We start from the raw sequence: 139,174 nt of genomic DNA on the forward strand, positions 1-139,174 counted from the left end.
GGCGCCGATGGTCCCACGAGGAAAAACATGGCGGCTGAGCGAGCGCTCATGGCGGAGGATTAAAGGTATAGACGTCTTTATGATTCGGCCCAAAAAGATCAACAAGTTAACAATTCCTGGACAGAAATGACTCCTGGGAGAAAGTAACAGGGTTAAATGTGATCAGCTGTTTCCAACGTAGTGGTTGGTTTATGAGCGCCACGCTGCCCCCTAGAGGCTGGGAGAAAACTGCAGACGTCTCATTTCCTCTCAGAACGAACCTGTGAGCATAAACCAGCCATGAGCTATATAATACATATAATATATATGTATAATATAGCTCATGCTGGTTTATGCCACTGAGCTATATTATACATATAATATATATGTATTATATAGCTCAGTGGCATAAACCAGCATGAGCTGGGCCTTCTGGTCCGACACCAGTGTCTGACCTCACTGATGCCACCAGAACCGGTCCAGAACCTCATGGACCACCGCCACAGAGGCGCTGAAGGAGTTAGGAGGTCTCTAAAGGTCTCCTGGGCGTCACGGCAGTGAATACTTTAACACAGCCAGAGGTAAAGGGAATTATCTGATTATATTTACTCTTAGTACAAAGAATTTAAAACTTTTCACAAAATCCCTGAAAAGTAACAGTTTATCTTTGTTGTCCATGAAATGAGAAACAGCCCAGATTGCTTTTTTTATACCATTCGTCCATAAATATGGATTTATTACTCAGAATGTATCTATTATTCTAGACAGGAGTATTATGGGGTGTAAAAAATATGTTTCCAATAAAGAACCTGTTTATGAAAATCAGACAGTAAGCCGTAAATTTATATTATAAAAGTTGGATTCTTCCAGTTTTTATAAACACTAAATTGGGTTTATATGACCAAACTGAAAGATTTATATACTTCAACCATTTAAGTTTTAATACAGCATTCATAACCTCAGAATCTTTGGCATTTCTTCATAAGTTTTAAATCATGTAATTTTTCCTTCTGTAATGACTTTTATTCTTCCAAATAAAGTTAAAATTTAATTTAAGGTCTTTATCATCTTGGTTATTGGCTGAGTGACACCAAATCACCGTTTAACCCTTCAGGAAATATTCTGGCTGGAGGCGGCCCGGCGGGTCACAGCGGTACCGGCGGGTCACATCGGTACCGGCGGGTCACATCGGTACCGGCGGTCCATGTGGACAAACCCAGAACATCACAGGGAGCAGCAGAACCTCAGAAACGGACCAGACTGACCGCCTCCTGGACCTTCAGCACCATCGGGTCCAGCAGAACCAGACGGAACCAGGAAGCCTCCAACGGGCCCGGTTCTGCTCACTTGAAGCTGCTGCAGGGGAACCTCAGTCAGAGACCGGACCAGCAAGGTTCTAAAATACTTTTATTTACACTTTGAAACAACGACATCAATAAAAAGGTTAAAATCAGAATATTTACATGTGAACATTAAACAGAACCGGTTCTGGTCAAAGATCCAGTGAGCAGCTCCTCAGTGGTCCAGGAAGCTGAAGATGCTCCTCTGAGGGTTCTGGCTGGGCCCGGCAGCTTGGTTCTGTCTGCACGGCCTCTTGGCTGCAGGGTTCTCCACCTCCACCTGGTTCCTCTTCCTCGCCACCTGAGCAGAACCAGAACCTCAGCTCGGACATTTACACAGAAAAACATCTGTCGGGTCACGACAGAACCAGAACCGCTTCAGAACCAGAACCTCTAGCAGAAAACCCCTCAGCAGCATCAGGGTTCTGTTACTGTAGAACACCAGCGCCCTCTAGTGGCCGAGCCTGGGAAGGCCCGGTTCCTCTAAACATGGAGGTTCTGCTTCTTCCGGGTCCAGAGGAGGTTCTCTGGTGGTTCTGAAGAGCAACTTAGACGCTTGGAGGTAAATCAGACCCGGTGGTACCGGAAGAACTGACCCGGTTTACCCAGGCTGACACCTCTGGTACCAAGCGTGAACGAAAACCCCGGTTCCTCTCGGACGGGCGGGTTCTGGCCCGGTTCTGGACTCACCTTGTGAGGAGCGTCTGCCGGCGCCGGAACCTTCTCCGGGGACAGCGTCTGGAAGAGGAAGCCTCTGGTGCTGCGGGGAGCCAGAAGGTTCCCCTCAGAGATGTTGGCCAGTTTCTGCAGAACCGCCTGGGGCCGACCCAGAAGAGAACCCCTCCTGACCTGGAGGAGAGCCGGACCGGTCAGAACCACAGAACCCCAACAGCTGCAGCGCTAAACTAAACCCGATCAATGACAGCAGCAGGACCCGGTTCTGGAGTGAGTGAACCAGAACCGGGTCGGTCCAGACCCACCTGGACGGGTTGTGAAGGTTTCTGGAACGGGTTCAGCGCTGCGGTGGCGTTCTGATCCGACTGAGGGGCTGCAGGCGGTTCTGCTGGTGAGAGTCCAGTGTTAGTTCTGGACCTAACCCGGTAAAGCAGGGCAGAACCGGCGGAACCGGCTGACCCACCTTTCCTCTGCAGGGTTCTGGCGGTCAGCTTCCGGGCCAGCTTCATGAACCGACTGTCCTCCTCCAGCTTCTCGTCTTCGTCCGGATCTTCTCCTTTCCGGGCCTTCTGCTCCGTCTGAGGGGAACCAGCTCAGCGTTACTCCAGGTCGGACCTGGTTCTGCTGCGGCGGGTCGGAACAGAACCTACCTGCTCTCTGAGCCACTGTTCCCTCTCCAACCGGGCCTTCCTCCTCTGCACCTCAGCCGGGTCCACGTCCTCCTCTTCCTCGCCACCTTCCTCTCCAGCGCCGCTCAGCCCGTCGGCGCCGACCCAGCCGTCTGGACCAGAGGAAGAACACTGAGTCCAGAACCACAGGTTCCAGCAGAACCCTTCAGATGTTAAACTAAAGCCTGCAGTCAGAACCGCTGGTCCCTCATCAGTCTGGGTTCTGGGTCAGCCTGATGCTGCTGACAAACAGAACCGACCAACAAGAACCAGCAGCAGGTTTGGGTTTTTAGAGGTTCTGTCTAAACTTCTAAAAGTTTAATCAGCTTCTTCCTGAAAGTCCAGAATCACAGACCGGTCCTCTAACACTCAGAACCAGGGTTCATAAACCTTTTCCAAAGTCAAAATCAAGCACTTTCAGATCCATTTTAAAACTTTTTCCAGCACCTTACATCCAGTGTCCGAAATTAACTTTGTTATTCACCGGCCAAGTTGGCCGGTAGATGTAAAAATCAACCGGCCAGGCATATTTTTTACCGGCCAAAATATTAATCCTGACCAGACCTCAACTTTTATAAAAATTAAGAGTGAGATTATGTTAATTATGGGGTGTGTGGTTGGGGGCGTGGCTGACTGGAACCTGGAAGAGAAACCTTTGTTTCCTGACTTAAAAAAAAGAAAATATTGTAGTTGATTATAAAAGACAGATTATCATTATTCTATCCATGTTGGTCTTATTTGTGAATGAGGCAGAGTTTCATCAAGCCAGTACGGTCAGTGGGGGTTCTAGACCAAATGTAGCAGGGGGGGGGGGGTCAGGGTGGGGCCAGTGTTTTTTCACAGGGGCACAGAACAAAAGATTGGGGGGGGGGGACTTAACAGGTCAACATTTCATCGTTTAAAATATTAAGTAAGCCAAAGAGCCAATTGTGGCTCTGGAACTGCAGGTTGCAGACCCCTGATCTTTTCTCAATACAGCGGGAGCTTAACGTGAAACAGCTTGATTTTAATTATTGTTATTTTTTTTATATTTATTTTTTAATTATTTTGTTATTTTATTATTGGGTAAAACCATAAACGAAAAAAATGCAACTGATCCAAATGACCAGTCAGTCACGTTATCTTTGTCAGCATTTATCATCCTAAGAAATTTAACATGTTTTTAGTACAGGGGCCATAACAGGGGCCAACAGTTCTACATGGGCATAGGCCCCTGTTGGCCCCTGTTCAGAACCGCCCCTGTGTATGGTTCAAAATTTTCCCCTCAGCTGCAACACTTAAAGCACTCAGGGTTCACGCTGCGTCTTTACGCTGATCTCGCTGCTGGATTTTACCCTCGTGCGCTGCGCCCCCGATGTTACAGGTTACATGTAACGTAGTTTTGCGCACCTGAATTCAAGCGCAACGCACCACGCCCACCGAAGCACCGCTGGTTCTGTGTCGTTAAAAACAAAAGAGCATGAAAAACAGTTACCGACTCTCCTACTGATTTTAATTGGGACATTTTGGTACGAGTGGAAGGACATTAAACGTAGCGATTCACGTTTTGAAGGCTGGCCGCTGATAAAAGCACCTTGCTCCGAGAGGGGGGCGGGGGAGGCGCAGTAAGAGCGGTGAAGCACAGAGCCGCAGCGCAGGTAGTTAAAAAAAATCCGAATAAATAAGAACGAAACTTATAAACAGACTAATTGGCGTTTTAGACTGTATCTGGTTAGCAGATCTGTTTTCTGATCCAGCGTTCAGCCATGACTGGTTCTGAATGTGAAAGAAGCTGAACCAGCACCGCAGAAGGCGGGTCTAGACTGAGCTCTGGATGGACAGAGCTGTGAACGGATCGTATGGGTTTCGTTATTTTTATGTTATTTTTATTTTATTTGGTACAAACATTTACTCGCCATGTGGCAGCTAGCCCTCTGAAATTCACTCGCCAAACGGGAAATTTACTCGCATTTAGCGACTGGCGAGTGTTAATTTCGGACCCTGCTTACACCACCGTAAATTACCAATACATAGTCAAAATTATTAGTGTTTTTATCGCATTAAAAGAGATGCTATAAACAACCAAAATTGTGTTAGCAGAAGGATCAGATATTTAAGCAAAACACAAGTTTTGTTTGTCAATGTTCTGCTGGGCCGGTGAGAAGAGCTTCAAATTTACATTTGGGCCATCCATGGACAGCTGAATCAGGTTCTGGAAGCTTATATCTGAACACACCGTTTCAACCTTCTCATGCATTTGTTCTGCAGTGTGATGACCCATGAAAAATGATGCTAGGCACCTTGAGTTTACTTGGTTATCATTCCAAAATCATATGTGCATGTCCAGCTGGCTTTTCCTAATTTCCCTATTTAAACTTTCATCAAACAGAAGTACATATTCAGACTATTTCTTGGCTTTGGCCTTCATTAGGGAAGAGAAATGAGGTGCAATCCCAAATGTGGTGAGGTATGCTGCTTTTCTCTCCCCACAAGTAAACTTTGCAATTTCACTATCAGCAAACATGGTTCTGAAAATGTCTGCTGCATTCTCACATGATTTGTAGGAATAATGGCTGGTTACAACTTTTGTTGCCCAGCATATTTCTGCTTGAAGTGTTGGATTAGAGCTGACAAATGATGTTATGGTGTTTGTGGTCTTGCTGGTTGCCTGCTGTGGATTAGAAGACCGGACTGGAGGAGTGGATGTGGATGGTAGAGGCGCTACTCCACCGGCTACCTTCACTGCACCGTCACTGCTGATTGTAGCTCTGCTTTTCTGTCCATGTTTATTTGACGCGGTTGTTTGTTGTTGCTGCTTTCGTGCGTGCATACAGTGATTGGCAGGCAAGATAACCCCCCCGGTCTGCGAGTCGTCCGCGCAAATCTTGTTCCGGCCAACAACTCTCCGCCTTGCCTAAACAAATTCCAGCGAGAAACACTGAACTTAGCCAGTGAATTCCTAGCTAGCAGTTACTAGCGTAAACAAATAGGCGCTAACACTAACATGTACCAGGCCACTTCAGCTGGCTTACTTAAAAAGTCTTCTAAATGACTTACCCTTCATGTGACTCGAGAGTGCAGACTCGCCCATTGTGAAAAGCTGCACGTCTTTTTTGCAGACTTTACAAGAGGCAACTCGTGGGGTTTGTCCCCGTTTAATTCATAATTTGTATTTTTCATCTTCCAGCCAACGTTCATTGAAACGACAACCTCCCGGCATGGTGCAGTAGTGGTTTCATGGGGGCGGAGTCACACATGGAAATAGACTGGCAGATCGCAGTCACACATAAGCCAGCTGGTTTCATTTTCGGGCTCTCCAACATTTTATTTCTCCGTTTAATAAACACACGATTCAGTTAGATAGGCATTTGTTGCCAAAGAAATAGTTACAATTTCAAGCATTTTCAAGGATTTCCAGCACCCGTACGAACACTCAGAACCAGAACATGTGGGGGATTTATGGAAGTTCTGCTGGACAGGCTTCAGTGCTTGGAGGTAAAGCTTCATCTGGGTCAGAACATGGTGGTTCTGACCCAGATGAAGCTTTATGGATCATCTCTTTCTGGCCCGTTTCTATAAATGTGGAGCAGCTCCCGGACAAACTGACTGGACCGTTGCTCAGAACCTGAGAAGTTCTGGTACCACCGGCAGAACCTTTCAGACCTCACGGTCAGAACCAAACGCATTCAAGCTGCATTTCACATTTGGACCAGCAGGGGTCATCTTCCTGCAGCCAGAGCAGAGACCCAACGCTGCGGTTCTGGAGACCCAACGCTGTGGTTCTGGAGACCCAACGCTGTGGTTCTGGAGACCCAAGGCTGCGGTTCTGGAGACCCAAGGCTGCGGTTCTGGAGACCCAAGGCTGCGGTTCTGGAGACTGGATCTAGTTCAGACTAAACGGGCTGGCAGAACTTCAACACCCTCCAGGTAGAACCAAGAGACCCATAAAGCAGCCGCTGTTGAACAGAACCAGAACCAGAACCAGACTGGACACCAGAGGTGACAGAACCCCTGATGTGGATCCAGTTTAACCCGACCAGTTCAGCAGAACTTTTATTCTCTAAAACTACTTCATTAACTCAGGTTCTGGTTTTTGGACCTTTGGTTTAGGTTCTGGTTCTGATTGACTGGTACCGGTTTCATGGCAGACGGCAGTTCAGAAAGCAAGCGTTCCAGGTGGTTCTGAGGCCCAGCGAGACTAAACCGGACCGATCCTGCAGAACTTTTTCAGAGTTCTTCTGCAGTCGGAACCTAAACAGCAACCTGATGATCAGCAAGCATGCAGAACCGGACCCAGAACCCGCATGCAGAACCCGCAGCTCACCCATGTTCTTCCAGCGGAACCGGCGCGCTCTCCCCGGGCCGTCAGAGTGCAGGTCGCCGTCGGCCAGGTAACGTTCCTGGTAGAACCGCAGGCGCCGCTTGTCATCGTCCAGGATCTGCTTCCTGCAGAGCAGAGAACGGTTCTGAGAACGGTTCTGACCAAACGGTTCTGACCACACGGTTCTGAACACACGGTTCTGACCACACGGTTCTGACCACACGGTTCTGACCACACGGTTCTAACCACACGGTTCTAACCACACGGTTCTAACCACACGGTTCTGACCACACGGTTCTGACGTCATGGTTCTAACTACACGGTTCTGAACACACGGTTCTAACCACACGGTTCTGACCTCACGGTTCTAACTACACGGTTCTGACGTCATGGTTCCGTCTACACGGTTCTGACCACACGGTTCTGACCACACGGTTCTAACCTCACGGTTCTAACCTCACGGTTCTAACGTCACGGTTCTAACGTCACGGTTCTAACGTCACGGTTCTGACTTCACTCACATGTGGATCTTGTTGACTTGGTTGTGGAGCTCTTCGTCTGAAGGAAGCTCCTCCAGCAGCTCCTCTTCCTCGTACTCGCTGCCCACGTCTCCTTCCTCATCATCGCTGCCGACGTCACTTCCTGACAGCTCCGCCTCAGAATCCACAAAGTCCATCAGAGTCCTGCGAACAGAACCAGAACCGGGATGACCGGAGAACGTGGGAGGAACCGGAGAACGTCTGAGGAGCAGCTCTGAAGCAGGTAAAAAGTCAGGATTTACATTTTCTTCTTCTTCTTCTTCTTCTTCTGTGATCGACGGGGAGCGAACACGCTCTGCAGCTCCTCTTCCTCCACATCGTCCTTCTCATCACTGCCGTCACCTTCATCCTCACCATCGTCCTCCTGAACGGCAGTCATGAGCTCCAGAGTGACTGACGGAACCAGGCGGTACCAGACAGAACCAGACAGAACCTCAGGCTCTGAGGAACCCTTACCTGTTCACTTTCTACGTCTGACAGGAGGCGAAACTCACAGTCTTCCTCCTCCTCCTCCTCTTCCTCCTCTGGCTTGGTCTCCCTTTTTGAAGAAATGAGGAGCAGAAGGTTAATCTTTGAAGGAACGTCTGCATTCCTCTGAAAGAACCGGACCGGTCTGTCTGGTACCTTTCTGCGGGCCGTGGAGCCGAGTCAGCAGAACCTGAAACCAGCAGATTTAGACAAATTAATAATATTAAACTTTACAGTGAAACAACTTCTGCTCCTCAGGGCCACTGGGTGGCGCCAGGGAGCATTCTGGGCCAAGGCTCAGGCAGTCTGTGGGATTTGAACCACAGACCCTACAGAACCAGGCGCCTTGCTCTAAAGGCATCCCCCCCCCCCCCCCCCCATTAAAGCCGTGAAGAAGAAACGACGGCTGCAGCTTTTCTATCCAGCATTAAATTATTCTTCATTATAGGAATAAAAACTCGTTTCTACTGAAGCCGGACTTTAAACGGACAGCGGTTCCTGCTGCCGGTACCAGAACCGGTCCTGCTGAATGTGGGCGTGTCCTCACCTTGGCTGGGGAACGTTCCTGAACAGAACCGCAGCAGCTGCTCCATGGGCTTATCGGACCGGTCCCGCTGCTCGGCCGGCGTCTCTGGGAACGCTCCAGAACACAAACCCAGCAGCTCGTCCTCCCGGAAGGCCTCCAGGCCCCCGACCGGGTCGGCGCCGCCCTCTGCGGTCCCGAACCCCCCCGAACAGAACCCCAGCAGCTCCCCCATGTTGGCGTCCATGGCGTTCTCGTCCAGGTTGTCCAGAACCAGCTGCCTCTTGTGGGACGCGCCGGGCCGCGGGCCCACGTTCAGGAAGCCGTCTGCGTCCAGCACCTGCGACTGGACCTCGTCTTCCAGGGAGAACCGGCCCTGGGAGTCTCCCCCCGGACCCGGTACCGGTCCCCCCAGGGGGCCCGAGTCGGCGCCGGGGGACGCCGGGGCGTACAGGTCCTGGGAGTCCTCCACCGGGAGGCAGAGGGACTGCTGGGAGAGACGGCCCGAGCTCTGCAGGGAGAGGGAGGGGTTAGAGCTCAGAACCAGAACCTGGTACCAAAGAAGAACCAGGACCCGGTACCAGGCGCCAAGGTTCAATTCAATTAAATTTTATTTATATAGCACCAAATCATGAAACATGTCATCTCAAGGCACTTTACAAAATCAAGTTGAATCATATTATACAGATTGATGTAATCAACTGGTTCCCTTATATAGGAAATTTTTGACCAAAGTCTCTCCAAGCAGCATTCACTCCTCCTGAAAGAGCGTAGAGCCACAGTGGACAGTCGTCTGCATTGTTGATGGCTTTGCAGCAATCCCTCATACTGAGCATGCATGAAGCGACAGTGGAGAGGAAAACTCCCCTTTAACAGGGAGGAGAACCTCCAGCAGAACCAGAACCAGGCTCAGTGTGAACGCTCATCTGCCTCCACCCACTGGAGCGAAGTGCTCTGTTAGGAACATACGGGGTAATCAGAGCTCTGATATATGATGGAGCTTGATTATTAAGGGCTTTATACGTTAGAAGGAGAATTTTAAATTCTATTCTTGATTTAACAGGAAGCCAATGAAGGGAAGCTAAAATTGGAGAAATATGATCCCTCTTGTTGATTTTCATCAGAACTCTTACCGCAGCATTTTGGATCAGCTGAAGGCTTTGAACTGCATATTGTGGACTTCCTGATAGTAAAGAATTACAATAGTCCAGCCTTGAAGTAACAAATGCATGGACCAGTTTTTCAGCATCACTCCTGGACAGAATGTTTCTAATTTTGGCGATATTCCTGAGGTAAAAAAAGGAAACTCTGGAAACCTGTTTAATATGGGATTTAAATGACATGTCTTGGTCAAAAATAACACCAAGATTTTTAACTTTATTACCAGAGGCCAAGTTAATGCCATCCAGATTAAGTGATTGATTAAGAACTTTATTTTTTGAGGACTCTGGTCCAAAGATTACAACTTCTGTCTTGTCAGAATTTAAGTGCAGGAAATTTAAAGTCATCCAGCTTTTGATGTCATCAAGACATGACTGCAGTCGAAGTAACTGATTGGATTCATCAGGATTTATGGATAAATATAGCTGAGTGTCATCAGCATAACAGTGGAAATTAATCCCATGCTGTCTGATAATTTTGCCGATCGGAAGCATATATATAGTAAAGAGAATTGGTCCAAGGACTGAACCCTGTGGTACTCCACAGGTGACCCTAGAATTTGAGGAAGATTTATTATTAACATGAACAAACTGGAATCTGTCCGACAGATAAGATTTAAACCAGCCTAATGCTTTTCCCTTAATCCCTACAGTATGCTCAAGTCTTTGTAGGAGAATATTGTGATCAACTGTATCAAATGCAGCACTGAGATCTAGCAGGACAAGTATAGACACAAGTCCATTATCTGAGGCCATGAGAATATCATTAGTGACCTTCACCAGAGCTGCTTCAGCGCTATGATGAGCTCTGAAGCCTGACTGAAACTCCTCAAGTAGGTCATTACTTTGTAAATGTTCACAGAGTTGATTAGCAACTACTTTCTCAGGAATTTTAGATAAAAAGAAGATTAGAGATTAAAATTTTTAATCGCGATTAATCGCATAATTTGCCCGATTAATCATGATTAATCGCATTGTATTTACAAACTCCAAGAATGAATTCAAAAGTAGTGTAAAGAGCACTTTTATTTTAATGTTCTGCTGCCATATGAACAAAAGTGTTGTAACATTTGTAGCACTTATCTTATACTGGATATTTTCAACCCATCTATTGAATTTAGTGCTCTAGTTGATCTTTTCTTCATATGAGATCAGCAGCACTGCAGCCAAAATATGGCCTTTTTTGACCTGCTGTATATTAGCCAGTCCCTAAGCTTGATGTATCATGAAACTGTTGACCTTTTGGGTTTTGTGGTTTTTATTTTATTATTACAATTAAATAATAATAAATAATAATAATAATGTTATGTTCAGTGTTTTTTCGCTAATCCACCTCTTAGACAAAATTACATAAGGATTGAAATGTATGTGTTGTGTGCACCTGTCTGTTGCTTTAATCCTATAAATTTCCCCGTCGTGGGATAAAAAAAAAGGATTAGCTAATGTTATCTTATCTTAAATAACCCTTTTTAATATATGTACTGGGTTCTTTCAAGGTCTTAATTACATTTTCTGTGTGGGCTCCAGTAACATATGATAGATAATATCTACTTTGAAAGTTAACATGAACTGCTGCTGAAGATGACCACTCTGATCTACCTGGATGTTCCCTGGAGGACTGAAACGCCTCAGTCAGAGACGTCTGTGGGTCTGTCGGGGCAATGACAGAAGTTTCGTCTCCTCTCTTCGTTTCTGTGGCTCGACGTTTTCATGTTTTTTCACATGCTTAGATAAATTTGTTGTGTTTCCACTGAAATTAACCGGCTTTTTACAAAACATACAGCTTGATTTCATTTACGGTATTAAAATAAAGCCAAACGGTGCTACTTCCCCTGTTCATGTTTTTCCGCTGCTGCGGTCTCTCTCAGCTGTTTGTTTGTTAAGTTTGTGTGAGAGCTGAGTGGGCGGGCCAGGCTGAGCCTGCGTGCTGATTGGCTGGCGCCGCTGAGTCATGTACGAGAGGGGAGGGGGAGCGGGAGAGTGCTGCCGTGACAGCGCACTGCAGTCACCGCACGTGCTGACTGACACTGACTGAAAGCATGTGAGCAACATGCGTTAATGCGCGATAAAATAAATGTCGCCATTAATAGTCTTAATGAATTAACGCGAAATTAACGCGTTAACTTGCCCAGCCCTATTAGATATAGGTCTGTAATTTACTAACTCATCTTGATCAAGAGAAGGTTTCTTAAGTAAAGGTTTAATAACAGCTACTTTAAAAGCCTGTGGTACATATCCATTTACTAAGGATAGATTAATCATGTCTAAAATAGGACCACTGATCAGAGGGAATACCTCCTTAAACAACTTGGTTGGGATTGGGTCTAACATACAGGTAGAAGGTTTAGATGAAGCTAAAATTTTAGATAGCTCAGAAAGCTCTACTGCTTCTAAACAGTTCAAACACTGCGCAGGTTCTAAAGATTCCTCCAATGCTGCCTCACTTACTGAGGACGAGGTAATCATGTTTGGGAGGATGCCAATTATTTTATTTTTAATGGAATCAATTTTATTTATGAAGAATCCCTGCCGTGAAATATCGGGTCATTGGTTCTGACCAGGTTTACGCTGGGATACTTAGAAAAGTACCAGATGTGCTTTACTGTCAGTGTCGGGTCCGGTCTTCAGAACCAGAGCGATCCGTGAAAAACGGACCTGATCCTGCAGGAAGGTTCTCCACAGAACCACGGACCCAAAGCACCGCGTCGACTAGAACGGCTCCGTTTGGGAGCGGAACGACGGAGTCTGAGCGAACGGGCCGTCTAGAACCGGGCCGTCCAGAACCGGGTCGTCCAGAACCGGGCGTCTCACCTTGGAGGCGGAGCCGAGGATGCTGGGCCGGAAGAAGCAGGGCGACGGGGAGCGGAAGGCGGTGGCGGGGGGGCGGGGCATGGCGCGCTGGTTGACGGGCTGGTAGGAGGTGATCATGGAGGCGCCGAGCTCAAAGCTGCTGTTGTGGCTGCCGTCCTTCATCAGGGAGTCTTCCTCGTCTGCAGGGAACACAGCAGACGGCGTCAGCCACCAGAACCGGCGCCTAACGGCCCACGCCCTCCTCACTCACCTGTCTTGCTGCAGACGTCGGCGCCGGCGGGTCCGGCCTTCCTCACGCCGTCGCTGGAACAGAGGACAGCGTTCAGACGGCGGCGGCGAGTCGGATCGGCGCCGCACAGAACCAAACTCACCCGGTGCGGGAGCAGGAGCTGCCGGGGAACAGCATCAGCGTGCCGTCGGCGGTGACCAGGTCAGGCGTCTGCGCCGCAGGAGAACCGCTCCTGATGCTCGGCGCCGTGCTCTCCTCCTCCTCCTCTTCCTCGCCGCCTCCCAGCAGGTCGTCCACATCCTGCCACACAGAAACAAACATGGCTGCCACTTCCACACAGGAGCAAAAACTGAAAACCCGGCAGGACGTTGAGTTTCACCTCTTCCTCAGATTCGTCCGTCATATCTTCCTCCTCCTCTTCCTCCTCCTCACACTCTTCGTTGTCAAGGCGATGGAGCGCGGCCTTACGCGCCCGCTCCTCCTGCCTGCGCTGCGCCATGGCGAGCTGCAGCCGCTGCTTCAGGGTCAGCAGCTTCTCTCCTGCAGAACGGCCCAGAGTCAAACCGCCGCCATCAGCAACGCCGCCATCAGCAACGCCGCCATCAGCAACGCCGCCATCAGCAACGCCGCCATCAGCAACGCCGCCATCAGCAACGCCACGCCCGCCGCCCTCAGCCCCTCGCTCACACTCACCTGGCTTGGCGGCCGCCGGCTCGTCCCCGCCCTCCTTCACGGTGACGGTGACGGACTCGGAGCGCAGCTGCTCCTGGCCAGAGGGGGCGCTGTCTTTGCGGACGACGGTGAGCTGCACGGTGCGTTCCGCGGCGGGGCGTACAGGTGCGTGAACGTGGCGCAGGTAGCGCTCCTTCAGGGCCTCCACACCTGTGGAAGACCAACATGACATCAGGACGTTCTGGGACCCGGTACCGGGCCGGACCCACCTGGAGGCTCACCTGGGTTACTGATAGCAGGCTCCAGGTGAACGTAGGCGCCGTCGTCCGGACACAGCCTGGCCACAGGTGGCGGGTCCAATCCCAGCTCCTTCAGACGGGCCAGCTTGTCCCGCTTTGCTTTGGTGGGTTCTGCTGCAGATTCTGAAACCGGGTCCGGCTGCGGTTCTGTTTGTTGGGCTGCAGCCCGGTTCTGTTCTGGAAGGGCAGCTAAAGTTTCTGGTTCTTCTGGAGCGTCGGCACCGAGCGTCTCCTGCAGACTTTCAGAGAGCAGCAGCATTGCACCCGACTCCAGCTGCGGTTCTGATCCGTCTGCAGGGAAGTTCTCCTGCTGCGGCGATGAGGTGGCTGCAGGCTCCGGTGGAGACTCGATCTGATTGGATGAGAGCTCCAGAGAGGGCGGAGCATCCTGCTCACAAGGTGGCTGGAGGGGCGTGTCCACAGGAGGGGGGGCTGAGGGCGCCTCCAGCATCAGCTCTGAATACCTGGAGGACCTGAGAGGAAGAAGAGGAGGAGGAAGAGGAGGAGGAGGAAGAGGAGGAGGAGGAAGAGGAGGAGGAGGAAGAGGAGGAGGAGGAAGAGGAGGAGGAGGAAGAGGAGGAAGAGTTATGGATCATCAGAACCGTGGAGAAAAAACCTGATCAGCACAAACGAGGAGAGATGACATCATGCAGATAAAAGCAGCCGCCAGTTAGGGTTACCCGGTTCTGAAGTCCTTCCACTAAGACTAAGAACGTAGAGAACATGGACCCGGTTCTGAAGTCCTCACTAAGACTAAGAACGTAGAGAACATGGACCCGGTTCTGAAGTCCTCACTAAGACCAAGAACGTAGAGAACATGGACCCGGTTCTGAAGTCCTCACTAAGACCAAGAACGTAGAGAACATGGACCCGGTTCTAAAGTCCTCACTAAGACCAAGAACGTAGAGAACATGGACCCGGTTCTGAAGTCCTCACTAAATTAAGAACGTAGAGAACATGGACCCAGTTCTGAAGTCCTCACTAAATTAAGAACGTAGAGAACATGGACCCAGTTCTGAAGTCCTCACTAAGACTAAGAACGTAGAGAACATGGACCCGGTTCTGAAGTCCTCACTAAGACTAAGAACGTAGAGAACATGGACCCGGTTCTGAAGTCCTCACTAAGACTAAGAACGTAGAGAACATGGACCCGGTTCTAAAGTCCTCACTAAGACCAAGAACGTAGAGAACATGGACCCGGTTCTGAAGTCCTCACTAAGACTAAGAACGTAGAGAACATGGACCCGGTTCTGAAGTCCTCACTAAGACCAAGAACGTAGAGAACATGGACCCGGTTCTGAAGTCCTCACTAAGACTAAGAACGTAGAGAACATGGACCCGGTTCTGAAGTCCTCACTAAGACCAAGAACGTAGAGAACATGGACCCGGTTCTAAAGTCCTCACTAAGACCAAGAACGTAGAGAACATGGACCCGGTTCTGAAGTCCTCACTAAGACCAAGAACGTAGAGAACATGGACCCGGTTCTGAAGTCCTCACTAAGACTAAGAACGTAGAGAACATGGACCCGGTTCTGAAGTCCTCACTAAGACCAAGAACGTAGAGAACATGGACCCGGTTCTAAAGTCCTCACTAAGACCAAGAACGTAGAGAACATGGACCCGGTTCTGAAGTCCTCACTAAGACTAAGAACGTAGAGAACATGGACCCGGTTCTGAAGTCCTCACTAAGACTAAGAACGTAGAGAACATGGACCCGGTTCTGAAGTCCTCACTAAGACTAAGAACGTAGAGAACATGGACCCGGTTCTGAAGTCCTCACTAAGACCAAGAACGTAGAGAACATGGACCCGGTTCTGAAGTCCTCACTAAGACTAAGAACGTAGAGAACATGGACCCGGTTCTGAAGTCCTCACTAAGACTAAGAACGTAGAGAACATGGACCCGGTTCTGAAGTCCTCACTAAGACTAAGAACGTAGAGAACATGGACCCGGTTCTGAAGTCCTCACTAAGACCAAGAACGTAGAGAACATGGACCCGGTTCTGAAGTCCTCACTAAGACTAAGAACGTAGAGAAGATGGACCCGGTTCTGAAGTCCTCACTAAGACTAAGAACGTAGAGAACATGGACCCGGTTCTGAAGTCCTTCCACTAAGACTAAGAACGTAGAGAACATGGACCCGTGTTCCCTCAGACGTTCCCCCCCGGGTTGTCTCCAGCATGAGAACGTTCTTACTTCAGTAAGGCCATGGCGGAACCCTCGGGTCGGGTTCTCCTCCTGAAGAACTGGTCGATGGTCTTGGGTTGAGGGACGTGGTACGGCAGACCCAGCGTGGACTCTGGAGGAGGAGAACATGGACAGTGAGAACTTGAGGTTCTGATCCGAGGTGAGCGGGTTCTGATCAGAACCTGAGGTTCTGCGGCGCCTGACCTCGGATCAGCCGCTGGGACTCGCTGTGCAGCTCCTTCATGGCCTCCCTGCTGGCGCGCGCCGCTCTCCTCTCCTGCAGAGGAGCAACAGTTAGACCAGGAATCAACCTGAGGAGGTTCCTTCAGGGTTCCTTCAGGGTTCCTTCAGGGTTCTGGAGACACGTACCACACGCTGGGGCTTCTCTGGGGCCTCTTCGTCCTCCTCTTCCTCCAGCAGAGGATCCTGCAGCCCAGAAAGACACTGATCACCCGGAGGAACCACCCCCCCCCCCCCAGCCTAAGCCCACATGGGGAACTTCCTGGTTTACCTTCATCTTCTTCATCTTTTGTTTGACCGCAGCTCGAATGGCGTCCAGAGACTCTTCCTCCTCGTCTTCATCGCCCAGCCCGGTGTCGAACAGGTCCGGATCTCCCAGAGGACAGCCGCTGTCGTTCAGAACCAGAGGACGACCTTCATCCTGAAGGAACGGGTAAAACAAAATTATCCTGTTCATCAAAACTCTGAAACACGTCCAGGATGAAGGACTCACCTCCTCTTCCTCACTGAACCGCTCCGCCTTCTTCTTCTTCTTCAGGTCTTCCATCGCTTTGCTGCGTTTTCCCTTCTTCTCACGGTTTCTCTGACTCTTCTCCCGTTTCTTCACCTCCTCCATGTCTCCTCCCTGCTGCTCGCCGTCAGCAGGATGGTGGGTGACCCTCCTGCTCCTCCTCCCTCCTGCATCCCTGCTCCTGGCCTCCTCTTCCTCCTCTTCCTCCTCCTCCCCACTGGAGGCAGGCAGCACCAGCGCCTCCTTCAGGCTGGTCTCTGCAGCAGCCTCCTCTTCCTCGCTGTCGCTGTCTCTGATGGCGTTACGCCGAAGCCTCCTGTGAGCCGTGACGTCCTCCTCGTCTGAATCTGGAGAACAAACTTGGTTTAGAAGGAGAACCGAGATAACGAAGGAGAACGTCTAGTTCTGCTGGCGTTGGGAGGAAGACGGCTCCCAGAGAACCCAGACGGAGAACTACTGTGGAGTAGTTCCCTGTTCTCCTGGCAGCAGCAGGAGGCCGGTTCTGATCAGGTTCTGATCGGGTTCTGATTATTATTGATTCATAACAACGATCAGAAACTTGTTCCTCTCAGCCGACTCTCGTGCTGCTATGTGAATCCAGCGCCGCTGCCTGCGTGCCTCTGAGCAGGACACTCCTCCACGGCGCCGACCGGCTTCATTTCCTTCAGCGAGACTGAAAAATGCTTCAGGATGACGGGCAGAAAAAGAGCCGCTGGTAGAAAACAGAACGCCGTCAGCGGCGTGGAAACATGGAGGCAGTACAGGTGATTTAGCCAGGTGTTCAGGCGTTGAACCAGCAGCAGCAGTCTGCTAACCCGGCTACGCTATCACAGCGTGGGCTCGCCGTCGCTCCGTCTCCTCCAGCCAGGCCACCAGCGTGTTAATATTTGAGTTTGCACACGATGAGACGCACTGAAGTCTAACCATGATTAACTCGCCGTCACGTGGCGCTGCAGCCGCTCTCTGATCAGCCATGAGGCTGAAAAACAATTTTCTCCAGGCTGACTTCTTCTCTCTAACGTAGGAGGAACCTGGGTTTCTTCTTTTGTAGACATAGAAGCAACATTTCAGTCAATTCCAGCTGAATCCTCTGACTCTCCATCCTCGTCGGTCACAGACTGACAGAAAGGACCAAAAACCTCCAATTTCATAACAACATTTCTGGAAAACGAGCGCGACGTGGAACGCTGCAGGTATGTTTCACCGCGGCGCCGATTAGAGCCGTTAGTCACTCCTGTTCAATAAAGTCGTTATCACATGGGATAAATAATGTTAAATAATTGAGATCTCAATTTCAATCAAAATAGTCGTTATAATTTATGGAATCATTGAGCAGCCCTAGCGTCTCATTTTTAGTTTGCCTATTTGGGTTTTATTACCGGATTTTTCACACCATAAGGAGCACTAAATATTGTGTAACATCATTCCTCCACGTCTCTCTATCGTCTCTATCAGGAGGACAGAGTAGCAGGACTACACTGCCCTGTTTATAACATAAGGCCAAAATAAACTTTATATTTAATTAACTTACTAGGTTTATTGTTGCTAGCGCGTACTCCAGGCTGCCTGATATGAGTGCTCTTCTAGTTTAGACATTACAGTCAGGCAGTCTGTAGACAGCTCAGGGGTCCTCAGGTAGAGACAGATTTACGCATTTTAACAGATTTCTGAGCGCATTGCAGCAAAAATCAGTCAGTAAACGGTGATCATAAGGCGCATTGTCAGTTTTTAAGAAGATTTAAGGATTTTAAATGCGCCTTATAGTCTGAATAGTACGGTTTCCCTTTTTCCACATGAAAAGTTAAAGTTTGCTTCAAGTTAAAGTCGGTAAACTGAAACTTCAGATTTAATCCAGGTTTTATCTTCCAGATCAGATCCAACGTCTGCAAAGTGAAACTCTCACATGTTGATCCAGACGGCGGTGATGAGCAGAAGTTCTCTTTCTGCAAGCTTCATAAAGACGTCTTTGCTGCAGGAACAGCAGCGACTGCAGCCATCAGAACCGCCCATGAAGGCATCAGAACCGACCTTGAAGGCATCAGAACCGCCCATGAAGGCATCAGAACCGCCCATGAAGGCATCAGAACCGCCCCGGCGGACCCAAAGGTCACTCTTTGCCTCATGGAGGTCAGTGGTTGTTGCGTACCTGGAAGCGGGCCTCCTTTCTCGGCCGTGGTCCCGGTGACCACCTCCTCGGCCGGGGAACCCATCCCGCTGTCAGAGTCGCTCTCCGGTACCGTCTGGACCACGGCGGGCAGAACTTCAGCCTGATACAACAACAGATGTGGTTCTTAGTGAGGAGAACATCTACGGCACCAGCTTCTGGATCATAAAAACACAGAATGAGAAAATAAAGAACACATACTTCCCCCTCTGGTACCAGAGATATAAATCATGACCCGTTTTAAAGAACCAGTCCAAAGGTTTCAGAACCAGCTAAAGTCCAGTTCCTTAAAAACGGTGAAATGGTTCTTTATGCTGCTGAAAAGCGATGGATGTGGAGCAAATTACCCTGGAGGTTCCTAGAACCCGCATCTGCGCAGGAACAGAGGAAGTCCAGTCCAGACCGGGTCCGGTACCGGGTCTCCCTCTCCTGGCCCGGTTCTGGAACAGCTTTTAGGCGCTTTTCAGTGGAACTGCAGCTGTGGCGCCTGAACGCAAACAATGAAGCATCATGGCTTCCATCCCACCGTCACTTTCTCCCGGTAAACGGCCACTAACCGAGCCCCCTGCTGCCCGCCAGCCGGTCTCCCGCCTCGGCCCGAAGTGAGCTAACTTCTAACCCGGGATAACCGAGTTACAGTCCGCTTCAGCGGGATTCTCGCTGGCAGGAGGAGGCCTAGGCGGAGTCCAACCCTGCAGGCTAGCTGCGAAGCTAAGCGGCTAACTCTGGGCTTAGCCGTCAGACAGAACCTAAAGACCCACGAACCCAACCCGAACCGAACCTGACCAGAACCCCCGTTAGAACCACACACACAGAGGGAGAACACCTAGAACCCGGTTCTTTACCTGCTGCTGGGACACAACCAGACTCATCTTTGTTCGGACGGCGCCTTTGGTATAAAACCCAACAGGGACGCGTCAGTCGAGCCGTCGCAGAAAGCAGCGTCACTGGGTCAGCACCACGTAGAGAGGTTCTGGTTCTGTTCGGGTCCACATCCAGGCCTCGCTTCCTCCCGCCTGACCCGCTCTCTCTGGGCGCAGTTTGAGCTTTGGCGCGCCGTGACAGCTGGAGCTCCGCTTCAATCAGCGAGCTGTCACTCAACGCAGCTGCCGCTGCTATTGGTCGCTGCTGGACTTTGTCCCCGCCCCCCCGTGACGTCACAGCGCGACGACGGTGGCCGCAGCGCGAAGAGCTTCAAGAGGGGCAGATTACTACTCAGGCAGTTAATAATGTGGTAAAATCACCTCAGACCAAAACTAGGCAAATAATCCTTTCATTTTAATGTTACTTTTCTTTTTATGTCATTCATTTATATTTTATATTACGTTGATTTTGTTTTTAACCCACGCAAAGCGCTGTTTGCCCATCTACCATCAGGTAAACACTTCAGAACCTCAGAGCCAGAACTAACAAACTTAGAATCAACTTAGAATCAGTTTAAAACAGGGGTGTCATCTTGGTTTAGGGGCCGCATTCAGCTTAATCTGATCTCAAGAGGGCCACACAAGTAAACTCATTGCAAGATTAAATAGAACTAATAAAAGTGGACTTGTTGATTTTTATATTAAATAAATTTCACTTTTACACAATATATGAATAACCTCAGCGTTTTTAATAAAAGTATGTACAATTTCAACAATACCTTTACTCAGTTAAACATATACTTAAGAGCATTATGCATAAGAACTGATCACAGTGATTGTACAATGTTGAAAAACATTTATTCCATTTTTTTGGAACTTAAAAACACTGTCCTACATGACAAAATACATCAAACAGATAAAAACTAAGAAATGATTTAAAATCTATTTTCCACATCTGAAGCAATGTGCTACCATCGGCTGATTAAAACACATTAAAACTCGTGGACAATATAGGAACTGCAGATTTTCAATTAAACGAAGTACATGTTATTTTCAATAATTGTTTCATTATTCTCTTCCTTTTATCTCGTCTTTCTTTCACCTTTTCTTTTTTTTTCTTTTTGTTCTTCCTTTCCTCTCCTACTTTCCCATTGTAGTGTCCATATCATTTGAGATATTCCCCGCATGAATCATGATAAAACTATTCACATTCATAAATCAAGCAGAACACTATGGCAAAAGCAGTACTGCTCCACTTGTGAAAGTCAAATCTGTCGAGCTCTTTTTGGCATTAAGACAACAATTCTTATTGCCAAATTGCCAGATAGGACACTGGAAAAAAAATACCTCATTACCTCATTATCTGTTATCTGTGACTCTCCTGAACGCAAAAAAATAAAAAATTAACACTTGTTCATTGCATTTTTGTCTGTTTTAAATTTTTTTTGCCTTCATTGTGTGTAATGTAAACCAGGAGAGCCAAAGAGAAATCTTGCCACGGTGACAAATAAAATATTCAGATTCTGATTCTAATTGCATTCATGTGTTCCAGCTTGGTGCACTTTTCACAATATGCCATAAAAGTGAAAACAATATGTGCTTCTGTCACAGCAGTGGCTAATGGTTAAACAAAAGTCATTTTAGATGAATGTGCAGATAGACTCTAACTAGTAAAAGGTTATGAAATGAGAGTGAAGTAATATTCATGGAAGGTGGTGAAAGTTGTGGAGAAAGGAGATGTAGCTGAAGATGTGTGAGACAATAAGCTGAGACCCGTTTCCTGACCTGCAACGCGGCAGAAGTCCAGTACAGAGTTCCAGGAAAGATGTTTCCACGGGCATGGAGGATTTAGGGTGCCGCTGGTTCTGCTGGTTCTGCTGGTTCTGGTCCACTGGGCTTTCTGAACTCCACGGTCAACACAGTCACTTCATGCTTCCTTCTGCTGACAAGCTTTATGGAGATGCAGAGTCCAGCTGGACCTGGTACCGCCGGTACCATGCTTGACTGTTCAGCAAACTGGGCTGACCAGAACCCCGTAGAGAATCTATGGAGAATCGTCCAGAGGAAGATGAGCGACACCAGAACCAGCAACACAGATGAGCTGCAGGCGGCTAAAGCTACTTGGACTTCCAGAACCTGAGCAGAACCGCCGGCTGGTCGCATCCCTCACAGCATTGATGCAGGAATTCATGCAAAAGGAGCCCAGACCAACTGACTGCAGAGAAATTAAAGTACTTTTCAGAATCTGGACATTTCCGTCAGTTAGGGAGGTTGTCCAGTGACTGTCAAGTTGTCGGTTCGATCCCCCGCTCTGACCATCTCAGTCGTTGTGTCCTTGGGCAAGATACTCCACCCGCATCGCCTGCTGGCGGTGGTCAGGGGGACCAGTGGCGCTGATGTCTGGCAGCTTCTCCTCCGTCAGTCCACCCCAGGGCAGCTGTGGCTGCTAGCATAGCTCACCACCGTCAGGGTGTGAATGACTGTAGTGTGAAGTTTGGGGATGTTGGTGGCGGTACATCACCTCCTCCCAGCATGAGAGTAAAATAAACAGAAAGGGGCGGGGTTACCGCTTTATTTTATAAAGAACCACAGGGCAGCAAACACATATTTCGACACTTTAATTCTCTAGAACATGTTATGGGCCAGTCCAGATCTTTAGATAGTGGAACATGTTTAACAGAGGAGAACCCAGAGTTTGCCTGCAGTTATTCTAACATATTTCCTCTAGTTGAGTTAAATATTAATCATGTAAAAAATGGATGAGCATCAGAACTATTAAAGATTCTGAATGGCTTTGGACTTTCTCAATAAAAAGTTTGGCTTCAGTCGATGGGGGAACAAGGTTAGTAACTGTGATTAATGTATGTTTAAGATAAGATAAGATAGGTTTTATTGATCTCATATTGAAGAAATTCACTTATTCCATCGGCTCAATAGTCAGAAGAAGGTGCCAAAAGTAGGAAAAGGTGCATCAGTCAAGTTTGACTAATCAGTCAAGTTTGTGTAACTTGAAATATGTATGGGAACAGATACAACTGGCTGTGTTAATAAAAAGAAGGAAACGTGTCAACGTAAGTGCATAGCAATGGATGGTAAAACGTTTGTAATTGTTATTTGCTGCTGTGTAGCTCTTACGTTGGTTGAAGACACGGATGGCTGTAATAAATCATCATTTAACCATCAGTTCTGGCCTTCTTGATATTGACTGGATGCTACAGAACCGATCCACAACAAGGGAGATGTACTGGTCCTGCTTCTTTCCAGAGGTCTAAACATTGCTGATGATGACCATTTCTGTTAAAGCAATTTATCGCTGCAGGAATCAGAATCAGAACCAGAGCTGAGTTCATCACAGAGTGCTGAATTAATGATAAAACGTCTTCTCAGTCAGCCTGGATGACCTGGTAGAAAACTTTCATCTGAAAACCGAGACGCTAAAACTTTCCTTTGTGACAAAGCTTCTAGTCAGAGTGGCTCATGTTACCCTGAGCTACCTCTATAGTTATGCTGCTATAGGCTTAGGCTGCTGGAGGACATCAGGGTCTATTTCTCTCTCTCTGCTGAGTTCTCCTACTGCTCTCCAATCTGCATTGTTTGTTGTTATTTCAGCTTTTAACTTTTTGTTCTCTGTCATTTTTCTCTTCATAGAAGGTACACCTGGTCTGGTGTTCTGTTAACTGTGACATCATCAGGGGAGGCAGATCATCCTCTATTACCATCTAACATAGAAAGTACTCCTGGGTCAATGTGAGCTTCTGTGCTTTCTGTGTCTCTGCTCTGTCTTCTCTAAGCCCCAGTGGGTGGAGGCAGATGAGCGTTCACACTGAGCCTGGTTCTGGTTCTGCTGGTGGTTCTCCTCCCTGTTAAAGGGGAGTTTTCCTCTCCACTGTCGCTTCATGCATGCTCAGTATGAGGGATTGCTGCAAAGCCATCAACAATGCAGACGACTGTCCACTGTGGCTCTACGCTCTTTCAGGAGGAGTGAATGCTGCTTGGAGAGACTTGATGCAACCTGCTGGGTTTCCTTAGAGAGGAAACTTTCTCACCAACCTGGAGGATCTGATCTAATCAGTATAATCTCATTGAATTTGATTTGGAAAGTGCCTTGAGATGACATGTTTCATGAATTGGCGCTATATAAATAAGATTTAATTGAATTGTGGAGGAAACCGACCCGATAAAGACCAAAGTGGGGAAAAGCAGGCGTTCCTTTCTGCTTTACTAGAACATAAAGACATTCTTTTTTTAAAATCTATAATCAGGAGTTAAAAAGAGTGAGGCAGTAATATAATTCCTGATATTATCACATAAAACACTAATAATGGCCAAATTTACTGTTGTTGACAGAACCATCACAGCATCTAAATTAGTTCATCAAACTGACTGATCTCTGATGGGAAGTCATCAGAACCTAAAATCCACCAGTCGCTGCCTTGTTTTATTTGCTCAGCAGGTTTTTATCTGTGTTGCCCCTGAAATATTACAGATAGGAAAGATTTGGGTTTAATTCAAGCTTCGATTTACATACGCAGTTTACTGTGTTTGACATATTAAGCCTTAAAGCAACAACTTAAAGGTTTCTGTTGTTTCCGTTTTGTTGTTCCTTTGATGTCCTGTAAAACACTTTGTTAGCAATAAACCTGCCTTTATTTTTATCTTCCACTTTTTTGATTACTGATTAAATGCATCTGCGTTCCGAGTCGCGTCTCATGATACAAGGTTCAAGCTTTTATCGGAACATCAAGTTTGCTTCTTCAAAGTGCGCTGCCCCGTCTTTACGCATGCGCACAATCGCTGGAAAGCTGCACATGCGCAGCTCAACGCCCCCAGCAGTAGCAACGGTGAGTCCGTCAGCAGCAGGCAGCGGAGCGGAGCGTCCATCTCCAGTTTTCTCTAATACGACACCTCCAGCCTCGACATACCGCCCCCAATTTCAGCCTCGGTACGGAGCCGCCAGGCCGGGACAGAGACGGAGAGAGAGGCCTCGGCCATGGAAGCGCTCGGACCAGGTGAGACAGCCGCGGAGGAGCGGCGCGGGGCGGGAGGCGTGTGTGGAGGCGGCGCGCTTCACTGGGGGCCGAGGCTGTAGCGCGGCCTCCGCGGAGATCCCCCCGCGGCCTGGACCGTGGTCCCGGGGAGCGTTGGTGTTCGGTGGGGGTGGAGGTGCCCTGCGTGGGGGTGCGTGGGGGTCTCGGCGGGTGGAGCAGCTGGTATTGTTTGTGTCGGAGGGGATTTAACTGGGACCTCCTTCCTTCCTTCCTGCCCTCCTTCCTCCTTCACGCCGTGTTTACGCTGCTGTTTATTCTCGCTCGCCGCTTCTCGCTCCGGCGGCTGCCCTCAAAATGTCGTCGAAAGCCGCCTGGAAACCCCGGAACTCGCGCGTCGCCATCAGGGCAGCCTGTCCGGGTCCGAGAGCCCCGCGACGGGCGGAGAAACAAAATGAAAGCGGGGCTGAAAACACACCGTGATTCTGCGTGGGACCGAGCCAGCGTGCGTGGCTAAGGCTCCGTGTTCTCGGGGTTTGTGCGGGACTGTCAGCGGTTCACGCGCCTGTCCGTGAGCCGGTGCCACGCGCTCGGCGGCGGATGGATGGATGGAGGGAGAGATGGAGGGAGGGATGGCGCTTCTATCGATCCCCTCTGCAGACCAGCTCCATCATAAGCGTCTCCTCTGACATGATAACAAAGACACGCAGGACAAAAACACGCACGCACAGCGCGCAGACGCGGTTATTGTGCGTGAACATCGGTTTGCTGAGTGTCCGCACATCTCAGCCCGTTCCACGGAGAATCCGGCTGTTTTTTAGGGATGTTTGTGGAGGATTTTACCTGCTGCTGCTGGACGTTGCGCAACCAGCCACAGGTGTGCGGTATGGAAAGCCAGAACGGCCAAAAATGTCCACTCACACGGAAGCACCGGCTCCTAATTACCGCATTTTTAGAACTAAGTTTTCATAGTTTGGCCGATCCTGCGACTTGTATATCAAATTTAATCAGTAATTCATCTTGATCAGCATGAACCAAGGAGAAAACATTACCTTCAATAGAGTATCTATCTATCTATCTATCTATCTATCTATCTATAATTGTATTATGATGGAGAGAAATTATTTACCTGACGTAGAAGAGCTGAGTTGAACGAGTCTTCCATAACGAACCAACAACCAGACAGAGATTCTCAACTAAATCAGACGTCTCGGTTTTTCGTTAGAGAAATCTAAATTAAAATGTAACTGAAACATTAACTTATAGACACCAGACTGTCGTGTTTGTTCGTTATTTCCCTGTTCCAGCCTGGATTCACGCAGCGGAGCGTTACCTGGTGCAGCTCCAAGGATCCAGACCCTGATAGAACCGTTATTGGGCCGTGAAGCTAACAGCAGCTAGCGTTAGCTTACAGCTCTGTTGTCTGGGCAGGATATAACTTCTCTAGTTCTATAAAAGTCTGCTGTGACTTTTTTCCTCTTTATGATGCGTTTTTTTGACTGATGCGTCTTATAGTCTGAAAAATATGGTAATATGCTGAGTGTGAGCTGATGACGTGTTGTAACGCCTTCTACCCCCAAAATTAAAGCAGCAAAACATCTGCTTGGTATTTTTTGATTGAATGAAATCATAAGTTTTATGTTTGGTTTTATAAAGTCATGTTGATAAATGGGATTTATGGAGAAATGAACGACTGTGGATGTGTTCCCATGTTGTTTGGTATATTTTTAAATCCTGTAAATCTGATCAGTCGGGGTTCAACTTGAAATGAGTCCTCTCACTGAACGGCACCGTTTGAAAAGAGGAAGTTGGAGGGTTTTATTCTGGGTAATTCTTTGTAGAAAGCAGTGAAAACAGTGTTGCTGAGATGACTCACTACACTCAGAACACTGAAATGAGGAAATTTGATGCCTGCAGAACGCAACATGACCAGAGTGGATATCAATATTGTGATAATCTTAATAAATCAATTAAAGGATTTAGGTTAAAGTTTTCCTTTTTTAAGCCAAAAATAAATCTACGTTGATTTCTGAGACGATGTTGCTGCTCTGAAGTTTGTCTAATCGTGTCCTTCAGACTCTCCCGCTGTCTATTAAATACATTTAAACCACGTTGAGCTGTAGACTGAACCATAGAAACGTCTTTTATGGCGTGTGGTTTGCAGATTGTGGTACGGACATGAAGACAGGAAGCAGAGCGGGACAAGAGGCGCTGAAGACTTTTAGTGGGAGGAGCCAAAATGGACAGGATTAGAAACAAAGCCTGCAGGTTGTTAGAAAACGTTACCATGGTGATAATAATGGTAAATATTGCAATGATGATATCAGGTGCCATATCTGACTATTTTCTTCTTCCCTCTCTGTCTCATCTGGGATAGATTGGCCAGTAATTACTGCTCTCCAGGCCGTTAACGTTAAACGAAGCACACAATGATACTGAGATCACAAAACATTTACTATTTATCACGCAGCCAAATTAATATATTGGAGGCCAGAGGCTGAGATGGTTTGGTCACAGATGTTGGACGTTTCACACGGAGCCGCTAGCAAGACCAGAGTAAACGGTCATAGATGCAGTGAGGAGGTCTGGTAAGAACAGGCTTACCAAAATACGCAATCATTACTAAAAAATAAATTATATAAAGGTATAAGGGACGCGATGCTTAAATGATAGATTCCTCTAAACAAGCCCTAAATTGTCTCCTTCTTATTGGTTCTGCTCTGATTAAGGAAGTTAAGTTTGTCTTATTGTGATTAATCACACTTTTTGTCTTAACCTAAAACAACTGTGTGCCTTTAATAAAACCACTGCGGTAAATATGTGGAGTATTCTCTTGGTATTCAGTCTTTAGCACCATGGCGGTCCTGCTGTGGAGGCCGATAAAGGAGCATCACCTGCATGGCCTCCGGCCCGCCATACTGGGTCCATATATTTACCAATATATATTTATATTTACCGCCATACCGGGTCCATATATTTACCAATATATTTTTATATTTACCGAGGATGTAAAACTGCAACGCACTAAAGGCTCGTTTAGAAGGAGAACCAATTAACAACGAGCTGATCAGGGACTAAATTAGAACCTCCAGCTGAGCAGTGATGGAGTTCTAAACAGTCCTGTTCATTTTCTTTGAGATGAAGATGATTAATCAGGAGTTCTGGTGAGACCCAGACGTTACGCTGCAGCTGATAAACCTGCAGGGAAGCATAAAGACTTGATGTGATGGAGGCGTGTGAAGTCTGGGCTCCTGTTTGCAGAGAGAAGCACCGGGTCAAGGAGCAGAACCTCAGTCTGTGGTTCTAAAGGGTGAACGTATCGTCCTGGTGAACCTCAGTAATCAGCTCTAAGACGCACTGATGATAATAATAATAATAATAATAATAATAATTGAATATGAGTGGTTTACGGCGACCCTCGGCTTCCATCGTTTCATCACACCAGCTGTTAGTGAGATCCTGGGATCCGCCGGGTTCCCCTACAGGGGAAATGCTGAAAAGTCTCAATCTGTTTAAAATTGATTTAAAACGAGGAACTTTACTGGTTTCAGTCGATCAATTTGTCAAAAAAAAATTGTCTCCTGGCCCGTCCACAGGATTGATCCTTTTTCTGAGCTTCTTTGGACTTTTGGACCAGAAATAATTTGTGTTTGAAACATTTCAAAGACTCGGTATCATGGTTCTAGGTTATAGTCAGAAGGTCACACCTGTGGGGCCCTAATTGGCTCGTTAGGGCCCTAATTGGCTCGTTAGGGCCTGTTGGGCTCTGGTTCCACCCTCCACTGGGCTCAGTGTGGCTCGTTGTTGCCGGGTCTGCAGAACCGAGGTAGAACGAGGAACCTGGGGGTCCTTCCTGGTTGCAGGAACATCAGAACCCCTGGATTATCCTAATGGCGGCGCCATCAGCAGCCTGCAGCCTGCGGCGCCCGCTGCAGGCTGCTGATGGCGCCGCAGGCTGCTGATGGCACCGCCATCAGGAACGAGGCCAGCGGGACTCGGTGACCCGGATCATCAGAGCGTTCAGGTCCAAGTGGGACAGAAAGGGTTCTTCTCCGGGTCTGTAGCCCAGCTGGGGGGGGGGGGGGAATCCTGATTGTCTGTGCTCTCGCGCTTCACTGACTAACTGGAGCGTGGCGTCGGGGGGAGCGGGGGGGCTGGACCCCCCCGCTCCCCGGGTTGTCGGTTGGCCGCCTGCTGGCCTGATGACGGCTCACTTTGCTCTGAGACCCGATTGGGTCCCCCCCCCCCCCCCCCCCCCACAGCGTCTACAGTCAGTTAACGTGTAGAACTTCCCAGCACAGTTTATCACCATCAGGTATTCAGCCTGGGACCAGTGGGGGTGTTACCCCCCCCTGGACCCCTGTGTGTGTGTGTGTGTGTGTGGGGGGGGGGCTTTGTCTCCAGCGCTGCAGCGGGCCACGCTGCGTCTAACGGTAATCCCTGCCTGCACGTGGCGGCCCTCCATATGGCCCCGTTATAGTTGGTAGGGCAGCGTTCTGCGGGCGGCGCCGCATGGAGGCCATGGTTCTGCTCTGGTTCTGGTTCTGTCCTGGTTCTGCTCTGGTTCTGGTCGCCCTGTGGTCACCCTGAACGTCACGGCCCACTCAATCCTTCCTGGAGACAAAGCCTCGCCGTTGGTCCCAGAACCTCCATCAGCCCAGAGGGACTCGTCTGCTCAGTTTGGGTCTGCTGGTGGTTCTGTGAGGTTCTGCTGGTGGTTCTAGGAGGTTCTGTCATGTCAGGATTCGTTCTGTCTGTGAGGCTGGACAGGTTTTCAGGTGACTGACGTCCTGTCCTTGCACCCCCAGGCCCGCCCGCCCCCACCTCTCTCTTCCAGCCTCCGCGGCGTCCCGGCCTCGGCACGGTGGGGAAACCCATCCGGCTCCTGGCCAACCACTTCCAGGTGCAGATCCCCAAGATTGACGTCTACCACTACGACATCGAGATCAAGCCGGAGAAACGTCCTCGAAGGGTCAACAGGTGTGTGTGGTGGGGGGGGGGGGGTTGACCCCGGGGGGGGGGGGGTCCACGGGTCGACGGCGCTGACGCTCCGCTTGTCTTCCAGGGAGGTGGTGGACACCATGGTGCGGCACTTCAAGATGCAGATCTTTGGGGACCGGCAGCCGGGCTACGACGGGAAGAGGAACATGTACACGGCACACCCGCTGCCCATCGGGAGGGACCGGGTGAGAACCTCCGTCTAGAGAACCTTAGCCTTCGCTACAGAACCGACCGGATCCGGAACCCACGATGCTGCAGGCTCCCGCTGACGGTGGAACCCTGCAGCATCGCGTCTGATGAACGGTTCCTGATCAGCCTAGAGATCTATACACGCCACCCAACGAGCGGTTCTGCTGCATGGTTCTGTGTGCCGGGTCTGTCCTCCACCTGTCAACTAGAACCTGTCGCTGTGCTGAACCTCAGGTGGATCTGGAGGTGACGCTGCCAGGCGAGGGGAAGGACCAGACCTTCAAGGTGTCCCTGCAGTGGGTGTCTGTGGTCAGCCTCCAGATGCTGCTGGAAGCTCTGTCAGGTCACCTGAACGAGGTTCCTGAGGACTCTGTGCAGGCCCTGGACGTCATCACCCGCCACCTGCCCTCCATGAGGTACGTTCTCTGGGTTCTCTGGGAACCTTAGGTTCACATAAATAAACCTGCCTTAGAACAGGTAACCTTATTTATGTGGAACTACCTTAGAACAGGTAACTTTATTTATATGGAACTGCCTTAGAACAGGTAACTTTATTTATGTGGAACTGCCTTAGAACAGGTAACTTTATTTATGTGGAACTGCCTTAGAACAGGTAACTTTATTTATGTGGAACTGCCTTAGAACAGGTAACTTTATGTGGAGCTGCCTTAGAACAGGTAACTTTATTTATATGGAACTACCTTAGAACAGGTAACTTTATTTATGTGGAACTGCCTTAGAACAGGTAACTTTATTTATGTGGAACTGCCTTAGAACAGGTAACTTTATTTATGTGGAACTGCCTTAGAACAGGTAACTTTATTTATATGGAACTACCTTAGAACAGGTAACTTTATTTATGTGGAACTGCCTTAGAACAGGTAACTTTATTTATGTGGAACTGCCTTAGAACAGGTAACTTTATTTATGTGGAACTGCCTTAGAACAGGTAACTTTATGTGGAGCTGCCTTAGAACAGGTAACTTTATTTATGTGGAACTGCCTCAGAACAGGTAACTTTATTTATGTGGAACTACCTTAGAACAGGTAACTTTATTTATATGGAACTACCTTAGAACAGGTAACTTTATGTGGAACTACCTTAGAACAGGTAACCTTATTTATGTGGAACTGCCTTAGAACAGGTAACTTTATTTATGTGGAACTACCTTAGAACAGGTAACTTTATTTATGTGGAACTGCTTTAGAACAGGTAACTTTATTTATATGGAACTACCTTAGAACAGGTAACTTTATGTGGAACTACCTTAGAACAGGTAACCTTATTTATGTGGAACTGCCTTAGAACAGGTAACTTTATTTATGTGGAACTACCTTAGAACAGGTAACTTTATTTATGTGGAACTGCCTTAGAACAGGTAACTTTATTTATGTGGAACTACCTTAGAACAGGTAACTTTATTTATGTGGAACTGCTTTAGAACAGGTAACTTTATGTGGAACTACCTTAGAACAGGTAACTTTATTTATGTGGAACTACCTTAGAACAGGTAACTTTATTTATATGGAACTACCTTAGAACAGGTAACTTTATGTGGAACTACCTTAGAACAGGTAACCTTATTTATGTGGAACTACCTTAGAACAGGTAACCTTATTTATGTGGAACTGCCTTAGAACAGGTAACTTTATTTATGTGGAACTACCTTAGAACAGGTAACTTTATTTATGTGGAACTGCCTTAGAACAGGTAATTTTATTTATGTGGAAGTACCTTAGAACAGGTAACTTTATTTATGTGGAACTGCCTTAGAACAGGTAACTTTATTTATGTGGAACTGCCTTAGAACAGGTAACTTTATTTATGTGGAACTACCTTATTACAGGTAACTTTATTTATATGGAACTACCTTAGAACAGGTAACTTTATTTATGTGGAACTGCCTTTGAACAGGTAACTTTATTTATGTGGAACTACCTTAGAACAGGTAACTTTATTTATGTGGAACTGCCTTAGAACAGGTAACTTTATTTATGTGGAACTGCCTTAGAACAGGTAACTTTATTTATGTGGAACTGCCTTAGAACAGGTAACTTTATGTGGAACTACCTTAGAACAGGTAACTTTATTTATGTGGAACTGCCTTAGAACAGGTAACTTTATTTATGTGGAACTGCCTTAGAACAGGTAACTTTATTTATGTGGAACTGCCTTAGAACAGGTAACTTTATGTGGAACTACCTTAGAACAGGTAACTTTATTTATGTGGAACTGCCTTAGAACAGGTAACTTTATTTATGTGGAACTGCCTTAGAACAGGTAACTTTATTTATGTGGAACTGCCTTTGAACAGGTAACTTTATTTATGTGGAACTACCTTAGAACAGGTAACTTTATTTATGTGGAACTGCCTTAGAACAGGTAACTTTATTTATGTGGAACTGCCTTAGAACAGGTAACTTTATTTATGTGGAACTGCCTTAGAACAGGTAACTTTATGTGGAACTACCTTAGAACAGGTAACTTTATTTATGTGGAACTGCCTTAGAACAGGTAACTTTATTTATGTGAAACTGCCTTAGAACAGGTAACTTTATTTATGTGGAACTGCCTTAGAACAGGTAACTTTATTTATGTGGAACTGCCTTAGAACAGGTAACTTTATTTATGTGGAACTGCCTTAGAACAGGTAACTTTATTTATGTGGAACTGCCTTAGAACAGGTAACTTTATTTATGTGGAACTGCCTTTGAACAGGTAACTTTATGTGGAACTACCTTAGAACAGGTAACTTTATTTATGTGGAACTGCCTTAGAACAGGTAACTTTATTTATGTGGAACTACCTTAGAACAGGTAACTTTATTTATGTGGAACTACCTTAGAACAGGTAACTTTATATGGAACTGCCTTAGAACAGGTAACTTTATTTATGTGAAACTGCCTTAGAACAGGGTCTCTGGCCCGGCGGTTCTCGTCTCACTACATTTGTTTCTTATTGTTGATTATTGTTGAGGGCGGGGCCTCCCATAGGTAGCAGGGTGGGGCTTCTCTCAGGGGGCGGGGCCTCGGGTAGCGGGGCGGGGCCTCCCTCAGGGGGCGGGGCCGAACATTCCCAGCTGATGCTTTCAGGAACCGTGGGAACTGGGAATGTCTTCCTGGCGTCAGCGATCTCCTGCTTTGAATGCCTGGTTCTGAAAACATGCAGCTCCTCTGTTCCTGTCAACAAACACCACAAATCTCAGTGAAAAGTGATGATGATGATGAATCTTCATCGCTTAAAGCGGCGGAACCGACCGCAGCGGTGCCGGTTCCCACAGTGTAAAAAAACAACCATAGAACTAAAGTTCTGGACATTTCTCAGTTTAAAATAATGTAGTTATTTATTTTTTAGCTTTTTGACCCAAATGTATCTCCATACGGCGTCTGATTGCACTCGTTAACTGCTGCCTCCCAGACGCGCGGCGTGTTCTGACGGTGTGAATGCCCCCCCCCAGGTACACGCCCGTGGGCCGCTCCTTCTTCTCCCCTCCGGAGGGCTACTACCATCCTCTGGGCGGAGGCAGGGAGGTGTGGTTCGGCTTCCACCAGTCCGTCCGTCCTGCCATGTGGAACATGATGCTCAACATCGACGGTAGGCTCATCCCTCTGGAGGCGGGCCGGCTGGTTCTGGTCCAACAGAACCCTTCATGTGCAGATTCATTCAGATCAAAGTTCTGCCTCGACCGTTGATGGGAAAACATCGCTCAGATTATTATTATTATTATTATTAATATTATTTATTATTATTATTATTATTTATTATTATTATTATTATTATTATTATTATTATTATTATTATTATTATTATTATTATTATTATTATTATTATTATTATTATTATTATTATTATTATTAATAACCCAGTTAATTATGTGGCCGTTGCTCTGCTCCTCTCCGCAGTCTCGGCCACGGCCTTCTACCGCGCCCAGCCTGTCATCGAGTTCATGTGCGAGGTGCTGGACATCCAGAACATCAACGAGCAGACCAAACCCCTGACCGACTCCCAGAGGGTCAAGTTCACCAAGGAGATCAGAGGCGAGCGCATCGCCGCCGCTGGCAGCATCAGCAGCATCATCCAGGTGTGTGGGCGTGGCCCAGCAGTAACCGCCTCTCTCTGCACCAGCAGGTCTGAAGGTGGAGGTGACGCACTGCGGCCAGATGAAGAGGAAGTACCGCGTGTGCAACGTGACGCGCCGACCCGCCAGCCACCAAACGTAACCCCCCCCCCCCCGTCTCCGTCGCTTGTTGCCGGTTCCCCTCCTCCTCCTCCTCCTCACAGAGGTGCGCTGTTCTCCCACAGGTTCCCCCTGCAGCTGGAGAACGGCCAGGCCATGGAGTGCACGGTGGCCCAGTACTTCAAGCAGAAGTACAGCCTGCAGCTCAAGTACCCTCACCTGCCCTGCCTGCAGGTGGGCCAGGAGCAGAAGCACACCTACCTTCCTCTGGAGGTGAGACGGTCTTCCTCTGCGGCTCCTCTGCGGCTCCTCGCCGTGCTCCTCGCCGTGCTCCTCGCCGTGCTCCTCGCCGTGCTCCTCGCCGTGCTCCTCGCCGTGCTCCTGCTGGCTGACTGACCCTGCTCTCCTCTCCAGGTGTGCAACATCGTGGCGGGTCAGCGCTGCATCAAGAAGCTCACGGACAACCAGACGTCCACCATGATCAAAGCCACGGCGCGCTCCGCCCCCGACCGGCAGGAGGAGATCAGCCGCCTGGTGAGGCTGCGGGGAAACGGGCCGGCGTCCTGCCGCGGGTGGCGGCTCTAACCTTCCTCCTGCTCCTCTTCCTCAGGTCAAAAGCAACAGCATGGTCGGGGGCCCGGACCCCTACCTGAAGGAGTTCGGCATCGTGGTGCACAACGACATGACGGAGGTGACGGGGCGTGTCCTCCCAGCGCCCATGCTGCAGTATGGGGGCCGGGTGAGTACAGACACAGGGCGGGACTGTGGCAGGGTGAGTACCGGGCCGGGGGCACGGGGCGGGGGGGCGTGGGGTCTAACGTCGGGGGGGTTCCAGGCTTTCAGCGGCCAAGCCGACCGGAACCAGAACTGTAGGCCGTCAGATTCTGATGCAGCCGGAACCTGGAACCCCCCCGATGTTCTGGTCCGGGTCGGACCTCCGCAGCCTCGGGTCTTTAGCTTCTCTCACAGCTCTGCTCCGGGCCCAGCGGTTCCTCTCAGAGGGTTCCTTCAGTTCAATCACAGCTGTGACTTCAGTTCTTCCATCTGAGCGCAGAACGTCGCAGAACGTTGGCTCGTCCAGGATGATCCGGTTCTTCCTGGTCTGGGCAGCCGGTGTAGGTACCAGATCGACTGCGAGGTCTGCGCTTCTCCATGACGTCTATATACGGCAACTCAACTCAAACAAACTACATGACGCCCGCGGTCTCCATTTGTTACAAATCAGTTTTATTTTGCTAATTTACAGTTATTTTCCTGTAAATTAGTCGAGGCATGAAAACTTTTAACATCATTTTGGAATACTTGTGTGGTAGTCTGACAATTTAATCGGTAATTTTGCGGGATCAATGTTACAACCTAAGAGAAATTTCATTCCTCCAATTTTTTTTTTAAGTTGTGAAGGGAAACTAAACCATAAACTCATTTCATTTTTAATAAAAGTCAGCAGCCAAATTTAATTTTATCACGGCATTCGTCGCTTTAAAATCAATAACGTTCATTCCTCCTTTTTGTACTGATGATGTTCTTTCTGATCACATGTTTTTTTTATTATTCCAGATAAAATTGTGATGAATTTGATTATTTTTTTTATTGTGGTATTTGGTACATTTAAGATATATGCTGGATAAATTAGTCTGGCTATCCCTTCCATTTTTGTCAACAATATTCTTCCAAACTTTGAGCCAATTGTCAAATATTTGTTGGTTTTTTGTAAAATGCCTTGAGTATTTGTTGAAGCTTTTGAGAAAAAGAAACCGCTAAATTAACTTAATAAAATTAATTTGTTACAAATGCAGACCGCGGGCTCTATGTAGTTTGTTTGAGTGGCGTTGCCATAATGTGACGTCATCAGGAGGCGCAGGGACCGCGGAGAATTTCTTCGTAAAATTGTCCGTTTACAAACCGCAATCCCGCTCTCTAATAAAACCTACACCCCGCTATAATTACTTTAGTAAGTTGTCCAGACCAATTACAATATTTTGCATAATTGAGCAAACGTTAAACCAATCATGTATAGTGACGTCATCAGAAGGCACCGGGCCCGGGTCGATCTGGTACCTACAGCGGCGCCGATCAGGAGAGACGTTTCTGACATCCAGACGATGTTTAGTCGTTCTTCACGGTCAGAAGTTCATCTGAGAGATTAAAGATCTTCTCACACAGGCTGACTGGACTGAAACTGATCCAGATGTTCCCTCTGCTGTGGTTCTGAAGCTCTGAGCTCTTACAGGCTGCAAAGAACCGACGACCCAATCCAGGCGACGGCGTCGTCCTGAGGCTCAGCTGTCTCTGCAGACCAACCAACATGGTGGACGTGTTGCAGCTGAAATGAGTGTTGGTTTGGTCCTGGTGTCGCCACAGCCAGTCCAGAATCCTCCAGAATCTGAGCGGCGCTTCTGGACCGGCCTTCATGACCCACAGTCACTTTTCACGCGCTGTTACACGACCACAGCTTAGAGAAGATGGAGGACTTCACCCTGTGCTCAGATCATCTCAGATTAGCAGCTGCAATCTGAATCAACAGCTTTTATTATTATAGATTATAAATCTGCAGACTGCGTCTTGATGCTGTGTTCCATTTTAAACTACGTAGCTCAGAGTTTGGAGGGATTTAAACATTTTCTAGAGCAGACTGAAGGGACCTGCTGGGTCACATGTTCAGCACCGCCGGCTCCACCAGGGACGTCATGTTTCGCTTCTTCCATCTAAATGTGCTTTAGGAGAGGAAGCCTTCAGCAGCTTTACAGAGGAACACAGTCCATCACCAGCAGATATGAACTGAGTCAGTTGGTGGGAATTACTGCACCCGCTCTAAATTTATCACCTTATAGGCCACCGACGTCTCCCTGGTGGCCGTTAGATAAAATGCTGGTTTAAAGTGAGAGAAGAAAAGACTCGATGAGCTGCTGAGATCTCTGGATCTCCAACCAGCTGCTTATGGACACGCTGCAGGAAGAGCTGCTTTCTGCAGCGTGTCCAATCACAGATCAGAGTAAATCAACCTGACATCTCATCATCCAATCACAGATCAGAGTAATTCAGCCTCACATCTCATCATCCAATCACAGATCAGAGTAATTCAGCCTCACATCCTGTCATCCAATCACAGATCAGAGTAATTCAGCCTCACATCTCATCATCCAATCACAGATCAGAGTAAATTAGCCTCACATTCTGTCATCCAATCAGATCAGAGTAATTCAGCCATCAGCCAATCAGAGGTCAGAGTAATTCAGCCTCACATCTCATCATCCAATCACAGATCAGAGTAAATTAGCCTCACAGTCCGTTATCCAATCACAGATCAGAGTAAATTAGCCTCACAGTCCGTTATCCAATCACAGATCAGAGTAATTCAGCCTCACAGTCCGTTATCCAATCACAGATCAGAGTAATTCAGCCTCACATCTCATCATCCAATCACAGATCAGAGTAAATTAGCCTCACATCCTGTCGTCCAATCACAGATCAGAGTAGTTCAGCCACACATATCATCATCCAATCACAGATCAGAGTAAATTAGCCTCACATCTCATCTACCAATCACAGATCAGAGTAAATTAGCCTCACATCCTGTCATCCAATCACAGATCAGAGTAATTCAGCCACACATATCATCATCCAATCACAGATCAGAGTAAATTAGCCTGCCATCCTGTCATCCAATCAGAGTAATTGAGCTGGTTTGGGATTCATTGATTGTGTGGAAGGAGACTAATGATGTGTTTATGACAGGAGGACTCGACTCCCAGCAGGAACACCCCCCCCCCCCCCCCAGCTTCCTGGTTTCTACTTGAAATCCAACTTTTCACCGTCACAGAAAAACTTTTTTTATCTGCATAAAGTCGGCTGATGTGAAACATGAGGCGGTTCTCTGGGTGTCCTGCTGGGTTCTGGTCGGATCCTCCTCCAGTGAAATGCTTTAATCAGGAGCTTTTCCCATTCCTGGCACCACTAGAAGTGGATAAACCTTTAACTTTGTGTGCCTGGTTGCATGTGGACCGCTGATGGAGAAGCTGATGGAGAAGATGATGGAGAAGCTTCATCATCTTCTCCATCAGCTGCTCCATCAGCGGTTGCCTCACGCCGTCAGACCTCGTCTCTCCTGCCTGTCGGCTCAGCTGGTGGTGGTAGTGTGTGTGGCGGCTCTTCCACGCAGAGGGTTGACTAAGAGTGTAGGGACTCTCTCCGCAGAACAAGACGGTGGCCACGCCCAACCAGGGCGTGTGGGACATGAGGGGGAAGCAGTTCTACGCCGGCATAGAGATCAAGGTGTGGGCCGTGGCCTGCTTCGCCCCGCAGAAGCAGTGCCGGGAGGACCTGCTCAAGTGAGTCACGTCTCTGGACCCGCTTCCTTTCAGAGGCTGCGCCGGTGCTGCCCCTACATGTTTCTGTTCCTCTGCCCCTTTAAAAGTCAGAAATCAGCAGTAAGTCGCGTCCCGTTATGAATCAGCCACGTCTCGATGCGTCGGAACCAGACTTCGTCTCCTGCTGCAGCGTACCAATCAAATCTGAAAAGTGTGGCGTGCATTTATATTTGGCGTTACGTAGAACCCTGTAGAACCTCCTCTGTTGTCTCCAACAGCTTTGAACGTCTACAGAAGGTTTTACGCCCATCTGCTGAAAACCTCTCCTGCTCAGCCAGATTGGATGGAGAACATCTGAGAACATCAGTTTTCCATTCCCAGCTGGGATCAGGCCCGGGCTTTGACTAGGCCATTCTAGTACATCTGCTCTGATCTAAACCCTCCATAACATGTTCAGGGTGGTTCTCCTGCTGGAAGCTGAACCTCCACCCTAGTCTCAGGTCTGCAGCTGCCAACAGGTTCTACCTCCAGGGTTCTACCTCCAGGGTTCTCCTCCAGGGTTCTCCTCCAGGGTTCTCCTGGAGCTCCCCATCAGCTTGGAGCTGCTGCCCACAGCATGATGCTGCCACCACCATGCTTCACAGTGAGGATGGTGTGTTGGGGCTACAGGTCCATAAAGATCTGGGCCCACATTCACAAAGAACCCTGAGACTAAAAGCAGCTCTCAGTGACGTTTTAGCAAGATAAACGTTCTTCTCAAAGCGCCTCAGGCCTTCAGAGAGCTGCTAGAAAAAATAAACATTTGTCGTCTCAGCAGCTCTGAGGTCTGACCTGCTGTAGCTGGACCAGAACCTCCTCCCTGACCCGTCTGCTGGGTCTCCATGATCTTCTCTGATGTTCCCTGAAGAACTGTGACTGAATAATTTTCTCGGTTCTCTGCCACGTCGGTTTGGTTCCTTAGCATAGAACCCATCAGGGTTTGTGTCTGTCTCATGGTTCCTGGTTGCTAACGTGTGGCTGTTGGCAGGAGCTTCACCGACCAGCTGAGGAAGATCTCTAAGGACGCTGGCATGCCCATCCAGGGCCAGCCGTGCTTCTGTAAATACGCGCAGGGCGCCGACAGCGTGGAGCCCATGTTCAAACACCTGAAGATGTCCTACGTGGGTCTGCAGCTGATCGTGGTCATCCTGCCTGGGAAGACGCCCGTCTACGGTAGGGGGCGGGGCTTTCTGTGTGGGCGGGGCTTTCTGTGTGGGCGGGGCTTTCTGTGTGGGCGGGTCTTTCTGTGTGGGCGGGTCTTTCTGTGTGGGCGGGTCTTTCTGTGTGGGCGGGTCTTTCTGTGGGGGCGGGGCTTTCTGTGTGGGCGGGGCCGTGGTGACGTAGCGGTGATGTAACGGTGACGTGTCTGCAGCGGAGGTGAAGCGGGTCGGGGACACGCTGCTGGGCATGGCCACCCAGTGCGTCCAGGTGAAGAACGTGGTGAAGACGTCTCCTCAGACGCTGTCCAACCTCTGCCTGAAGATCAACGCCAAGCTGGGAGGCATCAACAACGTCCTGGTTCCCCATCAGAGGTCCGTATCGGCTCGGTCGGCTGGTTCTGACCCGTCGGTTCTGTTCCTAACCCGTCTGCTCCCGGCCCAGGCCCTCCGTGTTCCAGCAGCCCGTCATCTTCCTCGGCGCCGACGTCACGCACCCTCCGGCGGGCGACGGGAAGAAGCCGTCCATCGCAGCGGTGGTGGGGAGCATGGACGGCCACCCCAGCAGATACTGCGCCACCGTCCGGGTCCAGACGTCCCGGCAGGACACGTCCCAGGTAGCTCCGGTTCTGCCGGGTTCTGCCGGCCCCCAGAACCCCCCCCCCCCCCCCCCCCTCCGTCGCTCAGACCTGTGCTTCCTCTGCAGGAGCAGCTCTTCAGCCAGGAGGTCATCCAGGATCTGACCAACATGGTGCGGGAGCTGCTGATCCAGTTCTACAAGTCGACCCGCTTCAAGCCCACGCGGATCATCTATTACCGCGGCGGCGTGTCCGAGGGCCAGATGAAGCAGGTGGCGTGGCCGGAGCTGATCGCCATCAGGAAGGCCTGCATCAGCCTGGAGGAGGACTACAGGCCCGGCATCACCTACATCGTGGTCCAGAAGCGCCACCACACCCGCCTCTTCTGCTCCGACAAGGCGGAGAGGGTGAGTGTGAGCCTCCTGAGCCGCGGCTCTGTCTGCGCGCCCCGGCTCACTGCGATCCGATTGGTCCGCAGGTGGGGAAGAGCGGCAACGTCCCGGCCGGCACCACGGTGGACAGCACCATCACGCACCCGTCCGAGTTCGACTTCTACCTGTGCAGCCACGCTGGGATTCAGGTGAGCCGCCGCGCCGCCTGCAGGTGAGACGCTGGAGCTGCCGTGTGACTAACCGACCTTTGACCCCCAGGGAACCAGCCGGCCGTCCCACTACCACGTCCTGTGGGACGATAACTGCTTCACGGCGGACGAGCTGCAGCTGCTCACCTACCAGCTGTGCCACACCTACGTGCGCTGCACCCGCTCCGTCTCCATCCCCGCGCCGGCCTACTACGCCCGGCTGGTGGCCTTCCGCGCGCGCTACCACCTGGTGGACAAGGACCACGACAGGTGAGGCCGCCCCGGGGCTCTTTCAAAATAAAAGCTGCTTGTCGTGCGTGCCGGCCGATCACCGGAGGGTCAGACCCGTACGGGCAGAACTTACCGGTTCACCAGAACCGTGTTGGTCCGTTTTAGCTAAATGAACATTTTCTATATATATCAAGAAGCCCCTAAAATGTAAATGTTGGCGCGTATTTATATTTACGGTCCAACAGCTGCTCTCTTTCACATTTTCATGCCTTCAGCGTCACAAACTCACGTTTTAACGCCATCAGAGCAAACCGTAAGAATCTGACGGATTTGCTGCTGTAGTGTTTCTACGTGTACGTTTCTGGTCAGAAGACGGCTGAGCAGCTGGTGTTGCTCTTTAATCTTCTAAAGCTCTGCTGCTGGCCTGCAGGCTCAGAACAGAGCGTTTCCACCCAGACATGTCGGGGCTCCAGAGAACGCTTCGTTTACGGCTCTAAGAGTCAGCCTGAGGTAGAGAACCAGACTACAGGCAGGAGAGACCCGTACCGACCTGCCCTGACGGCGCTAACGTGGTAGCATGTAGGCTAAGGCGTTAGCACGTAGGCTAAGGCGTTAGCATGTAGGCTAAGGCGTTAGCATGTAGGCTAAGGCGTTAGCATGTAGGCTAAGGCGTTAGCATGTAGGCTAAGGCGTTAGCGCGTAGGCTAAGCTGTTAGCGCGTAGGCCAAGGCGTTAGCGCGTAGGCCAAGGCGTTAGCATGTAGGCCAAGGCGTTAGCATGTAGGCCAAGGCGTTAGCACGTAGGCTAAGGCGTTGGCGCGTAGGCTAAGGCGTTGGCGCGTAGGCTAAGGCGTTGGCGCGTAGGCTAAGGCGTTGGCGCGTAGGCTAAGGCGTTGGCGCGTAGGCTAAGGGCGTCGGGGCGTAGGCTAAGGGCGTCGGGGCGTAGGCTAAGGGCGTCGGGGCGTAGGCTAAGGGCGTCGGGGCGTAGGCTAAGGGCGTCGGGGCGTAGGCTAAGGGCGTCGGGGCGTAGGCCAAGGCGTCGGGGCGTAGGCTAAGGCGTCGGCGCGTAGGCTAAGGCGTCGGCGCGTAGGCTAAGGCGTCGGCGCGTAGGCTAAGGCGTTGGCGCGTAGGCCAAGGCGTTGGCGCGTAGGCCAAGGCGTTGGCGCGTAGGCCAAGGCGTTGGCGCGTAGGCCAAGGCGTTGGCGCGTAGGCCAAGGCGTTGGCGCGTAGGCCAAGGCGTTGGCGCGTAGGCTAACGGCAGGCGTCTCCAGACACCCAGGGCTGTGAATACTATTGCTGATGTTTGGGGTGCAGCAGATTTCTTCTCCTCTGACCTGATCTTCCTGTGCTTGCAGCGCCGAAGGCAGCCACGTGTCGGGTCAGAGCAACGGCCGGGACCCCCAGGCGCTGGCCAAGGCCGTCCAGATCCACTATGACACCCAGCACACCATGTACTTTGCCTGAGCGGCGCCTCCTGGGGACCTTCTCTCTCTTTCTCTCATCTCTGTCCTTCTTCTTCATCATCTTGATTTTCCGACTCGGCACCAAAGCGGCTCGGACCAGAACCCGCAGCGGGTTCCCGGGACGCCTTCCAGCCGGCGCTCCCGCCGGGCCGCCTTTTCTCAACCAGCAATCTGGCACTGCGGGCCTGCAGGGCCCCCATGCACAAGCGAAAAAACAAAAACAAACCCCACACACACAAACGACAAGTCGAGCCATTGCTTTGAGTTTGTTTTTGTTTTTTCCTCTATGAATGTCTGCACTCGTGTGTTTGTAAGAACCTGGGAGCGGCGGAGCGCGGCGGCGGCGGTGGAGCGCGGCGCCGCCTCCGCCGCTCCCCAGCTAAGCAGGACTCTGATCTACTTTACCTCAAAGCCCCGCGGGGCCACATCTGTCACAAGGTCTGGGGTTTGTTGGGTGGTGGGAGGGAGGCGGAGGGGCTCGACCTTTTCAGAATGAAATATTATATATATTATATTTTTCCTTTTTATGAGTGTGTGTTGAACCTTGTTCTCCTTCTCGGTCTCTTAAAGCGAGGTGACGTGTCCAGCTCCCCTCATCTGTGCGTGTGCTGCTGCTGTGTGCGTGTTTGATGGCAGACCACTGAACTGTAAAGGGAAAGGAGGACAGAACTGCTGTAAATGCCTCAGATGACTTGTTTTATACTCACAGCTACAGGACATATAAGCATATATTTACACCTGCAGAGCGGCGCCTCCCGGAGGCGGCGCAGGGTATCTGTAGGGCCTCGCTCGGCTCTGGTGTGTAGCAGGGGGGGCGTGCAGTCGGACCTGAAGGTGGCGCTGCAGGACTGGCTTCAGGCCTGGTTTATTGCACTGACCCCGGGGCGCGCGGCGAACCGAGGGCACTCTATCAGTCTCTTTATGCATTTCTACACTCAACAAAGCAGATTTGTAAAAGTTTAATATAAAGCATCTGGTGGTTATCTTAAAGCTGTTGTTTAGAGCGCGTAGTTTACCCTCGATGTCGTTGTTGTTGTTTCTTGTTGTCGATGTTACTGTTGTGATGATGTTTTCCCGGCTGGCGCCAGACGGCTCGCCGCGGTTTTAATCTTTTATTTGTAGCATTCTGGTTAACGGTGAGGAGGAGGAGGACGGATTCATGCTTCCTCTCATGTGATTGGCTCAGTGTAGCAGCTTCCGATCGGATCGATGGAGACAATCAGGACCGGAGGGACGGATTTTAAACCTTTTTACTGTTTGTATTGAAGTAAACCGTCATAAAGTCTGTTTTAACAGTGTTTGCTTCATCAGTTTTATTTTAAAACACTGGACTACATGAGCACTGCATTAATGCCAGTGGAGCCCCCTGGTGGTGGGAGTGGAGCAGAGGGGTCGGTGTGCACGCCTCATCCAGGTGGGGGCGCTCGGTGGAAACGCTTTTGTAATAAACCGCCCGTAAAGCTGCAGGTTTACTATGAATGAGTTTGAGCACCTTCCTGTTGGCGGCGTGCACGCTGGCGGCTAACGGGCAGCGGCGGCGGGGGGGCGGGGCTAGCCTCACGGATTGGCGGATCGCTCGCAGAGCAATATGAACCTCGATCAAACGAAGCGATGATGAGTGTCCTGGTGGCGTGCGGCGGTTTCCTGTGCTCTGATCTTTGGCGCTTTGGGTTTTCTTTGCTCGTATCAATCAGTGGGGATGTGCATTTGGTGGAGTAGTTGTGTAGCTTTAGGCCGTTTCCTTTAACGCGTAGATTTGCTCGCCTGCATGCTGGAGTATCGTCCTTTTCAGAACTATTAAAACCTTTTGAATCATATTTATTATAAGAAAAGATCTAAAGTTTATCAGTTTAGTGGGACTGTTTCTAGTCTAGCAATATCTGTCCCGTCTCGGCTCCTCTGTGGGGGGGAGGCGCGATTCTTTGCGACGTGTTCAGATCCAAACGAGGTACTTTGATCAAACGTGGACCCGTTAAAGAGCCGAGCCTCCCCTCTGTGCCGGGTCGCAGGAGAACAGGACCGCTGCCCTGGGCTCTCAGCCTGTGGCCACGCCTCCTGTTCAATGGTGCGGTCCAGCGGCACCGACGGCAGCGGGGCCGGTTTTTAACCTTTTTAAAGAAGTTCCCTGATTGTTTGTGGCCCGTTTTAACAGGAGAGCATGAATTATTTTGAATTCCTCTCACTTTGATATCTGTTTATATCTCGATGGATTTGTAATTTTGTGTATCGTGCATTTCATTTTGTTTTTACCTCTTTGGTTCCTGCTTGGGGGGGATTTGTTAAAGTTCTGAGTGAAGGGTTGCCACGTCAGAGCGGTGCGGTTCTGTTTGGTTAGGAGAGCAGAAGGCCATTCACTTATTATAATTATTATTATAATTAATATTATGTGACATGTTATTTTTTTTAGCCTGCAGGGAAATCTTGTGTTTATGTGCAAAGTAATAAATTGGTATTTTAAGCCCTTGAAGTCGCTGTGGTCATTTGTCCAGTTTTACTCTAGAGAAACGATACGCAGTGCTGAAGGTGTTAAAGGCAAGTACAGAAGAAATGAGTATATAAAACAATTAGGTTGATCTGCTTTAAATAGATCAATATCAGGAGATCCAGTTGCCTCCAGCTGTTGAATAAAGCAACAAAGAGCTGCCAGATGTGAACACGATATTATTTTCTGCATAAGAAGCTGAAACCTGTCATAAAAAATAGAAAAATGAAAGTTTAAAACAAAGGTTTGAGCTGATGTGTGGAAGGAGCTGCTCCATCGGGGGAACCTGCTCCGGGTTCCACCAACTGAGGACGCTGCCAGGACAGAAATGAAGGACGGGGAGACGTTTGGACCGGAGAGGACGCCTCAGTTTACAGATATGAAGGTTTTTGTTTCAGTGTAAAATAACCAAAGAAATATTCTAAGCTGTGCAAGAAAAAATAAGTCTCCAAGTAAACAGGCAGCGGGCTTTCCACAAACATTTCTGAGGGAACGGGTCGCCCTCAGGAGCCCAGAACTCCAGCCTGGTTCTGTGAAGCTCTCTGGTTCCTAAATGTCCCCAGGCAGCGTTTTTATAACAAACTATGAGGAACCCGCAGGAAGTGGTCGACCACGTCAGCTGATGGCGCCGAGGAGCTTCCACTTAAAGTCCAGCCCGTATCCTGAGGTCCTCAGCAGAACCTGGTGCTGGTGCTGGCCTGAGGACCCACAGACGGGCCCTTTGGACCGAGCTTTTAACAGGAACTCAATGTAACCGGGTGGTTTATTGGTCGGTAACAGTGGAGTGGTTGTAAATTCCTACTCATTTCATGTCCCTGAATGCATCTGTGCCCTATTTCTCCACCTTCCTCTGGTTTGCAGTTGTTGGGCTCATTAGTGGGTGTATATAGGCACCAGGTGTGGATCTGGATCTCACTTGGCTGACCACTGGAGCTGTTAGCCTGCTGTACCAGGAATTTGTGTTCAGTGACTTCTCACTGCAGCATCTGAAGGTACCAGTTTTTCCCTTGTTTTCTTATGTCTTGTTGTTAGCAGACCCTTTATTGTCATCTTTTTGGGTATTTCAGGCTGCTGCTGCATATTATGCTCTCACCCAGGTGCATGGTTAATGCTCTGGATTAATTTAGAAAAGGGGTTGTTGTTTAGAGCTGGAGTTGTAGCACCACACATACTGAACCAGACAATAGTGCGGGGTTCTTTTTAATTTTTTATTAATTGGCTAATTGGGCACAGCTTTACAGGACTGGATTGATGCAGTTTGAGATTTGTTGTTTTTTTGGTTATCTAACATTATTTTGTGTCTTTGGTTGTTACTAATTTGGGTTGCAGTTGTGTTTAATTCTCAGATTGTTTCTAGTATTGTCCTGTGTTCCTGTGCTTTATTGGGTTTTAGATTGAAATAATCTATTTTTAATATTGTAAAAGACTGTGTGTGTGTATATATATATATATATATATATATATATATATATATATATATATATATATATATATATATATACTATTTCTGTTTCATAATTCTTAAGCCAGACTTACCTGGGTACTTTTAATTGGGAGACCCTAGGCCACTTGATATTTAAGGTCTACCGGTTGGCTTTAGGGCCACGTCCTCTGTCACAGTCCGGGCTCCATCTCCCCGTGGTACAGATTTCTGTAACACTAGATTTCTTTTTAAATCTTCTTTTTACTGTGAATCACTTTGTGAGTTTAATAAAATGTGCTTACTAGGAACTAGAACATCAGTGTCTGACCTCACTAATGCGTTTCTGGAAGAAAGGTCCACGGTTCCCACCACCACTCCAGAACCTTGTGGACCAGAGGTGCTGAAGCTGTTCGAGCTGCAAAGGTGGATCATCTGAAGCATGTGGTGAAGAATCACAGGTCACTAAAGTTCAGAGCAGGGGAGCGAATGCTTTAGACAACAGTGCATTAAACGAACAGATTCTGGGTTCTGGACCAAACGGGTTTTATGTCGTTTTGCTCAGAACCAGCTTTGGGTCTCAGTTCAGATCCGCGTTGGAGTAAAATTCTTTCAAATGAAGTTGGTCTCGGTCCATTTAAGCTGAAGTCCTCCGGCGCGGTGCCGAACCGCAACATTTACCAGAATCTTAAGCAACGCCTTTTAAACTTATATTACCTAAACTTTTTTTTTTCAGACTGAGGCTTTTATTCTGCAGCTAATAAATATTAACTAAATAACATTTAATCTAAAATGAACTGAGGCCCAAGGTGCTGCAGGATAAACAGGTAAAATAAAAACAGGGAAATCTCGCACTGCCGCCACCTGACCGCAGGGGGGCGCTGCTGCGCCGCACAGCGCGGGGCGCCGCTGCGCTCCTCCTCCTGACTCCTTCTGACTCCACCTCCTCCACAGGAGCAGCCGTCACACGTCTCCGTCTCCTCACGGCGGCGCGCAATCCTGACGCGCTCCAGTTGCGCAGGTCACATCCAGATGTGCGTGTCGGCCGGAACCAATCAGCTGCGGGCGGGGGGGCGGGTCAGAGTGGGGCAGAGGAGGAAGATGGAGCGCGGCCCACGCACGACGGGACTCTCATCCTGAAGGAGGAGGAAGAGGAGGTGCGCGTTCCTGTGGATATCCCACCTCATGCACGCGGATCAGACCTGTCTGGCTGATCGGTTCGGCTGCGGTTCGGTTCCGGTTCTTCCTGCAGCAACAGCAGTGTGCGCGCGCTCAGCAGCGCACCTTTGTCAGCAGGTGATGGAGGCGGCGCGCGGTCACGCGACGAGGACCTAAGCGGAGACGCGGAGGTCTGGCGGAACCGGACGGACCGGCGTTGGGATCGGAGGAACCGGGCCCGGTTTGTCGCTTCTGTTGAGCCCCGGGCTCTGGACCTCAGAACCTGCCCAGAACATCCAGGCTTGGACCGGAACACCTCCGGTTCATCCCAGCAGGACCGAAGAGTCCGGCGGGTTCGGACCGGGACGTTGTGCTTTCAGCTCTGTCAGGTGAGACTGGGTGTCATGCTGCTGGTTGAGGTTCTGGTCCGGTCCGGTGTGTTATCTGAGAGGTTCTGGGTTGTTGTTCTGTTGACAGAACACCTGCCGCCTAAAGTGAACCAGTGCTTACTCTACAGGTACCTGCCCTGATGGGTCAGACAGAACTGATCAGAACCCAGCCTGAGATGTTAAAGATGGAAACAAAGGAGCAGAACCTCTGCTGGAGAAGGTTCTGCTCACCGAGGTCACCATCAGACCACACCGGGTCCAGAAAGGACTGGTTCCGGGTTAAAGGGTCTCTGTAGTCCAAACCGCATAGCTGCCAGAACCCAGTGAGGTTCTGCTGCCTTCAGATAAGCAGGTTATGTGTTTAAAGCAGCTTTAAGCTCAAGCTGTGAACAGTTTGATGCTCCTCAGGATGTCCGGAACTTCTCAGCCCCCCTCCTGGTGACCTCACCTGACCAGGTGATCACCTGGTCAGGTGAGGTCCTGGTCAGGTGAACTCCTGGTCAGGTGAGGTCCTGATCAGGTGAACTCCTGGTCAGGTAACCACCTGGACGTCAGGATGAACCAGAGATGTGCGGGTCAGGATTCTGAGACTGGTCCAGATTCTCTCTGGTTTTTGTTTTGCAGATTCTATACGTGATAGAAACAAATCCGTGAGGAAATGAAGGCGTTCCCAGATGGTTCTGGTTCTGATCCTGGTTCTGCATCAAAGAACGTGTTCCCATCCTTTAACTGGTTCCTGCTGACCAGAACCAGAACCAGAACCTCCAGCTGTGGGAGTTTGAACTGGGAGGAAAAACGACTTTTCACAGTTTGAGCTGCAGATGAGCGATCAGAACCGGTTTGGATCTCCAGCCGATTCTTTGATAGACCTGTGCCTGATGTTCTGGTTCTAAACTGAATGGAAATCAGGAAAATTTACGTTTTCCCACCAAACAGATTTAAAGTGCGGTTCTGAGGTCCGATCATCACCCTGAGCCGTTACACTCTAGGTTTAAACCTCCTAATGACGGTCCCACCCATCCTCACCGTGCTAATTGGACCTGGTGGTTCTGGAGTGCAGCGTGTTGTTCAGACCTCATTAATCATGCAGCTCTAATTGTGCTGTGGACGGTCCAGTCGCAGAACGTTCTGCTCCTCGTTAACGTCTAATTAGCTGCTGCAGAGCAACAGGCTGGCAGGCGGTACCAGCAGAACCTGAGGATGGACCCGTTGGTTCTGAGATGTTCAGATTCATGGAAAAAAACCACAATCGCTGTGCAAAACATCAGATTCTGTGTGATGGAGAGATTGCCAGGTCCAACCACAGAGGTTCTGGTTCTGAAGGCCGACTCAGACCGGGGCTCATAAATATTCATACACCCCTACAGGTGTGTTAGCAGGCGGCACCTGGACCACGCCCTGCCTGGTGCACCAGCAAGATTCTGGCATAATTCTGCTGGGCAGAACCTTTGGACCTGTTCTACTGGTTTCCTGTTTATTCACAGGGAAATTGGCCCAGAAGCCATATATAACTATACATAATAAACTACAACATGACCATATATGACATAATTCTGTCATTTTTAGATGTTCCAGAACCAGTTTGGATCTGTGTTTGGGATCTTTGTCCTGCTGGAACACCCAACCGGGTCCAAGCTGCTGGTCTGAGGTGGAGTTGAAGAATTAGGAGGTAGTCCTCCATTATTTCATCCATCTGATATGGACCAGTACCGCTGGCAGCCAACAGTCCCACAGCATAATGCTGCCACCACCTTGCTTTACAGATGTTGGCGTTGAACGCCTCACCTGGACTCCTCCCAATATCCTCCTTGGGTCCAAATCGGATCCATCCTCCATCAAGAATATTATTATAGTTTATTATTTATAGTTATTATCATATATGGTCATGTTGTAGTTTATTATTTATAGTTATTGGCATGTTGTAGTTTATTATTTATAGTTATTGGCATGTTGTAGTTTATTATTTATAGTTATTGGCATGTTGTAGTTTATTATTTATAGTTATTGGCATGTTGTAGTTTAGTATTTATAGTTATTGTCATATATGGTCATGTTGTAGTTTATTATTTATAGTTATATATGGTCATGTTGTAGTTTATTATTTACAGTTATATATGGTCATGTTGTAGTTTATTATTTACAGTTATATATGGTCATATAGTCGTTTATTTCTGGTAAGCTACGGTCGGATGCAGCGGTAAAATAATGAATCCTGTCAGGTCGGAGCGGTTCCTCCAGGAATAAATCAGCTGGACGTTCTGCTGCCGAGGTTAAAAAGCTCCAGAGCAGCCAGGCTGTAATGACAGAGTCCCTGTTTAATTTTAGCTGCTCTGAGCCGCTCACCTCGCCACAAGCTCCGTGTTTCCATCTGAACCAAACTGACCCGCCTGCTTCAGCCAGGAAACACACACACACACCTGGACCCGCCGCTCTCTCACCTGAAACCCGGGTCTGCTGGCAGGTCCAGGTAGTCTCCTGATGGATGTCAGTGACTTTGTTTCTCTTCTTTTAACCTTTTCCACCTTAATAAAACGACCAGCGCCAGAAGCGGTGCAGCTTCTTGACTCATTATGGGATGGAGCTCTGGGCTCTCTTGGCCTCTCGTTGGAGCATCAGAGTAATTCCTGCAGCTTCTTGGATCTTCTCAGGTTCCCTCTCTGGCCTCATGGTCTTCATCACCTGGGGGTTTAGAGCCAGCCCCCAGCAGAACTTCCTGTTGTGTGACGTTCTGGTCAGCTTCATTTAGAGGAACTGGGTGGAGAACATTTATTTCCCCAACCCTACCCCAGTGTTGCATGTCACAGGTTCAGGTGATGCCTTCAGTGATCCCAGACCTTTATTTATCCAGGTAGATCTGACTGAGATCAGAGACAGACCTGGTCAACAACGGCAGCAGCACACGATTCCAATCAAAAACTGTAAATACAGTAAAGATAACATTTTGACAGAATAGGATTAAAATTAAACAAAATAGCAACAAACAGAATCCTTATTTATAAAGTGGTTGGAAAATGCCTTTAATTCATAGCAGAGCCTTCTGAGGGAGCTGCAAACTGGAAAGATTAGTTACCCTAATTACCTCACAGTCTACCTTACAGGTGCATTTAGTAAAAGGAACTCTTTGGGATGCAGAGGATGGATTCTGAATGTTTTCTATGAACAAAGGAGAGAAGTAAACCAGGTTACAGCAGTGAGTCTGCGGGTGGATAATCCGTCCAACACGGGGTGATGGCTAGGAGCTCCCAGACCAAGCTCAGCTCCTGGTTCCTGGGCCACATGGCTCTGGTTCTAGTCTGAACGTCATGTTTGCATCTTCATCACCATGGACCACAGCCAGGGGTGTGAGGGCCGACGGCTGGTGGCCCCCAACCGAGGGGGACCTCCAAGCAGGACATCATGTAGAACGTCTGAGACCTGGGTTCTTGCTAGATCAGCTCATGACGGACCCAGTCACAGGTCTTCTCCAGGTCCAGGAAGACTGGATGGTGTTCCTCCTGGTGTCTGCAGGTCTGGATCTTCTGCTTTACTTCACCAGTCCAGATCAGTTGGCTTTAGCTCCACCAGTGGTGCTGACCCGGCTGCTGAGGATCTTTGTGAGACGGCGGCTCCTCATGGCCTTCACCCTCCAGACAGCATCTTCTTGGCCAGTCCAGGTCCAGGAGAAGATGTCCTGCTGGAAGCAGCTAGCCGTCGTGGGCTGGAGGAAGACCTGCTAGGGTCCATGGGGAGGAAGAGGAGAGTCCCGGCTGTGGTCCATGAGCCGTCCGCCTCGTTATTTCACCTCATATTCAGCTTTAAGTGGTTAAAATCCAGGCGTCTGTGTTTTGGTCCATCAGACGAATCCATCTGGTTCTCCACAGGTTCTCCGTTATTTTCCTCCTGGTTACATGGAGCGGTTCTTTGGTTCATTGGCGTTAAATAATGAATGGATCCATTCTGGTGGAGTCTCCTCTCCCTGAAGCTTCTGCTCTCTGATGCCTTCAGTTTTTCACCTCAGCCGACTCCATGATGTCATTAGTGAAACCCGCTGAGCTCTGCTGCATGGAGCTGCTGGTTCTGGTTGGGCGGTACCAGGTCCAGGTTCTGAAATCAGCAGCATCCATCTCCACCATCTGATGCAGAGGACAGACACTGAAGAAAGGAAAATCAATGCTTTAACTAAATCAGGGCTGAATTATTGATGAGGAGCAAGAAACCGGATCCCCAGAGTCGCCTCCTCGGTTCTGACTGGCTGCTGCTCTGCAGGACCCAGAAACCACCGAGTGACTCAGACTGACCCGAAAACCGCCTCTGATCTGCCTGGACCAAACACTTCTGACCCCAAACTCTGCATCAGAACCAAAAGCAAACTAATTCATAAATAAAGACAAGAAAAATACAGAAATAAAAAAACAAGCAAAAGAAGAACAATAGTAAAGCATAAGAATGTGTTCAGAGGATAAAGTTATTATTATTAAAGCCACTTCCTGTTCCAGCAGCAACATCATTCAGTCACTGCTGGATGTAACATTCTTTCCTCATAACTAGTTTATATATCTATTAATAATACAATTATTCACTGTATGCATGGCATTCTAAACAATTATTATAAACAAGCGTCAATAATATTCAGTTGTTTGTCACTGTTTAGTAACATAAAATAATCAAGACTTCAAAGAGTAAAACTGTCAAAATTACCAGTAATAACTGATATTAATAAATCATATTTAGAAGCAGTGATGACCGTCTTGTTAAATAACATTTTAAACTGTTTTATGTTAGAACATTGCTTTATCTACACACAGCTTCACTCCAAGCACTGATAAACAGAATCTCCGTCTCCTAGTTCTGTATTTAAATGCTTTATATTCACATTTGTTCCTTAAGTTATAAAGTCCTAACTTAAAAAAAAGTTTTTGAATATTTTCCGGTAACAATTTATTTTGCCTTTTTAAACAAAACAATAGCTGTTTCTAATTTAGATTTTTTTGAATAGTGTTTGTGCGATCTAAATAACCAACATTACCGATTATTCTTATAGCTTGTGTTAGCAGTATTATTAATGATTGTAATGTATTTATGTAGTTATTACCCCATAATTCTGCGCTGTACGACGACAGTAAAGCTGTTTCCTCCAGGGCTTGTTAGGCTTTATTCAATACAATAGACTTTTACTTTAAATATATCTAATATGAGGTTTGCCGTTTATTTTACATCAATAATGACCCCCAGAAATTTTTAACCGTGCGCTCTTTCAATGTTTACTCCATATAACGGTATTTTTACTTTATATTTGGTCTGCGGTTCCCAAACAGCACAATTTTGATTTTGTTCAGATTTAAGGACCTGTTCTCATCAAACCAAGACAGCAGTTTGTTTTTTTTAGATTTTAGTTCCGTCTCTCGATAAAATAGACACTAGTGTCATCTGCAAACAATGTAACGTTCACATTGTTTGCTACAAAACAAACGACTTCTCCATCTGGGTTTCAGCTTTGCTTAATGAAATCTGTGGAACCCACATCAGTTACCTGTAGAACCCGTAGAACTGAAAGCCAATGGCTGTAGGGTGTTCTGGTGGGTTTGAATAGTTGGACAGAACTTGTTGCTCCACAGATCAGAGGTTCTGGTTCTGTTTCTCCTCTGTTAATTTTTCCCCTGAGCGAGGAGCTGCCGCCTGAAAGCGGATCAGATCCCAGCACCGTGTTGGTCAGCCCAGACGGTTCAGCACTTAAATCTGAGCTCACACCTCTGAGTGCTGGCTCTGATCGACCCGGTTCTGTCTGTGGCGCTGCCAGCGGGCGGGGCAGGTCCGAGTCAGGAGGAATGTGAAGATGAGGCCTGAAAGCTGCCTTTATGTGGCTGCTGGCAGGGGGAGACCCACAGACCCACACAGACCCACGGGACCCACGGGGCGGTTCCGGGAGAATGTTTGTGGAAATATGAAGCTGAAGAACCGTTGAACGTCTGAATGGATCATAGAAACCCTCGGTTCTGACCCACAGTGGCCCGGTTTTCCTGCTCTGCCAACTGGGTTCAAACTGTAAACAGCTCAGTTTAGCTGGAGCCCGGTTTGATGGTTCTGGTTCAGGTTGAGTCCGGTTGAATCACAAACTGAACTGAGTTACCAGAATAAAAGCTGATCGTCGTTTATTCAGCAGTTTTCACTCTTTAATCGAACGGAGCTGATGACATCATCACCTTTCCTGCTTATTTACCTTTAATTCCATCCATCCATGCATCCAGCAGGACAGCGTATTCCTTTGCTTTACTATTGTTCTCCAAGTGCAGAGAACAGCAGAACCCAGAGCAGCAGATGTTCTGTGTGGTGCTGGTTCTGTTTGGGTCAGGGGGGGGGGGGTCTGAACGGACTCCCAGCTGCTAATGTTGTCAGATGATGGAGAAGCTAGCTGCCTCCATCACTGCTTCCAGCTTCCCTGCTGCAGCCCAGACCTCACGCTGTCTGCCTCTGTGAGTCTGAGCGGTGCCAACGGGCCGGCGCTGCAGTTCTGACCCGGTCCCTGGAGCTGCCTCAGACAGCAGCGCTCTGTCTGAGCACTAACGAGGTTCTGTTTGCTCTCTCCAGGCGGGCCCTGCGGACGGCATGACGCGGCCGGAGGAGTCGGCCTTCATCAGCCAGAGCGAGGCCACACGGCAGTGGGGACGCTCTTCCCGCAGCTGAGGCAGGATCAGGAGGGTCAGAACCTTGGATCGGATCACTGTGGCTCAGAGGATGTCATGTAAACACGTGGAGTTCTGCCAGAACCTCCCCGTCAGAGTCTGAGCGGAGGTGAGTGGGCCGGACCACAGAGACTCTCTGGTGCCGCGGACACCGCCATGCAGGCGCGTAAGAAGTATGTTCTGCTGGGCCTCTGCGCGTGCTGCTGGCTGGTCCTCTTCTGCTGCAGCGGGGGGGTCCAGCTGCGGGTGCTGCGCCTGCTGACGCGCCACCGGGGCGAGGTCCTGCACCCCTGGCCCAACTGGACCGACCGGGCCTTCCTGCCCCGCTACGCCCATCTGGACGAGCTGCAGACCGACCCGGGAACGGCCGAGTCGCCCCGACTGCGGCGGCAGGCCTGGTCCACCGTCTACCGGGACAGCCGCTGCCGCATGGACACCTGCTTCGACTTCTCCCGGTGCCGGCGCCGAGGACGCGAAGGCTTCCGGGTCTACATCTACCCGGCGGAGAAAGGCGACCGCGTGTCGGAGAGCTACAGGAAGATCCTCACCTCCATCTCCGAGTCGCGCTACTACACGTCAGACCCGCGGGAGGCGTGCCTCTTCGTGCTGGGCATAGACACTCTGGACCGGGACCAGCTGTCGGGGCAGTTCGTCTCCAACATGGACGAACGCATCCGCAGTTACCCCTCGTGGAACGACGGGCGCAACCACCTGATCTTCAACCTGTACTCGGGCACCTGGCCCAACTACACGGAGGACCTGGGCTTCAACGTGGGCCAGGCCATTCTGGCCAAAGCCAGCCTGAACACCGAGTACTTCCGGCCCGGCTTTGACGTCTCCATCCCGCTCTTCTCCAAGGACCACCCGCAGAAGGGCGGGGAGCGGGGCTGGCTGCTGAGGAACACCACGCCGCCGCGCAGGAAGTACCTGCTCATGTTCAAGGGCAAGCGATACCTGACGGGCATCGGCTCAGACACCCGCAACGCTCTTCATCACATCCACAACGGCAAGGACATCGTGTCCCTGACGACCTGCCGCCATGGCAAGGACTGGGAGAAGCACAAGGACGCCCGCTGTGACCACGACAACCTGGAGTACGAGAGGTAAGAGGTCACATGACCGGGGGGCGGGGCCACGGGGTGTGGAGACTGGGTCACATGACCGGGGGCGGGGCCAGGGGGTGTGGAGACTGGGTCACATGACCAGGGGGCAGGCCAGTTGGTGTGGAGACTGGGTCACATGACCAGGGGGCGGGGCCAGTTGGTGTGGAGACTGGGTCACATGACAGAGGGCGGGCCAGTTGGTGTGGAGACTGGGTCACATGACCAGGGGGCGGGGCCAGTTGGTGTGGAGACTGGGTCACATGACCAGGGGGTGTGGAGACTGGGTCACATGACCAGGGGGCGGGGCCAGTGACCAGGTGGTGTGGAGACTGGGTCACATGACCAGGGGGCGGGGCCATGGACCAGGGGGTGTGGCTGTGGACATCCAGCTCTGGCTGTAGTACTGCAGGTTCTCTCTTATGGACTTTTTGTCGGTTCTGGACTCCCAGTCGTCAGTTTTGTCTCTGAGCCGGTCAACAAAGCTTCACGTTTATCTGTTTTAGCTGATTAGCTCCAATCCTGACCTGATGAGGTGATCAACACCTGTTTCTAAACTAGATGAATCACTTCACCTGTAGGACATTTTTGACCAATCTGTATAATCTGACCCAATCTGTATAATATGATTGAACTTGATTTTGTAAAGTGCCTTGAGATGACATATTTCATGATTTGGCGCTATATAAATAAAATTGAATTGAAATAAATAAATTCAATTGTTGAAGTGGCTCAGTGGAGCAGGGATTCCTGAACCCCGGCCTGATGAGGACGGGTCCGACTAGCGTCTGCATGGGATCCACCACCTGTCCTGCTGTTTCCAGTTATAAGGAACAGCAACATGTGGAACCATCTGATTGGATGAATACTTCCTGTGTTCAGAGGGCAACTAACCAGGTTAGCTTCACTACCCTTAAACTCATGACTTATAAGGGAGAGGAAGCTGACCAATGGCTGTAAGGTAACCCGGTTCTGTTTAATGATCCAGTTCAACTGGTTCCAGTTCATCAGACTCGGGTCTGTGATCTGATTCCAGGAGAACATCACCAGGGACTTTCAGGGGTTCTGGTCCCATAAGGTTCTGTTTCAGGCTGAGCAGCCCGGTGCTGGTTCTGGTCCCATAAGGTTCTGTTTCAGGCTGAGCAGCCCGGTGCTGGTTCTGGTCCCATAAGGTTCTGTTTCAGGCTGAGCAGCCCGGTGCTGGTTCTGGTCCCATAAGGTTCTGTTTCAGGCTGAGCAGCCTGGTTCTGGTCCCATAAGGTTCTGTTTCAGGCTGAGCAGCCTGGTTCTGGTCCCATAAGGTTCTGTTTCAGGCTGAGCAGCCCGGTTCTGGTTCTGGTCCCATAAGGTTCTGTTTCTGGCTGAGCAGCCCGGTGCTGGTTCTGGTCCCATAAGGTTCTGTTTCAGGCTGAGCAGCCTGGTTCTGGTCCCATAAGGTTCTGTTACAGGCTGAGCAGCCTGGTTCTGGTCCCATAAGGTTCTGTTTCAGGCTGGGCAGCCCGGTGCTGGTTCTGGTCCCATAAGGTTCTGTTTCAGGCTGGGCAGCCCGGTGCTGGTGCTGGTCCCATAAGGTTCTGTTTCAGGCTGAGCAGCCTGGTTCTGGTCCCATAAGGTTCTGTTTCAGGCTGGGCAGCCGGTGCTGGTTCTGGTCCCATAAGGTTCTGTTTCAGGCTGGGCAGCCCGGTGCTGGTTCTGGTCCCATAAGGTTCTGTTTCAGTCTGAGCAGCCTGGTTCTGGTCCCATAAGGTTCTGTTTCAGGCCGAGCAGCCCGGTGCTGGTTCTGGTCCCATAAGGTTCTGTTTCAGGCTGGGCGGCCCGGTGCTGGTTCTGGTCCCATAAGGTTCTGTTTCAGGCTGAGCGGCCCGGTGCTGGTTCTGGTCCCATAAGGTTCTGTTTCAGGCTGAGCAGCCTGGTTCTGGTCCAATAAGGTTCTGTTTCAGGCTGGGCGGCCCGGTTCTGGTTCTGGTCCCATAAGGTTCTGTTTCAGGCTGGGCCCTGGCTGGGTCAGGCAGCATCAGCGTGGAGCGCGTCACGCTATGAATAAGCTCATTTATGCCACACAGACCACAGCGAGGCTCCCGGGTGGGCCGAGTGGGGGTGGGTCAGAACCTCTGAGTAGACGGGGAGGTGGGAGGGGGGGGTGGGTCAGAACCTCTGAGTAGACGGGGAGGTGGGGGGGGGTCAGAACCTCTGAGTAGACGGGGAGGTGGGGGGGGGGTGGGGTCAGAACCTCTGAGTAGACGGGGAGGTGGGTCAGAACCTCTGAGTAGACGGGGAGGTGGGGGGGGGGGGTGGGTCAGAACCTCTGAGTAGACGGGGAGGTGTGGGGGGGGGGGGGCCTGGATGGTCTCTGACTCTGTGGGCTGATCCGTTGTGCTGTTGCTGTGTGAGAGCCTGGGCTCCATGCAGCGTGAGGCTCTTACAGGGTAGCTTCAGGTTAATGAGCAGCTGCATCTGCTGCACCAGCAGATTAACCTCGAGGCACCGGGACAAGCAGCGACCCGAGTAGCTACCAGAACCAGGAGGAGGAGAACCTGTTCAGCTCCATGCTGTCCTCTCATGCCTGGTGGTTACGTCATGATCCTGCAGATCACCTGAAGGCAGCATCTAAGGGCTTCATGGGGCGACGCAAACACACAGCAGTAGTCACATAATAATACACATAATAATAACTAAAAATAAATAAAATAATATGCATAATAATAAAATTAAAAAAATAATACACATAATGATAAAAAAATAAAATAATACGCATAATAAATATTATTCAAAAATACTACTACTACTACTAATATTATATTACGATAAACTGTAATAATAATAATAATAATAATAATAATAATAATAATAATAATAATAATAATAATAATAATAATAATAATAATAATAATAATAATATCCACCCCCCAAAAGAGGGTTCCATTATAGTAGATCTTTATCGGACAATGCTGCATCAAACTTTAAAGAGTCTGTCCCCCTTTTAATATCGTCAGTATTGCAGAAATACCCTGCAGATGGCAGCAATGTTGTTTCTTCCAAATTCACAAATAGATGTCTTTGTTAATGGTATGACTTCCTCATTGCGTTCTGCATTAGACAATGTAGCTCCCTTGAAAAAGAAGGTGATTATTCACAGGAAGCTGGCTCCCTGGTTTATTCAGAGCTGCGTTCCTTGAAGCACAATGTTAGGAAATTGGAGAGAAAATGGCGCTCTACACACCAAGAGGAATCCTACCTAATCTGGAGGGACAGACTATTGTTGTATAACAAGACCCTCCGCAGAGTTAGAGCAGCATATTTTTCATCAATAATTGAGGAGAATAAGAATAATCCTAGATTTCTCTTCAGTACAGTTGCCAAACTTACCCAGAGCCACAGCTCTGTTGATCCATCCATTCCCTTAGCTCTCAGTAGTAATGATTTTATGGGATTCTTCATAAATAAAATTGATTCCATTAAAAATAAAATAATTGGCATCCTCCCAAACATGATTACCTCGTCCTTAGTAAGTGAGGCAGCATTGGAGGAATCTTTAGAACCTGCGCAGTGTCTGAACTGTTTAGAAGCAGTAGAGCTTTCTGAGCTATCTAAAATTTTAGCTTCATCTAAACCTTCTACCTGTATGTTAGACCCAATCCCAACCAAGTTGTTTAAGGAGGTATTCCCTCTGATCAGTGGTCCTATTTTAGACATGATTAATCTATCCTTGGTAAATGGATATGTACCACAGGCTTTTAAAGTAGCTGTTATTAAACCTTTACTTAAGAAACCATCTCTTGATCAAGATGAGTTAGTAAATTACAGACCTATATCTAATCTTCTTTTCTTATCTAAAATTCCTGAGAAAGTAGTTGCTAATCAACTTTGTGAACATTTACAAAGTAATGACCTACTTGAGGAGTTTCAGTCAGGCTTCAGAGCTCATCATAGCACTGAAACAGCTCTGGTGAAGGTCACTAATGATATTCTCATGGCCTCAGATAATGGACTTGTGTCTATACTTGTCCTGTTAGATCTCAGTGCTGCATTTGATACAGTTGATCACAATATTCTCCTACAAAGACTTGAGCATACTGTAGGGATTAAGGGGAAAGCATTAGGCTGGTTTAAATCTGATCTGTCAGACAGATTCCAGTTTGTTCATGTTAATAATAAATCTTCCTCAAACTCTAGGGTCACCTGTAGAGTACCACAGGGTTCAGTCCTTGGACCAATTCTATATTACTATATATATATATATATATATATATATATATATATATATATATATATATATATATATATATATATATATATATATATATATATATATATATATATATATATATATATATATATATATATATATATACTTCCGATCGGCAAAATTATCAGACAGCATGGGATTAATTTCCACTGTTATGCTGATGACACTCAGCTATATTTATCCATAAATCCTGATGAATCCAATCAGTTACTTCGACTGGGTGGAAGTAATGTGAGCTTCTGATCTTTCTGTGTCTCTGCTCTGTATTCTCTAACATAGAAAGTACTCCTGGGTCAATGTGAGCTTCTGTGCTTTCTGTGTCTCTGCTCTGTCTTCTCTAACATAGAAAGTACTCCTGGGTCAATGTGAGCTTCTGTGCTTTCTGTGTCTCTGCTCTGTCTTCTCTACCATAGAAAGTACTCCTGGGTCAATGTGAGCTTCTGAGCTTTCTGTGTCTCTGCTCTGTCTTCTCTAAGCCCCAGTGGGTGGAGGCAGATGAGCGTTCACACTGAGCCTGGTTCTGGTTCTGCTGGAGGTTCTCCTCCCTGTTAAAAGAGAGTTTTCTTCTCCACTGTCGCTTCATGCATGCTCAGTATGAGGGATTGCTGCAAAGCCATCAACAATGCAGACAACTCTCCGTGTGGCTCTAAGCTTCTCCAGGAGTGAATGCTGCTTGTCGGGACTCTGAAGCAATCAACTGGTTCCCTTATATAGGACATTTTTGACCAGTCTGTATAATCTGATTGATTTGACTTTGTAAAGAGCCTCGAGATGACATGTTTCATGAATTAGCGCTATATAAATAAAATTGAATTGAATTATTATCAACAACAACAACAACACATTATTATTATTATTATTACTATAGCACATCTTTTATGACCATTTCTGTCATGGTCTCTGTTCTTTTGCACACAGAGACGAACATGCACCACAACAGCCTTTCAGAAATCGTCATCGTTTAATTTCTTGTTTCATAGTCGTCGTCAGGAGGACACTGCTGACACATAATGAAATAAAAAGCTGAACATGTGACCTTCATCAGTCCCTGAGCTTGTAGCGCTTTAAAGGAACATGTGGGGAACTTTGTTTCCAGCTGAAGCTCAGCGGTCCAGTCTGGCTGCAGGCAGAGCTGCTCTCAGAGCTTCTTCCTCACATCAGGACTCAGAGTGAGGACCTGCAGCCTGTGGTGTAATCCAGACCCGTGATGCTCAGCGTGACCATCTGACTCAGCGCTGCATGCTAGTCAAAGATCAACGGAGTGAAAAACTGACTCAGAAGAATGTAACTGGTTGCTGATGCAGTAAATCTGCTGAGCTCCTCCTCTTCATCGGCATCAGTAAATATGACGGCGGGCTTTTCTTTGACGACCCAGCGGGTCTCACAGCTTCCCTCGTCTCCAGGAAGCAGCAGAGCTGGGGTCCAGTTGGAGCTGGGAGGACGTCTACCAGCTGGGAGCTCCAGCAGCTCCATGCATTGTCCTCCTGAGCCTGGAGAGCCTGGTTTGGATGTTGCAGATACGGTGATGGTGCAGGTGGTCCTGGACTGAAGCCAGCGCAGCAGTTCTGACTGAGCCGACCCGGAGCCGTACGCTGCCGTCATGTGAAAGTCGCCCCAGCACCGCTGCAGAGCTTTCTGGTGCTTCCTCTCCAGGTCTCAGCAGGTCTCAGTAACGTTCCACCAGGATTGAGCTTCTCTAAGCTTTATCTGCAGAGCAGATGACCAACTGTCATGTTGTCTGAGAATAAAAACAGCTTCAAGAACCATCACTGTGGAGAAAACTGAATTTAACACTAAAGTTTCAGAGAGTCCCAGCTTTAGATGGTTTATGGGAGGACCTGTGTCTCCTGCAGGCTCTGCCTCTAATGTTATGACATGAAACATGAACATCTCTGCGTCTCCTTTTACGTTAATGATGCTGGTCCTGGCTTTAAATGTGTTGGTGGGAAGAGGACGGGCCTGGAACGGGTTCTCTGCTGCAGGGGGACTGAGGCCTGAACGAATCAGAGGGAGGAAGACAAAGCAGCTCTGCAGCCTAATGGCTTCCTCTCCTCGCTGAGAGCTGCCTGAGAACGGAAGCAGCCTCTGACCCGTCTGTGAATGTTAATGAGTCCGAGCGGAGCGCGGTTCTGACGCTGCTTCTGGGCCGACCGGAGCAGAACCAGAGCAGAGGTGAAGCCCCTAAAGGTTCGGTCCAGGATTGGTGGGAAATCTGTGCTGAAAGTCAGACGGTCAGATGGGGAGAGGGAAGGAAGGTCCAGCACATCACGGCGGTCCGGTCCGGTTTGAAGGCCAGCAGCAGCTGTCTGCTCAGCCTGCGTTGGATCGATACCTTCTGAGTAACAGCAGCTGACCTTTCCAAAGGTCAGCGGTTAGCTAACCTGCAGACGTCCTCAGGTCCTTCTGTTAACCGCGCCGTTGCTTCTGCCTCAGCACCTTCTGGCTCTGCAGCTGTCAGCGGCTCATCCTGACCCGGTGACAGGTGGCGCAGACGTTCCTCTGGCTGCAGGTTCTGCAGAACAGCTGGCGGTGCAGACATGGAGGAGTCATGCAGTGTGATTAACGGACAGATTCCTCCGCTGCCATCTGCAGACTCTCTGAATTCTGCTGCTTTCAGACTCTGAGGCTGGAAACCGCAGCGATCCTTCTGCCTCATTCCGGGTCACACAGGAACCAACCTCCTCCTCGTTTGTGGTCCGGGCCTGAAGCGCTCATTGTTCTGCTAACCGCTGCTGACTGCAGCCTCCTCCTCCTGAAGGTCGTCACTGTTGTTTACTCAGAACCACATTCAGGGTTCTGCTGGAGGAACCGGGCCGAGCCAGAACCGCTGCTGCTGTTCAACTCACTTCCTGTTTCTGCACAAACATCATGTCCAGTTTTCAGTCCTGAACCCCGGTGGGCCTCTGGTTGGCCTTCTTAGCCGTTAATCTGCTCCCAGATGTTCCAGCTTCAGTCTTTTACTTTCCTTAGATGTTCAGTTTCCATCCAGAGAAGAAAAAAAACACACAACTGGACTTCTGCTTCAGCTTGATCACAACCTGGATGACTGAGAAGCTTCAGCAGCAACAAGTCTCCTGTCCTGAAGCTGTGATGTCCTCCAGGATGTCCTCCTGGTCCTCCTGGATGTCCTCCTGGTCCTCCTGGACGTACAGCCATCTTATTTATGGGCTGTGGAGCTTCCTGCTTCTCCTTCAGCAGGAGGTTGAGCAGCTGATGGAAACTGAGGCTCTGATTGAACAGCTTGGTGGAAGCAGCTGCTGCTCAGCGTTGCTCCTGGGTTCAGATGGTCAGGACCATCGGATCATAGGAGGACCTCCAACGCTTCCATAACGGCGCTGCAGAAGAAGCAGAAACGACGGGAAGGAGGCGGCCTGCAGGCATCCTGACCTATCAGAGCGAAGGGAACGGCCTGCTAACCCAGAGCAGGCAGAACCCTGACGGGAAGATGAAACCAGAGCGGCCAGCGTCTCTCTGAAGCTTCTCGACCCAAATTAGGGCAGAAATCCCCACGGAGGCTTTTTCCAACGAGATGAAAACGTTTTTTTTTTTATAACAGCTGCTTTGATGTGGAACGGAGGGCTGTGATTGGCTGCTGCCTGGACGGCTGACACATCCTCTCTGCAGGGTCCGAGGCTTGAACATGGTTCTGGGTCTGGTTCTAATGACACCAGGGGTATTTGGGTTAAACTGGGATTTAGCCTGGGGGGTTAATTCATGCTCTGACTCATTATTGTCTGCTTGTTTACGGAGAATCTGCTGGTTCTGTGAAGGTTCTGACCCAGTTCTGGCCATCCTCTGTCCTGCAGCGATGTCTCTGTTCCAGCTGGTTCTGCTGCAGATGTTCCCAGCAGGACGGACAGGCGTGTCTCTGTAGAGCAGCTGGACTTCCTCCTTCTCCTCCTCTGCCTGCTCAGAGGAAACATCTAGCGGGTTCAGTGAATCAGGTGAAGCTCTGATCAGATGTTGAGGATCCAGGCTGGATGCTGGAGGCCTCCTCCCCCTCTGATGGTGTGTGTGCCCCAGATAAGCAGCAGCAGCAGCAGCAGCAGCAGATGATGAATTACTCATGAGTCGTGCTGTTGAGCTCTCGTTTAATGATGGCCGTGCAGGACGTCTCTGAGCCTGTCGCCCGTCTCCGTGTTCGCCGCCTCTGATGAACGAGGAACATTTTCTGTCTGCAGACTTCCTCTTGCTCCAGAAACGTCTCCTCTGCAGCAGCGTGCTGCGGCCGCAGCTGCAGGCCACGTCTGACGGATGATCTGAACATCCAGCTTCTCTCCGAGCGCCGCTGAGCCCAGGAATCAGCAGAGGGAGGAACCGCTGCTGATGATCGGAGAACACGACAGACTCCTCTCACTTTGTCCTTCCATTCTCCATCCTCAGCGTGGTGGGTAGCGCGGTTCCTCAACGCAGCTGCTGGCCTGGAAAACGTGTTCCAGAGGAAAATGTGCACTTAGGAGAAGATGAGCAAGTTCAGGAGGACTTAATGTGGTTCAGGAGGACTTCATGTGGTTCAGGAGAACCTCCATGTGGTTCAGGAGAACCTCCATGTGGTTCAGGAGGACCTCCATGATGTTCAGGAGAACTTCATGTGGTTCAAGAGGACTTCATGTGGTTCAAGAGGACCTCTATGTGACCCGGTCGTGATGCTGGGGACGTCCAGGAGGAACTGGGCATGTTTAAGATCATGCCCGGGTTCTGGTCCAGCCATGTTCAGGAGGACCTTCATACGTGGAGACAGTCTGGATACGCTCAGGAGATACTTTTTAAGTTTTAGGGTTGCCCAGGTGTGTCTTCATGTGCAGCTCCATGTTCAGGAGGAGGTCAGGTGGTGTGATTCAGTGATGGTCTCCAGCCTGGAGCTCCGTGTCCTGCTGTGCATCGTTCCTCACACCAACCCTGACTCTGAAGACCTCCAGCAGTCTGCTGCTGGAATCCAGGGTCAGTCCTGACCTCTCACCCAGAAACCAGCAGCACATGTTCTCATGCTAGGCTTCCAGATGGACGGCTCACGTTCCTCAGTTCCTCAGTTCCTCAGTGATCAGCCAGCTGTCTTCTGGCTCCTCTGTGTCCTCCAACCACAGCTCCGCTCCTCCAGAAGGAACCGCAGCTCCAGCTCTGAGGAACGGTGAAGGCACCTTAACGTGGAGCTGGATGGAGGTCATGATGACTGATCAGAGCCAGACGTGTGGATCTGCACGGATCACTTACAGCATTGTCACGATGGAGTCACTGCAGACCCTGAGATCTGGACCCAGAAATATTTAGACGGGTGGTTCTGAAGAAGTCCAGATGTTCCTCAACGTTGACTGACTCCAAGAACCCTCAGAAGGAATGTTTAGCTGTTGGATGGAGGTGGAGCTCAGAGGTCAGTCTGTGCACCAGCACCACAGCATGATGCTGCCACCACCAGGCTTGGCATCTGCTCAGTCCAGTGATGCTGTCAGACGGTTCTCATGCAGAACCGGGTCCTGATCACCAAGCAGAGGTTAGCAGACCAAACCCATCCCAGAACCTTCAGCTGCTGTAGCTGAAGCTTTAGCTGAAGGTGAGAATATTTCTGAGTCCATGACGGATTCAGACTCCTTGTTTCTCTAAATCCTCCAGATGAAGCGTGGTGCTGATGCTGAGAGGATGGAGGCGCATCCATCTGTGATGTTCTGGGGCTTCTCATCACCAGAGATGAAACCAGCGAGCCTTCAGAGGAACCTCCTGGTTTCTGAGTGTGAGAACAAAGACATCAGATTTCAGGGTGATGAGCTGCTGGAGGTGAGACCTGGACGCCTGGAGCTGTGATGTGTTTCTGAAGAGAAGGTTCAGCGTCTCCGAGGCGGAAAAAGTTTTGTCTGATGGCATCATCAGGAGGAAACGCAAGAGTCTGTGAGGCTGCATGGAGGCGGAAGTGAGGTCAGACGGTGACATCCTCTCAGGTGTGACGTGTGGAACATGCGTCAGCGTCTCATTCTCTCCTTCAGCGTCTCTTCCTCTCCTTCAGCGTCTCAGACGGCGTCCTCCTCACTTCTTCTCCTTGGTGCTGGAGATGCTCATCACGTCACGCTTTCCTTATCAGGGTTCTGCAGCCGCTCCAGGAACCAGAGCTGCAGGCTTGACTTCAGTCGGCTTCTTCCACCCAGGCAGCTCTCTGATTGGCTGTTCCCCACCTGCCTCTCACCTGGCGTAAGTCATGAACCAATCAGCTGCCAGCGTCTGAGTCGCAGGTTGTTCTGCAGCTCAGCTTCAGGATCCCACAGGAATGAAATGATGAGACGGAAGCGAGTTGGAGCACCGAGGTGACGGAGCGCCGCTCAGACCGGTTCTGTTTGGACGGTTCTGTTTGGACCGGTCCTGTTTGGACCGGTTCTGTTTGGACCGGTCCTGTTTGGACCGTGCTCACTAATCCTGCACCGTTCTGCTGGCGGTGGTCAGAGGGTCCGGTGGCGCCGGTGTCTGGCTCAGGCAGCGGTGGCTGCTAGCAGCTCACCACCGTCAGGGTGGGAATGGCTGCAGAGCTCTTTGGGGTCGTTGGAGTCGTTAAAGCACCGTTCACCGTTCTCTGGACCTTATTTGAACGTTTTTCTGATTTACCCGGCGTGGCTGAGGCGTTTGCAGCGCCGTCAGGTCGGTTCTGCAGTTCTGAGCGGGTTAATGACTCCACAGCTGTCTGAGCTGGACTCCTGAACCCCTCAGATCCAGTTTCAGGGATGTGATGCGCTGCAGTAATTAGATGCTGTGCTGGTTGGAGCGCGCTCAGTAGGGAGCTCAGAGGACTTTGTAGTTCACTCACACAATCTGCTCTGTGTTGTTGTTTAATTAGAGGATATCGCCTCCCCTGGAGTCCCACTGCTGCCGCTTTGATTCCTCCATCGCCTCTGTTTTATCTCCCATCATGCACCAGTGCTCCCCTCTGGGAGGAGACAGTCACAAACATCAGGAGCCCGTTTTCTCCTTCTGTCTCCTCCATTTATTGCAATTAAAAAAGCAACGAGAAGTGCTGAGCGTGGCGTGTTGTTTCCTGGGTGACAAATGATTCCTAAATGAGTTTGATCCTGTTCTGATTAGAAGCACAAAGATCCGCCGTGCAGAACCGAGGAACCTGCCTGCCTGTGAACTCTGGCCTGCAGCTTCAGGACGCTGATCAGGACGCTGGAACGGTTCCTGACGCACAAACTGTTTAACATTCACCGGGCCGAGCACACATGGATTAAACGCAGCTCAGCTTGGCACCATCCTGCTGCCCTGCTGCACCCCACAGGGAAAGATTTAAGGGAACCACAGAGACCCCACCAGAAGCCGCAGATTTCAGGGGAATATCATGAGAATTACCAGAGTGAGAAGGAAATGCAGCTGCCGCCAATTTTTGCTGCAGACATTAGAAAATGATTGGCAGGCAGATAAGAAGCAGGGTTCCTTCGCTGTGCAGAACGCTAAAGTCTGGAAAAGGTTTTCTTTCCAACTCTGAGCAAAAAACCGTTAAATGGCTTTCAGTCCAAAACGCGTCATTAATCCTCCAGGTTGGAGCTGAAGGAGCAGCTCTGACGTTTTCACCGTGTTTAGTCGTCAGTTTTATTCATTCAGCCATTTAGTCTCAAACCAAGGAACCAAGGCGGACTGCGACAGCGTAACTGCGTTACTGAATGGATCACCTGAGCAGGATTTCTCTGTGCAGCAGCTCAGGTTCTGACCCGCTGATGTCCCGTCTGGTACCTACACAGAACCATGTTGCCCCTCCTGGAAAGAACCCACAACATGTCCTCCCACCATTGGTGCCAATTGTCCCTTTATTAGGATCGGTTCTGATTAAAATGCTCCAATCTCCTGATCTAAATCCACTGTAATCATTTTCTTCCTGGTTTCTCTGAGGGCTGCTGGGTTTGGGTCGGGTCTCAGTGGATTCATGTGGGTCCAGCTTGATGAAGGCAGCAGGAGGAGTTCTGCAGAGTGACCCGGTGTTTGTTCAGGTTGCTGGTTCTGTCAGGAAGACGCTCTCCTCCTCGGCTGCGTGTCCAATCTACTTCACGCCTCCTTCTGGGTGTGCAGCTTGTGTCTGTGTGGGTCGATGGTGCCGGAGCTAAACGTGTGAGAAGTTATTTAAAGAGGAGGAGCGGTTCTGGTCCGGTCCAGCTTTCTGACGGACCACAGACCGCACCTTTAATTTAATCAGGTAACAGATAAAGGATGTAGCTGTGAACGTGTTCCTTCTGAAAAGCTCTATAGTAGCATAAACTAGATGTTCTAGTGTATAAACTCTATATAATAATCACTCTGAGTGTTTTACATGAAGCTCATCAGTGCTGGAGGCAGTAATCTGAATAATTAATATTTAATCATCATGTTGATGATAATATTAACAGGCTTTAAGATCAGTAGTGATTATTAGCATCTGGGTCAGAACACTAACCGGGCCGCAGCACAAACCCGCTATAAATGGTGGAGATGGGGATAAATCTACGTTCCCCCTGAGCGAGGAGGTCCGGGCCCCCCGGGGCCCCCGTGGTTCCCGCCTCTGGTTTTACACCAGAATCACTCAGTCTGAGGATGACTGTGATAATCCCTGAGCTTTGGCAGCAAACAGAACCAGAACCGGCTGCTCGGGCTGATAAGGTTCCTGCCAGGAACCTGCAGAGACCCAGCCGGACCAGAACCTGATTTACAGACTCAGAGGAACCCAGATGTGTTGTCAGGGCTCACATTTGGTCACATTCACCAGCTGCTGATTTTAGCCTTGAATAAAAGTCAGAATCCTGCAGCTTGTGTTGCTTTTTACTCTCGTTCTCTTCAGCTGCTCATGGAAGAGCTGGAACTGAGACTGATCTGGACCGAAGGCTTAACTGTGATGCGAGCTCATGTTAAGCAGCCCGTCCAGAACCTCTGCAGAGCGGCCCATTCTCATGCAGCTCACTCGCTCCTCTGAGGCGTCAGGAAATCAATAGCAACGAGCTTCAATCAGCCTCCGGTAAATGTGAGCGGAGCTGCAGCTCCCGGTTCTGTGTCTGAACACGGAGCCTGGTTCCAGCCTGGTTCTGAGCGCCGGGCCTCTGCACAGCTTCAGCAGGACCTGCTGGGTTCTGGTCTGTGTGCTGAGGGGTTCTGCTGCCTGTGGACCAGAAGCTGCGCGGCGAGCTTGATGGAAAAAGCTTTTATGCGGCAGCGATCTGGATAATATCAGGAAGCGGCTTAATCTCCTCTCAGAGCGCGCCTCCTTCCTGTTGGTAGCTGCTGTTCAGCTTGTTTACCAGGAAACCTCCAGGCTGCCATCCAGCCGTCTCTCACAGGAATGTTCTGGAGAGTCTCTGGACCCGGGCCAGTCGCTGCACACTGCTCGCTCTGTCTCCCTCCCCCCCCCGGCCCTGAGAGCGGCTCGGTCCGCTGGCCTGGAGCTGAATGAGGTTTCTGTGGAGCAGGCGTCGCATACGGATGGACGGTGACACGTTTCCCCACAGAGTGACGCATCTTTCAGCCAGAAGATCTCAGCTGGTGGGATGGAGGAGGTTCTAAACCAAACCCTCTAGCAGCTGGTAGACCCCTCTAAGGTCTGGGAGAAGATGCAAGCTGCAACAGAACCTGGTTCTGATGTTCAGCAGCAAACCAAGAAGGTCCAGACCAGGAAGCAGCGGCTCCTGGAACACCAACGCTGTCCGTCAGCATCGTGGAGCGGGCCGCTCCGCTGCCAGAGGTCCTGCAGGAGGACTGGCAGCCAGATGGTTGAAACGCCGACCCAGTTAGGACCATGATCCCAAACCAACATCCAACTGGTTCTGGTTCTGGAATGGCCTGTTTAAACCCGGTTCTGGTCCAGGAGACCAAGTTGTGTTGTGAAGGGAGCTCAGATTCCCACATTAACCACAGTTAAAGAGGGGCGTATGAATATATTTGAACCTCTGGAGCTGAGAAAATAAACTTCCTGTTTTGAAGTCATTTTTGATCATTCCAGCCTGAAAGAGAGCGAGAAGGCCGGATGGCAGCTGGCGATGGAGACGATGTCCCAGACGGAGAGGAGGCCGTCAGGGAGGCTGCAGCTCCTTCCTGGAGCTCAGCCTGGTGTTGCTATTCGCAGCAGCCAGCTGGGAATGGCACCAGCGGACCCGGCTGACACGCAGCTTCAAAGGCAGAGGGACCGGCTCGGCCCAGACAGCCGGACCGGCACCATCAGGCAGGACTTTACTCCACGGCTGCTGACCCGGAAAACCGGCGGCGGTCGGCGTGACCCGGGAGGAGAGTAATGTCTGTGGACAGAATCAGGGCTGCGCACAAATAATTCAGGAGAGCTGCAGACTTCAGAACCAGCAGCAGGAGGTCCATCAGAACCAAGCCGCTGCCGCCTTATTCTGGTCCGCTAGCTCCAGGAGAAAACAGCAACCTGAAATCATTAGACCTCCTCCTTCATGGACCTCCTCCTGACTGCCATCAGGAGGAGGTCCATGAAGTTCAGCAGGAAGACCAGAACCAGCCACAAGCTCTCAGGATGCTTCTTCCACCAACCTCAGGATGCACAGGTTGATGGTTTGATTCCCTCCTCATAAAAACAAAGAAACAAACGCTAATGACCCCTGAAAGCTAACGAGCTCCACCACCATCACAAAGATTTTATCTTCTACATCTAGAAGTTCTGGTCCAGGTTCTGGCTGTAAATCACAGCAGCAGCGGTCCAGACTCACAGAGACGCACCGACCCGGCAGGAATCTGGAGAAATTCCCGACATTCCAGAAAAAACCTCCCAGATAAACGAGGGTCAGGCTGCCCCCCCCCCCCCCAACCACTTTCTGCTGAAGTCAAACAGAAAGCAGTGGAGCTCAGAGGTCGGTGATTTTCCACCAGAGGCCACTTGGCTTCACTAAGCTAGAACAACGGTTGGTGTGTTTCAAACCAATCACAATGCAGATCTGAGTTAAAGAAAACATTATTTGAGGAAATAACATTTTAAAGAATGATTTGCTCAGCAAAAATCAGTGACCATTAGGACATCTGATTTTATTAATGTGATTATTTCTCCAGGAGATAACTAGTGTTGAATCGGTAATGTGGGACGTTGTAGCGGGCCATCGAGCCAAAATGACGTGTCGGGGCACTTCTGGGCCATGTTTACATTAGCCTGATGTGTTAATCTGAAGTTACACAGAACACCATTAAATTGACATTAATCTTCCCTATTAATGATTATTATTATTATTAACAATGGCGGAGCTAAACAAAAGCAAACATTGTATAAAACAAACTATAATCAGGGTTCTAGTGTAATGGACCGTTACACTGAAAGTTGTGAAAGTTACGCTGAAATTAGACCGTTGCACAAATTTTTTAATGAGCGTAACGACAACATAGAAAAAGTCAGCAAAGCTGTTGAACGTGCATCAACCCCCTGAAGCACATTAGCTAATGCTAGCTGTTATTAGCGTAATGAACAGCCCCCTTTGAGCTGCAATACCCAACGCTCGGCTTTGGGAATCATGCAGGGAACGTAGCGACACACCAACACATGCGCAGCCCTCCACCGTTACGCTGAGGACCCTGGTAGTTATGTTTACCCGGTGGTAGCCATAAGCTATTAGAGGGGCTAACTAGCGCTGTGCTAGCAGACATTCTGCATTCTATTTGGTGGTAATGAGCGGACCAGACAACACAAACATTAATGTCCCATCGCTGTATAAAACCCTGATGGAACTAAAGTTTGTTATCACCATAAAAATACACTCCAGCCACATTAGCAAAGCTTGGTTTCAAATGTCGCTAACGGGTAGCTTAGCTCCGTCATTTACCCGGGTCAACCCTGTAAACAAAGCCATAAAACACATTAAAAGTTAACCTCTCTAAGCTTTCCCTGCTTACTCTCTAAAACGTCCTCCTTTGTCTGGTTGTGGCGACGAAGAATTACTCCAGGGGGAAACCGGTTCCACAGAGGAAGATGAGGGTTCCCCCTATGCTGCTTCAAGCATCATAGGGGGAACCCTCATCTGAAAAGATAGCGACTGTAGCGTGGCCAGGCTCTTTATCCAGCCGTCACCTGGGAGGGCTGACTGCAACGGCCCTTATATTTATTACAAGAATGAGATCAGCCTTAGAGTGGTACGTTATTTTCCTGCCGGCTGATTTCACAGCACTGATCCAGAAGCAGCAGAAGTCTGTCCTGCAGGATGCACGTTGGGTCTCAGTGTGGACCTTCAGCTGATGGCGGCTCATGTGCTCAGCTACAGGTGATCACAGAGCATCAGAACCCACTCACTGGGGGAGCTTTGGGTTTGGATCTGGTTGACCTGGAACCGTCATTAACGCTGAAACTATTGTTGGGAAACGACCGACGGGAGTTGGAGGATTTTAAAAAGCCTTGCATGAAAAGACGTTCTCCCAGACTGGGAGAACTTCCCCGGGTGAAACAGAGACGCTCCGACCATCTGACGGATCTGTGCAGAGCTCAGACCGGTTCTGTAGACTGGCAGAACCGTTTCCAGGTTCAGTCAGCTGTGGGTTTACTCGGCCTCACCTCTCTGACCTGCAGGTTTATGATGGATGGGAAGGCTTCAGGAACAGAGGCTCTATTTAAAGATGGCTGCATAAAGCAGGTTTTATGTTCCATCATAAAGTGAAGGCCGGCGCTGTTTGATGTCATTCAGGAGCTTCAGCTGAAGTCCTGGCAGCTCAGAGGCTTTGTGAGGCCCTCAATGGGCCCTCAATGGGCTCCTGCAGGAGGATCAGGGCAAACCTCCCCCGTTGTTCAGGCTCAAAGGAGGTGGCGTACCTGCAGCAGCCCCACCTGGGTGGGCGGTGCCTTGTGTTAGCACAGGTGCAGCTCTGAAAGCGTGGCTATTTGTTCAGAGCTCAAAAAGCTTTGGGTTGAGTCGCTCTGATGTCGGGTCTGCTGCTGGGGGAGGAGGTTCTGATGCGACCCGTCTGAGCCGCAGCAGGAGAGCAGGAACCTTCACTTTCTCTCCTCTTCACCTGCTTCTTTCTGCACGGCTGCATAATCTGGAGCCGTCCCACCTGAAGGCGACCGGCTTTCAGCGCTTCATCACGGCTCCTCAGAGCAAAGCCCACTCAGAGCTAAAAACACGCCGTGGAGGAGTTCTCCTCGCCCGCTTCTGTATTTATAGACACAGGAGCTGATTTCAGATCAGTCACGTTACGCTAGCTGCAGACAAACTGAAGCTGAGCCGGTTCGACCCAAACAGCTGTGTACTGCCTGTGGTTCTGATGGGACCGATGACATCTGCGGTCCAGTCAGAACAGGTGTGTCCCGCTGATCTCTGCAGCGTCTCCATCCTGTCGCCCTGAGGACAACGGGACACTGATACCCGTCACATTCATGGAGTCACTGCTGAGCTCCTGCTTCTATATTTAACATCAAACACATTCAGGTTGTCAGTTAGCAGCGGATCACAGAGCGGCCCGGCAGAACCCGGACCCCCGTGGCTGCAGGCGGGTCAGACTGAGGGTGACTCTTTGCTCACAGTTCAACATTAAATCTGCAGAGAGAAATGCTTAGATGATGTTTTATTTAATGTGCTTTTAATCTGAAGCCTAATGGTCGCAGTAAAAACGTTAAAACACGCAGAGATTATGTAACTCCCGATTAAAAACACAAATCCTCCCTCTGCCCCCTTTCACCTGATAGCCCTGATGGAGGTATGAGAACCAGTGGATCAGCTGCTGGAGGCTCATGTTCAGATTACGCAGCTTAGCGCAGCGTCTCTGTATTTAATGAGAGACGGGCAGAACCGGGCCCAAAATGTTTCTGCAGCAGAAAGCCGCTGGTTGCTAATCACAGGCTGCTCTGTGGTCGGGATATTTGTGTGCACGGTGCAGCCGTCCAGAAACAACAGGCTGCTCGACCGAGCGGCTTTCTGGAGGCGCAGACATCCACGGCCTACGCCTGCAGGGTCATTGGGCCATCACAGAGACACACCTGACCTCAGGCCACGCTGTGGGAGGAAGCCGGAGTACCTGGAAAGAACCCATTCATGCACAGGGAGAACATGCAGTCAGTGCACAAAGACCCCAGGCTGGGATTTGAACCCAGGACCTTCTTGCTGCAAGGCAGCTGCTCTGCTGTGGAGCCCAGAGCAGCAACCAGCCTGAGGCTCCTGAGCGCCAGCAGCTAGAAAACAGGAGACCCTGATTCATCAAACCCCACACAACGCCATGTGACCCGCGCAGTCGTGGTAAAAAGTAAGAACACCTTGGAGGCCAGTGCTGATGTGTTTCCATGGTTACACACCTGGATGCTGCAGAGCAGACCTGCTTCTGAGGAGGAGCTCACCTGGAAGAGCAGCTGCTCCTTCTGGTTCCTTCCCTCTGAAATCCTGAGGAAGGAGCGGGTTGGGCCTCTTCCTTTTCCCAGACAGCGACAGATGCTGGACAGGATTTACTGCCTGAACACACCTTCTTCTTTTTCTGGTTTTTCTGAGCAAAGATTACTAAGACCAGGAAAACGACGAGGACAGATGGGAGGAGAGCAGGAGATTAAAGCTGCTGCTGAGTCCGTGACATATTCTGTTCTGAACATCCAAGAACCTGTTTTTGGTTCTGGATCTCTGAAGAAGTTTCCTTGGTTTTAACTGAATTATGGGTCAGTTGGATCCTCTCAGGCTGGTTTCCATCGAGCTCCTGAGGTTTAGGCCTTTGGTGCTGTTCTCCTGATCTGTTGGCTGTTTAGAGAAAACATTCAGGTACGACGGAATAAAATGCCCCCTTTTGACCTGTAGAGACCCAGAGAGACCCATAAAGAACTGCAGAAACCCATAGAAACCTGCAGAGACCCATAGAAACCTGCAGAGACCCATAGAAACCTGCAGAGACCCATAGAAACCTGTAGAGACCCAGAGAGACCCATAAAGACCTGTAGATACCCACAGAAACCTGCAGGGACCCATAGAAACCTGCAGAGACCCATAGAAACCTGCAGAGACCCAGAAACCTGCAGAGACCCGTAAGAACCTGATGGTTCCTACAGAAGAGGATGTTTTACAAAAAAAATGATGTTTTTAACGTTTTAAATGCTCTGTCTCTATTTTTTTTATACATTTTCTTTGGTTTAGATGCAAAGCCTCTGTCTTATTGTTTAAAAGCTGCTTAATGACAGAAACACATGGAAGGTTTGCAGATGTGACCTTTTAAAGAACCTCAGCGTCCAGCAGTGTTCTGCAGGTTCTCCATCTCTCCTCTCCAGTTATTAGCAGGAGACTGCTGACATGTAGAGTTATGATGAAGTTATGTTTTATATCTCACTGACCTGGCCTCTCTCGGCGCCCCCTAGTGGTTCACCCTGGTTCTTTATTATCAACTGCAAAGCATCAAATGTGAGAATGAAAGTTTCAGTTAAATCAGAAGTAATTCAGCTTTATTAGAAAATTAGCTTTATGTGGTTTACAGCTTTGTGACTTAAACTCTGCTGAGATTTAAGGGAGAAAAAGAAATAATGAACGTCTTGAAGAGCCACACTGAGGTGCATCAGAGTAAAAGCATCGCCTCCATGTTTCCTCCTGATATCTGAGCCGTGCTGCTAGGCTGAAAACACGCGTGAGTCACGGGCGCAGCATCATACATGTTCTGCTTCCTGTAAAATGATACGACCCGGCGGAGACACGCCCTGAGTACAGCGGCTCATTTCTGCTGCATATGACAGTAAAAGCTGCAGCTATCTGCCACATGTAGACACTGAGCAGCGTGTTAAAAGATCAGAGATGAAGCTCAGATTAATGTTAAAATTAGAGATGAAGCTCAGATTAAGGTTAAGATCAGAGATGAAGCTCAGATTAATGTTAAAATCAGAGATGAAGCTCAGATTAATGTTAAGATCAGAGATGAAGCTCAGATTAATGTTAAAATCAGAGATGAAGCTCAGATTAATGTTCTGACATATAGTGGGACGTACAGGGAGCAGCAGCTTCCTGTAGCTCCTGAAGAGCTGCACAAACTCATCAGCACCCACAGCCTGAGCTCCACAGGACGTCCTGAACCTCAGAGCTGCTGCAGGACTTTAAGTCTCTGCAGCAGCTCTGAGGTTCTGCAGGGTCAGAACCTCAGAGCTGATGCTACCTCAGGGTCTGCAGGACGTCTGCAGACCCTGAGGTAGCATCACACTGAGGATGAGGAGCAGCTCGCTGAAGAGTTTCCTCTCCTGCTGAAGTATGAGCAGCGCGGGCTTTGGGCCTCAGCGGGTCTGCGGTGGTGAGGAGATTTATGGGTCGGCGCTCCTGTCAGAGACACATCTGATGAATCACAGGCTGAGATGCTGCAGAACATTTACTAGTTTCCATCTTTTTACACCTAAAATCTTTGGATCTTTGGTTCTGAGTCGTTGCTGTGATTCACTGAGCCCTGGTTCTGAAGCGCTCTCAGGTTCTGATGTTCTCTGTTGTCAGGTTCGATTACCAGGAGCTGCTCCATAACTCCACCTTCTGCCTGGTGCCCCGAGGTCGCCGCCTGGGCTCCTTCCGCTTCCTGGAGTCTCTGCAGGTAAAACGCCAGCGGCGTCCAGCAGCCCTGATGAACGTTCACCTTCTGCTGCTGAACGTTCTCCATCTGCTGCTGAACGTTCTCCATCTGCTGCTGAACGTTCTCCATCTGCTGCTGAACGTTCACCTGAACAGGAATTACCGTGTTTTACAGGTTTGAGTCCTTTAGGGATGCTTATGTCTCGTTTTTCTGCCTCTGATCATTCTGAGTGTTCATTATGGCCACACAACAACAATAAAGATTCTTAAAAAGTTAGAGTTCTGCTCCTCTCTCCACTACAGAACCTTCACTCATACTTTGGCAGAAAATGAAAACTTAAAGCTTAATCAACAAATCATCACCAGCAGAATAAAATGATATCCTACTGAGAATCTGCTTTATGATCCATAATCAGCATCTGGACAGTTCCTCTGGTTCTGATGGACTCATCAGCGCTGCAGCACAGAACCTTTTGGGATCATCATCAGTTCCTCCTGTTCTCAACAGCAACAGCAGGAGTTCTCCACCATCTCAGAACCTGGTGTCGGTCCGTTCTGTGGACCCGCACCAGAACCAAGGCACATGTGTGTTTACATGAAGAAGTGCAGAACTTCTGTGGTTGTTTTATGGAGACTAATGTCAGAGTTTCTACTTTGAATAAATCTTGGTGCGAGTAAAACGCGTGATCGATTATTTGATCTTCAGCCCGTATAAACGCTGCTTTTCCTTTAATTCACATTTTAATCACATTAGTATTCACACCCTGCACCTCTCCACATTAGTTTATATTTTTATATTTTATATTTACACTGAGGCTGAGGAGGACATCAGCAAAGATCAGAATCAGTTTAATAATCCCAGAGGGAAATTACTCCTCAGGTTCTAGAGCTCAGCTTCGTCTCATCTGGAGCCGGACCGGTTCTGCTTTTAGCCTCAGAATCAGTCCTCAGGATGGTGTCCTGCAGGGGACAGACCAGCAGAACCTCCTCCTCAGAGGAAGGACTGGGAGCAGAACCTCAGTGCGACCCGATAGAACCCGGTTTCCCTGCGTGTGTCTGCAGGCGGCGTGCATCCCGGTTCTGCTGAGTAACGGCTGGGAGCTGCCCTTCTCCGACGTGATCCAGTGGAACCAGGCCGTCATCGAGGGAGACGAGAGGCTGCTGCTGCAGGTAACGGGTCGGGTCAGAACTTCTTCTGTTTTGGTTCCACTGGGGAGGCAGGGAGTCCCAGAATAGCAGAACAGCTGCAGAACTTCGGTGTGTTCGGGTCAGGGGTGACCTGGTTCTGACGGCACAGAGAGCGGTTTAGCTAATGATCCAGAACCCAAACAGAACCAGGATATGCGTGAGACCCAACATCTGTTCTGCAAATCAGGAGCAGCTGAACAGAACCAAGCAGCACAGCCTGACCCAGTTCAGCGCCGTCACCTCATTGGTTGCTGAGGATTCATTGTAACAGTCCACAGCTGATCCGATCTCTGCCCTCACCAGAACCAGATCAGTCGTCCTCAGGGTTCTCTCACCTTCCACTCGTTGACTCTTTGTCTCGATACGCGTCTCTGCAGGAGAGTGGACCTCCTGGTACCGCTGCACAGCGGTACCAGGAGGTCCACCAGGAGGTCTGCAGCTCCTGTTGGACCTCCTGGTACCGCTGTGCCGGTTTCACTGACCATAAATCTCTTCTGTTCTCCCTCTGACCCGGTTGTCTCCAGGTGCCGTCCACAGTGCGAGCGGTACCAAACAGGCGGGTTCTGGAGCTGCGGCAGAGGACCCAGATGTTGTGGGACGCCTACTTTTCCTCCGTGGACAAGATTGTGTTGACCACGCTGGAGGTCAGTCCAGAATCCAGAACCTGCACTGTAAGTCCAGTTCAGTAAAGCCGGGAACCTGAGAGGAACCTGAGAGGAACCCGAGGGGAACCTGAGAGGAACCTGAGAGGAACCTGAGAGGAACCCGACAGGAACCTGAGCGAGGAGGTGCAGGTTCCTGGAGGTACTTGGGGATGTGGAGACGTTGTCCGCTCCCGTTGCTCCAGTTAGAACCCTCAGATGAAGCATCAAGCAGATCCAAGGTTCCCTTGATGAAGAACGTGTTCTGCTGATGTTCTGCTGATGTTCTTTACCCAGCATGCAGCCTGAGCCCGCTGGACCCGGTTCTATCTCTGGAGGCTGCAGGAGGAACTTACAGGACAGAACTCTGAGCCAGCGGTGTAACATGTTCCTCTCCGTGTTTCTGCTCAGATCATTAAGGACCGGGTGTTCTCCCACGTCTGCAGGAACAGATACATGTGGAACTCGCTGCCAGGAGGCCTGCTGGTTCTGCCAGAGTACTCCACACACCTGGCGCACTTCCCCTTCTACTACCTGGGACTAGGTACGCTCACACCGCCCAGCTGCTGACACCCGGTTCTGCTCAAAGAACCTGTGGTTTGATTCTGGAGGAACGTCTCAATCTGAGGTTCTCCTTCCTCAGAGTGATCGAGCCGGGTCCAAACAGAACCGGGTTGTTGGGTCATACGGGCTCAGCGGGTTCTGACTGTCCATGTTTCTCCTGATGGTTCCTAACCCCAGAACTTCTTCTTCTCTGTTTTGGACCAGGGGTCAGTCCTGGTCCCGAGTTCACGGCGGTCATCCACGCCGTCTCCCCATTGGTCTCCCAGTCGCAGCCAATCATGAGGCTGCTGCAGGTGGTCTCCAGGTCCAAGTACTGCTCACAGGTAAGGAAACGCACCTGAGTTCCAGGTAAGCTGGTAGGTTCAGCCTCAGAGAACCTTCACACGTGGTTCTGGTCTCTGTACAGAAGATAAACTGGACCACAGGTTCTGTCTCATCCAGGATGTTCCGGTCCAGGTGGACAGAAAATGTTGCGTAACTGTTTTCCTCCGCAGATTAAAGCCATAGATCGGGTTCATGTCAGAACCAGGGTGTTCTGATCAGAACCAGGGTGTTCTGATTAGAACCAGGGTGTTCATATCAGAACCAGGTGTTAGAGCAGGAGGTTCTGCTGCTGAGGCCAGAACCTTCTGCTCTGATACCTGGTTGTGATCAGAACACCCTGGTTCTGCTGCTGAGGCCAGAACGAGGGTGTTCTGATCAGAACCAGGTATCAGAGCAGGAGGTTCTGCTACTGAGGCCAGAACCTCCTGCTCTGACATCGGGTTCTGATCAGAACCAGGGTGTTCTGATCAGAACCAGGTATCAGAGCAGGAGGTTCTGCTGCTGAGGCCAGAACCAGGGAGTTCTGATCAGAACCAGGTATCAGAGCAGGAGGTTCTCCTGCTGAGGCCAGAACCAGGGTGTTCTGATCAGAACCAGGGAGTTCTGATCAGAACACCCTGGTTCTGATCAGAACACCCTGGTTCTGATCAGAACCAGGGTGTTCTGATCAGAACCAGGTATCAGAGCAGGAGGTTCTGCTGCTGAGGCCAGAACCTCCTGCTCTGACACCTGGTTCTGATCAGAACCAGGGTGTTCTGATCAGAACCAGGTGTCAGAGCAGGAGGTTCTGTCTCAGTACCACCTGCAGCGGGTCGGTGTGACCAGAACTCTGCTGCCGTTCTAGATCATCATTCTGTGGAACAGTGAGAAGCCCCCCCCCAGCCGCAGCAAGTGGCCCCCCATGCCGGTGCCCCTCATCGTGACAGACGGCAGGAGGAAGGTGAGGCCGCCGCTGTGATGTCACTTCCTGTTTGTGCTGGCGCTCCTTCATAACCTCGGCGCTGCGTTCTCTCTCAGACCACCAGCCGCTTCCTGCCTCACGTTGCCATAGAGACGGAGGCGGTGCTGAGCCTGGACGAGGACACGGCGCTGCTGACGAGCGAGGTGAGGAGCCCACCTGGAGACGGGCGGCGCGCACCTGTCCACCTGACCGGTGTTCACCTGTCCGCCTGACCGGTGCTCACCTGTCCACCTGACCGCTGGTCCTCTCTGCTCCTGCAGGTGAACTTCGCCTTCCTGGCGTGGAGGAGCTTCCCGGAGCGCATCGTGGGCTACCCTCCCAGGAGCCACTTCTGGGACCCGCTGAAGCACGCCTGGGGCTACACCTCCAAGTGGACCAACGAGTACTCCATCGTCCTGACGGGCGCCGCCTTCTACCACAGGTACGCCTTATCTGACCACAGGTACGCCTGATCTGACCACAGGTACGCCTGATCTGACCACAGGTACGCCTGATCTGACCACGACCGGTCCCAGGGAGGGCGTAGAGAAGTCCATGAGGCAGAACCTCTGCAGGTTCTGACCCGGACCGTTCAGGCTCAGAATCTTAGGGAGAATAACCATAGTTGGTCTCCCTGTGGGAGCAGTCTGGGGTTAAGGGTCTTGCTCAGGGAGCCAGAGTGGCAGTCTGTGGGAGTTGAACCCAGAACCTCCGGGACACAACGCTCTAACCACCAGGCTCCCCTTACAAGCTGCAGGCAGGATGTGATCAGAGGCAGAGAGCAACGACAGATGTACACCAGAGGAGGGAAAACGAGCTTCTTCCAGCCCAGGGATGGAGAGATGGTCCATGGTGGTCCTTTGATGGTCTATGGTGGTCCTGAATGTTCCATGATGGTCCATGATGGTCTATGATGGTCCATGATGGTCCTTTGATGGTCCATGCAGGTCCATGATGGTCCTTTCATGGTCCTGAATGGTCCATGCTGGTGAAGCTGGAGGCTACAGAAGGTTCTTCCCACCCCCACAGAACTTCAGGTCCTGTTTTTTACAATCCCAGCAGCTCGATGCTTCTCACCATGTTGAGGAAAAGCAGCCAGATTTTCAGCTCCAGCTTAGATCGAGTCTTCATGGACAAGAACATCAGATCCAGCTTAGAAAATATTAGACCTGTCACGCCTTAAAGTGCTTAATGAATGAAGTTCTGCTGCTCACTGTACCCCAGAATGAGGAGCAGATCTTCTCCTGACTACACCTGTCCCTGCAGGTACTACAACTACCTGTTCTCCCACTACCTGCCCCAGTCCCTGCGCACGCTGGTGGACCGCACCTCCAACTGCGAGGACATCCTGATGAACTTCCTGGTGTCCGCGGCGACACACCTGCCGCCCGTCAAGGTCGCTCAGAGGAAGCAGTACAAGGAGGTGCCGCCTCCTCAGGTATGTTCTCCTGACCAAGGGGGGAGCCAGGGGAACCGTGGGGGGAACCAGGGAGAGGACCATGATGGGAACCAGGGAGAGAACCAGGGAGAGGACCAGGGAGAGGACCAGCAAGGGAACCATGGTGGGAACCATGGTGGGAACCAGGGAGAGAACCAGGGAGGGAACCATGGTGGGAACCATGGTGGGAATCAGGGAGAGAACCATGGGGGGAACCAGGGGAACCGTGGGGGGAACCAGGAAGAGGACCATGATGGGAACCAGGGAGAGAACCAGGGAGAGGACCAGCAAGGGAACCAGGGAGGGAACCATGGTGGGAACCATGGAGGGAACTATGGAGGGAACCGTGGAGGGAACCATGGTTCTCTTCATGGAGGGAACCATGGTTTTCTTCATGGAGGGAACCATGGTTTTCTTCATGGAGGGAACCATGTTGAGAACCATGGAGGGAACCAGGGAGGGAACCATGGAGGGAACCATGTTGAGAACCATGGAGGGAACCATGGTTCTCCTCATGGAGGGAACCAACCATGGTTCTCCTCATGGAGGGAACCAACCATGGTTCTCTTCATGGAGGGAACCATTGATAGAACCATGGAGGGAATCATTGATAGAACCGTGGAGGGAACCGTGGTTCTATCAATGATTCCCTCCATGAAGAGAACCAACCATGGTTCTCTTCATGGAGGGAACCATTGATAGAACCGTGGAGGGAACCATGGTTTTCTTCATGGAGGGAACCATGTTGAGAACCATGGAGGGAACCATGGTTCTCCTCATGGAGGGAACCAACCATGGTTCTCTTCATGGAGGGAACCATTGATAGAACCATGGAGGGAACCGTGGAGGGAACGTCCAGCAGTGGGGTTCTGGGCCGTTCCAGCGGTTACTATCAGCTGAGCTACGGCTCCTAAACAGCAGCGCTGCCTAAAACGGACCAGAACCTGCATGTTCTAGCGGTGCAGGGGGAGGTTCTGGTGCAGGGGGAGGTTCTGTAACGGCGTTCTGTCTCCCTGCCAGGGCACGAAGAGCGCCCCCTGGGGGCACCCGGAGCACTTCACCCAGAGGCAGGAGTGCGTCAACACCTTCGCCAGCTGGTTCGGCTACATGCCTCTGGTCCACTCGCAGCTCCGCCTCGACCCGGTTCTCTTCAAGGACCAAGTGTCCGTTCTCCGTAAGAAGTACAAAGACCTGGAGCGGGCGTAGCGGGGACCGGACCCACGGCGCCGCCTGGCGGGGGGAGGCCCGGGACGGGTCCACTCCTCGACACGGACAGGTTCTCCTGGTTCTGCAGGGATCCGTCGGGGCGAGTCATGTGATCGTGTCTCACAGAGGAAGGACGTTCTCTGATGGAGAACACGAAGAACTGGTTCTGTACACGCCACAGTAGAACTCTGCAGAACCGTCGATAATAAACTGATTATTTCACAGTTGTCAAACAATAAAGTTCTGATTCTGATAGAACCGATGAAGCGGCTTCTGATTGGACCAGTGATTTCTAATAGAACCAATAAACTGGTTCCTAAACTCCGGCACCGAGTCCGGGTTTCTTTTCCAGCTCAGTGTTGATTCCCAAACAGAACAGGGAGGTTCCAGGTTCTGGTTTTAGAGAGGCCAACGGGAACAGAACCCGGTTCTGATTCTCTACATCTCATTAGTATCAGAACATCCTGTTAGCATCCACAATGGTTCTGCCAAGGAACCGTAGTGGATCACTGGAACATGAATAGTCTGGATGGAGGTTTGTGGAGCATGTTGGTGGTTCTACCAGGGTTCTACCATCAACATGGGTCTGAGCCTCATCATCAGGAACCCTGTAAGGAACCCAGCACGGTTCCATCCACGGTTCCACTTGGGATCTGAAAACATTTTGTGGATTTCCTGAGAACATCTCGTTTAATGAATCTAATGTGTAATAAAAAACAACCTTCTGGGGTTCCAGATTTTAGGTCTAGAACCAGAACCCGACTCGTTAGGAAGACGAGGTTATTTAGGAGAAATATAATAAAAGTCTTTTCAAGCTAGTGAATCTGTTCTTGGGTCAAAATATGGATAAAATCTTATTTAGAGATAAACTCTAAAAAAGAACCAGAAAATCACTTCATGCTAAAGTTCTGGTTCTGTTCTCATGATCAGAACCCGATGTTCTCTGTCCTCTACTGCAGCAAACTGGCAGTTTGGACCGTTTTAGGTTCTGAGTCAGTGACCCACAGACACCTGCACTGGTTCTGGTTCTGGTTCTTCCAGCAGGAACCCAACACTGACGATGTTCTGGTTCTGGATTCTTCTGGGTTTGAAGACAGCATCAAACACGCAACATGTTGGAAAAAAAGTTTATTTCATACAAAAACACGTCAGCGTACAAAAAACGAGTCCCAGGCGCTCAGAGGCGCCACCTGCTGGGACTCACCTGGAACTGCTGCCGCTCCACACCTGAACAAACCCAACTTCCTGCAGTCCGCGGCGACACACCTGCCGCCCGCTCAGGTGAAGGAGGTGCCGCCTCCACAGGTAAGTCCTCCTCAGCAGACCGCGGAGGGAACCATGGAGGGAACCATGGAGGGAACAATGGAGGGAACCAGGGAGGGAACAAAGGAGGGAACAATGGAGGGAACAATGGAGGGAACAATGGAGGGAACAAAGGAGGGAACAATGGAGGGAACCATGGAGGGAACCATGGAGGGAACCAGACAGTCATTGGCTGCTTCCTGAGAGGAACTGCCTCCGAGAGCCTCAGTCAGTGATGAAGAGGAGGGTCAGTGATGAAGATGAAGGTCAGTGATGAAGAGGAGGGAAAGTGATGAAGAGGAGGGCCAGTGATGAAGAGGAGGGAAAGGGATGAAGGTCAGTGATGAAGAGGGCCAGTGATGAAGAGGAGGGAAAGTGATGAAGAGGAGGGCCAGTGATGAAGATGAAGGTCAGTGATGAAGAGGAGGGCCAGTGGTCTTCATCAGCATCCAGTGTCACTTCCTGAGCGTCAGCATGGCGTTGACGTCCCACAGCAGGTTCCTCATCTGGTCCATCAGAACCTTCATCTCCTGGTTCTTCTGGCGCACTCTCTGCAGACGACAGGATGGACATCAGGGTCAGAAACAGAACAGAACCGGCCCGCAGAACCTTTGACCCGTCTGAAGTTCTGGAATAACCATTAGTCAAGACTCTACGCAGAAGCTAAACAGGCAGATAGGATGTGAGCAGAACATGTGAGCAGAACATGTGAGCAGGTACATGAGCAGATTTTGTTTTGCTGTTATAATTTTTTTTTACTTGGTCTGAGGAAATATTCTAATATTTTGAGATAGGATATTTGGGTTTTCTTCAGCTGTAAGCCATAATCAGCGATATTAAAACAATAAAAGGCTTGCGATATTTCAGTTGATTTGTAATGAATCCAGAATGTATGACATTTCATGTTTTTTAATTGCATTACAGAAAATAAAGAACTTTATCCTGTACATGGACGACCTGTCAGAATAAACGCACCTCTGTGAAACTGAATGTCTGATTGGTGATGCTTTGGTAAATCACTTCCTGTCTGCTGATGATCTGGCTGTCCTCTCACCCAGCAGGGCTGGTTTTCAGCAGCTACTGAATATCTGCTCTGATTATGGGTTCAGATTTAATGTGCTGTATAACGCTGAGAAAACTGTAGGACTAAAGCAGACAAACAACTTTGCTTCCCTGATTTCTTTTGTCAGGCAAAAGTTAAATGTTCCAAAACTACCGTATTTTCCGGACTATAAGTCGCAGTTTTTTTTCATAGTTTGGCCGGGGGTGCGACTTATACTCTGGAGCGACTTATGTGTAAAATTATTACACATTTTTACCGGTATATCACTACACCTGTTATTTTCACACCAAACCGCCAGAGGGCGCTCTAGGCCTGTGTTGAATCAGACGTAAGCGGCGTAGAAGCGGAAGTGTCGCCGGAGTTATTTGAAAGTGACACTGAGGATGAAGATTTCACTGGATTTTAGTTATTTGGAGTGACACGGGCGCTTTGGTTAACTTCTTCGCATGTTATTTATGCTACAGTTATCTGAATAGCTTTTAATGTGTTATGTTAACATACCAGGCACGTTCTCAGTTGTGTAGCGTAAGCTAACCGTACAATTATTCAGCCTGTTGTTGCCTCCGTTCTATTTTTATTTAAAATTGCCTTTCCAGATGACATGTCTGTTCTTGATGTTAGGGTTAGGTAAATTTCCCCCCAAAAATGCGACTTATACTCCAGTGTGACTTATATATGTTTTTTCCTTCTTTATTATGCATTTTATGGCTGGTGCGACTTATAGTCCGTAAAATACGGTAAATATCTGGGTCACTCCATCACAGACCAGCTCTGTGATGATGATGATGATGACGACGATGATGACGACGATGATGACATTTATGGGCAGTGTGGCGTGTCGTACGCCCAGGCAGACATTCTGGGGAGGATATTTTATAAGTGCACTGGTAAAAATAAGCCTGTTTAAAGCTTACTGTACATCCTCGTTTGCGGCTCCTTTGTGGTGTAAATTTTAAAATGTTAGCATGCAGAAGCTTAAGGTTGCTAATAATGACTCTGAGAATTCTGCTTAAGGAACCCAGGTTCTGTAGAGCCAGTGAGATGTTCTGTAACGCATGTGAGAACGTTCCACGCACCTGGGAGAAATCTGATATACAGGTTTATGTGTCATTATGGCAGCTCATTGAACGTCTTATTGTAATGTTTTAGAATCTTTTTGAAGGATTATTTATTTATTTTATTTTTATTCTTGTTTTTATGTCGTGTTGTTGTGTATCATCTCTTTGTGGACCACGACTCTGTTGAATTAATCAATCATTCTGCTGGGACACTGGAGGGTTAGCTGGGCAGTGCTGCCACCTAGAGGCACCTGCATGGACCTACATCTCAGCGCCCATCACCTCCTGGACCCAAAGAGAACCCCAGGTTCTAATCCCAGGTTCTGACCCCTGGTTCTGACCCGCTGCAGATCCACTAGTTCTTTATGCAACATCCTCCTGGAACCAGAATCTACCCGAAACTTCCTGCTGAGGACAGAACCACCTGTGAGAAGATCCGCAGACGTTCACGCAGGAGAACCGGCTTTAAGGTCTCATCCTTCCCTCAGGGGGTTCTGCCGGTTCTGGTACCAAATAAAATATGTACAGCAGAGGCTGAACTCACCGCTAACCTGTCGTAGCAGAACCTGAACCACTCTAAGGAGAACCTGGACCTCTCTGAGCAGAACCGGAGCATGGAGTCCAAGCCCAGATTCATGTACTCTTGAACCCGAGCGGGTTCTCAGAAGTTCTGCTGGAACATGATGATGATTAGCCGGTTCTGATCACCCAGTTATTGTTGAACTGGACCCAGAGTTACAGAGGGGAACAAGGAGGAACCGTGGGTCGCCGGTTCTGGTTCTAACTCTGCTGGGTTCTTTGCAACCAGGGATGAATGGATCTACATTAAATGGCATCAGAACCTCGACCCAAACTGCTGGAAGGACTCATGTGGAAATGAAGCTGCTTTGGAAAAGCAGTGGCGGTTCTACGCACGGTTCCACACCTCTGAAGGTTTTATAAGCAGATTCGGGGACCGGCGGAGTGAAAGCTGTCCGTCCTGTTCGTCCTAAAATAAAGTGTTAGCAGCAAAACCTCGTCTGGTGCTTGGGTGTCATAACAGAACGATACATTATTAACATGAAAATGTTAATAATGTATTTATTTAGAAAAAATCTACTTCTACGCTTCATTTTAAGATGAAAAATCCACATTGTGCTGTATATGTGCATATGGCTTGTGGTCTCTGCTTCAATAATTCTGTCAAATATGCTCAATAGGTTGAAATCAGGGGAACAGGTGAGACATCTAAGGTTGAAGTAAGTGATTAAGGAGGAGAGGGACTGAGGAGAGAACGGATCAGGGAGAAGAAAACGAACGAGAATCAGAAAATGTCTCTTTCTGTCTCCTGGCTTTACGTCGTTTACGTCAGCAGAGGAAACATTTAATTCAGGTCAAACGTTTTATTTACGAGATTAAATTGAGGGACTTGGTCTCTATGGATCGCGCAGCGCTGCTGCTCATGGTGCCGCGACTGAACCGGTGACAGGCTCTGACGCGCAGGACACGCCCACCGCTGCTGCTGGTGGGGGGGGGGGGGGGGGGGTTAGTGGTGATAGACGCGGTTTCTTGCCTCTGTTCACACACAGATCTGTAATACTTTTCATCGTGATTCAGACAGGTGTAGTTCATTTTAAAGATGCGGTTTTAGCGCATATTCAGACAGGAACAGGGAACCAGCAACAGGAGGTGGAGCTGTGGGCGTGTCTACCTGCTGAAGGTAACCGCTGTGAATCAATCAGATAATAACTTTTTATTTCTCTGATTAATAATATCTTTATGGAGCGCCCTTTATTGTTACTCTGTGCTGATCTACCAAAGTGTGGCTCGCTGACTCGCTCCTCATGGGACACAAATCAAATGAAACTTCTTCATGTTTATTTATTTCATGTACCAGCTTCTTAATCTCAGTCTGACTCACAATTTAAGCCGCAAAATACAAAGTGAGAACACACACAGGTAGATCATTAGAGTTTAGTCTAAGAATCCACCTGGTCTCTGGTTCAGAGACGTTTCAGGTTGTGGAGGCTTGACCGATCTTTCTCTGGCTTCTGCTGTCGATGTTCTGTGTAACTTTATTGCAATTTAAATCAAATTATGGTCTAATTTTATTTATATAACCTTTGGTATGATGTTTGGGCTGCAGCTACAGCTCAAATATATATATTTATTTATTTATTTGTGAAGATTGGGGGCGCGTCAAGCCGGTTGGGACATGGAAGTGGGTGCACAGCTGAAAAAGTTTGGGAACCCCTGCGCTAAGCTAGCCACTAAGCTAACTGCTAAGCTAGCCGCTAAGCTAACTGCTAAACTAGCCGCTAAGCTAACTGCTAAACTAGCCGCTAAGCTAACTAGAGACATAAACACTAGAAGTGCGCAGGCAGCAAGCGGAAGCTAACACGGGGTTAGGTGAAGATCTGTGTCAGAATGACGACCAGTAGACGGGGAGATTCCTCCAGAACCTGAAGGACAGAGAGCAGAACCAGAACTCTGACCAATCACGGCCATTCGGACCGAACAGCGGTGATTGGTCAGAGTTTTTCCAGGCCTGCAGCTCCACAGAGGTTTAATTTTAACTTCCTAATGTGAATAATAATCAGGAAGAACCACTTTACCCAGTAGAACAGAAAGTGTCTCAGCTGGATCAGCCCAAAGGTTCTGCTCACCCGTTGGGACTCCAACAGAATCTGAGCCCACCTGGAGCCGGAACGGACCAGAACCGTTATCAGCTGGACCGCTGGGTGAGGGTGGGGCCCAGCTGCAGGTAAATCACAGGTGATCCCCGCCCTGTCAGGTTAACTCACCTCCAGAACCTCCTGTCGTTCCTGGATGACTGCCGGGCTGCAGGGCTCGGCCCGCACAGAACCCAGCTCCTCGCCCACATACGGGACGAGCTGAGGACACAGAACAACGCGGATGGTCACGGAGCTGCTGCGTTGGTCCGGTTCTAACGCTTAGGAGAACGCGCCCCCCCTCACCTCCGTCGGCGCCTCCTGCAGGTCAGAGGTCATCTCCACGCAGCGCTCGTACAGCAGCCTCAGCTTCCTGAAGAGCAGCGCCAGCTGCCGCAGATGTTCCTGCAGCTTCCCCAAGCGGTCCTGGTAGACGGCGTGGCTCTGCGTGACGCCGTTGGGAAGCTGGAACCCAGACAGACGTGGAGATCATGAGAACACGTTACGGTTCCTTCAAGAACAACCCTATGTGTGGAAACCCAAGATGATCTGATCTGGGTGGAAACAGGCCGCAGGGTTCTGTTCCCTCCATAGTTCTGTTCCCTCCACGGTTCTGTTCCCTACAAACGTTCTGTTCCCTCCTAATGTTCTGTTCCCTCCACGGTTCTGTTCCCTTTCAAATGTTCTGTTCCCTCCACGGTTCTGTTCCCTCTATACGTTCTGTTCAAAGAAGCATTAAAGCAGCTCAGATGTTCTGTTCCCTCCTAATGTTCTGTTCCCTCCACGGTTCTGTTCCCTACAGAACGTTCTGTTCCCTCCAAATGTTCTGTTCCCTCTATATGTTCTGTTCCCTCTATATGTTCTGTTCCCTCCAAACGTTCTGTTCCCTCTATATGTTCTGTTCCCTTCACCGTTCTGTTTGCTCCACGGTTCTGTTCCCTCTATGGTTCTGTTCCTATATGTTCTGTTCCCCGTACTGAACAGCTGACTCTGACACCAACAGGTCCGGTCCGGTCCGGTTCGGTCCATTCTGGTCCACATTGTCTGTTCTGCTGACCAAGCCCTCCTCAGGTGGGAACTGAATATGTTCCAGCATCATCACCTGTGGGTGGACACGTGGGTTGGTTCTGGTTCTGCAGGTCTGGGAACTCGGCGGTTCTTCCGAACCTTTCCAGAACACGGTAAATCCGGGTCAGAACTTTTCCCGGACCTTGGAACCAGAGCAGACCTTCACCTGTCCCTGACCGCCTCCTGGACACACCTGGAGCAGAGCCCGCTTACCTGCGTGGCGCGCGTGATCTGGAAGATCTCCATGGTGCGCGTGACGATGTCCTGCACGGTCTCCTGTCCGATCCTGCAGAGGAACACCGGGGAGATCTCCCGCAGCGCCCCGGGAGGAGGCTGCTGCTGCTGGGGGGGCAGGCCGGCCAGCGGAGGCAGCGGCGCCGCCATCAGGCCGCGGCAGGTAGCGGCGCGGGGAGCCGCTTCACCTGTCAGGTGTTCTGCTGCTACGATGGAGATGCTGTGGTCATCCAAAGCCGCCGGACCTCTTCTGTTCACTCTGCTCACCGCGGGCTCACGACGTCACTTCCGGCTCCTGGTCATACCCTCATGGATCCTACTGCCACCTCCTGGCTGGCCCCGGTCATTGCAGCCTGCTTTGGACTGACGTCACCCAGCCGCGTAAACCAGCATCCAGACCGAAGACCGGACCGGAACCAGTCTGGACCGGAGCTGCTGGGGGCAGATCTGCAGTGCAGGAGCCCCCCCCCCTCCGGATGGAGGCAAAACGTGGTCTGAGGTGTGCTGGGACAGACGGCACACCTGTCCGGCCCTCACCTGTCCACGGGTGTGCAAACGTTTCGCCATGGGTAAAGGTGCTCAGGAAAACATCTGAAGAAAAACTAAAGTTACAAATAATGCAATAAATAAAGTAGTCAGGGATGTGAAAATAACTGGAGGTTTTATACTTTTGTCTTATTAAATCATTTTTTAGGATTAAAAAAAAAATTCTTTAACACTCAGTCTTCTCTCACCAATAAGGATTTATGTCACACTTTCTTTAAAATGCTTCTAATTAACAAATTTTAATAAGTTATTAAAAGGCAGATTAGGGTGAACCAACTAGTAAAACTTTCTGGATAGAAGTGGTTTTATTTACTGTAAATTACAAAGAATAAAAAACAATATGTTTGTTGTACATTTTCTTTTGTAGGAAGGATTTTTAATTTGTTGGTAATAATTTTGTCCATAACTACAAATGGTCTCATTCAGCACCACCCACATCTGCTGGTGGCCAAGATTTCTATCGCTCCTGAATTTCAGCCAGGGGCCACAAAAACTCCACAAATGGCCCCTGGGCCACACTTTGGTCTCCCCAGATTTAGACGCAGTAGAGCTTTCTGAGGTATCTAAAATTTTAGCTTCATCTAAACCTTCTACCTGTATGTTAGACCCAATCCCAACCAAGTTGTTTAAGGAGGTATTCCCTCTGATCAGTGGTCCTATTTTAGACATGATTAATCTATCCTTGGTAAATGGATATGTACCACAGGCTTTTAAAGTAGCTGTTATTAAACCTTTACTTAAGAAACCTTCTCTTGATCAAGATGAGTTAGTATATTACAGACCTATATCTAATCTTCTTTTCTTATCTAAAATTCCTGAGAAAGTAGTTGCTAATCAACTTTGTGAACATTTACAAAGTAATGACCTACTTGAGGAGTTTCAGTCAGGCTTCAGAGCTCATCATAGCACTGAAGCAGCTCTGGTGAAGGTCACTAATGATATTCTCGTGGAGCGAGCGTTGCTTCTTCCTCTAGACCTGAAAACTGGACGGATGGATACGTGGATGTTTCTCATTTACACTAAATGTGCCAAAGCTGAACTCATTTAATCTGTGTTACACAGATTTCACTCTGCTGGTGAATTTGAGACAATAAATCTGAGCTCTGCAAAGTGACAGGAGTAAAATGACAGCAAGGAACCATCTGACAGCAACTATCCCAGCATGATATGTAAATAGCTGCTTTTTGCATGTGCTCAGGTTTCCTCTGACATATCAGGTAACGTGTGTCGCTTCGACCATGAGTTCATGGAGACATGAATTTAAAACCTGATCTAATAATAAAACAGTTTAAAGCTTTAGGAGCTGATGTTGGTGTTTAAATGATGGTGGCTGATTCAGTGCTGACTGCATCTTCCTCCTCCTCCTCCTCATCAATGTATATCAGGATAAGAGGAACAAGACGGCTCAGCATGTTAATAACATATAATATTCATATGACAACACAACATTGACAACTACATCATTCATTTACTTTATAAATATACACATTTTCCTTTTAGCTTCAGTGTTGTATTATTAGACACATTCCTCACAGCAATACTTCTATTTATTCTAAACCATGTCAGGGGAAACGTCAGACCAGGATAAAGGGAAGTTAATCAGATCGTCTCATCAAGACAATAAAATTAAAGAGAAGGAATAAAAGTAGGTCATAAAAAGTATCAGAACGTGGCTTGTTGAACAGGAAACATCCAGTATTGTAATCCAGAATAAACCAATAAAACAATCAAACAGAAGGACTCCTGAGGTGATTTCTGTGTAACGGGACCTAAGACCAGTGAAAGCAGCGGGTCGGTAAAACTTAAAGGCCAAGTCCTGCTGTCCCAAAGCGGATGGCACTTCCTGTTTCCTGCAGCCGATTCTTATCAGTGAGACACGCTGAAGTATGTGGCAGCAGGAAGCTGGCAGCAGATTATAACGCTGCTGATAAGCTGCTACAAAGAGACGCTTCTGTCTCTGGAAGAACAACGAGTCGCCAACAGTTCCTCCCAACCTTTCAGCTTCTCACTGCTAGGAGCAGCTCTGCTGACTTCAGTCCTGCTGCCATCTTGGTTCTTCCTCCTGCAGCTCTGCTAACCTCAGTCCTGCTGCCATCTTGGTTCTTCCTCCAGCTGCAGCTCTGCTAACCTCAGTCCTGCTGCCATCTTGGTTCTTCCTCCTGCAGCTCTGCTGACTTCAGTCCTGCTGCCATCTTGGTTCTTCCTCCTGCAGCTCTGCTGACTTCAGTCCTGCGGCCATCTTGGTTCTTTTTCCTCTTCCAGCAGCCAGACTGGTTCAGGGTCATGGCCCGTAGAGTCTGAGGTGGAGCTCCTGGGTTCTGAGCTTCGGCTGAACCTGCTGGACGTCCATCCTGCTGAGATGTTCTCCTCTCTGCAGGATGGTGGACCTCAGAGGGTCTGGAGATGACCTTTGACCTTTCCCAGGTTGATGTGCAGCAGCTGCTGCCCTGGCGTTGTGCTAACACACACCTGGATGCTCCAGAGCTGCAGTTTCAGTGGTGCTCTCACAGACGGCTATCAGCGGCTCAGCAGCACCTGCTCATACTTTCCCTCCTAAATCCTGAGGTTCTTGGTTTTTGTGGTTCCTGAGATGATGTTCCACTCAAAGCTGATATCAGAAGCTGAGTGTACCTGCACTGCATTCCTGCAAGCGGCCGTTAGCAGCAAACGTGTGATTCCCACCACAGTTTTATTTAACGGCGGTTCATGCAGATAAAAGTGAGCAGAGGAGAATTCCTGAGAGCTGGAGCCGGTTTCTGTGGTCGCCTTCCAGTTTCAGCTGCTTCATCATCTTCAGCTTCATCATCGGCCCGCTGGTACCGTGACCCGACCCGGGGAGTCAGCGGACGGCTGTCAGGGGAGCAGCAGACGGATTCAGGTTAGTTCAAGCTCAAAACACAGAAACAGCTGAAGTCAAACTGGAGAGATTGAAGGAGGAAGACCATCAGAGCATGAGTCTTCATCAACAAGGAAAAACGACGGAACAGAAACACCTCAGAGGGAAACATTTCTGATAAAAACATCAATCAGAGTTCCCACCTGGCTGCTGACAGGGTGTGGATGGGGTTCTAATAAGGTGCCTTCAGGGACTGTTTGGGGCCTAATGGGGTATTTACAGGGTACCTACTGGGGTAGTTCAGGATTACGTAGCAGAATAAATATAAAATACCAACCAGAGAACTGATACTTACAGCCATTCTCAGAAAACACTTCAATTCAACAGTTTCTATATCACTAGTTCACATCACATCATCTCAAGTCTCTTTCCAGAGTCAGCTTCCATCAGATCCTCCAGGTTGGTGAGAAAGTTTCCTCTCTAAGGAAACCCAGCAGGTTGCATCAAGTCTCTCCAAGCAGCATTCACTCCTCCTGAAAGAGCGTAGAGCCACAGTGGACAGTCGTCTGCATTGTTGATGGCTTTGCAGCAATCCCTCATACTGAGCATGCATGAAGCGACAGTGGAGAGGAAAACTCCCCTTTAACAGGGAGGAGAACCTCCAGCAGAACCAGAACCAGGGTTCTTATAGGTGTGTTTACAGATGAACATGTTATGATAAACTATTGGTCAGGGTTAAATATTATATTTCAGTTTTACGTCAGAAGTGACAAAGTTTCTGTTATGAAATTAAAGTCAATAAATAAACAAAAGTTGATAATTCTTCTCTTGATCACGACCAGCTTCTCCTGGACGCGGCTGAAGCTCAGAGGGACTTTGGGGGGATATTGTGTTTTACTCTAGCTACTCATAATATTCTTACATGTTTTACTTTAGTTGATTATGACTTATTTTATGTGTTTATCAGCTTTGCTGTTCAGCACTTTGGTCAGCTGTGCAATTTTTAAAGTGCTTCTAAATGAAGTTGTTTAGATGAATTTAATTTGATTAAAGTTAATCATGTTGAGGGTCGTTAAGAAACCAATAAAATCCTGAGTAGTTACTCCATGCAGGACTTCCTGCTCCTCACATCACTGCAGGCCTCTGGCAACACGCCTCAGATGTTTCTGAGCTCCTGTTGGTCCACAGAAGGAAGGTTCTACAGTTTTAGGTCCAGAGCTGAGGAGCAGAGTCCGGGTCAACAGCAGAACAGCCTGACTCAGGTAAACGGATCCTGAGCCTTGGTTCAGAGTCCAGGCAAAGTGGGTTAAGCTGCAGCAGGGCTCAGTGGGGCGGGTTCTTATGGACAGAACCAGTGTTTTGGACCACTTTCCTGCACGGTGTCGTGTGAAGGAAGGCCAGAGGTGCTATCAGCTGTTATCAGCTGCTCTGCGCAGGTATAAAGGTGTGGAGGGAGAGGTGGAGACAGCCACACGGGACTAACCAGAGCAGGATGCAGAGGTCCGAGATGCTGGTTCTGTTGGTGGTGTTTCTGAGCTGCACACAGGTAGGAGGCGGATGTTTGGGTCCAGAACAGATGGTTGGGGAGCGAAGGGACCAGGATGCTGCACAAACAAAGCAGATGTCATTTGTTTTTCTAGTTTAAGTATCGGAGCATTCAAATGGAGTGAAGGGAGAGATTTACATGGACTGGGGCAGAACCGGAGTCCGAGCTGCTTCTGTACACACAGGTTTCCGGGTTTGAGTTCTGACAGTTTAGCTGTGACAGCAGAGAGTCCGTTAACCCTCCAGAGTCCCGTCTTTGGCTTCAGAACACTGAATGTTTTATTTAACCGGACCGTCTCCTTCAGATGATCCCAGCCCAGGTTCCTGCAGGTCCAAACTGAGCTCAGCAGGTTCTGTTCGGTCCAGTCAGATGGTGAGGGGTCAATCAGTCCATCAATAAAACTCTCACAGCTGGAAAAGCAGCAGAAGAACCGGACGTTGGGGCGTTAGTGAGGTGAGAAGAAGTTCTGATTTACGGGAACTAAAGGTTCTGCTGTTCTGCTTTGAGCAGCGGGAAATAAAACCCGTTGAGGTGAGAGAGGCGGAACCTGATTCTCTCTTTAAGGTCAGATCAGATAACAGCTTTACAGACGTCCCACGGTCTGAACGAGTCAAACAACGTTATCAGTTATATAAGAATTCAATCAGAAGAACACGTTAACCTACAGGATAAAACAACAGGCCTGCAGAAAGCACAGAGGCATGATGGGAAACGGGTCAGCGCCTTCCCTCACTGTTGGCGGGGACCCAGAACCAAACTTTATATCAAGAAGGGTTGATGAGTGTTAAACCGGGCCAGATGGACAAGTTCTGGACCCGAACTGGAGGGTCCTGCAGAACCTGGTGCAGGCTGGGATCATTTAAGCCTGAGGTTCAGGTGAGACGCAGCAGGTACACACCTGAACCCTGTAGAGAGACAGGGCTCAGCTCGGACACGGTTCTGCAGGGGAGAACCACGTGAGAACCGCACAGAGACTCTGACGCAGATTTAATGAGATACACAACGACGACAGCAGGAAACCCAGATGACCCGACAGAGATCAGCCGCATGCAAAGATGTCCTCATGTGTTCAGCTGCTGGTCCTTTGCATCACATTCAGGACACACACACACACACACACACACACACACACACACACACACACACACACACACACACACACACACACACACACACACAGAGCGGGCCTTCATCATCACACTCGCTGAGCAGCTCTTTAATGTTTCTGACTCTGATCCATGTCGGGTCTCCAGAACCAGACCCTGGTCCTGCTGGTCCAGATGGACCTGCTGGTCCTGCTGGACCTGCTGGTCCTGCTGGTCCTGCTGGACCTGCTGGTCCTGCTGGTCCTGCTGGTCCAGATCTTCTCATCTCTGTCTTGCTCTGCAGGGGCAGAACTCCACCACCACCACCTGCAGCTCCTGCTCCAACGCCACACATGCAGCCGGCACCACAAACAGCGCTGAGACTAATGGAACCAGCCAGCCAAGCCCAACCACACCACAGGTCCACCAGTCCTCCTCTCCACCAGAGTCCAGTGACACCAGCACCTCCAGAACCTCCAGAACCTCCAGCAGCAGCATCTCCAGCAGCAGCTCTGGGGGGCCACCTCCTGCCTCCTCCAACCCCCCCTCCATCACTGCCTCCTCTCAGACGGACCTCCTGTCTTCAGGGGTGACTCGGACCTCTGCTGCGGCCCCCCACAGCTCCTCTGGCAGCAGCGCCGCCACCCCCCCGGCCTCCAGCCCGGCCACCGGAGGCTGTGGCCGTGCGTCTGGGCGCTGCAGGCCGGCCATGCTGCTGCTGCTGGAGGTTTGCTGCGTCCTGCTGCAGCGCGCCCACGCCTGAACTCAGCCGGCCTCTCTCCTGTTAGCCATGAAGACAAGCTGCAGAAGAAGGTTCATCTGGTTACCAATGTTAGAGAAATGCTCCGCTTGATCAGCAGTCATGTGCTGGTCCTCTGCTCTCTTCTATCTGATCCTGAAGCACATTTTTAATAAGAAATATCAAAGTTTCACCCAGAAATGATCTGAAATGATGGAAACTGGTGTTTTTATGACCAATAAAGAGTTAACTGGACTGTTCTGGTGTTGTTCCTGAATTTGTAGTTTCTTCTCATTGAAGAGTCTCAGCAGCAGCTTTGCTTGGCTGCCGGCGATAAAAACCAAATCACTCATCCGACTCCTGATTTACATCCTGCTTTTAAAAGGAAAACAGCTTAGAAATGAGCATCAACACATGCAAATCAGAGCGTTGCTCTTTCTCCTTCACTGCAGGACGTCTCCTCAGAGCGAGCTCAGAACCATGGAGCTGGAGATCCACCTGCAGAACCTCCCTGATTAGAAAAGCTTCAGGACTGAGAGAAGTTAAAACATTTCAGCCTCGTAGCTCATCCACATTTAGCAAAAGACAGAACAAAGAGAGATAACCTGACACGTGAAAGAACGATGGAGGAAAAGCCGATGATAAGCTCTGAGCTGAGGGTTTAAAAGCTTGCTCATTCAAATCTGTAAATTCTCCTCACAGTTAAAAGTTGTTTAGTTTTTCTTTCCTTAAGTTTCAGCTCTAAGATACCAGGAGCCACAACAATCTGCCGGTTAGGCTCAGTCTCCTGAGGAGAACGTCTCAGACCTTTTAGTCATAAGTTTCACTGCAAAATAAAAGCTGGACCAGAGACCAGAGAATATCCTGCAGCACGGGAGCGGTAAAAATGCTCTGGTGGGTTAGAACGTGCTGATAGTATGGCTGGAGAACATGCAGGTCATCGACGGTCCTTCAGCACCGACTTTGCTCTTTGAAAAGCTCTGGTTTAGATCAAAGCACATTCAGAATGTCCTAGTCAAAGTACAGGCCTAAACCCAGCTGGGAATCTGTGGTGAGAGCTGAGGCGGTTCTGCAAAGTACTGACTCGGGTGGACTGAACCCAAAACCACGACACATTTTAGGGTTTCTTATTTCTGAAAGAACCTCGTGTTCTTGTCTTTGTCACGTTATAGAGTAGATTTATTGTTAAGTGTCCATCAGAGATGGGGGGGGGTTCAGGTGTTCCAGCAGCCAGGTGAGAGGCAGATTCCCCCACAGGTTAAAATAGAGAAACAACCACAGTGTTCTGCTCTGGAAGCAGAACGCAGAACTTTGTGTTCTAAAATGTGAAAAAGGTTAGAAAACTTTCCAAAGCTTAAACTGTAAGAAATATAGAAGACGGCCCCAGGCCAGTGTCTCCTGCCAGCATTTCATTTGGTTCTGTGCGATGTTTTGCATCCGTGGCTCATGGGGGGGTGGAGACTGAGACCTTCCTGAATGGAAACAGGTATCAGGTGAACGCTGAGGCATAAAAGGCTGGCTTCTGGAAAATTTTCCTCATTTGGAGCGCTTTGGGAAGAAGACACAGCAGTTAGCATCAGCCTGGCACTGAGAGGAGCTCATCAACCTTCAGCATGAAGCCCGTGGCCTGGAAGCTGCTGTCTCTGGCCCTGCTGGGGTCCAGTCTCTGCTGCATGGTCCTGGCTCAGGTAAATGCTCCGTGGCGCTCTGCAGACACTAAATCCATCTCTGGTTTTCACCAGAAGCAAAGCTGGAAAATCTGCAACGAGCCGCAGAAGATTCTCCGTCATCCAGAACCGGGCAAAGCGTAAAAAACAGAACAACTGGACTTTTAGTCGCAGTTCAAGACGTTTCGTTCTTCATCTGAAGAGCAAAACGTCTTCAAAGCTGGTGAGGGAGAACGTCTGGGCAGAACGTCTCGGCAGAACGTCACCAGCACAAAGTCTCCAGTTGTTCTGTTTTTTTTTATATCTGCTACACAATTAGTACATTATTTTGTGAACAGAAAGTTTTAAATATAGTTTGTTTTATTTTTATTCAAAAGAATAATTTTTTGCACTCATTACAGAAAACAAATTAAATTTATCCAGAAGAAGCTGCAACTTTCAGCGTTCTGCTCTTATTTAAAGTGTTTAAAGGAAAAGGTGAATTTAATGGGAGCCTAAATAACGAGCCGCTCTGGTCCTGCCTCCAACCAAGCCGGAAGGTTTCCACACCCTGGATCTGGATCAGAGTCCTGGATCTGGATCAGAATCCTGGATCTGGATCAGAGTCCTGGATCTGGATCAGAATCCTGGATCTGGATCAGAGTCCTGGATCTGGATCAGAGTCCTGGATCTGGATCAGAGTCCTGGATCTGGATCAGAGACCTGGATCTGGATCTGAGTCCTGGATCTGGATCAGAGTCCTGGATCTGGATCAGAATCCTGGATCTGGATCAGAGACCTGGATCTGGATCAGAGTCCTGGATCTGGATCAGAGTCCTGGATCTGCTGAAATGTTGCCGATCGGCTGACTTCAGTCTCTAAACCCAGTGGGACCAGTCATTGGGTTCCCTGGAAACGTCCGGTTCTGTTTGTGAAAGAGAAGATCTTAGTTTCAGAGGAGAGCTGAATGTAGGGAGGAGCTGCTTTCTCCTCAGTAACCACGGTAACCATGGACAGGTGACAGGTGCAGCCGAAGTCACCTGCTGGCGCTCTGACCCTGATCCTTTGACCCAAACACTGGGGTACTGTGTGGTTCTGCCCAACCAGAACCTGGTGAGCCCAGTCAGACAACCAGGGCTGCATTCCATTTAGTCAGAAGCTTTTCACCCAATCAGACGCAGAACGCAGCCCGTCTTCAGACAGGTCCTCCTCAGACCAAAGCGTCTTTGTGTCCTAAATCTGTGTCTGTCCTCCATCAGGTCAAAGTGGACACCACCACCTCTTCAGGCAAGTCCTTCGTCAGCACCACCGCTACCACCGTCCAGACCGTCACGTCCTCCAGCAACAACAACGGCAACAATGGCAACAACAAAAACCCAAGCGGCAACGACGCCAATACCCCAAAGCCCAGCAGCAGCGGCACCAACAGCACCAACAGCTCCAGCAGCTCCACCAGCAGCTCCACCACCAGCAGCTCCAACCATCAGGACGGGACCAACCATCAGGACGGGACCAGCCTGCAGCAGCAGAGCGGCACCACAGTCAAACCAGCGAAGGGAAGCTCAGCGGGCGGAGGCAGCAGCTTCTCCTCCATCAGTCTGCTGCTGGCCTCCATCCTGGTCCAGGCCGCCTGCTGCCGTTAGGCTGAAGGTCAGAGGAGCTTCTGTGGTCCACCTGAGCTGAGGGCAGGTTAGAGGTAGCAGTAGAGACACAGCAGCAGCTCCATCAGCCCTGTTGCTTTATCCCGTAGGTTAACGTGTTCTTCTGATTAAATCTTATATAACTGATAACGTTGTTTGGCTCGTTCAGACCGTGGGCGTCGTGGTAACCTCACAGCCGCTCTGATTGGACGAACAGTCAGACTGTAGTGGTTGATGCTGAGCTTTAAACCTGCTACTCTTGGTGTTGGTTCTGCTGCAAGAGATTAAATATCTTTATATCCTCAGCAAATATGGGAAAATAAAATGATAAGAATGTGTAGCACCTGTATTTAGAATGTGAATTTAATATTATAAGGAAATAATGAATAAAGATAAAAAGAACAAATCTTTGACTCCAGCTTGATTTGGTTCTGAAATGCGATGTTTGGTGAAATCCAATGAAACCTCAGCAACAGGAAGCTATTTCCCTTCAAACATCATTAGAACTGCTGTCTGTACCTGCAGCACACCTGGACTCCACTTCCTGTTTCTGCTCTCACCTGACTCTGCCCTATCAGTGAACAGGTAAGAGGAGTGTTGGTCACACCTGGACAGGTGAGCAGTCCATCAGAGGAAACACAACCTGGAGCATCCCGTTTCAGAGACAGAAGCCAGATCTCAAGACTTTTTAACAAAATGAGATTTGTTGATCTCCTGGTTCTGGTCGTTTGAATTTAAACTGGGTCACTGGTTGCATGTGAGGTTCTTACTGGGCTGAACTAGGCTGAACCACTGAGCTATATAATACACTAGAGTGCTGATTTTGGCGAAAAACTGAAGTCACTGGCCGCCATCTTGCTCCTCCCTACTCTCCCAGAATCCCACAGGATTTGATTGCAACAACAAGCAGTTTTCTGGCTGAGTGAAAACGTTTCACAGGTAATTCTACAGTCAGTGGATGTACTAACACTATCAACTACTAGGAAATTAGGTGCTGAAATATTTTACATGTTATTCATATTAAATATACATATATGTATATATAAATATGTGTATATGTATATATGTATATATATGAATACATATATGTAAATATATGTTTTTGTATATTGTTATTTATATATTTATAAATGTTATATATGTATATTTGAATTAATAAAATGCTAATTATTTCAGGACATGACTTTCTCAGTACTTGATAGTTTTAGAACATAACATAAACTATATGGCATTAGACATTTTAAGAGTTTTAAGCCCCCCCTGAACATGAAAAATTCCTTGTTATTCGATGCTGTAGCGCACATGTTCCCTAGTTACTGGAGGAAAATAGGGAGTACCAATATGGCGGCTGGTTGCTGCGTTTCTAATAAATTTTCCCCTCTGAGCGACAATCTCGCCGAGGAGCCGACCTTAATTATTGGCAGCTCCATAATGAGAAATGTGGCACTAAAGAAACCAGGGACCATAGTTAAATGCCTACCAGGGGCCAAAACAGGCGACATAGAATCCTACCTAAAACTACTGGCTAAGGATAAGCGTAAATACCGCAAAATTGTTATTCACGCTGGCGGTAATGACACCCGGTCACGCCGATCAGAGGTCACCAAAGTTGGTGTTGCTTCGGTTTGTGAGTTTGCTAAAACTATGTCGGACTCTGTAATTTTCTCTGGTCCCCTGCCTGATCTGACCAGTGATGACATGTTTAGCCGCATGTCATCATTCAACCGCTGGTTGTCTAGGTGGTGTCCTGAAAACGACGTGGGCTACATTGATAACTGGAGAACTTTCTGGGGAAAACCTGGTCTGATCCGGAGAGACGGCATCCATCCTACTTTGGATGGTGCAGCTCTTCTTTCTAGAAATCTGTCTGAAATTATTAGTTCTCCTAAATGCTGACAACCCAGGGTCCAGACCAGGAAGCAGAGCCGTAGTTTAACACACCTCTCTGCAGCTTCTGTACTGTTACCCACCCATTATCCTATTGAGACGGTGTCTTTCCCACGGCCAAAACTTAACAGATCAAAAACTGGTCTAAAAGGAACAAATCATAAAAACCTAATAAAAATCAATATGGTTCACCTTGAACCTAAAAATAAAATAATAAAATGTGGTCTATTAAATATAAGGTCTCTCCCTCCAAAGACTTTGTTAGTTAACAAATTGATTTCTGATAAACAGATTGATTTGTTTTGTCTCACAGAAACCTGGCTACAAGAGGACTACGTTAGTATAAATGAGTCAACTCCCTCCAGTTATTCAAATTTCCACATTCCCAGATCTGTGGGAAGAGGAGGAGGAGTGGCAACTATCTTTCAGTCTGATTTATTAATTAGTCCCAGGCCAATTAATAACTACAGTTCTTTTGAACATTTAACCCTCAGTTTCCCTCATCCAAACTGCAAAGCAATAAAACCTCTTCTGTTTGTTGTTTTGTATCGTCCACCAGGCCCTTACACTCAGTTTTTGGATGAGTTGTCAGATTTCTTATCTGATTTGGTGTTAAATACTGATAAGGTTATTATAGTGGGTGATTTTAACATCCATGTTGACACTGAATGTGATAACCTTAGTGTAGCCTTTAAAACTATCCTAGATTCAATTGGTTTTGCTCAAAATGTGCATGAACCGACGCACTCTCGGCTCCATACTTTAGACCTTGTTCTGACATATGGCATTGATTGTGAAGAATTAACAGTATTCTCTCACAACCCTGTCCTGTCTGATCACTTTTTAATAACATTTGAGTTTAATCTAACTGAATTCTCCACCCCCAAAAGAGGGTTCCATTATAGTAGATTTTTATCGGATAATGCTGTATCAAAACTTAAAGAGTCTGTCCCCTTTTTAATATCCTCCGTATTGCAGAAATGCCCTGTAGATGGCAGCATTGCTGTTTCTTCCCATTCACAAATCGATACCTTTGCTAACAATGTGACTTCCTCATTGCGTTCTGCATTAGACAATGTAGCTCCCTTGAAAAAGAAGGTGATTATTCACAGGAAGCTGGCTCCTTGGTTTAATTCAGAGCTGCGTTCCTTGAAGCACAATGTTAGGAAATTGGAGAGAAAATGGCGCTCTACACACCAAGAGGAATCCTACTTAATCTGGAGGGACAGACTATTGTTGTATAACAAGACCCTCCGCAGAGTTAGAGCAGCATATTTTTCATCATTAATTGAGGAGAATAAGAATAATCCTAGATTTCTCTTTAGTACAGTTGCCAAACTTACCCAGAGCCACAGCTCTGTTGATCCATCCATTCCCTTAGCTCTTAGTAGTAATGTTTCTGCAAGGGTTCTGCAAAGTACTGACTCGGGTGGACTGAACCCAAAACCACGACACATTTTAGGGTTTCTTATTTCTGAAAGAACCTCGTGTTCTTGTCTTTGTCACGTTATAGAGTAGATTTATTGTTAAGTGTCCATCAGAGATGGGGGGGGGTTCAGGTGTTCCAGCAGCCAGGTGAGAGGCAGATTCCCCCACAGGTTAAAATAGAGAAACAACCACAGTGTTCTGCTCTGGAAGCAGAACGCAGAACTTTGTGTTCTAAAATGTGAAAAAGGTTAGAAAACTTTCCAAAGCTTAAACTGTAAGAAATATAGAAGACGGCCCCAGGCCAGTGTCTCCTGCCAGCATTTCATTTGGTTCTGTGCGATGTTTTGCATCCGTGGCTCATGGGGGGGTGGAGACTGAGACCTTCCTGAATGGAAACAGGTATCAGGTGAACGCTGAGGCATAAAAGGCTGGCTTCTGGAAAATTTTCCTCATTTGGAGCGCCTTGGGAAGAAGACACAGCAGTTAGCATCAGCCTGGCACTGAGAGGAGCTCATCAACCTTCAGCATGAAGCCCGTGGCCTGGAAGCTGCTGTCTCTGGCCCTGCTGGGGTCCAGTCTCTGCTGCATGGTCCTGGCTCAGGTAAATGCTCCGTGGCGCTCTGCAGACACTAAATCCATCTCTGGTTTTCACCAGAAGCAAAGCTGGAAAATCTGCAACGAGCCGCAGAAGATTCTCCGTCATCCAGAACCGGGCAAAGCGTAAAAAACAGAACAACTGGACTTTTAGTCGCAGTTCAAGACGTTTCGTTCTTCATCTGAAGAGCAAAACGTCTTCAAAGCTGGTGAGGGAGAACGTCTGGGCAGAACGTCTGGGCAGAACGTCACCAGCACAAAGTCTCCAGTTGTTCTGTTTTTTTTTATATCTGCTACACAATTAGTACATTATTTTGTGAACAGAAAGTTTTAAATATAGTTTGTTTTATTTTTATTCAAAAGAATAATTTTTTGCACTCATTACAGAAAACAAATTAAATTTATCCAGAAGAAGCTGCAACTTTCAGCGTTCTGCTCTTATTTAAAGTGTTTAAAGGAAAAGGTGAATTTAATGGGAGCCTAAATAACGAGCCGCTCTGGTCCTGCCTCCAACCAAGCCGGAAGGTTTCCACACACTGGATCTGGATCAGAGACCTGGATCTGGATCAGAGTCCTGGATCTGGATCAGAGCCCTGGATCTGGATCAGAATCCTGGATCTGGATCAGAGTCCTGGATCTGGATCAGAGTCCTGGATCTGGATCAGAATCCTGGATCTGGATCAGAATCCTGGATCTGGATCAGAGTCCTGGATCTGGATCAGAGTCCTGGATCTGGATCAGAGACCTGGATCTGGATCTGAGTCCTGGATCTGGATCAGAGTCCTGGATCTGGATCAGAGTCCTGGATCTGGATCAGAGCCCTGGATCTGGATCAGAATCCTGGATCTGGATCAGAGTCCTGGATCTGGATCAGAGTCCTGGATCTGGATCAGAGACCTGGATCTGGATCTGAGTCCTGGATCTGGATCAGAGTCCTGGATCTGGATCAGAATCCTGGATCTGGATCAGAGACCTGGATCTGGATCAGAGTCCTGGATCTGGATCAGAGTCCTGGATCTGCTGAAATGTTGCCGATCGGCTGACTTCAGTCTCTAAACCCAGTGGGACCAGTCATTGGGTTCCCTGGAAACGTCCGGTTCTGTTTGTGAAAGAGAAGATCTTAGTTTCAGAGGAGAGCTGAATGTAGGGAGGAGCTGCTTTCTCCTCAGTAACCACGGTAACCATGGACAGGTGACAGGTGCAGCCGAAGTCACCTGCTGGCGCTCTGACCCTGATCCTTTGACCCAAACACTGGGGTACTGTGTGGTTCTGCCCAACCAGAACCTGGTGAGCCCAGTCAGACAACCAGGGCTGCATTCCATTTAGTCAGAAGCTTTTCACCCAATCAGACGCAGAACGCAGCCCGTCTTCAGACAGGTCCTCCTCAGACCAAAGCGTCTTTGTGTCCTAAATCTGTGTCTGTCCTCCATCAGGTCAAAGTGGACACCACCACCTCTTCAGGCAAGTCCTTCGTCAGCACCACCGCTACCACCGTCCAGACCGTCACGTCCTCCAGCAACAACAACGGCAACAATGGCAACAACAAAAACCCAAGCGGCAACGACGCCAATACCCCAAAGCCCAGCAGCAGCGGCACCAACAGCACCAACAGCTCCAGCAGCTCCACCAGCAGCTCCACCACCAGCAGCTCCAACCATCAGGACGGGACCAACCATCAGGACGGGACCAGCCTGCAGCAGCAGAGCGGCACCACAGTCAAACCAGCGAAGGGAAGCTCAGCGGGCGGAGGCAGCAGCTTCTCCTCCATCAGTCTGCTGCTGGCCTCCATCCTGGTCCAGGCCGCCTGCTGCCGTTAGGCTGAAGGTCAGAGGAGCTTCTGTGGTCCACCTGAGCTGAGGGCAGGTTAGAGGTAGCAGTAGAGACACAGCAGCAGCTCCATCAGCCCTGTTGCTTTATCCCGTAGGTTAACGTGTTCTTCTGATTAAATCTTATATAACTGATAACGTTGTTTGGCTCGTTCAGACCGTGGGCGTCGTGGTAACCTCACAGCCGCTCTGATTGGACGAACAGTCAGACTGTAGTGGTTGATGCTGAGCTTTAAACCTGCTACTCTTGGTGTTGGTTCTGCTGCAAGAGATTAAATATCTTTATATCCTCAGCAAATATGGGAAAATAAAATGATAAGAATGTGTAGCACCTGTATTTAGAATGTGAATTTAATATTATAAGGAAATAATGAATAAAGATAAAAAGAACAAATCTTTGACTCCAGCTTGATTTGGTTCTGAAATGCGATGTTTGGTGAAATTCAATGAAACCTCAGCAACAGGAAGCTGTTTCCCTTCAAACATCATTAGAACTGCTGTCTGTACCTGCAGCACACCTGGACTCCACTTCCTGTTTCTGCTCTCACCTGACTCTGCAGTATCAGTGAACAGGTAAGAGGCGTGGTGGTCACACCTGGACAGGTGAGCAGTCCATCAGAGGAAACACAACCTGGAGCATCCCGTTTCAGAGACAGAAGCCAGATCTCAAGACTTTTTAACAAACTGAGATTTATTGATCTCCTGGTTCTGGTCGTTTGAATTTAAACTGGGTCACTGGTTGCATGTGAGGTTCTTACTGGGCTGAACTAGGCTGAACCAGACCGTCCGTCTAAATCCAGCCATCTGCTGTAACACTGTCGCCCCCTGCTGGCAGAGTTACAGCAGGGCTCAGATTAACTTCAGACGATTAGAGTCCACTTTATTTCTGTAGCTCAAGATCCCAGCAGAACACACCAGAACCCCTCAGAACCAACGGGTTTCACTCACTCTGACTTTCCCTTATTGCCATACAGTCAGAGTCAGTGCTAAGTGTTCAGTTCGGCCTGTTATTCCAAATAAGAAGTGAAATCAAAGCTCCACTCCAGAGCAACAGCTCTTCATGAGCAAGCATGTGGTGACCGTGGAAAGGAACAAGTAAATAGCAGCAGACTCCTGAAGGGGAACCCCTGCTCCAGAACGCCTTTCAGTGCCAGACATGGTTCTTTGACGGTTTCGGTGTCCTGGGAACATCAGACCTTCATGCAGGCAGTGCGTGAACAAATGGACATCCATGGAGGGAGGCTCTTTCCGTCTGACGGTGACACGTATCCCAAAGACAACATGGGAAGAATCGACCAATCATAGAGCAGGTCTTTGCTCATCTATATAAGCTGATATATAAGCGCACCAACGGGGGTAAAATCCGCCCACCTCACCGCCCAGAGCGCACTGACGAGAGCAATAGAGATTTGTCTGATCAGCGCGGCGACTGACTGAGAAACCTGTCGCTGTGAAAGGTGATGAGAATGTTATTAACTGTAACAGTCTAGAAGTGCATTGAGCTGAAAGAGGGAGACATCAGCAGCTGGATCGTGCGTAAAGACGCAGCGGGAACCTCTGTGTTCTTTAGTGTTGCTGCTGAGGGGAAAATGTTGACCATAAATACTTGATGAAACTCAGCCTGATTCACCAATCAGGTTATAGATTTACAATGATAAACAACCCATAGATGAATGTGTAACAGTGTAATAATTCGGTCAATAACTGAAAACTACTTAATTTTATTCAGTATTATTTGAACAATTGTTTATTTTTTTATGTTTTAATCCATTAACTGAACAATAAAGTATTAATACGTTTCTTTCTGTTTTTAACACAAGTAATACATGTCTACTTCATTGTCTGGTGGGATAAAAATGAGATGGAGTTGACTCCACCGGCTCTTCCAGGGTCCGGTTAGCCCCGCCCCCAAACAAGCCCCGCCCCCACCCCAAATTACCATAATCTCACTCTTAACTTTTGATAAAAGTTGAGAGGTCTGCCATAGACTTGAATATGGCTGAAAGTCGCAAGAAGCAAACTCCATACAAGAATATGAGAAGAAGAGGAAAACTTCAGAAGAAAGAAATAAGCCCAGAGTGGATTTGAGGGATTTTGTTGACACAATCCCCCTGAGGAGCGGAAGAGCAGCTAAGATGGTCATCTTAGGGACTTGGGGAAACTTCTGGAAAAATCACCGACCTTAGCTTTAAATGTACAATTTCTTTATTTAATACACCATTAAACCATTTAGTGTATCATTAAATTGTGAAATGTAAAATTAGATATTTAAATGTGTCATTAAATAATTAAATATATGTGGTGCTGGTTGTAAAGTTACAGTTACACAGTCAACAATTGTCCATACTTCAGTTATTAAATATTTCATCTCTTTTCCTTTACCCAAAACTCTATACTGGATTCCTTGTTTTATAAACATTATAATTCTCCTCCACCACCTTCACCTCTGTCTCTACGGATGCTATCATATCCTTTTATAATTTTAAATCTGATTTAAGCCATGTTTCCTGAACACAGATCATTTCCAGTTTGTTTTTTAGATCTTTAATGAATCCATTAAATTCCTGGCCATAAGCTATTAAGCTTCTTGCATTCCATTGTTCAATAATCAATTTATCACTCAGGCCTCCTGCTTTCCCATCTGCTTCAAGTCTTGTTTTGATATGTTCCCTAGATATATCTTTTATGCCTAAAGACTTATCGGCTCCCTTAACTATTATTTAAATTTTCTCTGTTTTGTGCTTGACTTGATGAGTACAATTGCTCACATATGCTGTAAATAAAAACAATCTTATCCACGGTCAGTTCTGGATTTGTTTTCTGAGTTTGTCCTGCATCTACTCTCAGCACCTGGATAACATGGTCAGTTTCAGTCCTTGCACTTTTCTTCACCTGCTCTGAATAACTTATGTTGTAAATCATCCTAACCTGCTGTATTTCCACAGCCCTCTTCCTGACTTCACACCCTCCATATGTTACACTGTGTGGGCATCATTTATCCTGCACCCGTTCTTTATATCCTTCCACCCTGTGCTCACCTCTGCTTCCCTTTGCACACTGCTGCTATGTGTCCACACCTCTTTTGTAACAGCGTAGCGGTGGGGGAACATAGGATAACGGGAAAGCTCATGCATCCTATTTTTACTTTTTCTGGAAGCACAGACTCCTGAAACTCCAGAAGAACAGACAAGCTATCAACCCGTTCACCACCTACTGTTCCCAGCAGTCTCTTTATTCTGACCCCCCCCCCTTCACTAAAACGCCGCTTTAGTTTCTCCACATCTTCCTCCATCAGAATCCCTGTTATCACTCCCCGTATTACTTGGTTACTTAGAATAATTACTTAAAGTTGCCATTCTAGTCCAGTCACACACCAGTTTATACAAAGCTGCCCTTAGCTTCTGAGCCCAGTTCTTCTCTTCCTCCTCCTCCTCCTCCTCCTCCTCCTCCTCCTCCTCCTCCTCGTCTGACAGGCAGCAGGTCGTTGTTCACGCCAAAACTTCCGGGTTGCTGTTGAATGCGCTTTATTAGTTTAAAAAGGACTGGCAAACAAGTATTCCCAGCCATTCCTACAAAATGCTATAATACGCTTAAGAATAGCTGTCACTCTTAAGTATGAAATGTATATTCCATTAGCAAATTGTTATCAAACTTGTTGACTAAGCTGTAAGGTAGTTATGCTGTCACATGGCAGCCACGTTGTTTATTTCTTACTAAAGCAGAACTGCAAACGGATCCATTCTGTGATCAACACTGTTGGAGTTCACAGTTAAGTACAGAGAAAATCAAATATTCATTTGAATTAAAATGTTGGCTCTGTGTGACGTTATCACTGTGCATGCTCAGAGCATTGAAATGCGATTTAAACATTGTTTTCTGTATTTTTGTTATTCTCTTTAAATCATGCAATGTTCACACAATTACAATGAAATACAAAAAGAAACAACCCACCCAAAATAAGATAAAAGAAGAAAAGAGTAAGAAAAACGAAATCCTGCCATGCTGGAAGTTATTCTGTTTGTGGACGATCTAAAGAGCCGACGGTACGGACCGTTCTGGTGCGGGTCGGGGAGTGACTAACTAAATATTAGGAGCTGCAGCTGCACAGCGCCGACTAGACTTTGTTCGCCGATTCTTTATGGACCTCGATGTGGGCACACATTTCATTCTGAGCTCCGTCCCTGCAGCCCCAATTTGTGGACAAAACCGGCCCTTGTCACTTTGGTTCACCTTCGAGGAAGACCTGAACGTCCACGCTGTGCAGTGAGGAAGAAATAGGAGACTTGTGATCGCTGTCGACTGTTATTGAAAGAGAGCTCCCCACAGGGAACGGTGCTAATGCTAACGCTGCAAGGCTAAACATCCATAATTATGCTGCTACTAGCGCTGAAACACAGATGGAGATGAGTGAATGTTCTAGCAGTGCAGCGACAACTGAATTTAACTCCATCTAAGGTCCCACCTGCAAAACAGCAAGCTGCTGATGTCAGGGTAAGGTGGCCGTTTACAGACGCCATGTGGCGTTGATGGACAGCAAGGTGGTCAAAGCCTTTTGTCTCTTCTGAAAGTATGATGACTCTCTGGCCGTTTATTGAATCTTCCTTTTATTGGATTCAAGAAAAGCACCTTTTCTGTTGAAACAGTGATTTATGACCCTATGCTGCATTGTCACAGCTGGACTTTGTTATTTGCGCTCCAGACGGTGTTTCGATTTTTGACTCCAGGAAATAGGAGTTGATTTTAGTTGAGTTTTTTAATGTTTTTGATTGTAAGGTGGATTGTTCTGTCATTGTGTAAAGGGAAATTTAAGACTTCTCAGGGGTGCGCCGTTAGTTCAATTCAGTAAAAAACAACAACAACAAAAACTATCAGTATTAAAATCTGAGTATTTGGTTTTTGTTAACATTTTCTGTTTTTGTCTTTAAAAACTAATCCTAAGTTTATTTCGTTAAAGGTGAGGGGCCTTAGAGATAGTGTCAGCAGAGAGGCTTTGTATTTGTACTGTAGAAACAAAAATCCACATTGTGGGTTACATGTTCTTCTGCTAGAAACCCATTCAGTGGATTCTGATGAAACATTTTGGTCAAACCAAATAATTTATTTGCATGGTACATCCACATCAGCAGCTGTAGCTGTGTTACTGAATCCTTTTCCAGGGAGGATAATATATATTAAACACAGTAGTGACAGCCATCGGTCTCTCTCTATGTTACATATTGAAGACTCTTTAATTATCCCAGGCAATAATTACGGTTATTGCAACATCTCTAAAAATAAGCAACTTATTACTATTATTGAAGTTAACTTCAAGATTTCCTACTAAATATGTCTTAGAGAGCGGGGACTGGAACGTGGTCATGGATGAATAGACACCCCAATAAATTCACCAACCCCCTTCAAAATGATTTTTGTCGGATTTATGTAACAATTTAGGTCTTATTGACTTATGGAGAGACAAACATATCAATGAGATTCAATTGTCCTGGTTTAAATCAGATGTTTCGAGCAGATCCAGAACAGATTTCTGGTTGGAAACAGATGATATTCTCAAACTTACATCAGACTGTAATATCTCTACTTAACTCCGCTAACGGACCATTGCTGTATTAATTGATCAATTACTCCTCTTCCCGAGAGTGTGAGAAATAAAAGTTACTGGAAATTTAGTGTAAACCTTTTAAAATATGATCTCTATTGCAGTGAAATAAAAAATGTGTGAAAAATATGTTAAAAGATGATTCAATAATAGCCTATGTGAATATAAATGGGAATATTTGAAATATAAATATGGGTTCACTCCGTCTCTTTTAGCAAAAACCTAAACAAAAAACATAATGATCTGGAAGAGGTAAGGTTAGTTAAAGATATCAACTTTCAACTATTGTCCTGATTTCAGCGGTTTGGGCTGATGTTAACCAAACAATACCTAACAGACAGTTATTTATTAACATTAAATAACTTAAACAGTATGTAATAGCACAGCATTTCAAAGCCTGGTAGAAAGTGCAAGATTCTAAACAACTACCATCTCTCCTGGCCTGTAACTACTATTTATATATATATATATATATATATATATATATATATATATATATATATATATACAAATCGATTAAAGCTGGGTCTTGAGGATATTATTTCTGAAACACAAACTGGTTTTATGCATAACAGATCTATTCACAACAATATCAGACTGGTACAGGATTTACTTAAGTACAGTGACATGTTGATATGTTGGAGCATCTTTCTTTTCAAAGTTCTGCACATGTTCAGTTTTGGACCCAATTTCTGTAAAATAGAAAGCTTTTGCAATGATGCCACTAGCTCAGTAGCCCCTCCACATGTTAATAATTAATAAGAGAGTGATTCAGGGTTGCAACATCACTCCCATCCTGTTGGCACTTCAAGGGATGGTAATCTTCATAAAAATCTGATATGAGTCCAGACCACACCCCTACAGTACTTGAATTAATATTTTCTCCAAAGCATCAGGCTTAACTCTAAACTCACAGAAATGTGAACTGGTTCAATTCAATAAAAATGTTATTTCTATAGCACCAATTCACAGCATGTCGTCTTAATGTGAGCTTCTGAGCTTTCTGTGTCTCTGCTCTGTCTTCTCTACCATAGAAAGTACTCCTGGGTCAATGTGAGCTTCTGAGCTTTCTGTGTCTCTGCTCTGTCTTCTGTAACATAGAAAGTACTCCTGGGTCAATGTGAGCTTCTGAGCTTTCTGTGTCTCTGCTCTGTCTTCTCTAACATAGAAAGTACTCCTGGGTCAATGTGAGCTTCTGAGCTTTCTGTGTCTCTGCTCTGTCTTCTCTAAGCCCACAGTGGGTCGAGGCAGATGAGCGTTCACACTGAGCCAACAAGAGAGACAAAAAAGCACAGAAGCTCACATTGACCCAGGAGTACTTAGTAATAATAATATATAGTAATGGTAATATCATCTTTATTGTCATTGAAACATACATTACAACGAAATGTGTTCTCTGCTTTTAACCCATCCCCTTGGGGAGCAGTGGGCTGCCATGTGCGGCACCCGGGGAGCGTTCTGGGGTTAAGGGTCTTGCTCAGGGACCCAGAGTGCAGGCACTGGGGATCGAACCGGGTACTTGCGTCCTTCTCAGAGTGCAAACGCACTGCTCTAACCACTAGACCAACACTTTCTATGGTAGATGGTAATAGCGGGTGATCTGTCTTCCCCTGATGATGTCACAGCTAACACAACACCAGACCAGGTGTACCTTCTATGAAGATAAAAGAGAGAGAACAAAAAGTTAAAAGCTGAAATAACAAACAATGCAGATTGGAGAGCAGTAGGAGAACTCAGCAGAGAGAGAGAAATAGACCCTGATGTCCTCCAGCAGCCTAAGCCTATAGCAGCATAACTATAGAGGTAGCTCAGAGTAACATGAGCCACTCTGACTAGAAGCTTTGTCACAAAGGAAAGTTTTAAGATTAGTCTTAAAAGTAGACGGGGTGTCTGCCTCATGGACCAAAACTGGGAGTTGGTTCCACAGGAGAGGAGCCTGATAGCTAAAGGATCTGCCTCCCATTCTACTTTTAGAGACTCTAGGAACCACCAGCAGACCTGCAGTCTGAGAGCGAAGTGCTCTGTTAGGAACATACGGGGTAATCAGAGCTCTGATATATGATGGAGCTTGATTAATTATTTATTGTCTTTAAAAAGGCATATTTAAATATTTAAATATTTATTTTACATTTCATAATTTAATGGTACAGTTAATTGTTTAATGGAACAGTTAATGGTGCATTTAAATATTTAATTTTACATTTCATTATTTCCCGGCTCATTCATTTCTTTGCTGGTATATTTGTTTATTTAATATTGTCCCCTTTAACCTTCCACAGTGAAACCGAGTGAACAGCGTTCCCGTTAACACAGCCGGAGAAGACAGGATTCCAATATAGTGACAGCCAGGAAAGTTGCTGTTTTCTTTGAAGTACTTCTAACGAACGTCGTTTAAAACTCTACTTTCCACATGTAAAGTTATTGAAAAAGCTGAGTTTCAACAATTAAACACCTTCTTAACAACGACCAGCCGCTTTGATGTTTTCCAGTCAGGTTCCCTCACCACAGTACAGAGACCGCCCTGATCAAGGTGCTGGTTCTGTTGGACCTCAGAACCTCAGTGCTGGTTCTGTTGGACCTCAGAACCTCAGTGCTGGTTCTGATGGACCTCAGAGCAGCATTGATACGGTTGACCATGATATGTTGTTAGAGCGACTGGAGAGCTAGCTCAGACTCTTTGGTACAGAACTCAATTAGTTCAAATCCTCCCTAAAGAACAGGGACTTCTTTGTGTCAATAAGTAACTTCTGTGGGGATGTGGGGTTCCCCAAGGTTTCATCCTGGGATCCCTTCTATTCACTATCTATATGCTATATAGTGAGGACCCGGTTCTGAAGTCCTCACTAAGACTAAGAACGTAGAGAACATGGACCCGGTTCTGAAGTCCTCACTAAGACTAAGAACGTAGAGAACATGGACCCGGTTCTGAAGTCCTCACTATGACTAAGAACGTAGAGAACATGGACCCGGTTCTGAAGTCCTCACTAAGACTAAGAACGTAGAGAACATGGACCCGGTTCTGAAGTCCTCACTAAGACTAAGAACGTAGAGAACATGGACCCGGTTCTGAAGTCCTCACTAAGACTAAGAACGTAGAGAACATGGACCCGGTTCTGAAGTCCTCACTAAGACTAAGAACGTAGAGAACATGGGCCCAGTTCTGAAGTCCTCACTAAGACTAAGAATGTAGAGAACATGGACCCGGTTCTGAAGTCCTCACTGAGACTAAGAACGTAGAGAACATGGACCCGGTTCTGAAGTCCTCACTAAGACTAAGAACGTAGAGAACATGGACCCGGTTCTGAAGTCCTCACTAAGACTAAGAACGTAGAGAACATGGACCCGGTTCTAAAGTCCTTCCACTAAGACTAAGAACGTAGAGAACATGGACCCGGTTCTGAAGTCCTCACTAAGACTAAGAACGTAGAGAACATGGACCCGGTTCTGAAGTCCTCACTAAGACCAAGAACGTAGAGAACATGGACCCGGTTCTGAAGTCCTCACTAAGACTAAGAACGTAGAGAACATGGACCCGGTTCTGAAGTCCTCACTAAGACTAAGAACGTAGAGAACATGGACCCGGTTCTGAATTAGCACCTAAATCCATCACAGACTTGTTATCAGGGCATCAACCCTCCAGACCACTCAGGTCTTCTGGCTCCAGCCTGCTCTGCAGAACCAGAACCAGAACCAGAACCAGACATGGAGAAGCAGCATTTAGTATTTAGCATTTAGAACTGGGTCTATTCTGTTTGTTGATACTAGGAGCGGCCATGTTGGGTCTTTAGTTTTAGACCCCATAGAGACCCAGAATGGAGGCGCAGTCTTCCTGCAGATAGAAGGTTGTAGGTTTGTTGAAGAGTTTCTCATCATCACTGCAGTGTTCCTCTTCCAGCTCATCCCAAACGCTGAGGAACATGATCTGGAGCTCCTCAGTCCACAGCTCAGACCTTCAGCTGCTTTTCCCTTTGAGGAAATAGTTCATTTGTTTTTTCAGCTGGTCAATAATCCACCTGTTTCCCCTTCAGGCTGCAGCTTTCTACCTAAACATTGAATCATAACCGGATAAAAATTAAACCTTTGGTCAATAGATGAAGAAATACTTTCATCCTGACCTTCATGTCTGTAAATAATCTTCCTGAACTTTTATCACCAGCGTGTTCACTCACAGCTTCCTGGTTCCAGGTTCAGGTGGCTCCATCATACATCCCCCTCCTACCTGAGTCGTCACATAAAAACAGGATCAGAGTTTTTTCCTCTATGATGAGTTTTTTTCAGCTCTGGTCACATCGCAGCTTTCAGGTGAACTTCTCCGCTGCTGGTTTCTGCACCATGAAGACATTGGCGCTGCTCCTCCTCTGTCTGCTTCTGCAGACGTTCCAGCAGGTATCTGATCACTATAATTCATTTCTAAATGACTAGAGACACTTTTTGTTGTGAGCAGGGCGGTTTCTGGTTGGGTTGAAGAGGTTTTTCCTTAGAGTCATTAAGTTAAAATTTGCGTTTTAATACTTTTTGTATGTGACGTAGTTCTGACTCCTGCTGCGATCCTGCTGTAGAAGCTAACCTGCAGAAGGTCCAGCGCGTTTCAGCTCACGCATGTAACAATTTTAATAAATACTGAGATGCTTGCATCAAATTATTCTTTTATCTTTATGATTTGTAATTAATCTTTTTACTTCATGGCCATGTGTTGAGGACATCATGAATTAATTTTTTTCTCTCTGCCTTACAAATCAAAATCCCCCAGAGGGGCCGACACTACCTTTCGTATACACCTGTACAGGTTATCCAATCAGATGTTAGGGTTTATTTTATGAAAGTTACCAAATATATCACGTTGTACTTTAGCACAGGAAATGAGAAAAACTATTCATTTTTATATGACTAGATATTTAATCAAGTTTATGTAGGATTGATTAATAAATTGAAACAATAAAAATATATTGAAAAAATTAAATGAGGAAGAAGGCCCTGCAATACAGTTTGAATCATGTTTGGAAAATATAAATATTAATTTCTACTAGTATCAGGATGTCATGGTGGAGCCTACAAAGATTAATAAAGTTTTACAGCCTTACAGATGATTTCAAACAGCAGCTTTCCTTAAACTGTTGGTAGAATATGAGCCGCTGGCCTGGACTGAGCAGCCACACCGCCGGATGTGAAGGACAACATTTAACATTTTTAATTTGGTGCAATAACTTTCTCTACTGGAGCATTCATTGGTCCAGACAACCTTCTTAGGTCCAGGAAGGATTTAGGACAGTCGGCTCATTTGTTTTTATGCAAAAGGTTTCAGTTAGTCTGTCAAATATTTATCCTTTTTCTAATAATTAACACCTGGACTAGTTTTATCATTGAAAGATAGCAGAAGAAAGCAAAGCTAGTGGTTTAAACATAAACATCTTGCCTTGGTACCAGACAGCAGATTCTCCAGAAGACATCTGGTTTGTCCATGGGGGCCGCAGCAGACTTCAGTCTAACTTCATGTGTTGATTTTGGAGCAGGAGGTTCTTTCTTTGTCAGAACTTCCTCAGAGTAAAGTGAGGTTAAACTGGATTTACTGGAGACAGAGGTACTGGTCTTCCAGCACTTTGTGGTGAACCTTGGTTGTTCCTGAACATGAGAACTAGTTCCTTTTCATCTGAGGAGGACAGTTTGGATCTTCTCCCAGATCTTGGCAGAATGTAAACCCTTCTGAAAACCTTGGATTCTGTACAGTTGTTTGAACAAATGATGTAATCAGCAGGATGTTTAGAAAATGATCCAAAAGGCTTTCCAACCCTAAATCTGGAATATCTCCTCCTTAAGTCTTCACTGAGTTTCTTGGACTTTCTCAGAGTTCTGACTGTTCAGCCCAGTGATGCTGTCAGAGAAATGATGTTCCTGCTGTCAGATGGACTCGTGGTCACTTAGACGATGCCAGCAGCCTTGTTAAGTAAAACCACTCCAGAACCTTCAGCAGTCCTAGTTTTAATCAGATTTTATTGAATGTATGGATCAATTTGGGCCTTTATGGCTAAAATGTTATGCTTAAATGACCAAAAGCTGTCCAACCTTCTAGGCTAACATCTGTGTGACATTTACTGTCATCTTGTTAAACCCGTGATACTAACACTGATTGAACCAATTCTCCACCCAGGCTCCATCAGCCTATGGAGCAACAGCTGTAAGCAATTCAACCACGGCACCACCAACCGACTCATCAGCTGCACCACCAACCAGAACAACCACTGCACCACCAACCAGAACAACCACGGCACCACCAACCAACTTATCAGCTGCACCTCCAACCGACTTATCAGCTGCACCACCAACCAGAACAACCACTGCACCACCAACCAGAACAACCACTGCACCACCAACCGACTTATCAGCTGCACCACCAGCCAGAACAATCACTGCACCACCAACCAGAACAACCACGGCACCACCAACCAACTTATCAGCTGCACCACCAACCAACTTATCAGCTGCACCTCCAACCGACTTATCAGCTGCACCACCAACCAGAACAACCACGGCACCTCCAACCAACTTATCAGCTGCACCACCAACCAGAACAACCACTGCACCACCAACCAACTCATCAGCTGCACCACCAACCAGAACAACCACGGCACCACCAACCGACTTATCTGAATCACCTGATGAATCAACCACAATGGGAAGTTTCTCAATTGAATCTCCTTCCAATTCACAGTGCACATCTCCAGACAGCCAGACTACAGACACTCTGACCACCACCACCGCTACCACCACCACCACCACCACCGCTACCACCACCACCACCACCACCACCACCACCACCGCGGCTGGATGCTGTGGCTTCAGAGCTCCTCTGCTGCTCTCTGCTGCTCCTCTCCTGCTCTGCCTGTTCTTCATGTGAGCCTCGGACACCACCAGATTCAGCCCCGGTGGCACGGAGGGGCGTTTGGGGTTTATTTAATCATTTTGCCAACTTTCTTTTATTCTGATTCAATTTGTCAATCATCCAATTTAACCAATCCACCGAGTGAAGGCAACATGCTAGCTATGGTTAGAGGGGGCGGGTCACTGAGCCATGTCGCTGTCGCTGGTGCAGCATGGAGATTTGGACTAGTTTCCAAACAATTACAAGAAGTGACAACGGAGTAAACGAGGGAGCAAGAAGCAGCGGCATTCATTTGTGTTGGGAACGTGAGCACTGAAGTCAATTCATGCTAGGAGGGTTAGCTACGGCCACTAGGGAGCAGAACCGAGCAGCGAAACTGAGAGAAATGAAAGAAACTATGGTTCCCAGCAGACAGAAGGGAGCACTGCTTTATTCTGCTCCTTGTGCTGCCTATAGTTTATGCTCATGTCTGACGTTTGAGCTAACTGGACTCAGCAGCCCTACTCATGCTGCCAGATCTGACAGAGGGTCTCCAGCCCAAACAACGTAAAACCCGCCCAACAAAAGTACAAAGTCTCAACCTGTCAAACTCGTTAAAACCATAGAACTAATAAACACATAATGAAGAACACGCCATTAGCGACAACTGCACTAAAGTAAAGAAAAAGCGTCACACCTACAGGCTCCCCACAAAATGTGCAATCAGGAAACTAAATCAGACATTGCAACCGTAATACCAATTACCAGCAGCCTCCCAGCACCAGTTATAAATCTAACTTCATATAAATTCATTTCTGTCTCAGAGTATGGATCAATCTACCATTTCTCCTTCACACGCAGCCATGGAACATTTAGAAGTTGTCAGCAGAATCAACCCCATCTGGTTGGAGATGGCCTTTTATTAAAATGTAGAAATGTAAAATGTCTGCCGCACAATGACGACTATTCTGATAGAATTTTCTTGATTCTTTTGAAAAACCAAATATTGTGAAAAGCATTTTAACAACCAACCAAAAGCTATTTTTTCCCAGCTCAACGTGTTCAAATGGAGCCCAACTGACAGGAACCCACCCGATCTGGCAACGCAGACCCGCCCAATCTGGCAACGCCAACCCGCCCAATCTGGCAACGCAGACCCGCCCAATCTGTGGGAATGGTTCACAGACAGAACCACTGAAGCTGGGTCCAATCAGCGGTACCTCCACAGAGAACGCTCTTTTTTTACCTGCTTATTTTCCTGTTTTATTTTCCTGTGTTGTAACCATGTAAACACTTTGCGTTGTCCTTGTACTGAAGTGTGAGCTACAAATAAACTTCCTGTTTCTCCTGGAATCTGCTGGAGCGTCTGAGCAGAACCACCAGGGATGTGATTTGTTCTTTATTCTCTGAGGAGGGTTTTGGTTAAATAAAGATTTGATTTGTAATATTCTGAACTGGACTGATGAGTTTATTTATGCCGGTTTGTGTTTGAGATGACCAGAATAAATGAAATTTATGTTTGCTCTTATGGTTCCGCTCGGTTTGTTGTAAATGTAGGAGAACGTCGGTTCTGCTGATTGTTTATGAAGGTTCTTCATGTTTTAATGAGATCAGGAGGCAGAACAATAAAAACAATGAACCAAGCTGGTTCGACAGCACAAAGTGGTAAAGCTTACAGATGAAAGTCAGAAACATCATTAATAATAAACTGGTTCCTGCTGCTTCAGTTTAATCTTCAGATCGACAGATGGCCTGCAGAGCCTGCAGATGTTCTCCTTTAAAATGTTTCTGAGAGACAATCAGAGAACAAACATGTCAGTATCTGGTGCTCATGGTTACCTGGTTACCTGGAGACCATGTGACTGATGCTCACCTGCAGGGCCGAGTACAAAGAGCAGCCGTTCAGTCTGAGGAACGCCGCTCGGATTTGCAGGAGGTCCTCCTCGCTGTGGGACACCATGATCCCCTGAACCAACGGTGTCTGCAGACAGAGGTGGGTCACAAGGTCTCATCAGTAACCGTGATGAAAGCGACCGCAGAGGAACCAACGGCTCACACTGAGGAGGTGCTGGGATCAGCAGCTCCTGGCTGCAGTGCAGGAGCCAGCAGGGAGGAGAAACTCTGCGCCTGAGAAGGTGCGCTTACTTCTCTACAGGACATGATCACATGATCTACAGCCCACTTTTAAATATGGCTCAGCAGGAACGAGCTGTGAAACACCTGAGGCCGTTAAACTGTTAACATCTGCTGAGCTCAGTCAGGTGTACAGATGTTTCCTACAGAGACCATGACTGCCTGGAGTTCAGTTACTGCTCACGCTTAAAGACTCATGAAGCTTTTTGGTGTGACAAGCAGCTGTGCATCATGTATGTTTAAAAAATGATTAACTCTATATTCAGATGTCTGCGAGCCATCAGGGCAGGACCCACAGGTTCCTCCAGGAGGATTTAACGCTGCAGGTCGGTGACTGGATGCTACCTGCTGGGTTCCTCAGAGAGAAACTGAACAGACCTTCAGGAGGATCTGATGGAGCTTCAGACGTGATGACATGATGGAGCTTCATCAGACCGACCCTCAGGCTTCAGCTTAAAGGAAATCAGTAAATGTGCGTTCCTTGTTCAGCTGCTGACGGTGGTGAGCTACATCACCGCCAAATGAATCGTTTGCATTGGATATGCTGAACCCGGCTCATTAGTGGCGCCCCCTAGTGGTTTGCACCTCTCTGTCACCATCCGAGGAGATTTAAATGTTTTTAATTAGCTGCTAAAAGTAGAGGCCTAGTTTTAGAACTCAGTAAACTTCAATCTATCCGTCCACAGCTACTAGCCTGCTGCTGGATGTTTGTCTGGTTGGAAAGACAAAATAATTATTTCACGTATTACTTTATAAATAAAAAACAGATTTTCCAGCCCCCCCCCTCACAGCCTGCATATGAGAAAAGAGAAAGCTGAGATCCCTCCATCTATTCGTCAGTCATCTTCTCACCTTCATGGTGAGCAGTCTCTGGGCCAGGTAGACCTCGGGGTTCTGGATGCACTGAACTGTTCCAACACAGACAGAACCATGAGGAGCGGATCAGGAACATCAGAACAACCAAACCTGAGATCTGTCCTCACCTAAAACTCTCAGGCCGAGTCGAAAGTCTCCTGAGAAGCTTTTCTCCACCAACTGGTCCACCGTCTGCCCGGTCTCCAGCTCCAGCTCCATCAGCACTGTCGGGACGTTCACAGTGAGCAGAACCTCCTGCCTTCCACCTGCAGGCTCCGCCCGCTCACAGACTCACCTTTATTCAGGTGATCCGCGTCTCTGGACGTCAGGATGGTGATCCACGGTTCTGCTTCGGCCTTCTTCCCACTCAGAGACGCAGCGAGAGCCTTCAGACAGAGCGGAGCTGGGGTGACTTGGACCAACCAGAGCTGCTTTCTGAGGCTGAGCTTCAGCAGGAGGAAGCTGCTGAAGCTCAGCCTCAGAAAGGCTGAAGGCCCGACCACACGGAGAGCAATACCTGAACGTCTCTCTGAACAGAACCTGCAGCAACGTCTTTCTGTTGGGAGAAGATCAGAAAACGTCTCAGAAAGCTGGAAGCTTGACCTTCTGGTCGGGACTGAACAGTTTTTAACCAGATTAAACAGATCATCCCATGGAGAGCTGCTCTGAGTGAAACCCAGAAGACATTTAGCTCCACGTTCTGCAGCGCTCAGCAGATCTTTCTTCTTCTCACACATCAACCTCCTGCCTTATCTGCTCGTCCTGTTCTCCTTGATCTTAATGACTTTAGTCTACATCAGTTGAAGACTTCCAATAACCAGGCATGCTTCCTGTTTCCTGAAAAGGTTCTGATAGAGTTCTGATGAAGTTCAAGTTCAGGAGGAAATGGAAAAATAACTCGGTTTACCTTCAGCAGAGCCACAACCAGCTTGGCAAAGTCTCCGCTGGTCTCTGATCTCAGCTCCTTCTCCAGATCCTTCTTGTAACCTGAAAACAGAGAAGAATCCATCATCTGAGTCGACAGCCGGACCCGGGCGGGTCTCATCCACAGCAGGAAGGTCCAGAAACTCACTCTTCTTGTAGGCAGCACTGATGTCCTGCAGCTTCTGTCCAGAGCGCGTACACAGGATCTCCAGCAGCGTTTCCTCATCCGTGCCCAAACCCTGCAGACACACGGACGGCGTGAACATCCAGGCGGGGATCCAAACATTGCCAGTCGGACCCAGAGGCTCACCGCCATGGCGTCCTTCAGCCGGTGGGCCTCCAGCTGGTCCGGCAGCATCAGCAGCTGCAGCAGCAGGTTCTCCAGGTCTCCAGAGAGAGCCTTCTTCAGAGCTGCACTCAGGTCCTGCAACACAGAGCAGAAGACACGGCCGGGTTAGAACGTCCCAAGATGTTCTGAATACCACACCCAGGTTCTGCCGTTCTAAGGTGGTCAGATCCGTCCAGACCTGAAGCTGATTAACGGCCAAAGAGAAGAGAAGGTTCCAGGACACGGACCCGGATCTAGATCCGGTTCTAAACATGTTCAGACTCATCTCATGTGAACAGAACTTATTCCAAGCCGCCATTACTCACTGAGTGGAGGAACAGGCGGGAAAACTAAATAGACCTCGCTGCAGCGCTCAGCAGGAAGTACCGTCATCACCATCATCATCATCATCTTCCTCCTCAGCAGAGGCGTGTCTGCTGCCCCCGAGAACACGCCGTGTTCTCACAAAGACCTTCACTTTGGGCCAGGGTTCTCCTTCATAACCTGTCTGCAGAACATCTCGCCTGTCCTGAAGCAGAACTCGCTTCTTTCCACAAGTTGATTTAACCTCAGCTCACCTTCTGTTCTCAATATTCTTTGAAACAGATTTTAACCTCTGAGGTCCATCATCCTGCAGAGAGGAGAACATCTCAGCAGCTTCAGCCCAAGGTCAGAGCAGGAAGCTCAAAGAAATGAGCAGAACCCAGGAGCTCCACCTCAGACTCTACAGGCCATGACCCTGAACCAGTCTGGCTGCTGGTTGAAGGAGAACCAGGATGGCAGGACTGAGTTAGCAGAGCTGCTCCTGGAGGAACTATGATGGAGGAACCATGGTGGACAGAACCATGATGGAGGAACCAAACACAGCAGATCAGCAGAAACACCTGGTAACACCTGTCCAGCACAACGGAGGAGAGATGATGAGTTTGTTCTGCGACTTCTGGACAAGGGAACCTTACAGTCCCTGAGTGGACCACGGTCTCCTGGACAGAGAAGTTTCTCCTGAATGGTGGAGGGAACCTCTGAGAGCCGAGCAGAAACCTCGAAAAACTGAAGAGTGGACCGAAGTTCCTCTGCAACGATGTGAGAGACTGCTGAGAGTAATACTGCTGAAAGAGGTTCTACCGCTTCTGAAGGATGTTCTGCTGCTACTGAAGGAGGTTCTGCTGCTACTGAAAGAGGTTCTGCTGCTACTGAAAGAGGTTCTGCTGCTACTGAAGGAGGTTCTGCTGCTACTGAAGGAGGTTCTACTGCTACTGAAGGAGGTTCTACCACTGCTGAAAGAGGTTCTGCTGCTGCTGAAGGAGGTTCTACTGCTGTTCTACAGTTTAGTGGGTGAGGCTGTGAGTTTTCCGCTGACAGGTTTTACTCTTTAGTCAGACCAGACAAAGACCGGGTTCTGGACAGAACTCGCTGAGGAGTTCTATGCTAACGTGGCTGTGTTCCTCCTCTCTCCACCCTGTGCTCACGTCCTCTGATCCCTGCAGGGAGGAGCGGGGCGTGAGGAGGTGCTGGGACGGAGCAGAGGAGGCCACACAGGCGTGTTGGCAAACAGAACGTTCTGCCTGCGCACACAGGCGTGTCGGCAAACAGAACGTTCTGCCTGCGCACACAGGCGTGTCGGCAAACAGAACGTTCTGCGCAGACCTCCATCCACACCTGTCTGCTCTCCGGCTTTGTTTGCTCCTGGAAGCTCTTGGCGATGAATTGTCTCTGGGCGTTGCTGCGGTTGGTCAGGATCCTCACCAGCGTCACGGCGTCTGAACAAAGTCCACAGAGATTAGATGCGGGTTGTGGGCGGTGCGGAGGAGCGCGTGCTGTGACGCAGCAGGTAGCCTACCTTTCCTCTGCAGCGCCGCCTGGATCTCCGCCACATCCCTGTCAGGGTGGAAGCTGGAGAAGGGCCGGATGGTTCCGAGGGTCCCCCACCACATGTCCTGCAGAACCGCAGGAAGACGGGAGGCGTTTATCTGAGGAACGTCCTCCTCCAGCACCGCAGATAACCTTACCTTCAGAACCACACACCTGCTCAGGGTTACTCACAGAAGAGGCGAGGAAGTCAGGATCCATGGCGCCGGAGGAACAACTTACACAGAACCAGTCAGCAGCAACCACCTTCAAACAGAACCACAACACCGTGAAACCTTTCACCAAGCCTCCTCAGGAGAACCCGCAGCTGCTGGAGAGAGGAACCCCTCCCCAGAACCAGAACCATGACCCAGACCGGAAGGTCCAGATTCTGTTCCAGAGCCTTCCCAACAGAACAAATCAGCCCTCTTACCTGAAACGGTCCTCTACGCGTCTGTGTCCTGGGTCACAGAGACGCAGCTGCTGCAGGTACACCCACCTGCTGCCAGGCCCGCTCCTGGCCAATCAGAGCGCAGCATTCCCAGGCTCAGCCAGCCCATTGGTCCGTGTGAGGACAACTACAGCCCACCTGGAAAGCGATATGGTCCTGGGTAAACAGGAATCCTGACAGGCGGGTTCCTGTGCAACCTGAGCCTGACGCGGGCAGGAAGTGATGCTCCGTTAGCTCCAGATTCCACCGGATAACAGCGATGATCTGATGAGGAACCACCTGTCTGCACCTGAGGAGCAGGTGATAAGCTCACCTGAGCACTTCAGCCGCCACGTTCCCCTGGTCAGACCTGAATGACGTCCTGAAAGCGCATGTCTCTGCTGCAGCTCAACGGTTCTTCATTCTGTCGTTGGCTGCAGAGAACCCGGACTCCTGTGCTCACAGAGAACAGCTGACGTTCTGCAGCCGTGGGGAACCACCTAGAACCGACCCAAACCTCCACCAACCAGCAGAACGTTTTCATTTAACCTTCTACAGGTGGATTCTTTTCTTGATCTCCTTCACGGGACCAAGAAACACTGAATGACATCCCAGATCTTACAGGGTTCTGTCCTGGTACCACCAGAACCCTGCAGCTTACTGTAGTCCTGTCCAAGTCTCACAGGTTCCTTTCCCTGAGCCATCCTCTCATTCCTCCAGCCTGAAGGCATCTCAAAGGGCTGCACAGAAACAAAACAGAAAACACGAATCAAGAACAACTAAAACATTAGAAGAATTGTCAGAAAAATGTCCTTCAGAACCAGCAGGTAAAACCGATGAGCCAAGTGGGTCATAAAGGTTTCAGATGTTAAACATGGGAGCCGGTTCTGTAGCAGGAAAGGATAAAAACTGAGGCCCCATCTGAATTGCTCCTACCTCCTACCTCATCTCCTACCTCCTACTTCATCTCCTAGCTCCTGCCTCCTACTTCATCTCCTACCTCCTACTTCATCTCCTAGCTCCTACCTCCTACTTCATCTCCTACCTCCTACCTCCTACTTCATCTCCTACCTCCTACTTCATCTCCTAGCTCCTACCTCCTACTTCATCTCCTAGCTCCTACCTCCTACTTCATCTCCTACCTCCTACCTCCTACTTCATCTCCTAGCTCCTACCTCCTACTTCATCTCCTACCTCCTACTTCATCTCCTACCTCCTACTTCATCTCCTACCTCCTACTTCATCTCCTACTTCATCTCCTACCTCCTACCTCCTACTTCATCTCCTTCTTCCTTCCTCCTTCCTCCTGGACCTTTCCAGTGGTCAGCAGTCAGAACTGCATCCTGGGGAGGAGAGGAGCCTCGGACTGCTGGGCGCCTTTTCAGACAGCCTAATGGACATCATCTAGGTAGACGTCCATGGACTGGCGCTGCCTAGTGGAGCTGATGTTTCAGTGCGGCCGCCATCTTGGATGGGTCTCACGCGACCCCAGGGCCTTAATTTGTACCGAGGAAGCCGACTAAAATAATTCATAACTCCCTGAATTTTTACCTGATTTTGGTTTGTTTCAAATAGCAGCGATGTTATAAAACAGGACGCTGTTACACATAAAACATGTTTTCATGATGATAGTCATTGTTTTATGCTCTTAAAGACATGTGGCATTAGATATTAATAAATGTATAAATGAATATAGTTTAGATTTGAATCATGTTTGAATGCTCATTTAAATTTGTCACATGTACAATCCTGAGCCTTTTCTACACACCAGCAATAAGTTCTTCATATTTCTGCGTGCTCTGCATGCACACATGCATAAACAGTTATTTTAAAGGGCAGGAAAAATGTTCCAGGTCATTCCAGTGTCTTACACCCTGCTTGCAACTACGGCTGGAGCTTAAGAGCTTTGAAAAAGAACGGCTTTGCCGTGATGGTACTCGGTAACTTCAGGGTTCTTAATCTGGCAACGTGATTCAGCGTTGGTGAAATACAGAGATAACAGATTAATAAGCATGAAATTATGGTCCATGGTTGGGTTTCTGCAATATACTCCAAAATCCGCTCAGCAGTCTGTGGCTCCTTTCCTCCCTATGAGAGTTCTGTTGAAATGTGAAGGAACAGGAGCTGTTATTAAGGCTCCATCTGAATACCCTCAATAACAGCTCCTACCTCCTAACTCCTTTCTCCTGCTCCTAGCTCCTAACTCCTGCTCCCTGACCTTTCCTGGGTCAGCAGAACTCCATCAGGGAGGAAAGGAGCTTCAGCTGCTGAGCTGATTCCAGACTTTAACTCTGACGTCATTAGTGACGGAAACATGGAGGATGGAGTCAGAAACATGGAGGATGGAGTCAGAAACATGGAGGATGGAGTCAGAAACATGGAGGATGGAGTCAGAAACACGGAGGATGGAGTCAGAGACATGGAGGATGGAGTCAGAAACATGGAGGATGGAGTCAGAGACACGGAGGATGGAGTCAGAGACGTGGAGGATGGAGTCAGAAACATGGAGGATGGAGTCAGAAACACGGAGGATGGAGTCAGAATCATGGAGGATGGAGTCAGAATCATGGAGGATGGAGTCAGAATCATGGAGGATGGAGTCAGAAACACGGAGGATGGAGTCAGAAACACGGAGGATGGAGTCAGAAACATGGAGGATGGAGTCAGAAACACGGAGGATGGAGTCAGAGACACGGAGGATGGAGTCAGAAACATGGAGGATGGAGTCAGAGACATGGAGGATGGAGTCAGAGACATGGAGGATGGAGTCAGAAACATGGAGGATGGAGTCAGAGACATGGAGGATGGAGTCAGAATCATGGAGGATGGAGTCAGAGACATGGAGGATGGAGTCAGAATCATGGAGGATGGAGTCAGAATCACGGAGGATGGAGTCAGAATCACGGAGGATGGAGTCAGAAACATGGAGGATGGAGTCAGAGACACGGAGGATGGAGTCAGAGACACGGAGGATGGAGTCAGAAACATGGAGGATGGAGTCAGAAACATGGAGGATGGAGTCAGAAACATGGAGGATGGAGTCAGAAACATGAAGGATGGAGTCAGAGACATGGAGGATGGAGTCAGAGACATGGAGGATGGAGTCAGAAACATGGAGGATGGAGTCAGAATCATGGAGGATGGAGTCAGAGACATGGAGGATGGAGTCAGAGACATGGAGGATGGAGTCAGAAACATGGAGGATGGAGTCAGAGACATGGAGGATGGAGTCAGAAACATGGAGGATGGAGTCAGAATCATGGAGGATGGAGTCAGAAACATGGAGGATGGAGTCAGAGACATGGAGGATGGAGTCAGAATCATGGAGGATGGAGTCAGAGACATGGAGGATGGAGTCAGAGACATGGAGGATGGAGTCAGAAACATGAAGGATGGAGTCAGAGACATGGAGGATGGAGTCAGAGACATGGAGGATGGAGTCAGAAACATGGAGGATGGAGTCAGAAACATGGAGGATGGAGTCAGAGACATGGAGGATGGAGTCAGAATCATGGAGGATGGAGTCAGAAACATGGAGGATGGAGTCAGATCCTACAGCTAGATCATCCAGCCTTCTGGAGATGTCCGGGATGTTTTGGAGACTGAGCCGGACCCAGTCTATGTTGTCCAACACCACGTCCTGTTTCTCAGTGACAAGCAGCTTCATATCAGAACCAATATTATTAATGCAGGACAGTGTTTGAGGAGGAAAGGCTCCATTTAGCTTAGGATTAAATGCCTTTGTGAGCTTTACAGGATGATCTCCCTTTCAGAACCAGTCGCAGAATTCTTTCACTGTCACTTTATTTTTTATTGAACATTTAAAACCATTCCCTCATATACAATATTTATCTAAATATAATCTATTTAATCTGACATATTAACAGAGCTGAAGCCAGTTCATGTAACAGTAAGAAGCCATAAACGGGTCCAACAGGAAGAACCGGGCTGCAGTAATGTCCAAACACACGTTCTGGTGCCGCTTCATTCAGAGGCAGGATCAACAAAAACGGTTTGATCTGCAGAGGTCCAGTCTGACGAGGCGGGCAGAACTTTCACAGGAGCTCAGAGCATCACAGAGAAGCAGAAAGTGATTAAATCGGGTCCAGCAGAACCACAGTGGGACGTTCCTGCAGGTCCACCGCTCAGCAGCCAGGCATCGGATCAGAACAATCAGGGTCAAATCTTAGATGAGGAGCATCTCTCCAGGACATCCTGCAGCCTCACAGCTCCACCTGCAGGTCTGGGCGGGTCCAGAAGAACCTGCAGCTCAGAAGGTCTCATCGCTGCCGACGGCTACAGCAGCTCCATCTCCCACTGCTGACTCGGCCTCTCGTCGTTCTCCAGCATCACCACCACGTGTTCCTTATCGTACGTTCTGCCACCTGGAGAACACAAGCATACAGAGGGCTGAAGAGCAGGCGCTGCTGTGGAACATCTACAAGCTGACGGAGGAACATCCATAAAGCTGAACTCAGGTTGATGTCCGGCTGCAGGAAGCTAAAACATCTCATCACGATGGCTGGAGTCTGTCTGATCCAGACCTGCAGAACAATCCAGAAAAGGTTCCCCACTTTATGAGAAGCACCGTCTTCAGTCAGACTGGAGATCCTCTGAAGGTTCCTCATCCCAGACTTTCAGGCTGAAATGGTGCAGCTGCTGGAGCAGCAGAGGACGGCAGATATTCAGTAACTGACCCAGACGGCCAGAAACGTCCCGTCCTGACAGCTGATGCTGCAATATTTGGCATTTAGGCCACTAGTGATGATTCAGCTGTGATGTGACTTTATTGTGATTTATCAGGCAGTGGTACCGTCAGTTTATTGGTTTAGTCAAATATAGAACAACTGGAACCATAACTATCAGAATTAAAGCGTAAACAGTAAATCATGGCGACGCTTCATTGAACTGGAAATAATTAAAAATGTTTGTGCTCCAATATTCTGGTTGTTCTAATTTTCGTGTATAAATGTGATGCTTTAATGTTTCCCTTCATTCTGGGTCGGAGTGCAGATGTTAGATGAGATGCGTCTGGAAATCACCATCCGGTACCTGACCATCTGTGGTTCTGATCCCCGGCGCACCAAGGCCCGGTCCAAAGCTCAGAGAGGCAGCGCTGGACCTTCACAGTAACGGTTCTGTTAGCCGGTCCAGAACCTGGAGAGCCAGGCTGGTTTGGTACAGCAGCAGGGATGCAGCGTAAAAGACCCGAACGACCCAGACCCAAGTTCTGCCCCCCCGGCTGGGCGGTTCTCAGGACTGACCGTCGCTTTAGGCCCCCCCCACACTAAACCACCTCTGGAGCGGAGAAGTTTCAGGCGCCTCTCCGCTCCGCCACACCTGAATGAAATGAGGGAATTTTGCGTTGCATTTAAATATAGCTCGTTTAGAATGACGCAGCAGGTCAGGAGACGCGTCTCCATCTCTGAGCTCCATCACAGAGCTGAGAGATAATATCAGAACAATTCATCAGCAAATAAGGCAAAAGTCCATCCAGCCTCACCTTTTACATCCAGCACCATCCCAGGGAAGGTCACGCTGCTGATGAGGCCGCTCATCTTAGCCGACCAGGTCTGGATCGGCTGCCGGGTCTCGTTCCACAGAACCACCTTAGCTGCCGGCTCCACGCTCCCCATGACTTGCAGACACATGGTGGGAGCCAGCTGCAGCGGAGACGCAAGGAGAGAAAGCAACGTTTGTAGTGAGGCTGAGCTGTTCAGGGAACATTACAGCGTGTGGCTGTAGAGCAGGAGGCTGCATGGATCAATAGGACAGGCCTAAACGTCTGTGGAGGTGCGTCATTACAGAGGAACGTTTAACTGATGCTGCGTCTAAGCGCTGATTAACAGGAATTTAACCGCAGACGTCTGTGACGGCCCGGCTGTGGGCTTCACCTTGTTCTTGATCAGTCCATCCTGGTAGAACCAGATGTCGCTCAGCGGCTCCACCTCGGCGGTCGCCACCACTCGGCCCGTCTTCATTTCCTCCACGCCTCCCTGCACCGACAGGAAGTGGCCGCTCGCCTTGTTCTTCACACGGAAAAAGTGCCGCTTCTGCAGGAGGATTAGATTCAACTTTATTGTCATTACACAGGTACAAGGCAATGAAATGCAGTTCAGGTCTAACCAGAAGTGCAATAGCAGCAAGTGCAGGATAAACAATGGTTCCATAAGTACAGGACATGATTTATTACTGAATAAATATAGAGATGGATACTATTATAAACAGAATTTTACTGATAGATTTGTCCTATGAGTATAATATATAGATAACTAGTATTGTGAACTAAATTTACAGCTGGATATGTACCAGATATAATATACAGGTGGATATTACTATGAATAGAGTTTTACAGATATGTACAATAGCATAATATACAGATGGTTGTTGATGAAAATCAACCAGAGGGATCATATTTCTCCTGTTTTAGCTTCCCTTCATTGGCTTCCTGTTAAATCAAGAATAGAATTTAAAATTCTCCTTCTAACGTATAAAGCCCTTAATAATCAAGCTCCATCATATATCAGAGCTCTGATTACCCCGTATGTTCCTAACAGAGCACTTCGCTCTCAGACTGCAGGTCTGCTGCTGGTTCCTAGAGTCTCTAAAAGTAGAATGGGAGGCAGATCCTTTACTCCCAGTTTTGGTCCGTGAGGCAGACACCCCGTCTACTTTTAAGACTAATCTTAAAAGTAGACGGGGAGTTCTCCTGGTTCTCCTGGCATTCACTCCTGGTTCCTGCTTGTCGGGACTTTGATGCAATCAACTTGTTTCCTTATATAGGACATTTTTGACCAATCTGTATAATCTGACCCAATCTGTATAATATGATTGAACTTGACTTTGTAAAGTGCCTTGAGATGACATGTTTCATGATTTGGCGCTATATAAATAAAATACTATTGAATTATAACAGAGTTTACATGTACTATGAATATTTGTACAGGTGGCTATTACTATAGGCAGAATTGTGAGCATGATATACAGGTAGCTATTACTATAAAATGTATAAATAAAGTTTGGACAGCAGCTATTTAAATTAAAGTGCAGTGGAAGGTAATTGCATATTACAGTTAAAGTACGGTATTGCAGATGTATATGTAAACAATTGGTACTGTGAATAAACAGTTAGCAGTGCAAATCAATATTCAGTCATAGTTAGTAGTGCAGGATGCATGTAAACAGTGGTTACCATAGTAACAGTTAGGAGTGCAGGTGAACATTACAGTCTAGTAAATAACAGAATAACAAAATGGAGGTAGGTGTGAGGAGGGAGAGGAGAGTCTATCAAAGTCTGGGTTTAAAGTATGAAAATATTAAATTTGTGCTTTTGTAGCCAGCTGGTCACTAGCCCTCCCCCCCCCCCCCCCCCCCGCCCTCGTGATGTCATCAATGCAAGCCCAGCATAGAGGAAGTAGTAGGGCTCTTTTAAAACTATTGTTTTTGTGAAATTAGCACATCCACCATGAACAGGAAACACTCACCTGACTTTAAAACCACAACTCATTCACTGTCAGCTCACCTGCATCAAGCTACAGGTGAGCACTGATTGGTTAACGAACCTGTCTGATGGGGAACATGGAGCCAATCCTATGCAGGGAGCTGAACTTGGGCCAGTTGGGGATTTCTATGGGCTCCAGGATGAACTGGCGCCCCCTGTAGTTGCTGTGTTCACATAGCACCCAGCTACAGAGAGAGAGAGAGACCTGGTTAGAGCCACAGCAGCCACACCCTGACAGCCTGACACACAGAGCCCCCCCCCCCACACACACACACACACACTGACCAGCCGCTGGTGACCCGCACCGACAGCACGTGGTCGTTGTAGCCCTCCTGGGCCAGACTGATGACCTCAGAGTCCACGGTGATCTCCCGGCCCTCCAGACCCTCCAGCCCGAACAGAGAGACGGACGGAACCGACAGCATCTGCACAGACAGCTGGACGTCAGCACGGACGCCTCGGCACAGCGTTGGGTTTTAACCGAGACGCCTTCCTCACCATCGGCACCAGCCTGATGGAGAGCACCGAGCAGCCGGAGGAGGAGCAGCCCATGCTGGACACGCTGGGGTAGTCTTCCTCCGACAGGACGAACATGTTCCCAGAGTACTGCGTGTTCTCACAGAGGACCCAACTGGAAGACAGAGACACCTTAATGCACTCCTTCCTCCCATGAGACCTCCAGAACCGCCTGTTCTCAGGACCCTGGAAGGGCCTCAGAGTCCGTTCAGGCAAACCTTCCTGGAGACGTCGCCTTGATCGCTGACGAGGCTTTGGTCAGATGAGCTCTTGATGTTTGAGGTTTCATCTCCTGGTTGTTAAACTGGGCTTTAATCCCTAATCCTAATCTGAACCCGCCTTTAGTTGTCTGATTTTTTCATTTCCAGTTTCCTTGTTCCACTAACTTTGTATCCAGGACACATCGTCTGATAAATGATGTTAATTCTAGATTTTATTGGTATTTTTCAGTGTCTCCAGTTCAAATGTTTGAATTTTGTGTGGATTTTAACTAATTAAATCGGAGAAATAATCAGAGCTGACTGCTATAAACTGTAAAAATGTAATTTCAGTTTTGCTTCACCAGCGATGAACCAGAGTGTCGCGTTAAACGCCACTCCTGCAGATGCTGGCAGGTTGCTCACCTTCCTCTCACCACTCGACACGACTTGGTGATGAACTTGTCAGAGAGCGCCGCCTGGCTGTGGTGGAAGACGCGGCGTTCGCCCTGGAAGTCTGGCTCTGCGTACAGGATGATCTGGAGAGGAAGACCACTGAGAAGCTTCACACGAGCAGATTTACCAGGAACCCGAAATAAAAAAAACTACCCAACCATATCCTTCTGTCATTTAAAGATGCATATTTAAAAAGGTAAAATCTGAGTTACCGTTCCAATCTGAAAATCAGTGAGAAGTGTGACTTTCAGGGAGAATTTCACATTAAGGAACAAAGAACCTTTCAGAGGTTCTAGTGCTTCCTGCAGAGTTTAACACGGCTCTACAGGGACGGTCGCAGATATTTCTGGGGCCGGGAGCTCGAGCCAAAGAAGGCCCCCCATCGCCAAATTTATTCCCAACAGAAATTAGAAAACTGTGGATTTAATGTGTTAAGATTATACTGCAATTAATACGGTAAAATAAAAGATCCAATCGAATAAAAGAAAAATATCTAAATAAAATCAGACAGAACTGAGCCAGTTACTAATAACCAAACTATATTTAAATAATCATCAAGAGGTTTCCCAGCTTAAACTTATAAACCCTCTGCTCTGAATAAATTAAATAAAAATCGAAAGTATTTGTAAAGGAGCGTCTCTGGAGGAGAAGGAGGAAGATTGTTCAGGCAGCTCCTCAGACCGTGTTCATGTTAACGATGGTTCCTTCCTTTATATATATATATATATATATATATATATATATATATATATATATATATATATATATATATATATATATATATATATATATATATATATATATATATATATATATATACTGGGGACCCAGACCTGCTGTGTTTGGGTTTGTCCAAACATGGAGCTGTGCACGATGACCAAACATCTCTTCTCCGGTCTCATCCATCCAGAGGACATTGTCCCTGATTCTCCTTCCTCCAGAAGCAGCTCTTCTGAGTGATGCATGCTGGGACTTTGGGCCGCGCTCTCAGTGCTTTCCATCTCGGCTAATGATCCGTTAATCTCTAGATGAGCAGCTCATGATGCTTCATGCTGGTGAAGCAGCAAAATGTTCCCCTGTGGCTTCATCCCCATGGCCAGTCTGCTCTGTTCGCTTGATGTTGGGTTGAAATTATTTAATAACCCATTAAACCTCTGATCAGGTTTTTCATCTGTCCTGGTTTCATAGACCAGGAAAGAGCGTTTTCTCCTCAACATCAGGACTTTTCTCTGCTTCCTGTCTGGAGAAGTTCTCAGCTAAGGAGATGGAGAAGCAGCGTTTGCTTTATTTAAAAGCCGCTGAAGCATTAAACTGTGGTCATGAACATAATATAAAACTCTTTCTGAGCGTCTTTAGGTAACATTTAACCGGAGAGAACCTGAAACTGTGCAGAGCTCCTGTTTTAACAGCGTGACAGGAGATAAAGCATCCTGGTTCTGGTCCAAACGGACCCCAGCACTCACCTGGTCTCTGGGGCCGGGGGTCTCTGGCGGGGCCTGAAACACAGCAGCGTATGAGTGAACCCGGCTGAGCCTCACCAGGCGGCCTGCTGAACAGCTGACTGCACCTCACCGCTAAGATGGGCTGCACCGAGCAGACCCGGGTGTCCTGAGAGCCCCAGTCGGCACAGTTGCTGTAGAAGCCTTTCTCCAGGATGTACTGGTTCCCCGAGAAGTCCACATGCGAGTAGGCCACCCACCTGTGGGGGGAGGCAGAGGGTGAGACGGCGGCCGGCTCGCCTGGAGGCGGCGGCTGAAGGCGGAGGAGAACCTACGCTCCGCTCAGGACGTGGATGGAGCGCGTGGAGGTCTTGTAGGAGAACAGCTCCACGTCAGGGATGGCCTCAGTCACCTCGAAGGTGTTCTCCTCCATCACGCCCTCCTCCTCCTCGGGCTGCTCGTACATCACCATCATCGGCTCCGTCAGGTCCTGGAAACGGGGGGGGGGGGGGGGGGGGACGGGTTCAGTGGTCTGAGCTGGACCTTCATGGCTAAGATCTGAGCCGCTCCTCATCAGGCTTTAGGATGAAGGTCTCAGCGTGGGGGTCTCTCCTCCGTCTCTGACAGAAAACGCAGGAACCTACCGCCCGGATGATCCTGACGGAGCGCAGCTCGGAGTCGCAGCCCCCCCACACCCTCCAGTCGTGGTACTCCCCCTCCTCCAGGAGGTACTGGTGTCCACGGAAGCCCTCCTTCTCGTAGCCCACCCAGCTGCAGGGGGAGAAGCACAGAGCTGATGGGAGCTCCAGGATGCGTCACCCACACCTTCAGTGGGAGCAGAACTCACATTCCTCCCAGGACCTTCAGGGAACCCAGCTTGGGCATGAAGAGGTTCTGCTGGCGGTCGGTGCGGCTCATGAAGTCCCTCATGTTGGAGCTGATGGTCCTGGACTTGCCGGTGAAGTACGGCTTCTCGTAGATCACCATCTGAGGACAGACGGGAGGAGTGAGGACGCCGGTCGGCTGCCAGATGAAAGCGGCCGCTGCTGCAGGTTCTCACCTTGGGTTCCCTCATGTTCTCCACCCGAGGTTCTCCCTGTCACAGAACCAAACAAGCTTAGGAGGCGGGGCTCAGCGGTCCAGGGTTTGTGCCGCAGCACTACTCACCACTTTGAGCGGATGCAGCGAGCCCACGTAGGGCTCCTCCACCCCCCAGGCTGCAGGGTTGGTGTAGCCCCCCACCTCCAGGATCCGCTGGGCGCCCTGGAAGAACGGCTGCGAGAACACCAGCCAGCTGAGGAGCAGAGAGAGGAGGCGTGAGCGAGGAGCTCTGCAGACGGAGCTCCATCTTCTCAGGGTCACTCACAGCCCGGCGTTCACGATGACCGACTTGGCCCTGATGGGGAAGCCGAAGATGCGGGCGTCCTCAGACGTGTCCCTGAAGACCACCTTCTTCCCCTCCGCGTTCTCCTCCGGGAAGAGGGCGATCTCTGGAACGCTGTAGTCCTGAGGAACCACACGGAGAACATCAGAGGGAGAACCGCCGGCACCAGCAGCGGGAAGCCCTGCTTCTGCTGAGAGGAACCAGAGGAGGAACCCAGGCTCTAGTGGAACCAACTGACTGGAGTGGACCTCTTCTTCTGCTCCAACTGCAGCCCAGACTGGCAGCAGGAGGAGAACCAGGACTAGAACCAGGTTCTGGTGATCATCAACCATTATTCTGAGACCAATGACGGAACCACCTTTCCTCAGAGTCTGTTCTGGAGATCCCCAGGTGAGTTCTCCTCCAACACACCTGGGGATGTCCAGTAGAGGGCGCTCTAAGCCAGCAGCATCATGTGGAAAGAGTTTAAGGAACGCCGTCTCACCCTGACTGCTCTGCGCACCGAGCCGATGATGAACCTGCGGCTCGGCTTCTCCTCGGTGGTTTCACCGTCCTGCTCCTGGTCCCCCTGGTTCTCCTGGTTCTCCTGGTTCTCCTGGTGTCCGTTCTGCAGCTGCTCCTCAGGTGGGCTGAAGGGACAGGTGAGCTCGATGTCGCCCTCATTCAGAGCGATCTTCTCCCCTTTGAAGTTGGGCTTCTCGTAAAGAACCCACCTGAAGGAGACCAGGAAGAGGAGATGGTTAGAACATCGGGTCTGGAGCATCTCAGAACCGGACCTGACCAGGAACCAGGAGGAGATCCTAAAGAGCTCTGACTGGAGGTCCAGGACATGAGGAACCTCCTTGTAAAGTGTCTGCAGGCTGATTTGTGTGGCAGCTCTAGAGGAAATGGGCCGTATGGGTCCTGGTTCCACCTCAAACTTTCACGTCTTCCACCAACACCAGACCTCACAGGACCAGGAAGGACCTCTGAGGCGCCAGGTGACGTGAAAATCAAGCCTTACAGGTCGGATCGGTGCCATCACTCTGCAGCCGGACCAAACATTAACAACCCGAGGCTGCAGGTGTGGTTCTGGTCCTCCACGGCTCACCTGCCGCCTGAGTGACAGGAACACCTGGCCACGCCCCCACGCTTCAGCAGAAACCAGGCGTGCCGCTCTTCTGTGTTCGCATGTTGGAATGTTGTGGAAAGATCCACGAGCCAAAAGTGCGGCGGAACGAGGAAGAGGCTCTAATTAGTGAGCATCATCTCTGCGGCCTCCTGCAGGAGCCAACCTGCACCTCCTGCAGGAGCCAACCAACCTGCAGGAGCCAACCTGCACCTCCTGCAGGAGCCAACCAACCTGCAGGAGGCAACAAGTCGGCTCAAAGCTCCCTGCACCTGTCTGGACCTGAGCGTCCAGCTGGCAGAACCTCTGCTTCTCTGTAATAAGTAACATTCATACGAAATGATGAATATTCTGCGTAGAGATCAACGCTATAGAAAAACTGCTTCTAGATCTCAGAGGCTGAAACATTTATTTGTGCCAGCGTCAAATTTGGAAAGTAGGATTCAGAGTTTAATGGATCGACCAACAGCTATAAGTTAATAAAAAGTTAATAAATAATTCTTCAGCAAAGTTGACGTGTGGCTGAAAAAAATCATTTCTGTACAGAACCAACAGCTTTGGGCCGAAGACCGACCCCCGCAGAGTTACATCCAACACGGTTCATCTGGAAACCTGCTTCTAGATAAATAAATCTGTGCTGGAGGTCAGGCTGCTCCATCAGGCTGCTCCATCAGAAGCCTGATGGAGCAGCCTGACCTCCAGAACTCCGTCCTGCCCTGCAGGTCCTCGTCCTCAGCAGCTTCCTGATGGTCTCCAGGTCTCCAGCAGAGAACCAGACGTCTGAAGCTGTGTGATCCTGAGTGCAGCGGCTCACCCTCCTCTCACCACCCTGATGGAGATGGTGTCCTGCAGCTCCCAGGCGGTGGCGTCGATGACGTCGCCGCGGATCTCCATCCTCTGACCGCACATCCCCGGCCGATCAAAGATGAACATCTGTTCAGAGGAGCAGAGGTTGTTCAGGGAAGCCTTCAGAGGTGATGGAGCAACCTCCACCCTAATAACAAACAGACTTCACTTTACTGCTGATGGACTTTCAGAATAAAATAGTTAAACCCTGTGGAGCAAAGTAATCCCCCCCCCAGACCTGCTGTTCCTCCCGTCAGGTGTTCATGATACCTGCTCTGAGTCTTTAGCATCACTGAGGAGGATTTTGGACCCGCTCTGCTTTGCTGAACCGAGCAAACCACCACCTCCACCTCCACCACCTACAGCTCCTCCACCACCAGCGGCAGGGCGGCAGCGGTAGCGGCAGGGCGGCAGCGGCAGTGGCAGCGGCAGCAGCAGCGCGGCAGCGGCAGCGCGGCAGCAGCAGAGCGGCAGCGGCAGCGGCAGCGTGCTCCAGCAGGTCTGACAGTTTAATAACGGAAACAAGAACAGGTCTTGGCTGAGAGGACTGTGGTTTTCTGCTGAAGACGAGTCGGTTTAACCAGAACTTCTGATGAAGAGCAACCATCACACACACTGGTTATTAAAAGCCGCACCAACCACTTTTTTTTAACTGAACTCCACCAGTTCTGCCCAGCAGAGCGGTCGGATATCAGCCAGAAGCTCGCTGATGGACGCAGCAGGTCTGTGGTGGAGACCTTCCATCCATTCCCTTAGCATTAATGATTTTATGGGATTCTTCATAAATAAAATTTATTTCATTAAAAATAAAATAATTGGCATCCTCCCAAACATGATCACCTCGTCCTCAGTAAGTGAGTCAGCATTGGAGGAATCTTTAGAACCTGCGCAGTGTCTGAACTGTTTAAAAGCAGTAGAGCTTTCTGAGCTATCTAAAATTTTAGCTTCATCTAAACCTTCTACCTGTATGTTAGACCCAATCCCAACCAAGTTGTTTAAGGAGGTATTCCCTCTGATCAGTGGTCCTATTTTAGACATGATTAATGTATCCTTGGTAAATGGATATGTACCACAGGCTTTTAAAGTAGCTGTTAT

General features: G+C 48.7%; 9 protein-coding genes across 17 annotated transcripts in view; 5 read left to right on the forward strand and 4 right to left on the reverse strand.

The window, feature by feature from the left end:
- Positions 1-1,369: 1,369 nt before the first annotated feature.
- LOC105917382 (claspin) lies at positions 1,370-19,849 on the reverse strand. Of its 3 annotated transcripts, none has more exons than XM_036145707.1 (24): positions 19,610-19,849; positions 18,747-18,867; positions 16,583-16,947; positions 16,361-16,510; positions 16,219-16,275; positions 16,054-16,126; positions 15,859-15,961; positions 13,646-14,136; positions 13,386-13,574; positions 13,072-13,232; positions 12,835-12,992; positions 12,714-12,766; positions 12,464-12,642; positions 8,517-9,003; positions 8,126-8,159; positions 7,958-8,039; positions 7,744-7,865; positions 7,484-7,645; positions 6,966-7,087; positions 2,645-2,775; positions 2,458-2,572; positions 2,300-2,382; positions 2,010-2,168; positions 1,370-1,620 (listed from the first exon to the last, which is right to left on the reverse strand). In XM_036145707.1, exons 1-24 carry the CDS (start codon positions 19,634-19,636, stop codon positions 1,495-1,497), a joined length of 3,750 nt encoding a protein of 1,249 aa, XP_036001600.1. In that variant the 5' UTR covers positions 19,637-19,849; the 3' UTR covers positions 1,370-1,494. The 3 variants fall into 3 exon arrangements, with proteins under 3 accessions (XP_036001600.1, XP_036001602.1, XP_036001601.1); XM_036145709.1 differs by having other exon boundaries at positions 18,747-18,922; XM_036145708.1 differs by having other exon boundaries at positions 2,300-2,379; positions 19,610-19,848.
- Positions 19,850-24,443: 4,594 nt separating this feature from the next.
- On the forward strand, positions 24,444-44,801 carry ago4 (argonaute RISC component 4). 4 transcript variants are annotated; one of them, XM_036145710.1, is made up of 18 exons: positions 24,444-24,636; positions 29,421-29,592; positions 29,678-29,798; positions 30,037-30,218; positions 33,261-33,397; positions 33,706-33,840; positions 33,932-34,019; positions 34,106-34,253; positions 34,395-34,514; positions 34,591-34,752; positions 38,160-38,308; positions 39,315-39,499; positions 39,699-39,858; positions 39,929-40,100; positions 40,190-40,468; positions 40,540-40,641; positions 40,712-40,911; positions 42,227-44,801. In XM_036145710.1, exons 1-18 carry the CDS (start codon positions 24,618-24,620, stop codon positions 42,333-42,335), a joined length of 2,640 nt encoding a protein of 879 aa, XP_036001603.1. In that variant the 5' UTR covers positions 24,444-24,617; the 3' UTR covers positions 42,336-44,801. The 4 variants fall into 4 exon arrangements, with proteins under 4 accessions (XP_036001603.1, XP_036001604.1, XP_036001605.1 ...); XM_036145711.1 differs by having other exon boundaries at positions 38,175-38,308; XM_036145712.1 differs by having other exon boundaries at positions 34,591-34,719.
- Positions 44,802-47,289: 2,488 nt separating this feature from the next.
- ext1c (exostoses (multiple) 1c) lies at positions 47,290-82,839 on the forward strand. Its single transcript, XM_036145714.1, has 12 exons — positions 47,290-47,783; positions 54,348-55,545; positions 76,141-76,234; positions 77,275-77,382; positions 77,925-78,044; positions 78,453-78,585; positions 78,810-78,928; positions 79,774-79,869; positions 79,947-80,033; positions 80,151-80,311; positions 81,136-81,307; positions 82,328-82,839. Exons 2-12 carry the CDS (start codon positions 54,599-54,601, stop codon positions 82,511-82,513), a joined length of 2,223 nt encoding a protein of 740 aa, XP_036001607.1. The 5' UTR covers positions 47,290-47,783; positions 54,348-54,598; the 3' UTR covers positions 82,514-82,839.
- Positions 82,840-84,217: 1,378 nt separating this feature from the next.
- On the reverse strand, positions 84,218-90,182 carry zgc:114119 (Med30 domain-containing protein). The gene is made up of 4 exons (XM_036145715.1): positions 89,869-90,182; positions 88,894-89,052; positions 88,720-88,809; positions 84,218-84,366 (listed from the first exon to the last, which is right to left on the reverse strand). Exons 1-4 carry the CDS (start codon positions 90,037-90,039, stop codon positions 84,271-84,273), a joined length of 516 nt encoding a protein of 171 aa, XP_036001608.1. The 5' UTR covers positions 90,040-90,182; the 3' UTR covers positions 84,218-84,270.
- A 4,311-nt stretch (positions 90,183-94,493) lies between these two features.
- LOC110366872 (flocculation protein FLO11) lies at positions 94,494-96,896 on the forward strand. The gene is made up of 2 exons (XM_021310390.2): positions 94,494-94,817; positions 96,207-96,896. Exons 1-2 carry the CDS (start codon positions 94,764-94,766, stop codon positions 96,663-96,665), a joined length of 513 nt encoding a protein of 170 aa, XP_021166065.2. The 5' UTR covers positions 94,494-94,763; the 3' UTR covers positions 96,666-96,896.
- A 1,302-nt stretch (positions 96,897-98,198) lies between these two features.
- LOC110366873 (cell wall integrity and stress response component 1) lies at positions 98,199-100,447 on the forward strand. The gene is made up of 2 exons (XM_021310392.2): positions 98,199-98,329; positions 99,547-100,447. Exons 1-2 carry the CDS (start codon positions 98,255-98,257, stop codon positions 99,928-99,930), a joined length of 459 nt encoding a protein of 152 aa, XP_021166067.2. The 5' UTR covers positions 98,199-98,254; the 3' UTR covers positions 99,931-100,447.
- Positions 100,448-103,402: 2,955 nt separating this feature from the next.
- On the forward strand, positions 103,403-107,009 carry LOC118556521 (cell wall integrity and stress response component 1-like). Its single transcript, XM_036145964.1, has 2 exons — positions 103,403-103,843; positions 105,270-107,009. Exons 1-2 carry the CDS (start codon positions 103,769-103,771, stop codon positions 105,651-105,653), a joined length of 459 nt encoding a protein of 152 aa, XP_036001857.1. The 5' UTR covers positions 103,403-103,768; the 3' UTR covers positions 105,654-107,009.
- A 12,679-nt stretch (positions 107,010-119,688) lies between these two features.
- On the reverse strand, positions 119,689-124,728 carry zgc:101785 (Annexin domain-containing protein). Of its 4 annotated transcripts, none has more exons than XM_012852188.3 (13): positions 124,636-124,728; positions 124,380-124,469; positions 124,195-124,291; positions 124,014-124,114; positions 122,337-122,450; positions 122,175-122,265; positions 122,010-122,089; positions 121,620-121,658; positions 121,398-121,488; positions 121,231-121,326; positions 121,100-121,155; positions 119,988-120,095; positions 119,689-119,902 (listed from the first exon to the last, which is right to left on the reverse strand). In XM_012852188.3, the coding sequence occupies exons 2-13, from the start codon at positions 124,422-124,424 to the stop codon at positions 119,843-119,845; spliced, it is 978 nt and encodes a 325-aa protein (XP_012707642.3). In that variant the 5' UTR covers positions 124,425-124,469; positions 124,636-124,728; the 3' UTR covers positions 119,689-119,842. The 4 variants fall into 4 exon arrangements, with proteins under 4 accessions (XP_012707642.3, XP_012707643.3, XP_036001610.1 ...); XM_012852189.3 differs by having other exon boundaries at positions 124,398-124,469; positions 124,636-124,672; XM_036145717.1 differs by having other exon boundaries at positions 124,380-124,530; positions 124,636-124,652.
- A 3,691-nt stretch (positions 124,729-128,419) lies between these two features.
- Positions 128,420-139,174, reverse strand: part of crybg2 (crystallin beta-gamma domain containing 2) — a 38,846-nt gene continuing 28,091 nt past the window's right edge. Inside the window, 17 exon segments of the mRNA XM_036144817.1 lie at positions 128,420-129,017; positions 130,136-130,295; positions 130,527-130,685; positions 132,195-132,318; positions 132,419-132,558; positions 132,632-132,764; positions 133,273-133,385; positions 134,766-134,798; positions 134,875-135,001; positions 135,077-135,231; positions 135,386-135,512; positions 135,589-135,728; positions 135,802-135,837; positions 135,909-136,035; positions 136,108-136,247; positions 136,610-136,838; positions 138,048-138,166. Coding sequence (XP_036000710.1) covers positions 128,929-129,017; positions 130,136-130,295; positions 130,527-130,685; positions 132,195-132,318; positions 132,419-132,558; positions 132,632-132,764; positions 133,273-133,385; positions 134,766-134,798; positions 134,875-135,001; positions 135,077-135,231; positions 135,386-135,512; positions 135,589-135,728; positions 135,802-135,837; positions 135,909-136,035; positions 136,108-136,247; positions 136,610-136,838; positions 138,048-138,166 — 2,151 coding nt within the window. The 3' untranslated portion in view covers positions 128,420-128,928.

Source organism: Fundulus heteroclitus, chromosome 13, assembly GCF_011125445.2.
Source record: "Fundulus heteroclitus isolate FHET01 chromosome 13, MU-UCD_Fhet_4.1, whole genome shotgun sequence".
Classification (NCBI taxonomy): Eukaryota; Metazoa; Chordata; class Actinopteri; order Cyprinodontiformes; family Fundulidae; genus Fundulus; species Fundulus heteroclitus.

Excerpts from the sequence above, each read along its gene's own strand:
- ago4 (XM_036145710.1), top strand. Across the intron at positions 30,219-33,260 it reads CGCCACCTGCCCTCCATGAG|GTACACGCCCGTGGGCCGCT; the intron begins GTACGTTCTCTG and ends GCCCCCCCCCAG. Across the intron at positions 38,309-39,314 it reads TGCCGGGAGGACCTGCTCAA|GAGCTTCACCGACCAGCTGA; the intron begins GTGAGTCACGTC and ends GGCTGTTGGCAG.
- ext1c (XM_036145714.1), top strand. The coding sequence starts at position 54,599 with ATGCAGGCGCGTAAGAAGTATGTTCTGCTGGGCCTCTGCGCGTGCTGC. Across the intron at positions 77,383-77,924 it reads ACGAGAGGCTGCTGCTGCAG|GTGCCGTCCACAGTGCGAGC; the intron begins GTAACGGGTCGG and ends GGTTGTCTCCAG. Across the intron at positions 80,034-80,150 it reads CGGCGCTGCTGACGAGCGAG|GTGAACTTCGCCTTCCTGGC; the intron begins GTGAGGAGCCCA and ends CTGCTCCTGCAG.
- LOC105917382 (XM_036145707.1), bottom strand. The coding sequence starts at position 19,636 with ATGAGTCTGGTTGTGTCCCAGCAGCAG. Across the intron at positions 16,948-18,746 it reads GAAAGGAGGCCCGCTTCCAG|ATTCAGACGAGGAGGACGTC; the intron begins GTACGCAACAAC and ends TTTGTTCTCCAG. Across the intron at positions 16,127-16,218 it reads CAGAGAAGCCCCAGCGTGTG|GAGAGGAGAGCGGCGCGCGC; the intron begins GTACGTGTCTCC and ends GCTCCTCTGCAG.
- LOC118556521 (XM_036145964.1), top strand. The coding sequence starts at position 103,769 with ATGAAGCCCGTGGCCTGGAAGCTGCTGTCTCTGGCCCTGCTGGGGTCC. Across the intron at positions 103,844-105,269 it reads GCTGCATGGTCCTGGCTCAG|GTCAAAGTGGACACCACCAC; the intron begins GTAAATGCTCCG and ends GTCCTCCATCAG.
- zgc:114119 (XM_036145715.1), bottom strand. The coding sequence starts at position 90,039 with ATGGCGGCGCCGCTGCCTCCGCTGGCCGGCCTGCCCCCCCAGCAGCAG. Across the intron at positions 89,053-89,868 it reads AGATCACGCGCGCCACGCAG|CTTCCCAACGGCGTCACGCA; the intron begins GTAAGCGGGCTC and ends TCTGGGTTCCAG. Across the intron at positions 84,367-88,719 it reads AACGACAGGAGGTTCTGGAG|AGAGTGCGCCAGAAGAACCA; the intron begins GTGAGTTAACCT and ends TGTCGTCTGCAG.
- zgc:101785 (XM_012852188.3), bottom strand. The coding sequence starts at position 124,424 with ATGGATCCTGACTTCCTCGCCTCTTCTGTGAGTAACCCTGAGCAG. Across the intron at positions 122,451-124,013 it reads CAAAGCCGGAGAGCAGACAG|GACCTGAGTGCAGCTCTGAA; the intron begins GTGTGGATGGAG and ends TCTGTGTTGCAG. Across the intron at positions 119,903-119,987 it reads CTTTGTACTCGGCCCTGCAG|AAACATTTTAAAGGAGAACA; the intron begins GTGAGCATCAGT and ends ATTGTCTCTCAG.
- LOC110366873 (XM_021310392.2), top strand. The coding sequence starts at position 98,255 with ATGAAGCCCGTGGCCTGGAAGCTGCTGTCTCTGGCCCTGCTGGGGTCC. Across the intron at positions 98,330-99,546 it reads GCTGCATGGTCCTGGCTCAG|GTCAAAGTGGACACCACCAC; the intron begins GTAAATGCTCCG and ends GTCCTCCATCAG.
- LOC110366872 (XM_021310390.2), top strand. The coding sequence starts at position 94,764 with ATGCAGAGGTCCGAGATGCTGGTTCTGTTGGTGGTGTTTCTGAGCTGC. Across the intron at positions 94,818-96,206 it reads TGTTTCTGAGCTGCACACAG|GGGCAGAACTCCACCACCAC; the intron begins GTAGGAGGCGGA and ends CTTGCTCTGCAG.